Source organism: Astatotilapia calliptera, chromosome 4 (assembly GCF_900246225.1).
Source record: "Astatotilapia calliptera chromosome 4, fAstCal1.2, whole genome shotgun sequence".
NCBI lineage: Eukaryota > Metazoa > Chordata > Actinopteri > Cichliformes > Cichlidae > Astatotilapia > Astatotilapia calliptera.
The window spans coordinates 16,796,966-16,901,086 of record NC_039305.1 but is presented as its reverse complement, the minus strand read 5'-3'; the positions used below and the strand labels follow the sequence as shown (position 1 = coordinate 16,901,086).

General features: G+C 39.5%; 3 protein-coding genes across 5 annotated transcripts; 1 reads left to right on the top strand and 2 right to left on the bottom strand.

Moving 5' to 3' along the window:
• Positions 1–4,517: 4,517 nt before the first annotated feature.
• On the top strand, positions 4,518–9,660 carry bri3 (brain protein I3). Its single transcript, XM_026165125.1, has 3 exons — positions 4,518–5,127; positions 6,118–6,226; positions 8,368–9,660. Exons 1-3 carry the CDS (start codon positions 4,977–4,979, stop codon positions 8,498–8,500), a joined length of 393 nt encoding a protein of 130 aa, XP_026020910.1. The 5' UTR covers positions 4,518–4,976; the 3' UTR covers positions 8,501–9,660.
• Positions 9,661–9,756: 96 nt separating this feature from the next.
• On the bottom strand, positions 9,757–36,824 carry baiap2l1b (BAR/IMD domain containing adaptor protein 2 like 1b). 2 transcript variants are annotated; one of them, XM_026165122.1, is made up of 14 exons: positions 36,436–36,824; positions 34,388–34,463; positions 34,055–34,141; positions 28,162–28,223; positions 26,735–26,806; positions 25,751–25,885; positions 21,452–21,604; positions 21,085–21,240; positions 20,027–20,153; positions 18,807–19,023; positions 16,487–16,549; positions 15,415–15,634; positions 10,639–10,685; positions 9,757–10,552 (listed from the first exon to the last, which is right to left on the bottom strand). In XM_026165122.1, exons 1-14 carry the CDS (start codon positions 36,484–36,486, stop codon positions 10,480–10,482), a joined length of 1,539 nt encoding a protein of 512 aa, XP_026020907.1. In that variant the 5' UTR covers positions 36,487–36,824; the 3' UTR covers positions 9,757–10,479. The 2 variants fall into 2 exon arrangements, with proteins under 2 accessions (XP_026020907.1, XP_026020909.1); XM_026165124.1 differs by having other exon boundaries at positions 20,039–20,153.
• Positions 36,825–52,127: 15,303 nt separating this feature from the next.
• nptx2a (neuronal pentraxin 2a) lies at positions 52,128–65,692 on the bottom strand. 2 transcript variants are annotated; one of them, XM_026165104.1, is made up of 5 exons: positions 64,674–65,692; positions 62,762–63,008; positions 58,685–58,929; positions 55,613–55,792; positions 52,128–54,982 (listed from the first exon to the last, which is right to left on the bottom strand). In XM_026165104.1, exons 1-5 carry the CDS (start codon positions 65,121–65,123, stop codon positions 54,755–54,757), a joined length of 1,350 nt encoding a protein of 449 aa, XP_026020889.1. In that variant the 5' UTR covers positions 65,124–65,692; the 3' UTR covers positions 52,128–54,754. The 2 variants fall into 2 exon arrangements, with proteins under 2 accessions (XP_026020889.1, XP_026020891.1); XM_026165106.1 differs by having other exon boundaries at positions 62,762–63,005.
• Positions 65,693–104,121: the final 38,429 nt, after the last annotated feature.

The following is a 104,121-nucleotide window of genomic DNA, read 5'->3' as shown; positions in this document are numbered from 1 at the left end:
CCTGTGGATTGGGCCCACTGTGAGGAGACACAGGACAAAACTAAGGGATGTTAAGATGAGTAGGAAAAACTGAGAAAGAATATATTCATTTTGTGTGTGTGCATGTGTTGTTGTTGTTGTTGTTTATGTGAAAGTACTGATTTATTATTCAAACATACCTGAAAATAACTCATAGACTGAATCTGATAAATTAACAATTAATTAAAAGTAGCAACATTCTTTGCATGTACAGTTGTGGCCAAAAGTTTTGAGAATTACATAAATATTGGAAATTGGAAACGTTGCTGCTTAAGTTTTTATAATAGCAATTTACATATACTACAGAATGTTATGAAGAGTGATCAGATGAATTGCATACTCCTTCTTTGCCATGAAAATTAACTTAATCCCAATAAAACCTTTCCACTGCATTTCATTGCTGTCATCAAAGGACCCGCTGAGATCATTTCAGTAATCGTCTTGTTAACTCAGGTGAGAATGTTGACGAGCACAAGGAGGCTGGAGATCATTATGTCAGGCTGATTGGGTTAGAATGGCAGACCTGACATGTTAAAAGAAGGGTGATGCTTGAAATCATTGTTCTTCCATTGTTAACCATGGTGACCTGCAAAGAACCGCGTGCAGCCATCATTGCGTTGCATAAAAATGGCTTCACAGGCAAGGATATTGTGGCTACTAAGATTGCACCTAAATCAACAATTTATAGGATCATCAAGAACTTCAAGGAAAGAGGTTCAATTCTTGTTAAGAAGACTTCAGGGTGTCCAACAAAATCCAGCAAGCGCCAGGATCGTCTCCTACAGAGGATTCAGCTGCGGGATCGGAATGCCACCAGTGCAGAGCTTGCTCAGGAATGGCAGCAAGCAGGTGTGAGCGCACCTGCACGCACAGTGAGGCGAAGACTGTTGGAAGATGGCCTGGTGTCAAGAAGGGCAGCAAAGAAGCCACTTCTCTCCAAAAAAAAAAGGGACAGATTGATCTTCTGCAGAAAGTATGGTGAATAGACTGCTGAGGACTGGGGCAAAGTCATATTCTCCAATGAAGCCTCTTTCCGATTGTTTGGGGCATCTGGAAAAAGGCTTGTCCGGATAAGAAAAGATGAACACTACCATCAGTCCTGTGTCATGCCAAAAGTAAAGCATCCTGAGACCATTCATGTGTGGGGTTGCTTCTCATCCAAGGGAGTGGGCTCACTCACACTTTTGCCCCAAAACACAGCCATGAATAAAGAATGGTACCAAAACACCCTCCAACAGCAACTTCTTCCAACAATCCAACAACAGTTTGGTGAAGAACAATGCATTTACCAGCACGGTGGAGCACTGTGCCATAAGGCAAAAGTGATAACTACGTGGCTCGGGGAACAAAACGTTGAAATTTTGGGTCCATGGCCTGGAAACTCCCCAGATCTTAATCCCATTGAGAACTTGTGGTCAATCCTCAAGAGGTGGGTGGACAAACAAAAACCCACTAATTCTGACAAACTCCAGGAAGTGATCATGACAGAATGGGTTGCTATCAGTCAGGATTTGGCCCAGAAGTTGATTGAGAGCATGCCCAGTCGAATTGCAGAGGTCCCGAAAAAGAAGGGCCAACACTGCAAATACTGACTCTTTGCATAAATGTCATGTAATTGTTGATAAAAGCCTTTGAAATGTATGAAGTGCTTGTAATTATATTTCAGTACATCACAGAAACAACTGAAACAAAGATCTAAAAGCAGTTTAGCAGAAAACATTGTGAAAACTAATATTTGTGTCATTCTCAACTTTTGGCCGCGAATGTATTTTGGAACTAGTAAATGTGCCCATCTCTAAAGCACTTTGGGTATTTTGTTTTTAAAAATGTGCAACAAACTATAAATAAAATAGACATGACAGTGAACACAGAAAGGTTCAGACATTTTTCATAGTGCATGTTTGAGGTTTAGAGGATAGAAACAAGCATATCGATCCTATCGTGTTAGTATCAATCTGATACCAGTGCTGGTATTGGTATTAGTGATATTTAGGTTGATATGCCCACCTTTAATTAGCCTGGTACAAACAACAGCAACACACAGACAAATCACAAACACTGTAAGATTAACTGTACTAACAGCTCTTCCAAGCAGTGTCTGCCAATTTTTGATGGACGATTAACCTTTTGTGGTGTTTGGGTCTGTTTGGCTTTGTCTCCTTAGTTTTTCCTCTTCCTGCATGCTGTTTCCTGCATGAGGTTCAAACACTGTTACATTATAAACACCAAAACATGTCTGTGTCCACATTCCAACACATTTTCTCTCTGTTTTTGGTGAAACACTATATTTCCTCACACTCTACTGCAGCTGAAAATCAGGGGTAGGGAACCACAAACAAATAGCTTGCTAGGGTGACTCCTTACTGATTAGTTAGCAAGTTAGCAAAGAGATCCTCTGCTCAGAGAACTGCAGTAATTTTTGAGGAGAGACAAGATTTGGAAGATGATGAAGAGTTTTCACAAGTCCTTTTGTCTTTTTTGGATAAGACAGTGCAGACAGATGTGTCTGGCCTACTCACAATGGCCTTAAAATATGAATGAAAAATGAAGTTTGAGTTTTGATAAATTAGCAGGTTAAATGTGTTACATTCAGATATATTCATAGATGCTAATCTGGAAGTGCTTCTAAGCCTTCATCTGGTCAACTTGACTGTTTTATTAGACCGGACATGGTCAGAGTTGCTTTCCCCTCACCATCATTGTCAACAGCTTTCTTTGCTAATTTGTTGCATGATTTTATAACTGATAAATCACTGAAACTGGTTTACTTGCTAATGCTAGCTGTGTTTCCACACAGAGTGCAGATTCCAACTGATATTAGAGCACTGAAAGCAGAGCCATCGGCAGCTTCCCTTGAACATTGCTCTCCCACAGGTTTACCATGAAAGAACAGAGGTTTATCCAATGCGCATGCGGAAACCACCAGACAAAAGCTTCTGGCCTCTCAGCTTTCCCAGCTCCAGTCATTGTTACCAGAAGATGGACACCACTGAAAATCAGAGAGGGCTACAGTTCCCTATGAGTAGAAAACAAGCCAGATTTCAACGACAATGGCCACAAGATGGCAGTAGAGTATAGACATAAACAGGCAAAGAGCTTCATGGAGGTGAGGTGCTGAGGAGCTGAGATGAAAGGAGGGAGTTTGCTTTATTAATGCATTTCTTTTAAAGATTTGCCCTGACATAGAGGACTCAAGTGCAAGAAGTATACATGTAACACACACACACACACAAACACACACACACACACAGTTTAATGGGGTCAATTTCTAGTCAATTTCTAATTCACTTCAAAGAAGTAAAGGCCTGTGACCCCACACCTGCTTAATTTATATTTGGTCCATCCATATCCTGATTATGATTGACTCTTCCTTTGTTTTTGCTTTTCTCCATACTTGGTCACAAAACACAAGTAGCCCTCTTGTTCATAAATGTACTCGGGCAGAGTTAAATTCCAAATTATAAACCAATTAAAAATAAACAGCTGTTATGTATCTTTACATAAATGTCAAGGATGTACTGTGCAGCAGGCAGAGGTAGGACCCAAACATAGGACTCAGAGACAAGGGAATTAACTTAAGAAGGCATTTGCTGTGACACTGAACTCTATAAGAGGTACAAAGAAACACTAAAAGAAACAAACAAAGGAGAACTTCCGCTGAGATGAGAGAAAAAACTAATGTTAAGACAAGACCGATTAACCACAAGAGGAGACTAGACACTGATGGAGAGAAACTCAGAAATCACAAAGAGCTGAAGACTAACTAAAACATACTTAATACAAGGCGTAAAAATAACCATGAATATGAGAAGCACTGAAAATTCAAAAAATAAACAGCATTCTGCCCACAAACTAGAAAACACTGGGTCATAGACCCCGTACCATAACAATAAATTATTATATGTGTGCTGATTCAGTAACACAGGAATGTGCACCATGGGCAACATAACAAAAGTATAAATACTACCCAAGAGTTGATGTTCCCATATAATATATTGATGCCCTTTGCTTACCAGGCATATGGTCACATGTGGCACCCACAATGCTAAACTTCAGGCTTCGAAACCCATTCTCAAAACTATCCTTTGCTACTTCCATATTGAATTTTCTTGCAATAACATTTTAGCACATACATTTTTTTTAATAATCTGCTGATTATGACTGATTGCCATTGCCAGGAATTTGCTAGATCGTTTAGATTTCTTCAGCACTCCTGTCCTCTGATTAAAGATGTGAACTCAATATTATGCAACGCTAGGTACTAATAAGGGCAGCAGTTATGTAAGTCACGGAGTAAACAGGTCTGGCTCAGACTCTGAGGCATGGAAACAACAGCCAATATGATGCAAACCATCCCTGAATTATGAGCAGAATATCACCAAATATCAACTGGTACCAGCAGATAATCGCTCTCTTTCTGTCAGTAAACTGCAGGCACTGCAGTGAGCTGCATGCAGCAACACACACACGGCCTTTTATTTTTTTATGCGCTGTCGCTTTAAGAAGCCTTTCACTGCGCAGAGGCGCTACAGCAGCTCATCACATGATTCTTCTCTTGTGACAATCCGAACAGAAAGGAAAAGCCTTTCCGACTTCCCGCTGAGTTTTGCTGAGCTGCGATGACAGATGACTGTTGTTTTGGTATCAGAGGACCAACTTTAAGGAGGGAAATGGAGTTGAGTTAACCATTACCAGTCACACTCAGATCATTCCCGTCTCTGAACTGGACGTTTGGGGTTGTTGCGCCGCCCGGGGGACAAAGTTGGCGCATGGAGAGGGACGAAGTTTCATTTTTGCGCAGCGTATTTTCTTTTATTTTGTCGCCACTGAGTGCTAGCGAACCTCCCGTAGCAACGAACGCCAAGTAGTTCGGTTTCGACCCCCTTTGTGTGCATGTTTGTGTGGCTGATTTGAGGTCAGACAACGAGACAAGTTGAGGACACGTTACGTCGGGCGAGATGGTGGACAGCAAACCTCTTCTCCAGGACAGACCGCCCGCCTACAACGCCGTCCCGGGTGCTTACGACTACGGCCCGCAGCAGCAGCAGCACAACTATGGGGCCATCGCCGCTGCGGCCCCGCCGCCCTACGCGTACCCCGCTGGTCAAGGCAAGTAGTCCCAAGTATTTCCGTCGTTTCCACGGTTAAAGCGCACACCGGAAAGTAAAGTAACTAACAAAATGTTAACCCACTTCCTTTTATGGTTAAATGAAGTCTATTGTGGGCCTTTATATTCTATAAGTCTTTGTGCGCCACAGAGGTTTTTGGCTATAAAGGGAACTTTTCGTGAAACGTGAGAGACTTCGAGTTTCGTCAAAGACTAACCAGTTTCCTTCACAAGGCGCTCCAATGTTGCGCATGCGCTCTATGCGAAAAGATCTGGGTTAACCTGACTTTTTTCTCTCTTGTTTAAATTAGACAATATCCAGATTTAAAGGAGTAATAATAAACAAATGCTGAGCTGCACAACTAGTCATCAAATCACCTTCGATTGATCATTTTTTTTCTTAATTTATTTGGAATCAAAATCATCTAAAGATGTGAAAGTTTTGACATCCAGAAATAATTCTTCTAGAGCGGAGGAGCTATGCTGTTGTATGTCTTTGTACTGCGTGACTGCTGTACATGAAGTACAGGCACTCATCACCTGACTGTGATTGTATAAGGGCGGCATTCGAGGAAGCAATCCTGTGCTTAAATCAAGTTCTTGTAATTGCACGAAGCTTCCTGTTTACTGAACCACATGTGTTTGGTCTTCTCAACAGAGAAACTAGTCTGTCTTTTAAGCTTTATGGCACAGTTATCATAAATCAGCGATGTGTGTGTGTCTGTGTTTAGTTAAGCTTCAGTTTTCTCTGAATGGCAAACACTTCTGAGAATTCTGGGTATTGTGTCAAAGGTCATTGTCTCACTTTGTGGTCTGCAAAGTAAACATGGCTGAAGAGCGAAATCAGCAGCCCTCCAGTTAACACTCCTGTTGGTGCTCAGGGCAGTTTTATTGCAGTCTACGTCAGTAATATCTGATTGTGTTGTTCGTGGTAATAAACACGGCCTTTGACCTGCATGTGACTTGTCTCACCTGCTTCTTTTAATCTGCAGGTTACCCAGCAGCCCAGATGCCCCCTGCTGTATCCCAGCAGCCTTACCCTGGGACTTACGCCATCATCCAACCCTCTGTAGTGGTGGTGGGAGGCTGCCCTGCTTGCAGGTGAGGACACGGACGTGTTAGAGCGTGGATAAGGGAGATCTGATAAAAGCTGCTGTGTTGCTGGGTGAGATTCCTAGTTGTACACTGAGGAAGAAGACAGTAAAAAAAAAACAGCTGGTCCACTGATTATTCCCCAGATTAGCATGTGGAGTGTCATGTGCTCACCGTGGTTAACCTGGTTTCTGAGAACGGTTCTTTTTGAGGCTCAGTTATGGTCTGAATGCGCACGTCTTAAAACGTGTTTATCCCGGCGTGCGGTTATTTTGCATTTCTATTTTCACTGGTCTGACACATCTCCCACCAGGCCTGAAGTCTTATCTAACTTTAAGAAGATATGACTTTCAGTTACGGCTGACGGTTTTATGTTGTTTTCACTGTGACTGAGAGTCAGGTGACTTCAGCCTCAGACATGTGATGGAGGCAAAGGTGACTGAAGCGCACAGTTCACATGAATATCAAATGGAAATGAGATGGACTCTGAATTTGAATAATAAAATGTACTGTATTTCATTTCTAGGGACTTAATTGTATAGTTTTAAATTTCTCAAGTTCAACAGGATTATTTATAAATTATTACTAAAATGAGAACGCAGAGGTTTCTGAAAGCTGTTGTTACCAGTCTGTTACGGGAAGTGAGATCCACACATTTATTAAACATAATCTAGAAAAAGGAGAACAAAATAAAATTGGGTACTAACCTAAAACCAGCATGTGACTGAAATTAGAAATGACTGCAGCACAACCAAAAGAGGCGGCTATCTTGAAGGGAAAGCAGCTCATATAAGCTCCAAAAACAGGCAAAGTCATTTTCTTTTAATAGATAAATTCTTAAGTTTCTGACTCATTTGAATGATTAGCAAATCAAATTCAAATCAGAATATTGCAAATAATAATAAAAAAGCAGTTCTGATGTGTTTTTTCTCAGCTTTCTCAGCTCTGCAACTTAGTGGAAGATGAAGTAATGTATTCGTATTTCAAGGAGATTGTGGTGTTGATTGACTTAAGTAGCTAAAAATGCCATAAATACTTAACAATAACTAATTTTCTTCTTCACTTTTTTTTTTTTTCTATTGAAAGTTTCTCCACTTCCTAAAATCAGAATGACGCACAGCTGTGCGGCACTTTATCATTTAAAAGTCGACATACAACCAAACGTATTTAGTCTGCCAGCAGTATGTCGGACATTCGGAAGACTTTGAAAAACACTGGCGCAGTTTTAGTCAGCATTTGTGGCCATGTTGCTGGGGTCAGCGACGGCCCGTTTCCTGGTAGCAGTGTCCAAATAAGTTGTGCAAACACCCATGACATGGCACATCGCGCGAGAGGTCAAACGGAAATGCAAGTTACTTTATTTTAGGAGCAATATAAAGGTTAAACACAGTTCACTGTCGCAGCAGGATCCAGAATTAAGAGGGAGAGAAAGGTCTGTTTTTATTTAACTGAATCTGAGACTCTGAGAAGCTACTTCGGAAAGCACCTGCTTTCATTTCTTCAGAGACTAGCTGAACGCGCTGCAGGGCCTCCAGCTGATTTACTGGCCCCACTGGTCGGTGCAGTGCAGTCACGGGACCAGCTCGGTGTTTACTGTCACTCTGCATAAAAGCTCTTCTGCTTTCCTGTTTCTTCTATTTTTATAGATTGTCAATCTTTGTTTCTTCTTTTTTTCTTGTTATAAATCAAAGAGTCTAATAAGGGACGGCAATCTGACACTTTCTGTCTGATTGTTTGTTTCTAAGATTTTCCTTTGAGTTTATTAGTTATAATATTGAACCAGATGAGTAAAGAGCTTCTGTTTCAAGAATGAGGTCAGACGCCAACTGAACAGTTTCCTCTTGATGACCGTTTAGCCCAAAACATCAGGCGTTGCTCGTACGAGAGGTAATTGGAGAGAGACGAGAGTTCTGAAAAATGTTGTTTGACGCATGTGATGAAGGTCAGAACTCATCAGAAAATCCTCACAGAGGATAAAAAAAATCAGATCGAGGCGTAGGTGTAGACTTGGCTGATGAGATAAATAAAATATTTTAAAGGCTGGAATCACTGCTTTGGCTCTTAATGTATGTTGTAGATAAATAAACAGAGGTCCCATCCAAACAGTCCTCACTAATGCTTTCTGGTGTGTGTGTGTGTCTGTGTTACAGAGTTGGTGTCCTCGAGGATGACTTCACTTGCCTGGGGATCCTGTGCGCCATCTTCTTCTTCCCCTTGGGTATCCTCTTCTGCTTTGCACTGCGTCAGAGAAGGTGTCCCAATTGTGGCGCCACCTTTGGCTAGGGGGACCAAACTACAGCTCTCACACGCTTCCCATGCATATACATACACAGAGATAATCTGGGATTTTCATTTTGTTTTCTTATCCTTTGTTAATATTGCACATTGCTGTTATGCCATTATGTTATATAAATATATGTATACGACAAATGACGTAGATATTACCATGATTTTCTATTAGAGGCATGTGTAGAAATGTGTTTTCATCCGCGAGCTGAGGATCTACTCTGACATGTGTCCAGCTGTTGTCAGTGCCTTCACTACATGCTGAGTGATCATTCGATTCCATCAGTCATGATTTCTTTCGATGATTTCGCTCTTTATCTGAGGATCTGAGCAGATTCCTTTGTTTTGCCAAGTCACATTTAATCAAGGCATATGTAGTTTTTGTTTTTGCCTGGCCCTTTTTTTGTGGGTTAACCTTGTGCTTAGTTCACATTGCACTCGAGATCTTTGATGAATTAGCTTTTTGTTTTTCTAGGAAGTTCTTTTGTTCCTTATTTGTATCACGTGGAATGACACAGAACATGTTAGAGATGAATATAAATCCCTGGATATAAAGTGTTCCAGCTGAAACCCGAATCAGTGGACTTGAATTAGTTTTGTCTGTTTCTGTTTGTTGATATCATTTCTTGGGGCCATATTTGCACTGAACGTTTGTTTTCTTTTTTTTTTTTTTTTCCTTTTCTGCTGAGTTGCGCTCTCCAGGGCCAATGCAGACCTCAGGTAGATATAATCTGAAATGCCCATGACTTTACAACCTCAATTGCGCAAGACTTCTTACTTTAAGAGGACACTCAAAGTGAAGACTACTCCTTTAAGAGTTACTTCAAGGAAGCATGCTGAATTTAAAAAACCGAAGCAATCTATCAATGTGTATAACATCTGGATTTTCCCTCCGCGACAAGTCAACGTGCACCATTCCTCCCAGCCAGACAATCAAGAATGTTCACGTCTCTGTATCTGCAGTATCACCCTGTCTACGTCTTCCATCGCAGCAAGATGTTATAAAACTGTCCCCCGACAGAAGAAAAGGATCTATAACTGGATGGGAGGGATTTAAACAAATATATCTTGCTTTAGAAAACACACTACGCACGCTGTAATGATTGAGGTTCTTACTTTTTATATGTTATTGTAATTAAAAATGAATACTATCTATATTTTGGACTTCTTGCCTTCTTTTCCCCTCCCAGATAAATGAATGCAGATGAAAAAGCATTTAAAGTCACTTTTTTTCAGATCAACAAACAACAAACTGAAGAAATAGATCTTTATTTCCATACAGCAATTTCTGTTAAAGGGTGTAAATGGGTCAGGGGGAAAAGTGCACACACTGATGGTTTTATGTGTAGTCAATGAAGCACTGACATCACAGATAATGTACGATGAGGTGATTGTAACATCTTGTATGGACAGTTTGAAGAATGCAACATTTCGCAGTAAGTATGAATGTGTTGTTAAGGCAGAAGTGCGGTCTCCACGCTCCCGTAGTTAAGCTAGATGGCTAAGGACAAAGCATCTTTTGTGCAAATGTATATACACAAGAGTAGTCACTGTACCACATCGTATCAATATTAAGCATAAACAATCATCTGGACCCGAGGTTGAAATGCAGAGGTCCTGTACAGTACTTTCTTCCACCGTCCTATGGCAACAAATGATCTCTTAACAGTCATTTCTGTCAATGAACAAGCAACAACATAATTCCACTACTCTCTTTGACCGTTTTTATTCATTCATATCTTATGTGCAGGTCAGAATGTGGCAAGTATTTAACACCACAGAAGGGCAAAAATAGACATAGAAAATATATATGTTTCATAAATATATGTGGATCTGTTCAGTAAACAAAATGGTCCCAAAGTACTTCCATATCAGAGTTTATTTTCATCCAGATCAGAAGCTGCTGGACAGTAAGATGACACAGGAAGTTTGACAAGGATTTGTGGGAGTTGAGTGTGGGTGGAAATGTGGACAGATCAGATGACTGGCGCGGAGCGGTCGTTGGTGACAGTTGGACGGAGCCTGACTGTGGCGAAAGGGTTCCCTCCCCTGTGAAAAATGCAGCAGATGATGATGAGTTTACGTCCGAGTGACAGAAAAGCAAATCATCTCGCTCATGTTCTTATGCGACTTACGCGAGGAAAGCTGGCGGGGGTCTTGCGGTGCCATTAGGCTGACTCGCCTGTGGAGGAGAAACAGACATGTATACTGTCACATGCGAATCACGAGCCCAACCAAACACAAAACCGTGACACATTTGCACTTTTAATGCCTCGGCGATTTATCGCCACGTTTGTATTTACACTCGTTTGATTTCTAGGGGAATTTAACACATTTTCCACAGCTGAAGGATTGAACACACTGTACTGAAAACAATTTAATGCCTCATGTCACAAGACGGTGTATGGAACCTGGATCTGCTGGAAATTCAAGTCTGTAGCACAATGAACCGTGCTAAGTTTTCTTATGACAAGCCATGGTGAATGCAAGTGTCTTAACAGGTGCTCTGTGCCTGGAAGGGTTCACCCATAAACTCCTTTAACAGATTTATAGCTGAATCATTACTCGGATCTAATAAAAATTTGGATCCTTATTAGATACTAACATTTTTCGTAACATCACAAAACTCTTGGTTGCACATTTGTGACTTTGCATGAAAACAAACAACAAAAAAGTCATGATGATCACATTGGCAGTATAGAGAAAATGTACCTGAACCCCAGCTGCACAAATATTGTAAACACAAATGTTTATATGTTTTTAATAAGTTAAATGTGGTGACACATTTACTTACACTGCAGTTTGGAAAAAACAAAACGAAACCAAAACCTTTAAACAAAACTCCATGTTGGGTGAACAATTATGGGAATAACTACCTATTTTGTTGGCCCTGGAAGTGCCCTCTAAAATATACACAACAAAAATAATATATTTTCCATAGCCCCGAAAAGTGATAGGTTGTTTTAATAAATAAGATCATGTTACACTACACAATTTACTGCTCACTATAAAGTAAAGGTAGCAGTAGTAATTGAGTTATTGTTTTACACAATAGTGGTTTTATAAACTGTAGCTTGCTTTTGTTCGTCTTCCTGGTAACATCCACTGTCCCGGATTTAACGTGCCTTCTGGCCTTCAATCTGCAGTACTCAACAGACTCCGCAAGAGGTCAGTAGTGGACCGATTGAGCGACATTGCTGACCAGGGCGCTTCAGTCTTGATACTACCCATCTCATTTCCACAGAGGCCCAGCAGTTTCATAACTTGGTTACCTGGACTTCAAAAAGCCTTTATTTAAAAGAAAAGTAATAATTTATCCTCTAAATAAGATTCTGTGGAACTTCCCTTAAACCAGGTCCTGGATTAAGGTTTAATATATCCAGCACTAACACAGAGTCACAATATGCTAGCAGACAACACAGAGTTCAGTCAGCTATGAGTATCGACTTCCCTGATACTCTTACAGTTCAACTTTCTCTGTAGATCTCAATCTTTCAGATCATATTCTCGCTTTTTCTGCATCTACACTCTATTCATTACTATTAGTTGTCATCTTATCTCTCCCACACCCAAACAAACCAGTGAGGGTGCTTTTTTTAAACTGATAATGACAGAACATTCCAGAAATCCCACCTCCCCCTACATCTCTTGTCTTTTTCTCTCACCTTTCCTTGTCTAGACCAACCAACATCATTTAAAAACAGGCTTTGCTGATACAGACTCCAACCAGTTTGTTGACATCAAGCAAAAGAAAGAATGTGGAAATACAATCAGGCTTTAAGCCATGGTGCTATGTAAAAAAAAAAAAAAAAAAGAATTATGAACTAGCAGAGAGAAAAAAAAATAACCCAAGAAAAACATCTAGTTTATACCAACAGTGCCAAGAAATTTATTCAGAGGTAATTACCTGAGATAACCACACAGACTGATGCAGTATGCATCATTATGGCAATAATATTCATGAATGTTCCAGCCCCAAGTTGCTAACTAACTTTACACGCATGCATAAACATGTGCGCACACCAACACACAACCTCAGCCGCCCACTTTTTCGCCGAGTATTATAATCTGCTGTAGCTGTAGAGAACTTTTTCCCATACGCGTGTCTATTCTGGGATCCTGCATATGTCTGTGTTTTAAAAAGTTATGGCAAGGGTTCGTGAGTCACTAGGAAGGAATAAACTTCCCTGGAAGTGAACCCTGTTTATCCTGGAACTGGTGGGAGACATGTAAAGCAGGAAGGAAAGGCACGAGGATGAAAAGATAAAGAGACAGATATGTGAGTGAAAGAATGAAGGAATTGACAATGAGGGATAGTGGATATCAGGTTCACCCAGAGTGGAATTCCACCATAATGCAGAGCCAGGATGTAGACTGATACAACTGACAATGGACACACACTAACATTTGGTCCCACTAGTGTAAGTCAGCCTGAGGCCCTGACCAAAGTGACTGGTTAATAATAAATGCAGGCAAGGAGGAGAAGAGTATCTCCATTTGCCACCTGACCTTTAAGTGGGTCAAACATCAACCTAACAGAATAGCCACGGCGACTGTGTTTATTTTGTTTGTGTTTTGTTTGCTTGCCTCATCTTCCATGTCCAGTTGTGGTCAGAAGTTACACACTCATCATGCGCATTAATGTCATGAACATTTTAGGCTTTTAATGATTTCTTTCAGCTGCTGGAACTGGTGGAATAGTTGTACAACATATTTGACAACTTTAAAAACAAGAGTTGGGTGAAAAAAAGCTGGGGTTTATTTTGGATCATCTCTAATCAACAGGCTCAAATCTATACATACACCCACTTCATCTTTTAATAAGTGATGGTGAAAGTTCTATGATAACTTGACATGGTTAAGGCGTATTAAGTTAGGGATTATGATTGACTACAACTGTTGTGTCTTTGGAGCATTACAAGAATTTGTTTGACAGCACTCATTAGATTGACCAATACTTGGAACAATGGGAAAAGCTAAGGACATCAAAACTGACTGAGAGGGTGCCGACCACGAAAGAAGCCTCTGCTCCAAAATCAAAAGCTTCAGGCTTGACTACCCACATGGACAAGCCAAATACTTCTGCAAAATGTTTTTATGATCAAAATTGAGCTATGTGGCCACAATAACAAATCTAAGATATCTGCACTTTGTGCTTCCAGAAAGACCTTCCCAATGGTTAAGGTCAGATAACTTATGGATGATGCATAAATGATGGGTCTTTGCCAGGAAATCAGTCTAAATAAATGCTACAAAGAAGAGTGGAAAAATATCTAATATCAGAATTATACAACCAAACACTTTTGATGGTCATTTTTAGAAAATCAAAAACACAAAACAAAGAAACCCAAGAAATGTGTTCACAGGTTTGAACTTAAGTCACTGCAGTTCTATTCTGAAGGGACGAGGCAATAAGAAATCTTGTGAAATTGGTCACACAAGTAAAGTCAAGACGTTTAGGACCTTTGAAAACAAGCTACAGTTAAGGTTAAAGTAAACATGACTGTGTGTGAATATTCAATACATGTTGAGCAGATATTTTTCTGTGTATGTGCAGGTTTGAATTCTATGTTTTGCATTGTAAACAAACGTGAATGTGCAGGAAAAGAAATATGTGCAAAGTCTATATCCAACTGTGGCTGACCAATATGAAAGGTTAAGTGCACAATTTATCTTGACAAGCAATGTCAGAGAGGTGTAGTAAAGATGGTTGTAGAGCATATACAGAGCTTGTGTAAGTCATTGTGCAGACGGGTCATGCGCATTTAACCCGTACATACCACAATGCATTTACATCCAACCAGCAGACGGGAACAAAAAGGCCTTCCTAGAACCAAACCACAATTTGCCTGCCATTTTGCATGGCATGCAAATGTAAGAACATTGGCAAGGTAAGAAATAAAAAAACTCTCAGAGATGGATGAAATAATATTAATATTTTAAAAAACATTGTCTGCATACAAAAGCTTCTGGCAAAGAATGGCATGCGTGCACCATCACCCTAGATGATAAAACCTAATTTTCAATTCAATGTGAATGCCTCTTACTAGAGCAGCCTCACCCAGAGACCCATCATCACCACCCTGGAGATTATCCTAACAATAACAATCATTACAGCTGTGTTCTGCTCACCCACAAAAAACAGTGAAGGTGAGTCGTGGGACTAAAACTTTGGACACAAAGTCAGTTTTTAGACTCAGTATTTACTTTATTTTCTCAGAACACCAAGGTGCATATTCAAAATGCATTTCAGGTTGTGGATATTTTTAGCATCTAATACTACTTATCCTGTTTAGACTTATGCTGTGAGAGGATGTGCATCAGAACCTACATTTGCAGTAACTAAATAAACTTTATACATGTGTCTCTCAACCCGGAAATAGGAAAGTCTAATTTTTTTAATTTTATTTTGCTGGCACACATACGTTGTCTTAAAAATAAGACTAAATATTACGAAAATAATCCCATACTTTACACTTTTTGAAAAGCTCAAAAGTGTAAAACTGTCCTCGAGTCCTAACAATTACATTTTTTTTCCCTTCATTGTCTACATCAGTCGACACTCGCACTATATTAAAGTGTGGTCAGGTTTCCAGGACACACATGAAAAGCTCATCTGACACCACCTACATACACACGCACTGTCACTGGCAGTAAAAACAGTTGAGGGTACAGCAGCCTTTATGCAGCAGGTATAAGGTGAGATGTAGCCTCATAGTGCCAGTCATATCACAACATGATGACAGTATGCTGGCAGAAAAAAGCTGGTCAAACTCTTCGCAGACCTGATCTAAGATCAAATCAGTTGCTTTTTTAAGTCACGCCTTAAGTCTACCAGACTCTGTGTTTCTCTTTTTAAAACACCAACATGTCAGACAAAGAAGAGCGCACAAACCAAATCGCCAACTGACCGTGCTGTGATCAGACGAGGAGGCTACAGAGGGCGTGGGGGAGTGATGGTGATTGCTATTTGTGGTGATGGTGCCGGCAGACGAGGTGTTGTGGTTTGTGCTGCGTTGCGGAATGTTGCTGTAATCTGCTGGGGGGAGAACCATGGTTGCCTCGTCTGTTTCTGTGTCCTGGTGGTGGAGGTTAACCACACTTCTGCTGCGGTACGGGGCGGCGGGCTCACTGGAGAGGAAGAGGAGGGCAGTATAAGAGATGGTAAAAGAAAGATGGTCAAAGAAATGAAGTAGCTACATAATAAAACTCATCACAAGTGAGTCTCCAGGCATATGTGAGTATTGCATTTTAATTTTTAGTGGCTGCATCATGGGTTAGGGTTACCAGCTTAAATGTTGACGTTAAGCGATACAGATTGAATGTGGCTAATTGAAATTCCTAATATGGACAAAAGAAGAGGGATGCAGATGTCTGTGTGTTCTGTCCCCAGGTTCTGGTTATAGTTTAAATTTTCACTTTCCGGGAGTGGTGGTAGTAGTTGGCTGGCAGCCTCTCTGTGGGAGGTGCCGCACATTAAGATCTAATAAATTAATCCAACAGGGATTAGTCTCTTTGAAGAAAAAGCCTGGAGTCGACTCTGAACCTTTTCTCTCTCTCTTTCATCAGCAGCAAAATCTATTCATCAGCAAACAGCATCCTGTTTCCTGATATTTTGCTGGGCTCGCGTGAAAAATATCATTTTTGATTCATTAAATAAAAGAAAGGAAAGAAAAAGGGCTCCACATGAATCATTTGATCACAAATTACTTAAATTTTATCAGAGGCTTTGAAACATTTATTACGTCAGGAACAACACAAGCGTCATTTAAATAAATAAATGAATAAATAACAGAAATAAAAATGAAGACAGAATGCTTAACAGCAGGACTCAAAGGTTAAGGAATGGGAAAATCCTCACAGAACTGTAAAGATTATCATGTCAAGAGGGCCAACTAGAGGAAATACTTCCAACAATAGAGCTGGCTGCAATATGACACCTGCAGGTCTGTGTGTGTTAGCTGGAATGTGGCTTCTCCTTACCTGTTGTTATTCACGAGTGTCTCAGTGAGAGCACGGCAGTAAGATGAAGGGAACCAGCCCCTCCTAAAAGAAAGAAACACAGCAGGCAACTTAGAGAGGATTGCATCAGCGGTCGTTATCAGCTCAATTGAAGGACTCTCCAAGTGATCGGTGAAGAGCCTGCATGCACTGCCCTCTCCTGAGCGGCTCTCTCCATCTCTTATCGAGAAGATACAGAAACCAGATAAAGGAGCAGGATCCGTTGCAGTTGCCTTTACTGTTGTATACACAGTCTGAATGTATGCCTAAGGCGACTATGCCAGCAAACAGGTTGAATCTGTCACTTGTTATTTGCAAAGAGGGAGAGCATTAAAGGTTGCAACTTCAATCACAGTTTTGGTTTATTTTGAAGGAGTTCATCTTTGACAATAAAGATTTCAGGCTGGAACAGGTTATTTTCCATCAAAGGAAACCGATGACGCAAATGAAGAAAAGATCTTGTGGACAAAGTCTTCTATTGAACCCGTCGAGGTGGAACATAGAGTTTGTGCGGAAAGAATTTGATTTTCACTGATTTAATAAAATGAGTCACGACTGAGCCAGAATTTCAGAGACCTGTGAGGTTTCAGTGGCAACAGTTCGAGCCCCCTCACACACACACACAGATGTCTAAATGAAACCTGACTCCAAAGAATATAATGAAAGACTAAAAAATGTATTATTGCAAAATTAATTTCTAGACGCTATGCTAAAAATTTCTTACCTTAATAATAAAAAATTGATTACTTTAGTTCTGAAACACATTTGAAAAAAAAGCTTGTCCCTATCCCAAGTTCAGACCAAGGACTCCTCGTCATTGTACTATTATGTAGAAAGATTGCTCCTAATCAGTATTTGATCAATCTGCCCCTCCCTCTGTGTGGATGGATGTTAATATTTGCACTAACTTGAAGAATAGGTATTTCCTCAGTGTACTTGCAATAGGAAAAAAAAAGTAAAGAGTCAGGACCTACTGGAAAATGAATTTCACCCAGTCACACTGAATAACTGCTTTTGTTTATTTAAGGAAAAGTTTCCACAGAGAACCCGTGCTTGTTTCAACCATAACTGTTAACGCTAGCAACTGAGACTACTTGATTTCAGTCAAGGACAGTTTACAAGTACCGATTGTCAAGAGTGTACACTACTAGCTGTTCCTGGAAAAGAAAGCTCAACTCTAATGATTGTGACTGGATAATTTATTTAGGAATCATGCCAATAAAATGCACACACAGAAGTCAAATGTCATTATTTGACAAATGTTGCTCTATTATCCGTAGATTTTTCACTCCCTGGAATTAAATTTCTCAGTCCTGCTGGAATTCAATCTCTCAGTCCATCAATAGAGTCCATATCTGAAACAGTCCTGGTGAGTTGCTGGGATACAGTATCAAAGCAGATATGAGACAAAGGCAGAAGCCCAGCGAGAGAACCAAAAGAATCAAAGCCGAACCTCCTGTGGAACATGAAGCCCATCTTGTCTGACGCTGTGCTCTGATAAACATGACGATATACACTTTTTAAGCCTTTAGGCGCTTCAGCTTGCCCCACCTGCAGCAGCGAGGCATCAAGACCAAAGTTTTACTTTGTGTTAGCCTCATTTTTGAAAGCTACTCAGAAATGATTCTTTTATGCCCTTGATCAATCTTTCTGGGTATATTTGTAATGTAATTTCCCTTGAAAGCAATAAAGATCAAACCGGATGAATGATTAAAATTCAAAAACACATTTTCAAGGGCTTCAGATCAAATACTTGTCTAAAAAGTCACGAACGAGAGATCTGGGGAGAGTGGACTTGGTTGGTGCCTATCTGTGTGGGGGAGCAGGTGGCACTCTGAACTTCTCCCTCCACCTCACTCCAGTCTGCTATCGTACATCCCACCCTCAGGCCATATTTTACTTTGATTTCCTTATCAGTGACTTCTCCAGCACAGGCATCACTTGACAAGCCTGGAGCTGTGTGTGCTCATACATGGTCAGCCTAGCAATCAGGCGAGGGACCATCTGGCCAGTTAAGACAGAATTCCACCTCCTATTAATCACCTGATTCATGGGAATATGGCATGAATTTTTGACAGAGGCAGTAGGAAGAAGGTGATGATGATACAGAGTTCTTGTTATGATTTAAAGACTTTTAAAGCCAGCTGAATTACATCTCAATAATGACTGCATGTGTCACAGATCTAATCGGGCCCCTATGTACAGCACAGTGTGTGCACAAGCCTTCCCCCATTTCTGTGATTATAATTTTTCATATCACATATCTGGTCTGTATAAATTCATCACACGTAGTTAGACTCACTTTCCATTCTTCTCCATTTCACCATACATCCATCCGTCTCTCTCATCAGGGATGAGCAGGACAATGACGTCTCCCTCATCAAAGCTCAGCAGTGTGCTATTGTTGCCCGCAGTATGGGGAAAGATGGTGCGCACACGTGGTCTCTTCACCATATTGTTGAGCCCTGTGGCGACAGATACAGACCTGGCGAGATTGCTGTCCTCGCCGTTCCCGTGGTCTGGGAGAGAGGAAGGAAGTTTTAAAAAAAAAAAAAAAAAAAAAAAAAAAAAAAAAGCAGAAAGCAGTGTTAACACAAGGCACGATTAAGAATATAAAGCCTTGCTAACGTGGTCACAGTAGCTGCTATGGTTACTGACCTTGCCTAATAGTACTCAACAAAAAGTGCAACTGAAACTAAAGAAACTAAAATTACAGCTGCTGGATTTAGACATAATCTAATGTACAAGATAAACTTAAAGCATGACCTGATAGATAAAAAAGTAACTGTGACAGAAAATGTCTCTAGCAGATTAGCTGTTGACATATTTTACTCTGAACAACAAATGTCAACCTCATGGTCATAATTCAGGAGAAGTAAGAGGGCTGGCAAAGTCAGTAGGATTGTTTCTCTGGGAACCCGGCACATAAAGTCGTGATAAATTATCCATTGGCTGTTGAGGTATTTCAGTGTAGGGGCAACTGACCGAAACATCAATTCAATTCAATTTATATAGCGCCAAATCACAACAGCAGTCGCCTCAAGGCGCTTAATATTGTACAGTAGATCGTACAATAAATACAGAGAAAAACCCAACAATCATATGACCCCCTATGAGCAAGCACTTTGGCGACAGTGGGAAGGAAAAACTCCCTTTTAACAGGAAGAAACCTCCAGCAGAACCAGGCTCAGGGAGGGGCGGCCATCTGCTGCGACCGGTTGGGGTGAGAGAAGGAAGACAGGATAAAAGACATGCTGTGGAAGAGAGACAGATTAATAACAGATGATTCAATGCAGAGAGGTCTATTAACACATTTATTTCATGCAGCTCATCATGGAATAACATTTTCTAGCGCAGAGAAGCAAATATCATCATTCCATGCAGCATAAAGGAGACACACATTTTAGGAACAAACAGATGGTTCTTGCATTACACCTGCAAAAACCATCTGTTTGAAAAGCACAAACGTGAGGACACAAAAGCACAGAGCAAAGTGCTAAATGAAAACAACTGTCAAAATACCTGCCGCAATACCTGTGCTGTTGCTTGAAGGAGGGGTTACAGCGGTGGGGTTGTTGTCCTGGTTGAACATATTAACCAAACGGCTGGGCTCAGCTTTCTTAGGTGGTGCCGGGGGAGTAGATATGTTCTGCCACAGTGCAATGAATGAAAACATTAGCGATATGGTGGCTGTATTTGTGAAACCAGTATGTTACTTATTTCCTTTAAAAAAAATAAATTAAATAAAAGATAAAAAAAAATAAAAAATGATTTTTTTGTCAAAACATGCAGGTAGTAGCAGCCTCAGTAACAGCTAAACAAATGACCAAGAATTACTACCCTAAGCAGTTAAAAATGTCGGGTCTAACAGACAAATGTTTATCATCCAACAACTCCGCCAAGGCAAAAGTCGAGGTCTGCGATCACTGCCATTATCATTATTATATGTTTTTTTAAGCAAGATTACATAAGTTGCCAAGGTGGAAAGGTGAAGTGTAGGCAGATGAAGAACCCATTAAACTCTGCGGCTGATCTGGATAATATTTTTTAAAATTGCAAAAACTGTCCTTGGAAGATAGTCTGAGTATCCTTATGATTTAGTCTGAACATAGAAAGATAAATATGATTAAATATTCAGTGTCAGCACGGTAGCCTCAGTATATAAGGTACTTCTATAACCTTGACATCAAAACATCCTACACCCTGGGAGCCCCATCACCAAGCATGGCATATTCATTGCAGAGGCTACCTGCATATATGAGTTATCAATTTTTTGATGTTTGTTTTTTTTCCCTGTTACTTTTCCACATTTGACAGCAATGCTTTAAAAAAACAAAACAAAAAAAAACCCCAACCTTGTACATAACAGGTTAAATCTTGTCAAGATTGGTAAGCAGACCTACAGAGAGACACTCGGAAATCGTCTCTCTGAGGTAAGTTTCCATTACGTAGTAATGATATTTTATCTAAACAGTACTAAAAAAACAAACAAACAAAAAAAAACAAAACATAGTACAGTATGAAAGACAGCAACACATGTAGCACAAGAACAAGTCTTAGGATTGTCACTTTGATCATACCACACTGTGTCGTGACGGGGACGGGGAGGGCAGTGGTGTGATGGGAACTGGCTTACGCAGCCCTTCAATCATTGACAAAACACTCTCGGGCATATTGGTGGCATCTTTGCACTGGTCCTGCCAGGTGCTCAGCTTTTCCGACAGTATGTCTCTGGCCTATCCAGCAGTCGTGGAAATAAGAAAAGATATTAAAAGAAAACATGAGTAATCAGTAGAAGGAGTGCAACATTTCTATCACTATGGCAACGTGATACATTGAGACTCTAGAGATTGTGGGTTTCGGAATAAATTCTTCTGGCTGAACCAGCAATATAATATGACTAGAGTTTGATTGCTTCCAACATAATAAGAGCAGGACTTTGTCTACCTTGTCATGGAAGGAAGCGAACTGATAGGATAATATGCAGTGTTTGTCCACAAGGAAGCAGAAGCGCCTCTTCTCCTCCAGCAGAGCCTCCTTACAGCCATCGGCGACGAACAACTGCATGTCCATCTGTCGGCTTGCCAACGTTTCTAGACACTGCAAACATGCATGCAAGTGGACATTAAAAACCATAGACAACATTCAAATTGTTTTGTGTACAAATGTACATCTAGGCAAACATAACTGAAAAGATGATAAGCTTTGAACAGATCAGATTCAGCAGGTCTGAACTGTGTTGTGCCTTCCAAACAACCACCTTGAATAAATCAAGGTCTTATCTCGCTATGCACATGGTTTACAGCCATTTAGACACAGTCATTGTTGAGACACAAAGAAAAAACCCAACAAGGGCAAAATGTATAAAAAGACCAGGGTTCCTTTGCCATTATTCTAATCTGTGTTGTGCAGAGGACAAGTATTATTAGTTTAGATCTTATTTTATTGACAGCCTGTGCTGTATTTGATGTTTAGTGAAAGGGCAGAACAGTAGGGAGGGCTGCATTATCTACACTGACAGTCTGGGATCATAAAAAGGTCAGAAAGCTACTGAAAGGATTTGATGTGTCCACGTATGTGGGATCCATGCAAATGAACCAGATATTCAGATATTCAGATATAAATATTCAGTTTCACTTTCACTACTCTAGTAAATGCTGATATCACTGAAATGTAATGAAGTGAACGGTGTTAGAACAACAATCTGAATGAAACGGCTTCTTTTAATATTGCCTTCATTTCCTGACTTCTTCATGCGCCTTAATTTATCTCTTTTTTTTTGGGGGGGGGGGGGGGGGGGGGGGGGGTGTCAAAATTTGAGGGAGCCATTTCTCATCCAACTGACTGGAAGTGTCACACCTCTAACGGCTGTTAATGCATTGCACACACCCTCTCTATTCAGCTCTTACAGCTCTGTCCTTGGTTGATAAATCCTCAAATGGCCGAAGGCTTTATTTACCGCAAACCTGTGCCGGGTACAGTGCATTTGTAATCCATGTTATTCCCAAAAATATTCTGCACGTAGAAAAGTGGTCACTATTTGGTAACACTGTACCAGTAAGTTAAAATGCACAATAACATGACCTCATAATTAAAAACAACAATACTGCCTATTTAAAAAAAACAAAAAACAAAAAAATCCACACAAAAAGGCAAATGAATACAATTTCTTCTGGTTATCTAGACCATGAACGAATATGGGGCAATACCGTTTTGCCCTTTCTAAACAGAGTCGCCGGTCTTCCTGACCAAATGAAAATCTTCCTGTTTGTTTATGCTTTCGTGACAGGCACAAACGCATCTATTTAGATCTGTTAATTTCCTCCATCGATACCAGAAATCCTGATAACAGGCTTACCTTTGTGTCTGTATTTCAACAAACAATCATATGCAAATTTCAGAAGCAAATACTCACACCTACACAAATAAGTGCAGAAATAAAACTCTTACTAAAACTGTTCTTGTTACTGACCAGTTGTTCACTTATCATTTCTCTGTGCCTCCGTTTTGTTTCAATCAAACCCTGTGAGGGCACATTTTAATGCAGCCGCGTAAGTTTTTAATCTTTTAGTATCATAATGAAGGATATAATAAAACATAATGAAGCACAGCTAGAAAACTGTAATGAGACCACACAAACACAAATGCATTAACTGACTTCTTTAGTACATTTTGGGGATTTCTGAAAAGCACCTGCATATATTTCTACAGTACAGACAGATTATTATACAAATCTGCAGTATTTTGTGAGCGCCATTTTCTGTTGCTTCTACATTGTGGTTTTTCTGACATGTGTTACCTGTTTATGTCAGAAAAACTGCAATGCACAGTCTTTTCTAGGTGAGAAAAATAGAGTGAGCAGTACAACCCACATGATCCACAACACTGTTTTCAACAAACTGATTAACACTGCAAAAAAAAAAAAAAAAAAAAAAAAAAGCAGAAACACTAAATTCAGTGGGATGAATTGAAGTATTAATAACTCCACTACAGCCCGTTTGCTAAATTGCTGTTTAAAAATACAAAAGGACTTAAGGGCAGCACAGAGAAGGAGAAAAACATAGAGTGAATATAGGGAAAAAGTAAAAGGGGAGTGTAAAATGCAGTTTCGACACACACACCCTGTTAATCACTTTACATCTGTCAACACCATAGTCACCCTGTTGCTATGGACAAGCTATGTTTATCCGGAGAACTACAAGGTGAGGGAGGTGAGAGTATCACAGAGGATCGCAACAGAGATAACCAAACAAAAAAAAGAAAAAAAAAAAAATTACACACCTCCCCAACAGATGATTCTGACTTTCTGCTCTTTGAGGTTTAAGAGGCTTTGATACAAATCCCAATCTTTGCTATCCTTGTGTACAGAAAGTAAAATGTGCAGCAACTTTTTTTTGGGAGAGCCTTTTAATTAGGTGTCTGACAGCTGTGACAGCACTCCCAGTTCATTTATTTATTCATTTTTAATTTTATCTTCTCCGTCTTCTGTCAGATCCTTCCCTGCCTTTGAAGAATCTTTGGTGTCTGGTGAATCATCTGCTCCTGTAAGCTCCTGTCTCCAAGTCCTGACACACCGTCTGCATGCCAGCCCAACTTGGTGTCTGTTGGATCTCTAAATCGCATACCTGGCTTTAAATCAGATAAGTAGGCACAAGACTTGCGACTTGATGGGAAGGTGAGAGAGCAGTAAGGTGAAAAGGAAAGAGGAAATGGAGCACGGTAAAGTGAGAGACAAAGGAATGAGAAAACAAAAGAATGAATGAGGTGACAGAAGAATTTATAATAAGGGAGAAGAGGAAGCAAGCCTGAAATTTCTATAAAGCCACAGGGCACGTGGAGTTCATCATCAACCGTGTTCACACAGAAGCTTGGCTCTAAAACTAAAGCTGTAATTTCTTAGATAATTTAACTTGCTCTGACATTTCATGGTGAAAGCAAAAATCCAGGGCTGTAACTAACTTGTTTAAAATGTAATACAAATGTGAATCAATGTCCTTGGCAACTTCACTGAGCTTCGTGACTCTATCGAATGTGTTTTGACTAAAAGTCCGTAACCTAACCCCAAGGACATTTGGCTTACTATGATTTTTGACAGAAAAACATCAAATACAGTTCCTAAAAGAGACTACAGTACGATTCAAGCTCATATATCTTGTAAAAATAAATAAATAAAATGCACAACTTCTTGTGCTTCTCTCTCTCTCCTTTATAATAAAGAAAATAATTCTGGGCAATGACAAGTCAAGTGTAGGCAGAGGTAGAAGCTAAAGCCGAAAATAAAATCAAGTATTTATGTTAGTGCACTCCTCTAAAGTGTGAAACTCCTTTTAAGGTCTCTTTCTCTTTCTTCCTTTAACTATGCAGTTTATCAGCCTTTAGTAAAGTAGACCTTGTTGACAAAACACACAAATCTTTAAATATGCAAAAGACACACACACACACACACACACACAGGCGAATAAGCTGCCTGGCAGGATCAGTGGTAGGCAGGTTATGCAAGACTTTAAGTTGGTATGCTCATAGGCCGAGGGAACTCTGAGGTTTAACTCATTTGCACTTTCCACTTAGCAGCGTCACTGCCAGGGTGTGGTTGCACCATGTAATAACAGAGTTAACCTGTTATAATGACTTCATATTCCACAGTGATTAATCGAGATCAATGACGTAAAGCACCTGAGGTAACTGTGACACACAGATCACGGATAAGTACCAACAGATAAATAGTCATAATTTAAAAAGACAATAAAAGCACACTTTTAAACATTTTGGCCCTTGTAAAACATTAAATACATAACAAGACAAAAAAGTGCAATAAAGTCTCCACTTCTCAAAGAGTGGCCTGGTTAACTTTAGCGTTTCCTAATCAAATGTCACTTCTATAGCCTGAAGAGTTAGTGCTTGCTTGCTTTCTTGTTTGTGCACGTGTTTGGCAACTTTTATAATTTGACATGCGGGTAGAACAAGATGGTGTAAGGGGACCTTGTGCGGGTGTATTCTTGAAGAAAATAAAAGAAGCCAAAAACCCCAAACAAACAAGGAGCTTCTGCACAACTGCACAGACCAGATGCTTCACATATTGCCAGTAACTTTTGCTACTCTGGCTGCAAGTTTCAGGTGTCAAGGTTTGTGAATGAGGCTCGTTATATGAACACGCCCACGTGTGTCAAAGAAAGCGCATGTGTGTACGATGTGTCATGTGTCTGTAGGAGTTGTTGGTTTTTTTTTGTTTTTTTAAGTTCGTCTCACCTCGCTTTCCTTGTTCTCGTACTTGTTCGCATTCTTGCCTTGGCTCTTTCTCCTCAGCTTCTTCAGGTCTGCCTGGGACTTCTCCAGAGAATCTTGCTTCATCTTGTGCTCCATCTGGTATCTTTTAAATGTGGCCTAGATCAGAAGAATGATTCATGTAAATGCTGCAACACCAACCTGATGCGTTTTGTCAGAACCATCTTGGGTAGCAGAAATAAGGAGAAACTGTGAACTTTAAGAATAACTGGATGAATCATTTGAAATTTAAAAATGGTGGTGAAAACTGCCAAAATATATCCACAGTCCAGTTTTCAGTATATGCTGGATATATTAAAAAAAAAAAAATCTTCCAGTACAAAGTCATGTTTCACACTATGCAGTAAACTATGCAAGCTGATTTGCAATGTAAACCGTTTCCTAAAACGTCTGTGATGATGTGTTAGGCTGGATCCATCTACTATATGGCACTAGTGCAAAGTGAACATCAGAGAGGAATAACTTTGTTTTATTATAAATAAAATGTAAAGTGTGCATACAGCTACCTCTTCACAGTCATGTAGATCCATTTACAGACTCAGAGTACCAAACATCACTCTGAAAGGGCACAGACTTGCTGTACTGCAGAAAATAGGCCCTTCTTTGTCCTGTGTTGTGCTGATAATAACCCTTTCAGTAGGACATATGCCCAATTCAAAGAGTCACAAAAAAATTCCTGCATTATTGCACAGAACGAGATTATAGTTCATCAAGTGCATAAAAAGGATTGCTTTTCATATTTTTCAACTCAACACGGTTTAAAAACCATCATCTACGTCCTCCTTACCTGCTGATCCTGTATTAAAAACCAATTCAAAGGCTTTTATTTTTGAGTCTCCCTCACTTCATGTAGTTGCTGAATAAAAATGTAAAATGTAGCACAAAAGCCAGTGATAACAAAAACAAACCCAAACTTAGTTGTGCGCGCACACAGAAAAAACTACTCACTGTCATGTATTTGACATCCATGTCAGTCTTTCTCTCCAGCTCAGCTATTATGTCTCTGTGGAACCTCTTAAACTTCAGGTGAAGAGGAGGAGGAAGGACAAGAGAGAAGAGAGGATAGGAAGACACACTGGTTATTATAAACTTGATGGGTGGATGGAGGGCTACAGTTTGTCAAGCTTTGCTGTCAGCAGAAAACAAGGAAAAATGCTGCAAGTCTCATGGAGAAAAATGGAGAATGATCATTTAAAGTGTATCGGTGTGGGGGCGAGAACCAAGTCCAAGGTTGCGGTTATGAATGAGTCAGATACAAAGCGTGGGAATGCCCACAGTCTTCTCTCAGATGCTCTCCAGCTCTCTCCCTCTCATTAGTGTGAGGGAGTCAAAGCGCTCCCCTTGTTGTGATGCAGTGTCTGCACCCACACGCAGCAGATCAATGATGTGGAAGACCCCATCACTGAAAACATAGATGACCACAGGGACTGTAGTATACATAACACAGTCATCAGACTGACTCTCTGACCTGAATTAATGCTGTGAGTCATAAACTCGCGTCCATTAACAACTGAGCCCACCCACTGATGCCGTTTGCAACAATGTCTCAGAAGAGTGCCTCCCAACTTTTCTGCGTCATGTTCATGTTTTCTGGTTTACTTTCAGGCACTAGCATCATTTATTTGCACAAAACTTGTGCAACATTCAATAAAAATAATGCGCCCAACATGTTGTGATCTTTTTAAAAGGTCTTAAACATCTAAATTTTAAGAATGCTTGTGTTGTAGTGAAATATGATACATAAAATTCTGCTAATTATTTTCACTTAAAATATCTGATATTTGCAAGTTCCAACAAAGCGATGGCGTCTTTTTCCATGCTACCTAAACACAAAGTGAACTGAAATTTTGCAACATTTACATAATAAACATTTACAACATGTTCTTCAAAACTGAACAAAAGATTAATAAAGTAGTCCGTGCAACCGTTTTGTGGTGTTAGTGTGCTAAGAGCGTACACAATGCTCATACTTAATTAATCAAACTGTAACTGCCCCAGCTGGTACAGGACAGGACATGTTAGGACCTGCTTGTTCTCAGCAACGAGATAAAGCCCCAGCTGCTCCTACAACCCAAAGCCATTTGTTTTCCTTCTGTATCTAATGTTTCATGTTTTTCTTGCTCATGATGCTACTTCAGTTGTTGTAGGTGGGTAGGAAGATAAGGTGGTGTCTATCAACAGCAGCAGAAGGATGAAAAGAACAGTTTGCTGACAGCACACCACTAAATGCCGGTTAGTGAATTCCACCTCAGTCTGAGAAACAGGTTCAGAGAGTGAGACAAGCATGCGTTTGGGAGAGGCAATACAATTAAAAATCAATTCGATAACGTAAAACAAAACATGTATACATTTGCAAAAACATATTCAAGACTCACGTTTTCCTCCAGCTCAAGATGAACGTTCCTGTGGACCTCTGAGATTTCTGTCAGTACTACACCTGCCAGGTGCAAAAAAAGGAGGGGGAAAGATGTCACACAGGTTAATGTTATAAGATGGAAAGTTTTGTCTCGACTGTACAGAAAATCATTATCTAAAGATATTCCACTAAAGTGTAAAATGATAGCCATAATGCACAGCACAGACTATAGCCTATAAGCCTGACAGTATCTGCAATATTTCTTTAACCAAAAAAGTAACCAGCTACAGATGTGATGTAGGATTTCCTTCACTGGTATGAAAGCAAACTATATGGAGCCTGGACCAAACGGGACCACTTGCTGCTCAGGAAATCAAAAAGAACTCAGATGGCAGGCTGCCACAAATCATAACCTGTTTTTCCTAAAAACAATCAAATTAGGATTACAGAGCACAATGCAGAGCATAATAACTACATGCTTGTAGCGCCAAGCCAAAGTACAGCAGTTTCATTTTAAGTCCCCACATCCCAGAGATAAAAATTGTACTACCTCTTCTTCTATTAGACAAGTTTGAAATTTTTAGGTGTTATTCCTTACTTTTTTAAATTACTTTTAAAAGTAAATTGGTGGTTTCAAGTAACAAATAAGCAAAGTATTGGCAGCTCCACTGAAGACTGATTTCCCTTCAACTTCTTTGCATTCAAATAGTACTGCTTAGTACCCAAAGCCAAGCATTATGCAAAACTAATAGCAGTAACTCTACTAACAAGAAAGGCTACAAACGGTCTTGAGTCTGGTTTGCCGTTTGCACACAAGCACTGAGGTGTGACTTTTCTAGATATTATTGATTGTAGGTGCACGTGGTCTTTAACCTGCCAGCTCACTGAAACTGAATCTGTGCCTATTTTGTGCCCACGAGACTGGTCTACCCAGGCAGGTCCCAGCTCGTCTAACTCAAATGGAGTATCTCACGCAGGCTTTTTTTCTGCTGTGCAAGATGTGAGAAAAAAGGACAACTGAAGATAATTTCTGCACTTCATTCTTATGACACTGTCAAGAGTTCACATGCAAAAGAAGGCTTTTGTAACATACTGCCTTCTGGATAATACTGCTCACAGACTGAAATCTGCATGGGTGTGTGTGTTTGGCTGGTGCAGTCCTTTGATAATCACCATTTTCAACACCTCTTAGATGATGGGTAGACACAGAATAACAATGTGTGTGTATAAATTTGTCTTGGGCCAATTAATAACTTGTGTTTACACAGATGGTCACTCTGGTTGTTTAGCCAGCATTCTTTGTCATCTTCTTTCTGCAATAACGTCAAAACAGATAAACTAATTTGTTTAGAAAATGAATCATCTGTGTGCAGTCTCATGAACACAACTTATTCGTAAGACATCCTTAGTTTACATCCAACAGCAATTTAAATTCAAGATAATGCTCAGCATATGTCGGGTATATTTTCTGCTTGTAGCATAGATGTGGGATACATCAGTGGATTTGCCAACACAAGATTACAAGACGTTCAACAAATGCACGCTGCATCTTCTCCCACACTGAGCATTTTCCCATGGGTGCTGATTCCCATGCAGCTGCAGCCAACAAATACAGCTGTACCGCACATAAGTATTGATAATGATGTAACCAGCCATCAGTGGCTTCTGCTTCAGGATACAAACACCTCCAGTTTGTGTGTTACAAACAGACAAGCCAAATCATCATAGAATAAATACTTTACTCATCAAGTCCTCATCTAGATTTGTTATTTGTTTGGTTTACAGAGCAGTAGACCCATACTGAAGCACATGGATAAATAGGAAAAACAGCCTGCACACCAAGGTTTGAAAAATAAAAAATTGCTGTCGTCTTTCAACTGTGTTCTGATGTGCACAAATGCACTGCGCAAATCCTTGACAGCCTTTCAATATGCCTGCAGACACTCTGACCTGTACATTCATCAGTATGTAAACACTGCCCTTCCCTGCTCCATCTTTCCACACCTTGCCTGCTCCACCTTGCCTCACAGTGAGACTGGCTGCTGCAGTTCAAACAGCTCGGCAGATAAAGACTCCGCTCATCCCAGTAAATCTGCCCTTTGACAGAGCAGAATAAAAGAGGCTGAGGGGTAGTGCAGGCAGGGTAAGGGTGGGAGAAAAATATGGTGAGGAGATAAATAGTGAGGCAGAAAAAAGGTACTACAATAAGTATAAGAGAAGAAATGACAATGTAGTAGTGCTGGATATGGCAATACACAGTAAAAGAAAGAAAAAGAGTTTAGAAAGGCTATGCTAGATTTAAAATAAAACGGGGCCCAAGACTGGCCCAACCTTAAACTCCCCTCATTTTACAGTAAGAATAATCTTAAAAATGTCAACAGGTGTGGTATTGAGTCAAACACCAGACAGACTGGTTTATATGTAAGGCGTATAAGTCGAGTCATAAACATACCTCAAAAACAAAATTCAGAAAATGATGTCACGTAAATGTTTCATATTAATAACTGCATAAAGATTGCATCAGTTTCTTTCCAGCAGTTCTCACTCATTTGTTTATTGTTGCACAGACCACACAAAACGTTGCTCGGCAACAGGTGCACTCTTTTGAGCAAGGTGTGAGGGCAATAGTGTATCATTATGAGGATAACTCTAAAAGCAATGTGCCATTATTACCCAACCAGAACCACAGAGATAAACCCAGCCAACTCAACCACCATCGATTTAAATAAATCCCCTTTCGTCTCTGATGAGATACAATTGTTTTATGTCCCACATGACAGTGAACAGTGTCTTTCGTAATTGCATATGTTGAGACAGATAGGCAATGTCTGTGTTTGTAGAAAGGCTCTGAAGACGGAGCACTTTATTGCATTTTCCCAGAAGCCTGCAAAAAAAAAAAAAAAAAAAAAAAAAAAAAAAAAAAAAAAAAAAGGAAGACCCACAGTTCTTCCACCGTTTTTGACTGTGGACAAAATAATCCTGGCATCTATGAGAGCCACCTGACAGCATGCAAACATGCTTGGATTATGTAAAGTGGGCCTGGTGCCATTTGAACACTAGTCACTGTGTGTCTGTGTCCACGAAACATCTATAAATACCCTTTTTGCTGCAAAAGGACAAGATAGGATGAGATTAAATTCTTTGGGGACAATGAAATGCAGCACAGTCAAGATATCTTACAGGCTGTTTGCTGTTCCAATTTTTAGGCAGCAGTTTTGTGGTTCTTTTCACTGTTCCCTGTGCATTTCTGTTTCTAGCATCAAGACTAGAAGTACAACGAGAAGATGTAAAGAGCAAATTCTAAGCACGTTCTAATCCTATTGCATCCAAACAACCTGGTCTGTACATGTTAATTCCTGCTCTTTGTTTGACCAAACGTCAGAAACCTGAGCGTTCGAATGAGAAAAAAGAAGAAAAAGAGGTTGACATTTGAACTCTGGCAGAAGTGGAGGGAGCGATAAAGGAAAGGGGCGAGAGAACGAGGTGCACCGGTGCTCTAATGCCTCGCGAGAGTATCTGGTTTCTGGTTATCTGTCACTGGAGCTCATGTTTCTTACAGAGCAGCTTCACTACAAGCATGAGCAGCCTCGTGATGAAGATGTGTAGACTTTAACGCCACATTTCTTGTAGAAGATGTCTCCACAATTATTACAACTTAAAACAATGTCTTAGGAACCTGACAGCAACTCACGACACAAATTGAAGATCCTGACTATTTATAGAGGCGTGCAGCACAGACTCCAAGTACAATGCATTTGGGTCTTCAAGCCTGGTTCATTAAACTAGATGAACACCCACCGCTCTACATAATCCAGCATAATGACTCAGAATAAACTGATCCGTCGTGAGATCACACAATGCCACACAGGAGGAAATTAGTGGGTATGTTACTTTGAATTAAAGGGAGGATTGTTTTTTTTTTAATGAATCGTTTAATCACCCGTCTATAGGCCCGAAACATCAAAATCAGAAATAAAATGGGTAATTTGAGAACATTAAAACTATTGATTTGAGTATTTAATCTTGAAAACTGAGTTTATTACAACAGTTTTTGACTGATTAATTGGCCAATCATAGCTGGGATCCTACCAACTGATTATGGTTGCAAGAAAATGCATGTGTACAATGTGGCGAGATCACAGATGGTCTTAAATTGCAGTATACACATGCTCAGTCTGTACACAGTATAATCTATCGTATGTTGACAGGCTCATCGTTATAGATGAACCAACCAAAATGTTTTATATCAATATTGTATTTTTGCAATTCTAAACCAGCCTTAAGGATGCAAACTTCAGAAGGACCTGTTGTCACAATATTTTATGGTAAAAATGTGCCACTGTGAATTCAAGGAGGCTATTGAGGATTCAAAGGCTTACTTTTCTAGCCACTTGCCAAGTGTGCACAGGGTGTTTCTTTTTTTGGGTGGAGTATCACTTTAACTGTGCCAGGAAACTGACACCAGGTGGCACTTCCCATTGTGCTGCTAAATTTAATTAGCAGTTTTGCTACTAATCAGCAGGGGAGATGAGAGGCGTACAGTGGTTAAATCAAAGTGTGACACTAGTGACAATGACTTAGGATGCCAGACTTCTTTGGACTACAAATTAGCTCAGGGGAACTGAAGCCTGGGGAGTTAGAGAAGAACGAACATAGGACGATGAACAAACAGTGTATTCCCAAGTCTATCACACTCAAATACATAAAAATCACAAGAACGGTGCTGGAATTAATCAGTGGGTAACTTCTGATGTGTTCGAGCTAGAGCACTGCCTGGGTTTAGTTTTTTAGTGATAAAGAGAGGTTCAAACATTACCCTGCTCTCTTTCATCATGAAACAAACCAGGGAATAGCTGTTGTTCTGTTCATTTATTTTTTTCTAAATTAATTTTAGTTATATTGCACAAAGTGTCTTGTGGATATCTTTTGCAAACCTCTGATTTCTTATGAGGCTTTGCAGGTGTAGAGTCAAGGCTGTGCTTCATCGTCTTATGAGATGGGGCTGAGAAGGATTTAGACCAGCGACTGAGGGGCATACATATTAACTTCCTTTAGCTTGCGATTACTGGGTCATCTCATTGACTTGTGAATAAATTAATGATCCATTTCTCACACTGATGTCAGATGCACTTTAGAACTGGCAAATCCTGCTAAATTGAAAATATGCTCCCGATCAGCAAGGTCAGGAAAATTTAATTTAAGACTTAAATTCACTTTGTTAAAACTTCAAACCTAATATTTCTAAAATGGCAACTGCCACTGAATGAATTCAGCTCCTGTGTTCCTCACAATTATCCCATGTTTACACACATATTTAGAATGAAGCCGGTGATAAACATCTGATCATTTCGTGAATAAATCTACAGACATAACAAATGCAATGGAGTGAAGCTTGTGAGCTACTTTAGGAAGTCAACTCGAGATGCACTGCATTATTCACGTGTAACATGCCTCACTCTCCTCCCGTCATATACCCAACACACCCTCTCAATTCAGCTTTGTCTTGTTAAGCTGAAGAATTTCCCATCTTTTCCCCAGACCTACAACACTTCCTGCTCTTTCACCCAAACCTGCATCTACCCTGTATACTCAGAGAGGCCACTTTCCTATTGCTCCCACAAATCTGTGTGCAACACATACCAAATGACATTGACTGTTGCAGAAAAAAAAAATCATTCAACTGAGGTTTTCCATCAACTTTAATTAAACAACAATCTGCTCTGGCTGAGGATCAGTAAATCATCCTTAAACTATTATTAGAAATGAAAAGACTGCCTTGGGAATAAAATACAACTGAATAAATTAGAAAGAAGAAAGCTTTTTGAGAAAAAGGGAGCTGCCTCCACAGTCTGCAGATTTCCCCCAGTTTATCATAGTGGAGAATCACAGGACAGATCAACTTGGAAACTTACCTAATTCTCTGGAGACAGGAGAAACTGCAGCATTCTCCCCAATCTTAGTCAGTGCATCAAAATACAACTTTCCTGCCAGGGTCATTGCTGGGAAAATGATAAAATTGTCATTAATTTTTGTCACAGTAGCCCCTAATACCCTCTGAACACCACAGAGTAACAAATAGCCACATTATTATCCAACCTGTCCGATCCTTCCTCCTCCAAAATGGCTAACTTGTCCTTCCAGTTAGCCATTTTTCATTTCTTAGCCAACTCTAACTTAATATATAAACTCTGAATCTTTTTTTAATGTAATAGCAAAAACAAAGGGGGAAAAAAAAAAAAGCTCACCTGCTACGGATTTCTCATAGTTCTTGCCCAGGTTGACCAGGTTCCTCAGTCCTGGGTTGAACTGTTCCATTACGGTCTAAAGGGGTTGAGAGAGAAAAAGGATTCAATGTGACTGTCAAACTGACAGAGTGACATTAGACGTAAATAACGAGGCAAAGAATGAATGAATGCAGTCACACTAGAGCCTGACGACAGTTTAAAGGAATCTATAACCATGTCCTTCAGGCACACATTCGCATGCATACAGATAATGTCTACAAATTATGTCACAGAGGCCAAAAATTGCTTCTGTGGAAACTTAAGACAGGAAGCACAAAAACAACAAAGAAATAATAAATACGAATAAGAATGCACAATCGATTAAACAACGTGGGCATGAAAAGACACAGGCTAATCTGATATAAGTGGGGTCTCTAGTGATCGCCATCCTTTAATCAACATCGTGGAGTGGAACTAATTATGTCTTGGAAAAAGATTTACTAATTTTCTGAGCTCCATTTTACAGATGTCAAGTCCAACCCTCTGATTAGTACAGAATAGGACAGGTCTTGGCTAACATGCACACACACGCAAAACCTCCTTAGGACACCCATGGCAAACAATGTTTCATGAGTCTTGCATTGTTCAGCCACTTGTACGTCAGACATTTGTCAGCAGCATACTGACATAATGTGTAAGTAACAGCTCCCTGCTGATACAGGCATTCATAAGAAATGACTCAGTAACCTTTCCTTTAATTTTCAGCATCTAATAATGCTGTAAGAGAAGAACTTGTTCTTCCATTGCTGAAAATCACACTGCATTTTAAAAGTCCATGAAACATGTAAACAGCCAAATCGTGTTCATTTTCAACAAAAAACAAACACAACTTGCCACTAAGTATTTAAACAGACTATTTTGGGAGCCTGTCTTGCTTATTATCAATGAGCCTGAGGTGATGGCTGCCAAGGAGCTTGCTGTATAATCTTACCACACAAAACACACAGCCAGTTAAATTATTAAACCTGGAGTCTTTTTCCTGCATTTCACCACGCCAATGAGCTGTGGGGGTAGACCCTGGAGGAGGCCGGTGGATAAGAACTGTTTAAAAAGGATAAATGCGTGAGAGAAAGCTTCTTGCCTTCTTTTCCTCCTCCTGCTTTGAACACAGTCACCTTTACTCTGCCACCTGTGGCGTGCACACTGCAGAGGACCATTAAGTCAGAAAGCCTGGTGGGATTTGGTGAGTCCCACTCACGTTCAGTTAAACGTTTCATTTTCATTGGTTAGGCTTCTCTTTGAAACCCAATTAAATCATAGACTCAACAAAAAAAAAACCCCCAGCTGATTACTTATTAAAAATTGCTTTAAAGGGAGCAGTTTCCCCACAATCCAAGATAAGGAGGAGTGGTAAATACCAATTCACTTGAAAAGCTCCCGCTTCAGTAAATAAATTAAAGTTAATTAGGCTACTGGTTGGCACGGAACTACAGAACAGCCCAAATGATGCTGATCAACCACGGCAGCAATTTAATGGGAAAAGAGGGAAAAGGAAATGCCACTCCCAGGGTGGGGCTATTCTCTCAAAACCAGTGATTCAACTCACTAATAGGCAGTTACAAGCTCTCGGGAAGCTTCTAAACTAAAATAAAAAGTGCTGACAAAAATGCAGTGAACTCATTAACAGTGCAGGCTGAGATGCTGAGTAAACCAAGAACACACTTAAAGCTCAGGGATCCTGAAAGAGCAAGACCCCAGGGTAGGATAATCAAGTGTGATAATAGTCTTTTTTCTGCTGTAACACTGTCACTTACCATAAGCTAAACATATATCACCCTATATATTCTGCTGTGTTTTCAAAAAGAAGGTAAACTACTTAAAGGCGAATGTCCACACGACAAGTAAACTTTACTGCTAAAAAAAAAAAACCTCACGAGGACCATGAATAACACCTGTTAGACAACAGGTTGGTAAAAGTCAACCTGTAAACTTGAACCCGAGTTTAAGGAGGCACTTCTTCCCTCTCGCACCTGTTGGGTTTCCCACCTTCATAGGAAAGCAGCGCTTACCTTGTATGTACTTTCAGCGAGCTTGTTCACCTCCTCCGCGTTCCTCGACATGTTTAATGTAGTTCCCTCGCGACGGCCGACAAAGAAAATATTATATTTTTAATTATGAATTGACTTATTTGTACACCGATGCCAAACACCCCCTCCCCAAAAAACAGGTCCAAGTGGGAGCGGTGACCAAACCTACGCAGACATAAAATTCCTCATAGCCAGCAGGAGACGTAGGGACGCACGCACAGCAACAAAAAAGGGAAAAGTAACTCCTGTGGTGGAGACTCGAGCTATCTGTTGCTGCTGCCACTCTTCGTGTGAGCACACACTCAGGGGGTGAAAATAAGCTGAGCTGTCAAACTTATTGTAGGTGGTTAGTTCAAAAAAGGGGAGGGGAACCTGTGGAGGTAGATGGGAGTTAAGCAAACGAGAATACAACTTCCGCTTTGACTTGATTTCAAAATAAAGGCGGCTGGGTGAAATGTCCACTGCAGGATTGTTCAGACTAGCGTGAAAACAGGTGCTCTAGATGTGAAAAGTTCGATTTAATTGAAAGCCACACAGTGGCATTGATGTTTTTAGCTGTCTGGGGGTCTTATCGATTCATTTCCGCTTCAATATTAACCCTCTAATAAGGCTTTTATCTTTTAAGGATTTCTTCCATAATTGATCTGTATATGTTTAACTTGACACTTAGTGTAGAAGAAAGGTGGACAATAGAATAAATACCTGAAGACGGGCGCTCCCTGGAGGCAACTGTTCCATAATGCGGAACACAGCATACACCCCCCCCCCCCCTTTTTTTTTTTTAAGAACATGAAGAGTCCAAAAACAAAACAGAACAAGGAAATTAGATGTTTGGGTTTGGGATTAGTGAAACTAGTGAAACCGAATGGAGCGCTAATGTAAGTGGAAACCAAATTCATCAGCTCATAGTAGTTGGATTCAAAATTACACCTGCTTCAACGTGAATCTATTGCGTGGAGATTTGCTCGTTTGCAAGTTTGCTTTTAGTGTTACAGTTTATAATAGGCATAAGCGATGTGATAACCTGAAAACGAACAAAACAAAACAAAGAACAATCTCTGACACTTTGACATTCATGTTGCAGAAGCAGCTCTAGTGACACTTGATGCCTTAAGCAAGTAACAGCCAGCTGCATTTTTTATTTTTTTGCTCCGCTCTACATTTATATTCCCCCAAAGTACCAAGGAAAACAGCTCTTGTAACTCTAACACTAGAAGGTAACTCAAAAAAAAAAACAAACCCAAAAGAAATAATGCATCAATGCGGAAGTTCCCTAATTTACCACTAGATGTCTCTCACTGTCAGCTGATTTTCTCTCAGTCTGAGAGAAGTTTCATAACCTTGGAGACATTAAATCAACACGCGTCAACACGACGTGCATGTATTTATAGATTCCTGCGATTTCTTGCTATTTTGATTTTATTCCCTTATAGCCTACTGTTTTTTTTACCTCCTTTTTTCTGTTTTATGGTGACAGCTGAGGTTCTTTTACATTCCGTGATAGCTGAACTTCCAACAAATCAAACAGAGCAACGACAAATATCATGTGTCAGCGGTGGAAGAAAATATGCAAAGACACTTTTATTTTATTTTATTTTATTTTATTTTTGTGCATGTCATTTGATTTCAAAACTTTGGAAAGCTCCATGAAATCATGGGGAGCTACAAAAAGAGCTGAATGTAAAATGAGATTGTACCCTCAGGCTCCAAACACATACCACTGCTCTCAGCCCTCAAAACACTCTTAAGTGACACATACAACATAATTGGTCTCTGAAGCCACCATGTGAGTGCCTCTCTCTCTCTCTCTCTCTCTCTCTCTCGCTGCTATCTACTGCATTGTGGCGATTCTGACAACCTCCCACTGAGTTATGTTCCTGTAGGCAGCAATCAATATGTAATGCTAAATAAAGGAATATGGGGGTCAATTATAACCAGTCACTCACATTTCACAAGGTGATGCAAGTTCACGATGTAGTGTTTTTTAAGCACACACATAATTCAGAATATTAAGAATACTAGAGTTAGAATAAGGGCGAAGATAAACTAGATAATCCAGTGTGATCACGGGGGGAAAAAAAATCAGGATTTTGCACACTGTTTTCTCAGAAGTATTCCTGTTTCTGCAATGTCTAATTAATACCCCGCTCACCTGTCTTTTCCTTTTTCCATGAGTGATTGCTCAGATGACTAAATCAATCACAGAGCAAACTGTCAACCAATATAAAGAAATTAACGGGGAGAAAAAAGAGAACGGGAAAGTTAAATCGAGACAAGATGAAGCATAAGATAAGCACGATGCATTAATATCTTAATCGGTCTCGCTTTACAATGCATTTACTGTTAAAAATAATAAATAATAATGGAGAAAAAGAAGAAAATTCATGGTATGTTCTGCATGCACTGTACTCTCTGGCTTCGTGTTGTCCAGGCTATTGGTGACCTCTCGCTCATTGTCTCTTTTGTGTATGTGCTTTCAAGGACAGCTCTTCATCCCTTTCCACAGAATACCTAAGTGCACCAAGGCATTCAAAAGACAGCTTGCTTATGCTGCGCCAGCAAGGCCACCTCCTTTTCAGGCTCGCCATATTTCTCCCAGCAGAGCTTCACAGAAGCGGTGGGCAGACAATAGAAATGGTTTAAGAATTTGCTTTTTGCCCTTGAAGACGGCACATGCTTCGGCACTTTACAACCTCACAAGTCTAATCAGCAGCAACCTGCGTATCTCGTTTTCAGAAACTCTTTATTCTATGCTTTTTTAAATTGACGTCAATCATGCCGTTTCTCTAAACTAGTGAATGGATGGAATAAAACCAAGGATCAAGATATAGAGCTTCTCAGTATACTCATCAGTTACAACTAACACCAAGGCCCACTGTGCAAGAAGACTCTAATTTATTGATGGAGCTGCAGTTCAGGAGCTCATTATTTTCACCAAGCAAGATTAAAATTGAGTCTTAATCTGCTGGGTAAACTGAGAACCAACCCTCCCCCGAAACCGATAATTAATGTGTAAAACCATTCTTTTAAAACAGCAGCATGACCATAAAAAGTTTTTTGTTTAAAGTAGCACAACAGGCTCCTGCTGCGCATTACTGGAAGATCTTTAACACCATCTGGCAAGAAAGCTGAAGAAATACAGCAGCTCATTACATGTACAATCTCCTTTTAGAGTCTCGGCGCTCTTGGTTCAAATCACTGGTAACCTCAGCACGTTTACAAGAACTGGAATTTTAACACATTTATTTTTGGTTGCGGTCTGCCGAGTTATTACCAGAAAAAAGTTGTGAAAAACTTTGGTGGAAAATAAAACTTTAAGAGAAGATGTGCTGACGCCCAGAGGAAGCTGGGAGTGCTTGAGTAGGAGAAAAACTTCATATGTGGAAACAGATTATTAAACGAGGATATTTATAAGGGTCAAAACTATTTAACTCTGACTCAAAACTTTCTTTTCAAGGAGATGTAGTCAGACCGAATGTCCGTTTTCTTATTCCTCGGTGATGGAAGCACATTTCCGACACTTATTCTTATTCTGAGGCGATAAAAACTGAGTTTATATGAGGGCAAACCGCTGCCTCACAAAATCCGCTGAGTCATCCATTCGCGTATTCTCCAATATTATACAGAGTGAGTCAGGGGCATATTTGATGTGCAGCAGACAGCACATAAGAGACAGGGAGATTCTTGTGACGGCTGCTAATTGAACACTGCGGCCTTTGCCATGTTATTTTTCACTCCTGTCCAACTGCATCTTTCTCAGGACCAGAGTCAGATCACTGGACTTCTGAAATTATCTCACAACACAGAATCATGCACTCACCAGTGCTAAATACACAAGTAAACAGGCCCATGCGCCTGAGGGTACACAGCAGTGAGTGTTTGCTCCTGATGATATTGCGGTCAGCAGTGTGTGAAAATTTAATAACTGAGTAGATGTCAGGCGCCACATCTCACTGGATCAATCTTGTTGGGGGGAAACTGGGGTCCCCTGCCATGTGAGCTCTCTATGCTTCACTGGCAACCACAAAATATTTACAAACTGCAAATACAACGGCCAAGATCCCTGCACCAGCTACAACTGCTCTTTTTACCTGTCGCAGGGATGTTTCTGCGCTCTTTTGCTCAACACCGTTAAGCATTTTGACATTCGACTGACTGGAATCAAGCTGTGACCATGTTTGAAGTTGAACTAGAAGTCTCGGTGCAGTGTGCTTGTGTATGTGATCGCGATCAGTCAATGTCGCACAGAAGAGGATTGATTGGAGATGAATAATGTTCGTCATGGGGGCAGCTAACAGGCCATGTGGCGTTTAGAATTGGGAAACCCAGTTTGAGTCTGTGACAAATTTATCACTTTCTCTGCACCTGTTGTTTGAACTGCAAGTCTGTGGGTTGCTCAGCATAATTTTGAACTTGTCATAAATTACAAATGAACAACTTTCCCCGCATGTAGAAACGCACCCGCGTTCAGTTCTCCATAAACTGCTGCCTGGAGCCTCATGCGGTGATTTTCCCTTTTAAAATTGTAAGCACTTACTATCTTTAAACTCAACTCCATGCCTGGTGGCAGCAGGCATTAACATGAGCATTGATCCCGTAATCATTGTGTTTATGCCAAACTCCTTGTGGAATCCAGACATTTTTGATCACAGCAAACATCTCAAAGCTGCAAAAGCTCGTAATGCAGCACTGAGACATCTCGCCTACGAGTCTTGTCTGAATGAGACAAGAGCTGTCATTTTTAGCTACAAAGCTCTGTGCTCAGGGACCTTCATTCAGTCTGTTTGAAGGCTCTTTACACACAAACACAGGGACACGCACGCACTAATTGCTGCCTCTGTCATCTTGATGACTTCCCTAAATATTCAAGGTTTGCATCTGGGTTAATTACACCTTCCTAATCCCTGCGAATCTACCGCATGGTTCAAATCGGCCTCTATGGCAGACAAGAAAGGCTTTGTACTGTTTATGTAATATAACCAGCTAAATGTGTCACTTTTTAAAAAATTTTTCTTTCAGTAAATACAATGCACAGGGCACAGGCAGCTCATGCCTTATGCAAGCGTGGCACAATTTTTCAGAGTGAACAACTCTTGAATGTGCTTTATTTTCTGTTTAAGTAGCAGATTTAACTTGTATTGCAGGCCTTGAGGAGATTTGTGGAAGTGTCTCATAGAGTGAATTCAACTTATTAGAGCCAAGAAGTGGCCATGATGTCTTATTCAGTGCTGAGCTGCATGAACCTACGGGCAGATTGAAGACTGATCAAGCATTTTGCTTACAGAAGGTAAAAAAGGGGGGTTAAAGGTGCGCATGCCTGTGCATTTTTCTGTGGCTGATTAAACATAGATGTCTAACTGACCCTTTATCTTGAACATATTTACACAGGCTTTAAAACCCTCCTTGAAATCTTTGCAATGTGTAGAGCAGTGGAAATTTTGCAATGTTCTCTATGCCTTTGAGTGGCATGCCATGTGGCTATAATCCATGAATCCCATGGGTGCTTCTGAAGCATGCGACAGAGATGTGATGGTGTCTACAGCTGAGTTATTCTTTTCAAATGATGAGGATATCTTTGCTTTCCCGCCGCAAGGAGGGAATGGATTACAGCGAAGGCTAAATTGTTATTTCAAACAAAATTTCACAATATATGCTTCAGTGTCTTTGAAACACCCCCCTTTTTATGAGGATAAGCTTCGAAAATTGAAATAAGATGAGAGATGTACAATCCAATTTTAAATTCAGGGATAGATTTGCCAGACTTTTAGCTTTGCCTATGTCAAACAAGGTGGGAAAGTGGGACAAACAGCTAGCTCTGTTCAACAGTGTCAGAATATGCACCTTCAAGCCTCCCTAATTAACACTGTATATTTTGTTCATTCAATCAATAAAAGTGCAAAACTCATACTTTCCTGTTTTATGAGATGTTTATCTTCGGAAAAAGCAAAAACTGAAAAGGTTCTGCTAAAAAATAGTCTAAAATTTGACATCTGGAAGACGGTAAATTGTCAGTTTAACATTATATTTATGTATGGATTGATTGCAGTTAGTGAGATTGGAGCTGCTGTTATGTGGATTTTGTTGCTGTCTTAAAGAGAGCCAGGCCTGATGCTACACAATAATTTTCAGTTTTTCTTGTAAGCTAACTCGAAGCAGGTTCAGATCCATGCTGAGGATGGCGTTTTGACAGTAATATTCAATGACATCTTTTGCTGAAATATCACATAATTCCTCTAAATTCAGAGGGTTTTTTTTGTCATCCACTTTTCTTCAAGCTTGCCAGAGCCATAAATTGACATTCTTTAAAAGAAAAAGGTTTTGCAGCAACGTCTTAAGCTCATAAAGTATATATTCACATTCATATCCATCCAGACTGATTACATCAGGACCTTAAAATGCTGTTAGCAAGGGAAAAAAGATTGCTTCGGTTGTCCATAGCCTCGTGACGAATGACTTGTATGGACGTAGCCTGCTATCAATTATGCATAATTTACTGCAGTTAATGCAAACAACCTTGAAACTTTTGTGGGGCGTTGGCAAAATTAGTCAGTCTAAGCTTTCATTGCAATCAATCATAGCCACTGTTACTCAGGTGAACGATGGGCTGCTTGGAACAAACCAAGACTCTGCCAAGTGTCTGCCAGCCCCTAAATCTCCTCCAGCTTTGCATATGAATGGCATTTTAGTGTCTTTCTCACAGAATGTATAACTTTTTAATTATGCACTGACATTACCTGCTATTCATGATGCATTTTTCCTCAAAAACCGAATTTTGTAACAAGAAACAAAGCTAAGTTATAATCAAATACGTAGTTTCTCTCCCTGGATTCGGTGTATTGCCTCTTGGACTTGCCGTATTAGTCTTATTCTGTAATTCGTGCTTGTTCTCAGGTAATTCTCATTAGCCGTACATCTGTGCATGGCTCAAGTTTATTTTAAAATGAATAAAGGGTACTGGCGTTGCTGAAAATCCCACAGTGACAAACATCTTACAGAGTGGGCATGCAATCACTGACTAATCAGTCCAATCCATTCATTAACAAGGCAGACTGTGTTTAAGCACACATAAACACAATGCAAGCCAGGCACATTTCTTCAGGCTGCATCAGCTTTAACCTTACCCAGCATCCTCACATCCATGTGGGATCAGCAGGACGAACATATGGGTAAAGAGTGATGATACTTACCTTGGCAGTGAGGCTGTTGATCTCAGCTGCCTCACTCTTATAGTATCATAATCATTCCTCTCACACTATTCTCTGACACACAGATGCTTATTTTTCATTCTCTCAGTTACTCTGCAGATCCCATCCTCTCCCTCAGTGCTAGAAGCTCAGACATTGAGCTAAAGCTATTGTTTTTTTTGGGTTTTTTTTTTCAACTATCCACTGAAACACACTCAACCATGTTCCTCTCTCCTCGTCTGTCTCATCCACCCAAAGCCTCTTGTCTGTCTTTTGTTCAGACTAAAGCAACAAACCGGAGTTTGCAGCTGGATCCGAAGCATAATGGGCTTACTTTCAACCAGTGAGAACAAGAAGTTCAGATATTTAAAAAAAAAAAGCAAGCAGCTCTATATATAGAACCTGCATGGATTTACGTCCACAGTAAATAAATAAAAATGTTTTTTTTTCCTTCCTAGATCCTTTTACTGATGAAAGCCACATGATCTGCTCATGTCAGGAGAGAGCAGGGCTTAATAACAAAAGCAAGAGTACGCATGTGTGTGTGTGTGTCAGTGTGTATGTGTGTGTGTGTGTGTGTGTGTGTGTGTGTGTGCACAGTCCTTTTGCTGAAGGGAGGATGGGTTCATCTGTTGGGTAGGAAATGTTGGCTGGTGGTGATTTTGTTAGCAGCGGTGGAATGATCTAGATAATACACTTATCCACGCCCCCTCTGGGGGTAGGAGAGCCACTGACATCTGATTAGATTCCACGAAGATAAAAGGATCATGAAGAGTCACATGTTTAGTTTATTATTACTGGGTGACTTTGTGAATCTATCTTATGAATCAACATCAGATAATAAAGTGATGACTAACTGTATTTAATCTTCAGTCAAGAAGTGATGATTGGTTTACCGCACTTGTGTTTCTACCTTGAACGACTTACTGGAAATGAGGTGACTGTTATTTTAACACATTCCCGACTTAGAGCTTTCTTTCATAATTACTCTTGTTACCTTTCAAGAATTTTGTCTTTGATGCCAGGAGTGTCACAAATAGACATATGTGAGTTTAGGCCATTAATGAATACTTAAAAAAAGTATTTTCTTAAAATACTGGATATTTTGTGTATGTGTTAGGAGACTGGTGCAATATTTGTTATCTAGGGAAACAAGCCTTTTTCTTTCTTTCCGAAATTTACACAAGACTATTAATACCTTTTTATGTGATTACACTACTGTGCAAAAGTCAAAAAAGGCATCTCAAGGCATCCCTCATTTCTTTATTTTTTATTAATAAATGGGTAGAAGATGCTGCAGTTTATTGAATCATCTGCAAATATAAAAAAGAAACAGTATACAAAGCAAAAATGGAGTTTGTAGAATCCTAACAAGCTTGAAAGTCAATATTTGGTATGACCACCTTTGTTCTTTGTTTTTGTGATGTATTTAAATATTCTTCCAGTTCCTTACGGTGGTAACATAGTGTAATGGTTTACACTATGGCTTAGTTTTCTAACAAGAAAAAAGATTCCTGGTTTGATTCTGAGACACAAAATCCCTTTGGGGTTGTGTCAGGAAGAGCGTCTAGTGTGAAAACTGCCAAATCCAACATGCAGTGTTTACAGCTGTGGTGACCCCTCTGTGAGTAAAGGAGCAGTTAAAAGTAGCTTTCAGTCTTCAGGAATAGTTCTCCAGGCTTCTTGTAAGAAATTCAAAGCTCTTCTTTGGATGTTGGCTGCCTTTTGTTCTGTTCTCTGTCAAGATGATCCCACACTGCTTCAATAATATTGAGGTCCAGGCTCTGCGGAGACCAATCCATGACTGATAGTGTTCCTATCCTACTGTGTGCTTTTTCCATCCAGGTGTTATTTTACTACATTGGCAGTGTGTTTGGGATAATTGCCATACTAAAAAATTGTATTGCATGATGAACCTGATGGTATTTTTCTGTCTTTGTATTTCAATGATTTTTGACACCACCATCACCACCACAACACCACTGGCTGACGTATAGCCTCAAACCATGACAGAGCCTCCACCTTATTTTGCTGCTTAGAGAAAAAAGGTTGACTTTTTCTGAAAGTGTCAAAATCAACGTACCAGCACCTTTAAAGCGAAGTCTTTTTTGTTTCTGTATAAAAAAAAAAAACAGCCTAAAGCAACACAATATGCTTTTCAACGGACAACCCTCTCTCAGTTTTGATTATATTTCCACATACCTGAATTAGATTTAGGCGTGAAACTAGATTTTTGGGATTACATTTAGAGGAAATGTAACATTCAGCAACAATTTTGTTTCTTTAAAACACAGCTGGTGTTGATAGTATGTGTACAAAGTGCTCATTACATATGTATCATTATGTAAAACATCATATATAACAAGTCACTGTGGGGTTTGTTATGTAAAGAAAGAAACAGTGATTTGACATTTTACTGATGTACCATTACCGATGCATGTACACATTTGTAACAGCTCAAACATTTCTTCTTCCATTAATTGTTGGCAGAAAAAAAGAAAAAAGAAAAAAGAATGCTACAGAAATTACTGAAGAAGTCACTTGGATGAGAGATGAAACGTAACTCCCACTGAAAACGCTACATCCAGATGAACAGAATCAACTTTTTGGGATACAGAAATGACACTTCCTTCAAAATCTATTTGATGCTGTAGTTTAGTTTCAGAGAACTTTAATTTCCAGGAGACAGACTAAAGGTGAAATATGTGGCTGACTACCACCTCCTACCTCCACACAGGAAGGAAAAACGAAGAAAAAGTCTCACTTTAAAGCCACGGACTCTTCAGTCATAATACCATTGTGAATATGTCAATTTAGGTGCCGCAAGATCTTTTTTCTGCTCTGGTTACAGCTGGGCAGAACCAAAGCATCTCATGCCCCCCACCTCCCCATTTCACCTACTGACTAAGCTGCCTACTGACAGGAGGTTCATGTTTATTGTGCAGGAATGAATATAGTATTGATCGTCTGATCTTAATCTCAGCAAAAGTGCATGTAAATATACCTCTCAGAAAGCTGAACCATTTTAACCATGAATCATATGTTGTTCCTCCAAAATAAGAGAAGCCTATGTGGCAGCGCTAACTCTAGAATAGTGTGGAGCTAAGTCTTTTCCAAAGAAAGACTGTTAATGAAATGAAAACCAGCAGGTGACCATATTTCATTGTAAATGTTAGAGGGACACGAGGGCTGTTTTAAAGTCAATGTGTTTATTTGTTGCAGGGAAACACACAGGTGTTTTGGAGCAAGTAAAAAGGCAATTTTAGTGATGCACAATAAGAAAGTTATTGCTGCAAAGCTTTGCTGCTTCTTGCAAGACAGATAGACAAGTGTTGAGTTACAATTTGCCGTCCACACAGCCTGAGGGAGAGATTTCAGCTCTTTCTCTGTCTCTATCTCTTTTTTAACTGGCAGAAAAAAAACCCCACATATTAAAGCCTGTGTTTAATATTTTTCTTAATAAAGTCAATGCAGAAATCTTATATTGTTAGCAATGTAAATAGTCTCTGTAGGAATACATATCAACCCCAGAAATGAGGACAAAGTGTGTGATTAGACAAGGCATTAAGAATAGATGTGCTGAGGTTAAACACTTTATATTCTGGCTCACAGTCGGCAAACTGTGAGCCTTGTAATCTGAGCATGAAGACGTGTCAGATTTATGATTTTCTACTCTGTTTGAAAATACCCTGTACTGCTTAACAGAATAAAGATGATTTGATATCTCCATCTAGAATCTGCAGGATCTTTGATCTTCAGAGAGGGGGCATTGCAAACTGTCATGCAGCAGCTGTTTCCTCTCCTGTGCTGATTAATTTGTTCATCCCTCCCTCATGCCATCTCCGTCTTTGCTCTTTTTTATTCTTATTCCCCCAAAACAACATTTACTGTGCTCATCTCTGGGTGCTGTGCATAAATAGCACCAAAAGGTACAGCAGGGTGGTTTAATCTTTTCTTGAAATCTGCAAAAAGACAAACTACAAACAAACAACAAAAACTTCAAGTGATCTAATAGTAACTCATTTAGAGGAGGCTACATGTTGTCTTGGACAACCAAAAAGAGAATATACATGTGAATCTTTTAAAATAGTTGCCAAACAGAACCAGAGATGGGAACAGAATGCAACATTTTTGATGCATAATTTTATAAAGGCGGTGATACAACCCGAAGGGAGTTTGTGGCTCCCACTAATAGTCTGTGACATCCAAGAAAACAGCAGTTTTCAAATGCCTTGGAAAGCCTCGCCTTCTGCACAGGCTTTTCTTCTATAAGGCTTTAATTACTGAGCCAAAGGACTTCTCTGGTCTCAATTCTGAAACTTGTTTATCTCACAGCCTTTACATCGCTCGTTCTTCCGGGCTCCACTGGGATACTGCGTGCATGAGAGGGTGCTAGCAGCACATTGGCACTTTAATTCTACCCCCATCTCCGCATACATCTCCTGAATTCTTCCAGTGACAATCAAATTTGATTTTAATTACATATTTTCACACACTTCGACACAACCTTTGGCTATGTTGGGGAAAGCCTGCTGATCTGGGGCACTGAGAGGAGAATACACGGATGCGAAGAGTGGTCTAATAAAAATGTACCAGGTGAATTTTTCACTGTCACTCTATCCAGTCAAATCTAATAGTTAAATAGAGAAGAAGGCAACAGCACTGAATTGTTAATTTGTTTTTAGTGATGTAGTGCTACCATTACATCTGCAGCAGCTGTTGAAATCGTTTCTTCATGAACCCTCCAGGGCTGCGCTGCTTGGAAATCTCCCTTCCAAACTCTACAGCAGTGGGTGAAAAACTTAATAAGTGGAACAAATTTACTCTCCAGACCTAGCATGGCACCAAAGCTCTCTGTCACAGGCCCACATACACTGACACACAAACACATACACTGTTTATCCTGTTGAATCATGCTGCTGTCAGTGAAACAGATGATAGCCGTAAAATTCAAAGATGATGCTTTGAGCTTAATTCCCCTTTCAGTTAGATTTCATTAGTGCCATGTAACACCTTCTGCAAGATAATTTGTCTCATACACAACAATCAAAAACCTGTGGAATAACGTCAGAAATTAAAGGGAGAGGTTGGATGAGAAAGCAGGAATCAGTTTGTCAGAAGTACCCACACTGGAATAGTGACTTCTTTCTCTACATTTAGGTGGTTTAAGGTGTGGTTCCAGAACTTGGAACAAGAGCTTAGCCTCTAGGGCAGACGCCAGGATAGACAACATCCAAACCAAGTTTTCCTGTTTTGTCTGTGGATGATCCAGATATTAATCCAGATACAGTATTGTGCGGAAGTCTTGGTAAATGGTAAATGGACTGATTCTTATATAGCGCTTTTCTACTCTCACGGAGTACTCAAAGCGCTCTATACAACATGCCTCATTCACCCAATCACACCCATTCTCACAAGCACTTTATCTACACTTAGTGCTTTCTAACAACATTCATACACATTCATACTCCGATGGATGCATCGGAGAGGAAGTTGGGGTTAGTATCTTGCCCAAGGATACTTGACATGCAGACTGGAGGAGCCAAGGATTGAATCACCGACCTTCCGATCAGTAGGTGACCTGCTCTACCTCCTGAGCTACAGCCAAGTCTTAAACTGCCATTTATGCCTTTCTATTTTTCCAAGGACCAAGACTTTCCTGTAATTTATTTAAAATGGTCTGTCTGAAAGTATTTAAAAGTTTTTCTTTGGCTGGTTTTTCACTCATTTTCATTTCAGTCCTTGTGTCTGACCAATTTAAGATCAGGTGCAATGACTGGACAAATCCATGTATCTGATTCTAGTACAGCAGACCTGTAGGGTCAGGTACAGGTACAAATATTTTTTAGGCACACCTAAAAAAATATCTAAAGCCATGACCTTAAGAAAAAAAGGGGCCAAATCCAACAACAGCTGCCTTGAGGCTCATATTGTAAGGTAAAGAGGAAAAACCAAACAATCAAATGACTCCCCTTTGAGCAAGCACTTGGTGACAGTGGGAAGGAAAAACTCTGTCCAGCAGAACCAGGGTTAGGGAGGGGGAGCTATCTGCTGTGATCGACTGGGGGTGAGGGGAGAAATACAGGGCAAAAATCACACTGTAGTCTGAGAGCAAAGCGCTTTGTTGGTGTGATACAGAACTATGGGGTCTTTAGCACAAAATAGGGCTCGATTATTCAAGACCTTGTATGTGATGAGAAGGATTTTAAATTTGATTCTGGAATTAACAGGAGCTAATGAAGAGAGGCCAATATATAGGTGAAATTTGCTTTCCTTCTAGTCCTTGTCAGTACTCTCACTGCAGGATTTTGGATCAACTGAAGGCTTTTCAGGAAGTTTTTAGCACAGCCCTATATAAAAGAATTACAATAGTGCTGTCTACAAGTAATGTATTAACAAGTTTTACAGCATCACTCTGAGACAAGATGTTTTTACATTTAGAGACATTGTGCAAATGCAACAAAACAGTCCTACATATTTCTTTAGTATGCACACTGAAGGATATCGCTCTCATAAAATGTTATGGTCAACAGTATCGAACGCTGCACTGTCTCACGGGACAAGCACAGAGATGAGTCCACTGTCAGAGACCATAGGAATCAATCACTTGTAACCTTCTGTGTTTCTGTGCTGTGATGAACTCTGAAACCTGACTGAAACTCGTCAAACAAACCATTCCTCTGCAGCTAATGAGTTAGCTGTTTCACAAATGCACTTCCAAGAGTTTTTGAGATAAAAGGTTGGAGATTGATCTGTAATTAGCTAAGATAGCAGCGTAAAGTGATGGCTTTTAAAATTAAATGTTTCATTACTGCCAGCTTGAAGGCCTGTGGTATGCGGCCCAGAGATAGATTTAACATATTTAAGATTGAAGCATTAATTAATGGTAGGACTTCTTTGAGCAGTCTTGTAGAAATTAGGTCTAATAGACACATTAATGGTGTATATTAGACCCAGTTCAGCAATGCAAGAAAGACCGGATGCAGGCACTGGGAGAGGCATCTGGCACTTCATTTATTTATCTACTGTTCACTGAAGCCTCATCAGAAATGGCCTCAGTGAAAGAGAAGCTGAAAAGAAAACATTCTTAAGGAAGAGAAAGAGAAAGAAAAGGTTGAAGTGTGCCAAATTTTACCTGAACTGAACTGAAAATCAGTGGCAACAGGTCTGATGGAGTCATGAATCCAGATTTGAAATTTCTGGTTTCAATCTTCATCTATATGTGGAAAGTAGGTCAGGAGAAAGGTACAACAGTGGGTGTCTACAACCGAGAAACACGCAGAGGGTAGTGTTTGCCAGTGGTGTTGGGGATCTTGTCAAAATTGATCATCTGGTTCAGAAAACTGCTTTCCGATTTGCACCCGGTTGACAATAGCTTCAGTTTTCAGCATGTCAGCGATCCCAAACACACTGCCAATGCAGTAAAAGCATACCTGTATAAGAAAACACACAATTGCAGACCTCAGCATTATTGAAGGGATTAGTGTGGGATTTTCTTGAGAGAAAATGGAACAAAAGGCAGCCAACAAGAGCTTTGAATGTCCTTTAGGAAGCCCAGAGAACTATGCTTGAAGACTACTTAATGAAATTACAAGAAAACTTTCCTTAGATAGTTCAGGCTGTGCTGAAGGATAAAAAGTTGTCATACCAGATATGGACCTTTAATCTTGGTAGAATTGTACAAACTCAGATTTTTCCTTATATGTTGTATTTCAGATATTTCAGTAAATCACTATCATTTTCCAGCAAACATGTAAAGATATGAGCACGGCTCAAGACAAGTACTGTGTTTAAAAATCAAATCACAGTTAATGATGATTAATTGTGATAGTCTATTCTTCTCTATTTTGACTGTTTACCAGCAACCTGTGGCTTGGCTGGTCAATAAAACCCAGGTGATAAGTAGACTACAGGGAAAAATATTGTCCCTGGCCTAAAGTTTATATTCATATACAGATGTGTGTTTATAGAGATTATCTAACACTAATACTGTTATGTTGGTAGCCACTAAAGACTTAACACAGCACATATGCAGTGGAACCCACTGGGATCTGCAAATAGACACTGATGTGCACAACTGGTGAAGTCTCTCATGGAGCGCCACCTCACAGAAACCAAATGAAAGAAAAAAAAAAAAACATAAAGATGTAAAGTTTTATTGATGTCTTCATACAGCTGAGTGCAGATAGAAATGATGAGAAGCCACGAGTTTTTGTCATTAACTCTGTGGCGAACTGTTCTGTAGGCATGTGAAAAAAGAGCCTCAACGAATATTAAAATAAACAAACAAACAAAAAACTAGTGTATCCATCATTTCTGTAAATGCAAGTGGGATTCTTTAATTTAACTGCAAATTTTTACTTTACATTTCAGAACATCAAGATGTGCAGTGTTACAGCAGCAATGCAATGAAAATAGATACAGAAATATAGAATATGCAAAACAAAAAAACAAACGTAACACATACATATATATATATATTTTTTTTCTTTGATGGTATTTTTTGTTTGTTTGTTTTTTTGAAGGCCTCATATTGTTCTCGTATAAAAACAGGGGCTCCCTGGTGCGCCTCCGCCAGCGCTGTGGCGACGGCATCAGAACACACAGGGTCGAGAAGAGAATGAAGAAGGCTCACAGTGTCCTACATTGTAGCAGCTCCCATAATCCGCATGGGCAGATTTTTTCATTTCCACCTGGAAGTCTGCCAATCCAGAGGATTTCTCCGCTGCTGACAACATTTCATTGCCCAGATGAGAGGACATATCCTAGTCCTACAAATAATATGGCTACCAACTGGACAAGCACCCACGTCTCCATTAAAATTAATGCAACCAAAAATGTTACAGTAAAAAAAAAGGAGTTTTTTTAATCTCCCTCAAAGATTAAAGTAAGGTTTCCTAATTTAGAAACATCAGTGAAGAATAGAGCATGACCTTTGCAGGGTTACACTCCTCTCTGACATCATCACTAATGCAGCGCAATGATATTTTAATAAAACATGCTTCGACTGTTTCAAGCGCATGTTCACTTATTCCATCACATCATTAAGTTGCTGCTTAATTTATCACGTCTCGGGAACTTGTTCTCGCTCTTTTAATGGGTGCAAAAGGACATTCAACCGCACCGCAGAAAAGTGCACAAGCAAAAACCTCTGCTGCACGTACATAAAGAGGACTTTAAAACATTGAAAGCAAACATTTTTTGCATTTTCGTGTGTCCCTTGTCGTCTGTGCTGCTGAGCTGCGCCTTAAAAGCTGACCAAAATTTCACAAGAAAAAGCACATATGGTTTTCGCAAAAGGCCATTTTCACAATTAAAAAAACAAACAATTTCTCCATCTGTTTTTTTTTAACATAATGTGCTGCCAATGGACAAAAATCATGAGCAGAAAGCAAGAAAAATACACTTTGCTGGAATCCAATTTCTTGATTTTACATTAAAACACTGTTAACAAAGACACCGAAAAGAAGAACAATCACAAAATGATCACACGTCTTTATGTTTATGCTATTAAGCGTGGACCATCGCATCTCTGCCACATTCTGTGCTGTCCAGTTACCTACTGCATCCTAGTTCTGTCAGCTGTGTGTAGAAGCTTTTTAATGGCTTTTACGCTAGTATCTACTCAGTCAGGAAAAGTCCACAAGGAGACTAAAAGAAAGCCTAGAGGTGATAACAAAGTTTATATCATTTGTTGCCTCTCTTATATCTGTTTCCTTAGAGGAATCAAATCAAGATGAAACAAATGTCCACCACAACAACAAGAAGTAACAATAATTAAGCTGCAAAAAGCGTAAAAGGTTTTATTAACCAAGCAGTAACAAGATCCATCAGTTTCCTATATATATATATATATTTTTTAATATAACATATCCATCGATTTAGACTTTTTTTCTGGCTTAGTGTGAGGCAATTAATACCAAACTCCACCTGACAGCAACATTTATAACGCCCACAGAGTGCTGCTCTCATTTGACTTCCCCTTTACATCTCAATATTTTATCAGCTGTGAACCACTTGGCTTAGAGAAACACCAGTGGACCGGGGCTGCTCACCAGCACACTCAATCATTAACACACATAATTACTACCCAGATGAGGAATTAAGGATTGTCCTTGAAGGTCAAACCCAGTCTCTGCCCTCACTGAGCACTCTGCTGGCATCCGCAGCTCAGTTGATTCGCCAGTCCTGGGCAGCTGTCCGACATTGCTATTAACCTGAGCAAAGCCAACCCACCCATAAAGCTGTTTGGGATATGGCAGCTGCTCAAGGGGCAGTGAGGTATTAAACATAGATTTACAAGAATGAAAATGTCCTCCATCCCTCATAATCTCCAGTCCTTCTACACGCAAGACAAGCCTCACGCACATGAACATACACACACTGACTTATGCAATGTTGTCAGAAAGCGGCATCGACTTGTTTAGACACACCCCGCAACACTGTGTGTGTAAACAGAAAGCATGCACTGCCACTTGTGAGCTGCTCAGGCTCATGCATAATATTTAGACAGTCTGCCATGTTGGAATACCTCAAAAATAATCAACAGCGAGGGTTGTTCTCGCCCACTTTGAACTCGTGAGCGTCCACCTCATTTCACCTCACTCCTTGGCTTCTCTGTTTCATTGCTTTTCAAACAGCAAGGAAGCTCACAGTGTGTACTGCACTGCCATGTTACTTAGGAATGGTTTTCCACAGCACATCAAAGCCTGTTTGGAGCTCACATCGACTATGAATACAGTGCAGCATTGTCATTATAAGGAATGCAACCAAGAAGAGCTGTTTTCAAAGAGGAGTCGAATAAAAGTTGATCTACTGAGGAGAAAACACGAAATGACAGCAGCTCATATCATTACAGCAGACTGATGCAACGGCACATCTTCTTCAGATAAGCAAACGATTTTGAAATCCCCTCTAACGTCTTAAGGGTTCGAATTGAACGGACACATGAACTTGTGTTTCCAATAAACACAGAGTCTTTGAGATTATGCAGACCACATAAATATGTAAAAATGTTGGGCTGGTGCTCTTGCCTTTGGGATTTGAAAGAAGCACCAGTCAGAATATTTAGCTTCCAGAGCCCAGCGGCCACACTGGTTTTCCTGCATCGGATCCTTTTAGGAATCAAAAGCACGGTCTTCACAGATTTCCAGAGCAGCCTTGGTCGCACCTCCAAACACTTCCACATTAGCATCAATCCAAGGAACCACGTTTCCGGGCATGTAAGCTGAACAGTTGGCCAGGCCCATGATGTCCACGGGCCGCAGTACTCTGTCCCACATGTTGAACTGGCTCAGCTCGCCCACAAAAGCCTGGGTGGCATCAAAACGGCCTCCCACAATGTCCTTCATAGAGAAAGAGAACAGAGCTGAGTTTCTAAAGGAAATGTAAACAGACTTTAATTAAAATTAATAAATTCTGTTTGATTTTAATCAAAATGCAAAACAAAAGCAAAAAAAAACAACCTAGACCCCACTGCAAATTCTTTTTAGTGTACTGCCACTTTAAAATATCCAAATGCTGTGCAATCTGCAATACTGTGCAATCTGCAGCAATCTCACCTTAAATGTATGAGTGAGGAAAAAAATCACCACCTCCTTAAGCTCCAAAGTAATGCACTATGAGTTAATAGTTCTCTGAGGAGATTTTACATCACTGTATATTTCTATTTATACACATAGCGCTGTCATGGAGTTAACCAGCGTAATAACTTGCTAACACAGCTCCCAGGGGTAAAATGTTGCCTTTTAGCAGTGGATGAGTGAGGTAATACTGAAAGGGCCACAATAGCGTGAGAAGAGCCTCTCTTCCTCCTCTTCCCTGCTCCCTGCTCAGAGCCTCTGGCGCTGAGCTTGGGGGAGAATACCCCCCAGGGATGTTATTGACACAAGGAAAAATACACATGCACACACAGACACACATATACATGCACATACACCTGTTCTTTACCATCAAAGCTTCTCTATTGCTCTCACCTGCTCCTGGCCCAGGATGATCACCCCTCCAGGTTTAATTGGGTGCCAGGGGGCCAGGTTGTCCCCAGTGCCTAAACGCTCGCCATCCTGGTAAGCCTCCCAGAAACCATCTCTAGTTGTCCAGGTGATGCAAATGTGGTGCCAGCGCCCGTCACTCACTGACAGAGGGAGTTGGGCCACCTGATTGAGAATGAAGTGCGAGGTGTGAATGGCGTGAGCACAGTGAGGAAGGCTGAAGAACGAGGAGCAACGATAGGCAGATACAGTATAAGGGTGCAAGAGAAGTCGAGAGAGGTACAAGTGTAATTGTGGCATGCTAGAAACAAGGACACCAATTAGAAGGGCCGGGGCTTCAAAGAGACAACCCTCTGCAAAGAAATCCCCACATGAGCCGTATGACATATAAAATTTAGATTACCCAGGTGACATCAAGGGATAGAGCATCCTTCAAAGCAGTCAGATAGCTAACAGCAAAACAGTGTCCTCTTATGCTTTGTTCACAGATCAAAGAAAAACAACCGGTTATTTTACCAGCCAATGACATCATAGTCCTCTGAGGATACAGTGCGGCACATAGGATTATCAGTGTGTACTGTAACTCATTAGCTTTTTTTTTATATAACCCTACAGGGCTGCTTTATCCTAATACCTAGTTGCAGATGTAGCTCCAGATGCAAATAAACCCGAAAAGATGGGCAGTCACTCAAAATAAAATTCGACTCACTTGCAATTACAGAAGCAATTGACCCTGTTAAGGACACCAGGCGTTACACTTCACCACAGGGAACACTGGGAAGGTTGTTATAAAGTCTGTCTGATTTGGAGCATTCTGGGCCACATGGACTGTTTAAAGATTCAGGTTGTAAAATTGAAAAAAACAAACAAACAAAAAAAACAACATTCGTCAATTATTCTGCAGCAATGGATTTATGCCAGCTGTGATTCTTTGTAGACACAGAGTTTCGAATTAAAGCACTATATCCACAGGGCATACTCTTGAGAATGACTGACTCATTTTTTAATACTACAAATGACACACTCACACCGTAAAACATGCAATTTTGCAGTTATTACATAGTTGAAATGCATATTCTCCTCTTGGCTTTTTAACAAAAAAAGAATAATATTTTGACTCGCTATAGCAGGAAAAGCATGTATGTTTCTCTTTTGTTCCATTTCTCTATAAGACAAAACAAGGAAACTGGAGCCTGGAAGGGGACACCTAAAATGAAAACCATTGTTGGTATCTACATCTATGCTTTTCCCTCTATGAGATGTCAAAATGGCCCGTGATGTGTTTTACTTAATGTTCAGAGGACTTTCTGTTCCTCATCTCCAGCAGGGTGTTGATGAGGTTCTGCAGGTAAGTGTGAAATGTTTTTAGAAGGTGACGCAAGAAAGAGCGAAGTCATTAAAGTGTCCGTATTCTACAGCAGTGATTACAGTGATGTTTGTCTTCGCAGACAACCCAACAAAAACGCACCAACTGCATGAATTTTTAAGGATATTTGGAAAAATCTGGACCCATCACACATTTGTACACTTGCCAACAAAACAGTGTTACTATTGTACAAGGCCAGCTGAATCCATTACTGATTAAACTCCTGGTAGTCCCATTTGAATGAAAAATTGAGATGCCACCGGCATCTTTTGAACATTGGAGGGGAGAAAAAACATGACAAAAAAAATCAACTTTTTCCCCCTTTTTCTGAGACAAAATATACGATGATGAAGATGCTGCTTTATAACAACAAAGACGCTCTCTCCCCCCATAACCAAGTACAAATACATAATACAGACAACGCTGCACTTTTTAATACTGTCGAGGCAGCTTTCTGCTTTCTTCTCAGTATGCTGCCAAATGAACAGCATAAACAATGTGCCCCAGAGGGCCCTGTTATCACTGCGAACAAGTTTAGCACATGGATGTGCTGCTGCACATACGGTTATCATATTCACCAGCCTCTCCTCGCTCTCTTCTGCTCTCATGCTTTCTGTCTCACTTCCTAACTTCCTTTTTTTTCTTTTTTTTCTGGCACCTTCTCATTTTTCCCCTCTCTTTACCAACTCCTTCTTACACTGCTCCATCACCTCGAGAGCTTGTTTAATTTCCACCCTCTTTCCCTCTTTTTCTCAGTCATACTCTCATCATTTTCTCCCACCATCTTTCTATTATCTGCCTGACTTGAACACATGTATAATGCATAGTGAAGGAAAAACTGTGGGTAGACCTGTCTGTGCCAGTAACACCACAAGTCAACAAGATAGTGGGACTATGATTGTTTCCAACGCAGGAAAATATTATCATAAAATTCCCCAATTACAACAATGAGCTGTGATATCATAAGACAAAGAAGTGTTAAGTACTACATTGGATAATGTGTGTTCTTAGCTTTACACTAAGAACTTATTTCCCATGAAGCTTTGCTCCCAAGTTTCCATGTGATGTGAAGCTTGAACCCATCACAAAGAAAGCAACATTTAGCCTCAAAATTGTGTCTTTCATCAATAAAACAATTACAGGTCTTTTGCTTTATGACAAAATTGCATTAAATATTGATAAAAGTTTATTTGTTTTTTAACATTTTCTTATATTTTGGGTTAATTGCGATTACACTGTTTAACTACAATATAACCTCCAAAGAAAGCAAAGAGGACAATGAAGCAGATGAGCACATGTGGCAGCACAACTCCTCTAATGAATTACTGTTATTCGCGGGTGTGAGCGAAATGTGGGTCGATGGTATTAAATGTTTATAAGGAGCAAAATTAAATATTCAGAGCTAATGGTCAGCGAACTGCTTCTCGGCTGTATCGTTATTGTGCACACATGTACGTACAGAAGCTATGTGCTTGTTTTGGATCCCAAAGCCGGCTCATTCTTATTCATTCTTTGCATTTAATTAGTGTCTTTGCTGATCCACATTTACGCCCATCATTAGAGCCAGCTGTGTTGCCAGGAAAATACTAAAGGATTTAGAGCATCTGTCTTCAGAAAATCAGGTCAGTGTGAAGGATTTACTCTGCAGCATGAGCAAATGGTGAAATTTAAGTTCATCACAATAGACTTACCTTGTCATTGACTAGTAGCTCAATGGGATTGTTTCCCCATTCAATGAGGACTATCTCATTGGCCTGGCCTGGAACGCCATATGAAAATGGAGTTCCTATTCCCGGACTAGCGCTGGACTTGAGCCACATGCAGACAGTGAAGGCGTACATCTCTGGGAGGCTCTTCTTGATGCGTCCATACAGGTAGTTTGTACGGAGAGGAAGGGACACCTTGAAATCCTCAGGTGACTTGAAGGCATTATTATCTGTTGATAGATGAGGAACACTTAATGTAATATATTCAAAGTTATTTTTAGTGTGTCACGACTTGATAGTTCTGAGGATGACGACAGAAAAAAGAAGATAAGAAAGTGTGAGTCACTGTCACACAGATCACTGCTACTGTCTTGGTAGTCCAAAGATGAAATGCAGAGCTTTAAAGATCCATTTTCCACATTTTGCTTTTTGCCAATTAAGAGCAATTTCAAAAATATGTAGAACAATTGTAGAACCTTTGTGCTGTTATTCTTTTATCTTAACCTTTGCTGTGGAGAAGACTGATGAAGTCATAAGAAATGAAAAATGTATTTGCAGTGAAGTGGACTGATTTTGAAAAACAATTACAACTTTCCACTCAGTCCCACTGCATTTCTGTTTTTTATGTTTCTTGCTCTTCACTTTTCCCTTTCCTGTTCAAGCCAACTTTTTAACCAGTCAATATTTGACCTAGGCATACTGCCAGTGCATGCTGCTGCCTCTGTGTTTTCATGATCCTTCACCCTGAAAAGCCTGAAACATCTTAGATAGACACAAATTTGGGACCATAATTCTAGCCTAAAACAGGGAAGAGGTTTCATAGACAGTCACTACAAGATACATACAAGATATTTAATATGAGGTACAGCCTCCTTTGGAGGTGATGCAAACTGTCTCCCATCTGTTCGTGGAACGAACACGTGTCCGGATCTGTTGTTGAGGAATTGCTCTCCATTGCTGGATGTGTGCAGCCTGCAGCTGTGCAGTGGTCGCTCTGTGTGGCTAATGAGCACGTTGGGCCAGCAGGTCCCAGACATGTTCAGTGAACCATATGAAGACTAAATGATAGCCAAGAAACTGTCTGGATATGTTCTTGATTTAGAAAGATCTGTGCTATTCTGGCAAAGTGGGGGCAGGCATTGTCCTGCTGAAACAGCTGCAGGGTGGGGGGCTACCACAAGAATAGCACAAGCACAGGTCGGAGGTTGCACCTCTATCCAGTTAGATTCCCACCAAGTTAAATCAGATCAGAGATGGTGCTCTCATAGGCATGCAAAGCTGTAGCAACGGCTTGGACATGCATGTCAGCATCCAACATGCCAACAGGCTGGCCTTGTTTGACTTCATTCAGTCACAGCACAGTGGCACTGATGACAGTGTTGTACAAACACTGTTTTTGTCTTCTAACATTTATGGCTTGAGCATCCAATAACTTCAACCAATTATTTTAAAATTACCAATCACAAATGATTAAAACCAACCAACCAACTAAAAACGACTCACAGAAGATATTTGGGCTTTCCAAGAGATTAAAATCATCTGATGAGACTACACCAGCAGTTGGTCACCAACTTTTCTTTTTTTTAGTCTAAAATGTTGGCATTCAAGTGATTAACCATGACGAGTAACAGTGCAAGTTAACAATTAAACACTAGCATTGTTATCTTTATGAGCTGGAACAGCCTGATGTTAGCATGCTACATTTGCTGAGTAGCATGAGCACTGAGTTTGATAGATTTGTAGGTGAAAAACTAAAAAAAGAAAAACCTTTATGAGTCCTATTAAATCATATCTGTACCAAATTTCACAGTGACAATGACTGCAAAGAAAACCTATATAACAGCAGAGGGGTGCAGTACAACACTATGTTCCCCCCCTTGCTTCTTCAAGTTTTCTTTTTTCATATTCAGGTAACAATGGCACACGGGCTTCATTTGGACAAGAAGTTTCCAAAGAGAGACAGAGAGAGAAAGAGAGAATAAATCTAATGGCCAGCTCTCTTGTAGTGGTCGGGACATTTTCAGATTTGAGTAAAACATGAATTTAGTGGATTGAGAGTGCCTAACAAGCAAAAGATCCCTGGGAAAACACACAAGACTCTGCCAAATAAAACATGTGGAGTGACCGTTTGTGAATAAAGGAGCAGCTGAAAGTGGCATCTTCTTCTAGTGAAACACAAAGTTAAAAAAATAATGTTGACGCAAAAAGAGAAGCCAGGAGAAATCAGGAACTATCACCTGGGGACCGCAAATGTCTAGCATCTTGTTCTATTGATTACTGAGATGCCCGAGTCTGGACCAAAATGCTGAATTGACCATGAACCGGCAGACAGACAGGGGAACTGGCTGACACACTGCTAACCTTGGAGTCATAACTTGCTCCAGGCTTGTTTACCAGGTGTTTCCCAATCTGAGGAACACATCGCCGGCAGATAGTTCAAGAATTTAACAAAAAAGTTTCACCGTATAAAACTGTGAATAACTTAAGGATTTCATCATCTACAGTAGACATAATTATTAAAAGATTCAGAGACTCTAGAACTTCCTCTGCACTTTGAGACCCTTATAAGGCACAGCACGGCAAAAACACACTTTCCTGTGTTCTGTGGGTTGACTGATCAAAATTAGAAGCTCCCTTTTCTCCAAGTATTATTATCAGCTGTTGACAGCTGCTGAAAAGCTTTAAAGAAGATGTGAGGTGGCATTAAACGTGCTTCTGTGCCAAATTTGTAAACACTGTGTTGGCATCACATGGAAAGATTAGCATTTTCTTTTTTAGAAAAAAAAATCCAATTTCAATTTTGTCAGTTTAAAAATATCCTTTAAAAAAATCTTTGTTCTGTCATAAGTTACATCAATACAGGTTTTACAATATTTTCAATTTGTTTCCATTAAAATTTGTATGAAATTTCAACTTTTAAAATTGTAAATGCACAAATTTTCATCCTCCAATGTTATTATGTTAGTGCTCCAATTCGCTTAATTCATTTCTGCTCAAACTCAAAGCTTGGAGTTAATTATTTAGCTGTTGGTCAGCTACATAAAGGAAAGGATAGTTGTGAAAATCACACATAATATGATTTAGTGGTTGATTTGCAGGAAAGTAACACATTTCAGTTTTCAAAGTGGTGGAATTAGAGTTTTACCTGTGCTGAGCACAATACTCTGGCCTTATACACCGCTAAAAACCACAACTCCTCTGGTTATATTGCGCAACTTTAGCACTAAAATAAGGCTTTACAATGCAGACCATTTTAGAATTTAATTGGTTTGACTGCTGAACCGGTCAAATCAATTTAACCTGCAGAATTAGAATGTGAAATGTAAAATCTAAAAATGTGCACTGAGCTTTAAGTCAATACTGCATATTTTACTTTAATGCACAGGGCAGATGATACCAAGCTATCACCAGTGTAAAAATCTTCACAAATCCAACTGACACAACAACACCACACCACAGCCTTGAAAATCGCTGTGGAATTGAATCGACATCTCTCTGGCACACATTTGATATAAATTGAACTAAATAAGTCTCACAATGTAGCATTTGTTGAAGGTCTATTGTACTGACTTGCAATATCATACATGCGGTTGTGTTATTCGGTCCACTGCCCATCTGAGCAATTAGCTTTAGCTACCCAAATCTATAGCTTGTATCAGACCCCTGACTCTATCAGCTAAACCTTAGCGGGGTGCATGGGGACAGCAGGAAATAGGTGAGTGGCGGGATCATCTTCTAAAACAGCTTTCCTTCCAGCAGACATATTTTGTGGTATTTTAACATGTACCATCAAAGTGATACCCGGGAGTGTGGACATCTCTTGAACATTTCTTAAACTCATTAAGCATTCAACGTTGCTTTCCAAGCCTTATTTTCAAGACCAGGAACTTCTCTGAGAATGGCTCTGAGAAAAGGATCACTTTTACTTCCATCATCAGAAAAGTGCACAGGGATTGACTAATGAGTTCTAAATCCAGCAGACAACAAAAAAGGGGAAAAGGAAAAAAAAGTTTGGCATTAAATTTTGCCATGAAATTTCCCAGCACCCATTGTATCACTTACTTTTTTCGAGCTCTGTGATCCTCTCCAGGAGGGAATTGAGCGCACTCTCGGTGCGTTGGCGGTGGGCTGCTGTTTCATTGTAGAGCTGGCTCTTCTCCTCCTCCAGCTCAGCCACCTTCCGGAGGAGCTGGGTCTCCAGCGCCCCCAAACGTTGCCGCAGCAGCTCCCTGAGCTCTGGTGGCAAGGGAGTCAGGGCCGAGACACCAGCGGTTGACACATTTGTGATGGGGAGACGCAAACTCTGCTGCTGGGAGATAGATAGATAGATAGATAGATAGATAGATAGATAGATAGATAGATAGATAGATAGATAGATAGATAGATAGATAGATAGATAGATAGATAGATAGATAGATAGATAGATAGATAGATAGATAGATAGACATTTATATAAATACCCAGATTTGTCTTATAGTTATCTATATATTGATATCTGATATTCTTTTAGCACTATTGTTTTTGATACATCAATATCAACATGAAGACACTGATTGGTGACCTGCCATATATCTGTGGATGTTTTGGGTATTTTGGGTATTCGGTAGATTGCACAATGTTTGTCTCCAGGTTGTTTTTGGACTTAAGGAAACAGCTCTACAGCCTCATGTTTATAGGGGGTGCATGGTTTGATTGCAAAATGGTCCTCAGACATTTTTAGTTTCCTTTGCGGCCTGGTTCGCCATGGAATTCAGAAACCTTGTGGATTAATTTTTTTTTCTGACACAATGACACCATCCCAGAGCCTCAGTTGAAGAGGTTATTTGGTAATCTGAGACTGAAATCAGAAGCAAACAGTCACATGGTGCAACTGTTGATGTGTGTAGATGGCTTTGATATGAGATGCACATCCTACTCTAGACAGCCATATTGCTATCAGCAACACTGGTTTTGCAATAATCAGGATGTTAAGCAGGTCCAGATCAATAGTTATGTGATTAAAATGCAATGTAATATGTATCCTTATAACTGCAATGCATCCTTCATCCAATCGGGGTATTGAAGCTTCCAATCAAGTGAAGAGGGAGAGGAGGGAAGGGAGTAGAGAGATAGATGGATCAGCAATGCAGTATACTGAATATAAAAATAGCCTTGAATTTAAAAACAGTATTATAACTGCTTATGGCATCAGGGCTGTGAGCTGGTGAAAAACACAGTGCGCAGTGACACGACATAAGCGACAAAGCCAGGGCTTATGTTAGCGTCTACTGCATGTAAAAATAATAATAAAAAAAAACGCCCCCCCCCCCCCCCCCCCCCCACTTCACTATAGTTGACCTCACTAAATGTGATCTTTGAGCCTTGTAGAATTAAATGGGACTGAGCAGAGGGCTGGTGATGGTGCAGAACTCCAGAGCCAGAGCAGAACTCCCAGGCAGACAAGACAAACCATTAAGCATTTGATTTGATTTGAAAATGTAATTCTCTGATGCAGGTAAAATCTGGGGAAATGAAAATCATCAGCTGCCACGAATAATTAGCCACACGACCGCAAATAAAAGCGTATGTGGAACACATACACGCGGCACTCATAAATTATTCAAGGTTGCTTTGCAAATTCCTGCACCACATGTATGATTACACCTTTGACAAGATTTTTTTTTTTGTTACTCATCTCTTATTGATGGCTCTTATGCAGTGGGTTTCGCCATCAGAGATATATTTTAATGATTAAAGGGGTATTGATGTGACATGGCCATTACGTGACCCTTTGATCTCCCGATTCCCCCGAGAGGTCTCCTGCGGCGGGGAATATTATCAGACGCGCAATGCTCTATAGTAATACATGATAGTAGGGGTGGGGGGTGGGGGGGTGGAAACGATGCAATGGTGCATCTTATGTTCACGGGGGGTGAGAGGGAAATAAGACAAAAGTGCTTTTCTTATGTAGCTACACAGCATGTTTCCACCTTACCTCCAAGTTCTCGAGCCGACCTTTAAGACTCTGCATGGTCTTGCCCAGTTGATCTATAGTTTCACTGGGGTCCCGGGGCAAGTCTCCCATGGTGTTCTTGCCGTACTCCTTCCGCCTGGAGCCCTGACCTCGGGACTTGCCCTGCGACGACTCGTCGGCTGCCGCCTCACAGCGCGCAAGCTTAGAGTTGAGCTCTTTGATGGTTCCCTGCTGGCTCACGATGGTCTCCTTCTGCTGCAGGATGGTCTCCCTAAGCTGGATGATCGTATTCCGAAGCTCGTCCTCCACTGGGCTGCTGCTCTGGACACGGTTCCCCGTAGGACCATACCCGCAGCCGGGCTCTGCGCCCGGAGGAATAGCGTTACATACAAAGCGGCTACCTGTAGCATCCTGGCTTCGCACCGCGCGTCCAGCGACTAGATACAACAGTCCAACTACTAAGGCCAGCATCCTGACAAGATAGACTACACAAATCCCACTGTAAAAAAGGGGAAAATGATCCTAAATTACGCACTTAACGCTTGAAAGTCTTCTGTAAAATAATAACAAACAAAAAAAGCCCAAACTTCCTACAACACAACTCATTCATTCAAATGGCCGCGGACATTTTTTCTGGACTTTCAAAGTGTAGCAAGAAGAAAGAAAAAAGGATGAAAAAAGATCAAACTTCATCTACAGTGTAACCATGGCAAAAAACTAGATCAGAATCCGCAGTGAAAAATCGTAACAGCAGACATCCACCAAACTCACGGTCCTCTTAAATAAATAGATACCAGCAAATCTAAATTCTTTCTGCAGATGGTGCAAGAAAAACAGGTTTTGATAACTCCTTTACTGGGAAATGAGTTGGAGTCTATTGAGTTGTTATCATCACAGAGAAAGAAAAAGAGATGGAAAGGGGGAAAAAACAAATCGGGCTGCAGAGAACTCAGTTTTGCTGTCTTGCCTCTCCGGTTGGTTGGATTGTGAGTGAGTGGTGCTGAAAAGACAGCGACGCTGCTCAGCCAGATTATTATGGGGAGGTGCGCACTGGCGCATCCGCTCATCAGTGGAGCGCTCAGGTTATTCAGCTTCAGCCTACGTCATCACTGAATCCTAGTGGAGCGGGTCCGCGCTCCAAGTGTCTCTCATTGAGTTTTTATGACCTGTTTAGAAGCGCCGAAGCTTAAAGATGTCAAAGCTGCTTCTTTTTTTTATTGTGTTTCTTTTTATTAAACAAACGCACCGATAGGGAATGCTTCGCCTCTCAACGACCCGTAGAGCCTATTATGGAATACACAGGAAAATGTCCCCACTGGGAATAAACATGTACCACAGACTCAATAATGTGACACCCCCTGACGGATTTAATTTAACAGCTGTCGTGATCTTGCGTCGGCTCTTTCTCTCTCTCTCTCTCTCTGACCCACAGTGTCTCAGCGTTGAAGTAAGCGTTTTTTCCCCAAGGTGCTCTAACTGTAAGGGCAAACATTAAGATTAAAACACATTTTCCCTATTCACACACTGATAATATTGAAAGGGGTTTTCATTTCTTACAAAATAAAATATCCAGTGACAGACTGTTAAAATGGGATAGTTAAAGGTGTATTTGCACCAAAAGTTACAGTGAATAAGCCACTGGTTTGTTATTGAAACTTCATGCTATTACAGAATATAAAGCATAAAAGGGTGTGCTTCTTTTCAAGTGTTAATCCTCAGTCATTTCTCTCTGCAGGGGGTCTATCTTTGAGTCCAAGCTCCACCAATTTAATGAGGCTACACTCTCTCTGTTAGATAGAAAAAAAAAGATAAACTTAATTTGTGTCATTTGAAGTCAAACTGGGCCAAATATATGTTGCAAACATTTTCTAACATTTGAATCCAGTCCCTGTAGATGTAAATCTCCCACTAGCTTCCCATTTTAATGTGGAAACCTGTCTAAACTCCGAGTTAAACTGCAATCACAACATCTTTTCAGGATAAGAGCTCTTCTCACAATACCCCGAAGACAAAGAACAATATTTGTAAAAAAGAAAAAAAGAGAGAAGTCTTTCTATTACCAAACACACAGCGGTGGTATGTTGTAGCGTGTGCAACATGATTTAAAGCCATCTTTTCTATATAAACCTGGAGGCAAACATGTGTAAGTAGAAGATGAGGTCATTAGCCTCACTAGGTTTTCACAGTAGGGAGGGTTTGGCCCTTTAAGGGAGCAGGTGTCTGTCAAGTCTAGTAAGAATATGAAAAACTTCAAAGCCAGACACCGACTGAGTTTATATTATAAATCCAGCTCAGCACACCTGATATCACGCACTGAAACTTTTTTCCCCTTGCCTCATCAACCTTTATTTCTCTAAGATGTTTCCACTCAAATTCTGAAACAGTGGGACAGCGACAGCTCCTGCCGGATGCTCTCTTAACATGGTGTGCAGGATTACCACGCTGCCCATCACAGCCTTCATCTCCAATCTGTTTGCAGGGCCTAACAGCTAAATGTCAGCAGGCATTAATGCACACACAGTGTACAATGGGAGGGGAACAGCCCGTGGAAGTCACTGCTAAGGGAAGCAGTTTCTAATATGACAGGTCCCCCGAGAGAAGGGACGCACAATCACCATGGCAACTTTATCTTCTAGCTGGCTGCCCTCCAACCCCAACATCCCTTCTCCCCACTCTTTCCACCCGACCTCAGCGAGGAAAGGAGCTGGCAGAGGTGAAGCGGGAGCGCTGAAGACTGAGCAGAGATGACAACTTTCACTTCAAAGTTGATGGGATAAAGTTATTTCCTTTCATGTTGCAGCTGGTGAGCGCCGGGGTGAAGCAACTTTCCCTTCTTTTTTTGGCGCCTCAGTGAGGGTTAAGAAGTCAGCAGGGAATGAACTCTTATCCTAAGCTGAGTTTCCCATCTAAAAGAATACATGTCAAAACTAGGTTGCTCTGCTTGCCACTTTATACAAGACAATAAATCTTGGATGAGCATCCAGAAAAACAGAAACAGTGCTGCATGCAGTGGTGAAACACAACGCAGTGACAATACTACACTTCTCAACGCTTTGCAGATGCTATTTTATGGTTGCAACTACTGTGTGACTTTACAGAAGTGCATTAAGTAATGAGCAGTTTTCAACATAATTCTAGCCACCACAACCCTCTGACCTATACAGCCTTCAACATAGTTTCAAAACAGATTAAAAGAGTGTAATTTGTAAATATTACACAGCTGATAGGTATGGATTGCTTACCTCATAGACAAATAGATTCATCATAGACTCGTACACATAGATTGCGATTAGGTCAACACAACTAACACAGATAACATGTGATTTTCCCCATTGCATTAGGAATCAAATCACATCCCCTCCACAGATTTCAAGATCTCACTGATGTAATGGCAACATCAGCATCCTAGCAACTCTCATTACGAGCTGCTTTTGACAGTAATGCTTCTGGGTCTATTTAAGACCTTAAGGAGTGTGATTCATTACCCCCCTCCCCGACTCTTTGCTCATTCCGTGTACTCATTCTTGCTCACCATGTGATATTTCACTACTTTCAGTTCCACCTGTTGAGTGTGATGTAAGCACCACACTCACAGAGCATGACACATTACAATGGCTGTTTGATATTTCAGTGAGTCACATTGTCCAAAAACACTGAGCCCATCTTCCTGTGTTCTCAACATCCCTCGAGCCACCCAGTGCCCCCCGCTGCCTGCTACCTGCTCAGCAGCATGCTCGTAGCCATCAGTTCTGCGAATTAGAGTCTGGCACAGCTGACGCACTGCAAGCAAAGGGAAAGTGCACGTATACTGCACACAAACGCATGCCTGCGAAGGCAAGCATGAGGCACTTGTGTTATGTGAATGGCAAAAGTCAGTCTCAGACATAATTCTGTTTGATGTGTATTTGTGTGTCTGAGGAGAAAATGACAAAAATATATATAGCATGTTTCATTAAAAGTGAAAAAAATCTAATGTATGAAACATGTTCTATATCAGGCAACGAAGGACGAACCACCAATTCTAACCAAGTCAAATGAAGTCTCCAATATAAAACCTGGTGGTGCTTACCGTACTCCACCTGCTGTACTACATCTCTAACACACACGTTGCGGTAAGGTGGTAGGTTTAAAGGACATTTTTTTAATGCTGCTGCAGAACACTCATGCATACTGTTCATGTAGCATCTCATAAGCAGCCCCCATCTGCCAACAATAATGCAGCTTGAGGATGACTTTGTGTGGGAATAATCATGTTTGCGACACACTCCCTGCTGGTGCTGCAGTTACTCAGCGACTCCATTCATTTCTCACATCAGCTGTCAGCCTCCAGCACCCCTTCATGGCAGAGGAATATTGTGAGCTGATGTCTTGGCTTTGTTCATCTGGTGTTTGCGTTCCTGGCAATATGCTGTTGGCTGTTTTGCTGGTCTGCTGCAGATTTCCTTGTAGGCGACGCCTTGGCTTCTGATGTCTGACAATCTCTCCTCTTATGCGGCTGCTGTTGCCAAGTATACTTATGATGACCGCTCGGTCAAGAAAAGTTCATGGTTAACTTAGCAAAGGTCAGTTGTCAGCAGATGATAGAAACCAAACAGTGGACTGTTTTGTAAAAGTCCAACTACTGATTGAAAAATCAACTGTGGACAAAGAAAACCATCTCCATTTGTGAATTTTTTGGCTGTATTGCAATGTACTTCATCTTTGCACTGAAATGAAAAAGAGTCATAGTCATAGGCAGCTCGGGACTTCATCACTCAGCATAAACGTACTTATATGTTGTTTTACTCATTTGCTTGGGAGGAAAGCATCGACTATAGTTTGATTTATCAAGGTCATACACTAGTTTGTATTTAATGTGTCCCTGAGGTGCCTATACTTTCTGGATAGTACATTTACTGCATAGTTAAAATTGTTTACATACTTTTGAATAGTGATGTCAACTCCTTTTAAGATTGTGGGTCACATACAACCCACTTTGGTTCTTAGTGGGCTGGACCAGTGAAATGACCCTTTCTGTCAGTGTAAATACATTTAACTAAACATTTAATCCCTGAAATGATTAAATTTAAGAAAAAAGTGCAATTTCAACAGTATGTCTCAGTTTCTCTATATGATAAATGTGTAAAAAGACAGAAAAGCTTCTGGTAGCCCATTGCCCAGATTGTTTATTTATAAAATAATAAAGTTTTTGTTAATTCACAGATTTCTTAAAAACTTGAATCCACTATAATAAAAACAGAAATGTCTATAGCAAATAGTGGAAAAGCAACTTTCCTCTGATTTAATTATTTATGTATTACTTTACTACCTTGGTGTAGTATAAATGGCAGTGCAGGTCTTTATTAATAGGAACAGCTGCAAAACATATGGCAATACATCTAAAAAAAAATTCAAAATATATGCATTCATTCACAAAGCCTTTCTTTGGAAGTCTTTCCAAAGAAAGGCTGGGCCCCTGGTCTTATATTTGGGAGTAGGTTCATTGTGGGAGCCTAAAGTCAAACCCCACAAATAGTCTGTTTTTGTTCATACTGAAGTAAGGTTTTCTAAAACAGGTCTGCACCAAAACTCATGAGCAGTCTTGAAACGAACCGGCGGAGGAGGATACGGCACAGAAAACAAACACGGTAATCTTTGATCCCTCTAATTTCAGTGCTGGGTGACACATGCCAGTGAAATTAGACAATTATTTCTCCACATATGCATCATTACACATTGGGCCTTTATGCAGCTATCATGCTGGATGTAGGGCAGCTGCCTTTTATAAAAAAAAAAATAAAAAAAAATAACAAGGACTGATTGACTTTGTTCAGAACCCTGCCAAATCCTTTGATGTTGAGAGTGGCATTGAAGTGAAGCAGACAAGAGAATCATCAAGTTCAAATTGAAAAGAACTTAATCTCGGTCTGTGTTGGGAATGTTATCAAGCTGCTGAAGTGCTCGCCTTGGAAAAAGTGGGGAAGGATGTGTGAAGACAGGTGGACTTAACTAGGGTTTTGCAATGACCTGAACCCTGATGCAGGGCCACGTATGACACAACACAGTATTTTAACAGGTTGTCTGAAGTGGAAAAAAACTGTCTTTTCCCCTTGCATCAGAACATTCTGGCTTCTTTCAATTAGAACTTGCATGACACTTATTGATTTAACTATTATCAAGTAAACTATGACTGACATGCCTGAGATTTGTGCTGTTATTCATCTTTACAGTCTTTCTTGCTACATTGCTCCCAAGGCTGTGAGCACTGCATCATGTGGAAGTGCAATAAGGTCCAGTTCGCACTTTATGGCCTAACACACAGCTCTTAATGACTGGTCCGTAAATGAAAACAAATAGGGTGGCTCACAGGTTGCATTATGCAATTCACATGCTGCCATAGGGAATGGCCGCCCACAAACACCACATGGCCCGCCACCATCGCCTGGCCATAAGACTCTGCCTGACTCAGTGTTTTTGCATGTGTTATAATTTGTGTATGTATGTACTCTCTATTGTAAAAATGAGATGCAGTAGCTTCTAGGAAAACATTTATAAGATAAGAAAACAGAAGGGAAATTATTTAAAGCTCTAATTCTCTGTGCAGTCCTCCAGTGCACCGTCTCTCCCCGCCTCTGTTGTTGAGTAACATAAGATACACTCAGCACTCACTGAGACACCCCTCAGCACAACAGTGATGGTTGTTGTTAACTTCTGAGGAGAGGGTTTTGTCTCTTTCTGTATTTTAATAATTCGCTGTTTGGAGGGTTATATGAGGAATGTGCTTCTCAGTCCCAGGAGAACTGCTGGCCTTGTCTTCCTGCTTTGTGATCAGAAAAACTGCTCCCATTTTAAATTAAGCAATTGAAAATCAATTAACCTCTAAAGCATGAACAGTCGATCCTCTAAGTAAGAGTTCTGCAAGATGATACAAGCATGGCTCATTTGAAGGTGATAGAAGTAACCTTTGGGTTGTTTTCTGGTGATTTTATTGCTCTTATTGCCAAAGTACCCATTTAAACTAGAAGTGCTTGCTGCAGGTAGATAACCCACATTTGAACCTTGAATGATAACTCAAGTATTTGTTAAACTCCATGCAAAAAAAGAAAACAGTATTTATTGGCTGGCTCTAGGCCATAATTTTACAGCTGCACAGGTCTGCAAAGAACAACCTAAAGTACAATGGAAGATATATGATAAACAATAAAATATACAATTCTACATGCAATCTTGTAATCAATGCAATAAGCAAGTGAAATCCAAAGCTGTCCCTTTTTTTTATCTTTTCCTTTCATGCAAATGTGCACAAATATAAAAATAAAAGACTAGTATTTTATGTCCTTTTTGTGAGTTCAGGTAACAGATATTTTTGGGGATTTAGTGCAATCCTTCAGCAAGCAACAGGTACTATAAGGACAAAACTGGTGCGATAAACATTTGTTGATAATAACAGAAAAGTCTGTGGAAAGCCATCCCTATTTAAAATTCTCCACTGATATCTGGGACTCACCCCAAATAAATGAGCGTTCAGTGTTCAAAAGGTCTGCTGGTGTCTCATAATATCATAACTGCGGGTGCTGTCTGCCAAACGTGGCTGTTTTTGATTAGAAGCAGGCCACGGGGGACTGAGCCAAGGTCCAGCTGTAGCAGGTTGTGGCTGGACTGGGAGATGGAGCATGGTGGAGGGCGGAGGGGTGCGGGGCAACAGGCCTGGCAGCATCCACGCCCAGGGGACATGCAAGATTGAGACCGAACCTTCTGCATGTGTAGGTTGCCAGATGTTCTCTGGACAAAATATAAAGCTGCCTAGCCCAGCAGGGGCTAGCCAAGAGAAAGCTGGTAGCTGTGTCTTTGTCATGGAATCCAATAGGCTCACACTGCTGGACTACCAGCTGTCAGTTTATGAGTTTTGGGTTGTCTCAGCAGGAAGCCAAATAATTTGGGAGCTTTTTTATTTATTTATTTTTGTCTGTACTGACTTATTATTGGTTAACTTTTTCACTCCTTTTCCTCACAATACAAAGTAAAGAAGAAGAATATTTTAGACCGGCCTTCTTGACAGACTTCCCAAGTCTCACTGATCACGTAAGCTTGCCAAATGGCTCAGGAGTCACAGGAAGCTGCGAGCGCCACGTCATGTTGGACTGTGATCTTTGATCACAGATCTCACATTTCAAGTAAAAGGTCAGGATAATACCATCATGCCACTGTTGCAGTGTTGTCAGAAAGATGTCAGAGTACAGGTTAATTGTTGAAAACATACTTTTTTTCTTCTCCTTTTCACAAATCTGTATTGCATAGAGAGTTAAATCCATGTGGAAAATACACGCAGCTTGCATGAAATAGTCAGGTGTCATTTTGTTTGTGATTTGTTTTATTCATCTTTTATGTGTCTGGATGTCATATCAGAAATCTAGGACTGTGATTATAGTTTTTGTTTGTCTGTAGATGTGTCTAGATAGATCTGCACTATAGCTTCAATAATGAGATCGCTATCAGATAATGTCTGAATGCTAAAGATCAACATCCCAGTATTGGACAATAACGTCAAATAAACCCTGCTGACTGTCATCAGCGCGCTGCTGCGTGGATGACTCCCAAATGGTTGTTACATTTTAGTTCAAATTAAGGATCCAAATAAAGAATACACAAGGCAGGTATAAAGAACAAAACTCTGGCTGTAATTAAAGCTGGTGAAAACCCACAAGAAGATCAAATGAGGAATAACAAGCAGAAAAGGGAGAGACGAATAAACAAAAAGGTTTAGCAGTTCACTGCATTTTAACAAAGATGTAAATTAAAGTACCGTGTAGATTACCAGTGAGAATTTAGTTATTCAAGCACATTATTGTATTCACTGATTTGTTTTCTCTCAACCACGTTGCTGAGGGTCAAACCACATAAAAGAGGATGACAAATTGCAAGTAAATATGGAAATGTGGAAATAATCTGGCTCATTTGTATGTCTAACTTTTCCAGACTCAATGAAAGCATAGCATAGATCCATACATGGATTTTTTAAAAATTTTTTCTTTTCTCTAGTGTTTTGATCCATTTTGGCTGAGTTTAGTGTTTTCATTAGACAGTCGATTCAGCCGTCATTTTCAACTACTACATCACTGGAAATTAGGAAAATTTAAAATAGCAAGTTTCAGAGTGAAATAAAGTTTTATTTCCTTAATTATGCCAGCAATTTAAACAAAGCAAACTTGTGATGCAAACTTGGCAGAACAAATGGAGAGCCTTTATTGAGGCTGATTAAATCTAAAACAAGAAATCCAAAAAAAAGCACAAAACAAGGTTCAAAATCCTAAGGAAATCAGAAGGAACCCACACAGGCAATATACTAAGAACAACAGCGCAGGGAAACAAGAAGTATGAAGCTATGAACACATATGAGGTAATGAGGGAAGAAACAGCCAGGTAACAAGAGGTAGCTGAAACTAATCAGATAAAAGGGGAAGTAAAATCAAACAGAAGAAATTACAGACAACAGACTACCAAAATAAAATGGGAAGTGAGCTGCATAACTAAAGGAGGAAATGCAGGCACATTGTTAAACTTAAACTAGGGCTGATGAGACAAATGGATGGGACAAGAAACAATAATGGAAAAAAATAAACTCCGAAATAATCTGGAATTAAGAGTTCAGGATTGAACAGACTGAGGAAACTGATGAAGATAAAAATATAAACAATAAGGAAACTTGTAATTTAATAATTAAGATATTTAATATTAAACAGAACTTGAATGTCCAGAAAATTAAAGTGTTGGGTAATGAAAGGCATCTCAAGCTTGGGATTTATGTGTATTCCTAGTTGTCCAACATCCTAGATAACCCTGTCCCTCCCAGGGTGCATAACTCCAGTAGGCTGCTGAAATAGACTCCAGGAACTGTCGAGACTTTGTAAAGACTATGCTCCTCAAATGATATGTGTTGCATTTATAAAAACTATCTTGAGGGAAACACTGAGATGTACGGCCTTGGCTGGTCTTTTGTTATTCATGATAATGGCTGGCTGCCAGCCACATACAGTGTACATGCTAACTTCTTCTCTTTCTTCTCCACTGCTGTATAAATGCCACTATCTTCTTTGTAAATGTATAACCTTAGACATCATATGGTATAGAAAGAGACAACACTATACTGGACTTAGGCGGTGTGCTCTGAAGGACTTATCAACTCCATTTGAAAGCCATGTAAACATCTTTTTTGGTTTGATTTAGCTGTCTGTACATGCTGTCTTGTTCTTGATATGTAGCATCTGTGGGTATTTGGATATCTAAGAGGAAGGAATAACCTCTGACGTGTGAAATCTGCTGCAACCTTCAGCCAGAAGACCTCAGGATTATCAAGAAACTGAAGATGCTCTTTTTAATGTCTTTGAAGAAACTGTTGGCCTGTGGTTCAATCGCCAGCTTAGTGTTCTTGGAATTACTTTCACCCTGAAATGTTTACAGGCAGGTTATGTCCCAGTGAGGTGCAGCTGTGTTTGATATAGAGCCTGGTAGGTAATCTCTAGCTGTGAGAGCTTATAGGTTAAACTTGTAGCACACATTATAGCACAGCAACTTGTGACGTGATGCTAAGCAGCTAAGTAGCAGATTTCACAAACAACAGCCAACCATATTATTAATATTAAAGTCATTGATGACTTTACTGACACGATGTACAGCTTATCACTATATCCAACTATAACAAAGCCAAGCAGAATAACATCACAGCGCCACTATTATTGACAACATTTTTACTAATGTCATGGATTTCCAAATTAATAGTGGTCTGCTTGTCTGTGATATAACTGACCACTTACCAGTTTTTACTTTGTGTGACTGTGCTTTAAAAAAAATAGATACCAAGATCATGATAGCAAAGCGAACAATAAATGAAGAAGCAATTCATGCCTTCAGTTTCGATTTAGCACAACAAGATTGGAGTTCGGTGTATGAAGAGTCAGATGTGGACAAGGCTTATGATAATTTTCTAGATATTTTTACTATGTGGTACAACAAACATTGTCCTGTAAACGAACACATGACAAAGAAAAAAAAGATAAAAAGTCCTTGGCTCACAAAAGGAATTATTAATGCTTGCAAAAAGAAAAACAATCTGTATAAACAGTTTATCAAAGTAAAAATAAAAGAAGTGGAACAAAGATATAAAGCATATAGAAATAAATTGACTGATATTATAAGAACGAGCAAACAACTTTATTATAGAAGAAGATTATATGAAAATAAAAACAATATAAAAGGAACTTGGGATGCGTTAAACAACTTAATTAAACAAGGATCTTCTGGAACATCATATCCTGAATATTTTACTGATGCAAATGGTGAAAATCACAACATGAGTAATATTGTCGATGGGTTCAATAAATTCTCCATAAATGTTGGCCCTGAACTAGCAGCGGACATCCCGTGTCATAAAAATGAAAATATCAGTAATATAAAATCAAACCCCTTTTCACTGTTCCTCTCAGCTACAAATGAGCAAGAAGTAATAAATATCACATTAAAATGTAAAAGTAAGTCTTCAATGGATTATCATGACATAAATATGTCTGTAGTTAAACAGGTTATTCTGAATATTGCTAGTCCCTTAACATATATCTGTAATTTATCATTTCAGTCCGGTTGTTTTCCAAAAAAAATGAAAATTGCGAAAGTAATACCACTATATAAAAGTAATGACAAACACAGTTTTACCAATTATAGGCCTATTTCTCTACTGCCTCAATTCTCAAAAATTCTAGAAAAACTTTTTAATTCAAGATTAGAAAAATTCCTTGAAAAACATCAAATAATAAATGATGGTCAGTATGGTTTCAGAACGCAAAGAACCACTTCAGTGGCGATAATTGAGGCAGTAGAAGAAATTACTGATACACTGGATAAAAATAAATATGCAGTTGGTATTTTTGTTGATCTCAAAAAGGCCTTCGACACAATCAATCACTCAATTTTATTGGATAAATTGGAAAGATAAGATATTCGAGGGAAAGCTGGTAACTGGTTAAAAAGTTACCTAACAGGTCGGGAACAATATGTTAGCATAGGGCATTACCATTCAGAGAAACTTGGTATTACATGTGGTGTTCCCCAAGGGTCAGTGTTGGGACCAAAACTTTTCAATGTATACATAAATGATATTTTTGATGTTTCTCAAGTACTTAAACTCATACTGTTCGCAGATGACACCAACATATTTTTCAGTAGCGATGATTATACTGATCTTGTAATGACCGTAAACAGGGAGATAAATTAATAAAAAAATGGATGGACATAAATAAATTATCATTAAATATAAATAAAACTAAAGCAATGTTTTTTGGTAATTTAAAATATAATATAGAATTACCAATTATCATTGAAGGTGTACCAATTGATAATGTGAGTGAAAACAAATTTTTGGGAGTCGTAATTGATAATAAAATTTCATGGAAACCCCACGTCAGACACATAAAAACCAAAATTTCCAGAAGCCTCGCAGTTTTGAACAAAGTGAAACAATTCCTTGATAAAGATGCACTTTGTACTCTGTACTGTACCCTGGTTCTTCCATATCTTACATATTGTGTGGAAGTGTGGGGAAATACATATAAAAATACAACTAATCCATTAGTCACAGTACAGAAACGAGCACTGCGTATTATTCACAAGGCTGGTTATCTAGATCATACTCACAAATTCTTTCTTCAGGCAAAGTTACTTAAATTCCAGGATCTGGTTAATTACAATACATCCATAATTTTGTATAAAGCTTTTACTAAACTTTTACCAGCAAATTTACAAACTAGATTTGAAATTCGAGAAAAGGTTTATAATGTGAGAGGCTTTGGAGAATTCAAATTACCCAGAACTCGAACAACCCGTAAAGGCTTTTGTGTGTCTGTATGTGGTGTGAAAATCTGGAACAGTCTGAGTTTACAATTGAAACAATGCAAAAATATTCATAGATTTAAATTTCTCTACAAACAGTTGGTCTGGTCACAGTATACTCAATGATGGTTTTTAGTGTGCTCTGTAATGTCTGTTTTCTTACCATTGCTGGTATGGATTCCAAAAAAAAAGAAAAAAACAGAAGTGTGCGTATGTATGTACATATATGTACATGTGTGTGTACATATATATGTATGTATATGTATGTGTGTTTGTTACTTGTAGTTATTACTGCCTGTTACCTGTGGTAATGCAATTTATAATTTATATATTCTGTATTCAGTTATGAAGGCTCTAATTGTTGTTTGCGAGCTGCCGTTTAGATGCTTGTATGTGCCCGGGGCTGTTGATGGGTCTGTATGCAATGATGGGCGTAGCTGCGGGAAGTTTATTGTTTTTTTTGTTGATGAGTGAGTATAGGGGTGGGATTTAATAAGTTTTCTTCGTCCCACTCCTTTTTCAGGCAATTTTTGTTTTTTGTTTTGTGTATTTTATGTTCAATATAGGTATTTGTTGTGCCTGAAAACGAACAAATAAATGAATGAATGAATGAATATTCAGTAGTAGTTCACTAGTTGATTGTCAACTGTCATCTTCATCAGCATCTTGGCTTTCTATTTTCTCTTTAAGGTCTTGAGCAGTCATGGTAAACACAGTTTTACCCCTTTACTCCCTCGCATGCTTCTTTGTAATCCACCAAATTCGCAATCTTTGCTTTTGTGCATAATTTAACTCACAATCTTATCTACAGTAATTATGTCAGCTATGCTTTGTAGCCAGAACTGATATCTCTCAAACTCACTGCTTCACTTGATAATGTCTCCTGGAAGGCTGCACAATCGCAGCCACAGTCTCTTTTGCGTATGAAGAATCAGTGCTGTTTTAAACTTCTTCTGTTGTAGCCTACTTTTACCTCCTGCATCATTTGTGGCAATGTATATCTTGTAGGTCATCGTCAGATTTCACTCACATTGCCAGGCATTAGTAATGCCTGGCAACTCCTTTTGACAGTTTGTTTTTGTCAATACCTCAGTGGTAGATCCAGTAGCACATTAGAATTCCTCTAATGTCAAGCTCCAGATGTGCTCTTTTGGAACCTTTTGGTGGCTGTGAATTAGAAAGTGAACTCGCAAGTTACTTCTTGTAGCTTATTTCAAAGTGCCGAGACTGATCCTATTTATGACACCAGGTAAACAATTTTTTTTATTTTTGCATCAGAAATCAGACATGAAATGGCAACAAGATACCGACTGAACATTTTCATCACTTGTTATTGTTGCCAACCTGTGTACAAGACTGACTCGCTTGATCTAGGTAACTGAAGATCTTTTCTAGGCAACATCTAAGGTGTTTTGTAGCACTATTTTAAATAGGCGATATCATTCATTTTAAGAATGAAAACAAAAGTGCAGCAAAGTAAAGCTTGGTGGTTTCTAAAGGACAGAGTTTCCTATCAGGGAGCAGTAACAGTTTATAGAACAATTTATTCAGAACAATTTATCGTTCCGCGTCCAACAAAGCTTTGAAACTGTCATTATTGAAATACATCAGCAATGTAGCATAGAAGTCAGTAGTATCTTTGGATTGTGATGGCAAACTGGGGCCACACGGTGTGTTCAAGCTGCAGGAGGAACACAGGTGCACACCAGGGTGTTGGAGAGGAGAGTATTCCTGAATTGTTTCTCATATTTATGAGGAACATTGTTGTTTTCAGGTTACTGATATTGTATTTGAGGGTGTGTATTAGATTTCTAAATCATTCTCTGTGTGTTTTGTGGACATGGAGAAGGCATTTGCAGCATCACCTCAGGGTTTCTTGTGGGAGATGCTATAGGAGAATGTGAAATGAAGCCTATTGTTGCAAGCTATTTGATTCCTGTACAATTGTAGCGAGAGTTTGCTTTACAGTAAGCCAAACCCATTCCCAGCAGGTGCTGGAGCTGCCTTTTGTCACCAGTTCCATTCACATTTATGGACAGACTTTCTACGTGCAACCAATGGACTAAGGGTGCTGGGTTTTGGTGAAGTGACTGGGATGCACTCTTGGTTGGGAATGAGGAGCGGGATATTGACAGATTGATTGGTATTGCATAAGATGATGTGGATGGACAGAATTTCTACATACAGCCAAGGGGAAAAATTGATTTTGATGGCCGCAGTACATCATTTTTTTTTTGGCTTTTATTGTTGCCATCAAATTAAAAATACATTACAGGGTATACTAAGCTGTGGAGTAAGCTGTGTCTGGAATGTCCACTAGCAAGCAACATTTAGCTACCAAGTGACGTGCCATGATCGAATCACTAAATGTGTCCAGCTGCAAACACAAAACTGTCCTACATCAACAACCTCTTCTGTCCCTTTTCCCTTTACTGCATCCACATTCAGCACCCACTTGAGCAGAGAATTAAAAAGAGCATAAACATGATGTAAGGTCAGGACACCCTGATCTGATCATGGTTGTTTCTAGCTATTTGAACAGTGAGTGCAACAGTTTATCTGGCTCATTGATCAGTGCTGATCAGTAGAGGTGAGTGATTGTGGTTTTTCAATAGAGATGCAGAGTTTGGCTATGATTTGTTTTTTCAGAGAAACCTACAAACAGATTTATGATGACTCACTTGTACAGTGAACACAGCAGCTCCGATAGTGATATCGTATGTTTGTTTTTGTTTTCCTTTATTTTTTTCATGGTGAGTAGGATTTTACTGGGCAACAAACTGGTATCCTTCACTGTGTGCTGGACCAAAAGCCTCTTTGTGGTTATTTGTGATCAATGGCCTCTTCACTTTGCAAAAGATGCAGTTGTAAAGACATTACAGACCTGAGACCTTCACCTGATTGGGTGTTTGTTTCAGGCAGATGTGTGGATGGTGTTCTTTAACCCTTTAAAACTGGTCAGAGCGGGCACGCTCCGTTTTGCGCAACTACTTTTAAATCCTTGTAGAACTGCAACCACGTAAGCTAGCGCAATAAATTTTTTTGATTATGAAATAGGAGGAGTTGTACTTACATCTTATGCCATCAGCTTGTCCTAGGTCACGGTTTCCTTCCACATATAGCTTTGCAAAAACGGCATAAAAAGAGCTTGAAGAAACAAAAACATAATATTCCAGAAACACGCTTTGCCGATCCGCGGAAATGTAGTTTTTTACCATGAGCCTATACTGGTGTTTTTAAAAGTTATGTTTGACTTTATGACTTTCTGTGTCGTTTCTGGGATGCTTAGAACTAAAATTGCACTGCTGGAAATAGTTTATTTTGATGCATATGGTGCTTTTTTGCAAATATGCACTACAATATTTATTTTTGTTTTTCCTGCAGTATATAAAAATTGGTGTATTTCAAAAATAAAACTATGAAGACACTCAAAATAAATTTCCTGTGGTGGGAAACTATTTTGTGCAACTGTTTTGTATTTACAGTTTTGAGGGATAAGTCTCTTAAATTTCTCTAACTAGAAATATATGTGCAAAAAACAAAAACGATTTTCAATTTTTTTGTAGTTTATTGCACTTTCTTGCAATTTATGTAATTTCTATTTACTTAATGCGTGCATATTATTAAAATTTGGGCTATAATGGTTGTATTGATGTATAGCAACTTGAAATGCTCCCAAAAGTGGCACTACAACATGTAAAAAATATAATATAAGCTCTGGCGGACTTGGTTCTATGGTAGGTCTTAAAGGGTTAATGTGTAAATGTAGCTATATTTACACATTATATATAACTGCTTTAATGCTTTGTGACATAGATTCAACAAGGTGCTGGAAACATTCCTCAGAGATTCTGGTCCATGGTCACATCATAGCATCACGCAGTTGTTGCAGATTTGTCAGCTGATGTAAATCTCCACATCCCAAAGGTCCTCTGTTCTGGGTTGGTTTATCCAGTGGGTATTCTGGTCATGTACACAGGACCCAACGCACAGATGGGGGCCCAAATAAAAGGCAAATAAAAATAACTTTTTATTCTCTTACACAACTTAAACTTCAGCTCTTGAATTCATATATTATTATGTATTACCCATAATGATATTGTGGGTAGAATACAGTAGTCTGTATTTATTTGTGGTCTCTGCCAAACCTAGTTAACTACTTTTTCATTCAGATTCAGTACTTCCAAAATGCATAAAAGAAGCAGAAATTAACAAAATTAATTGAATTTGTTTAATCGTTTTTTTCATTCAACCAAATCACAACGAAAACATTGCAGTTAACTTTCAGTTTCCTGAGACAACCTACATGAAGCTGATCTAGAGATTAGCTGTAGCAGCAGCTCCCAGACTCAGTGTATTACTGACCTGATAGTGGTTAAATCTAATTGAAGAGTTAGACTTTCACCATCATTGGATGACCTGCTGCTCTTCACAACCAAACAAGTGAGTTCACAGGCAATATTTCTGCTTTTGCAACTTTTTAATTCAATTCTCTCTCTCTCTTTTTTTATTCCCTTCCTACATGGACACATCTCAAAAGTGCTTTTCCCAAGAAAACATTCAACCTGAACTTTCAACCTTGTAACTTTACCTGTGCATTAATTATTAGCTGAACAGTCATCAGGGAGTGGGACTAGGAAAAAGTTCAACAGCTTGAGGGAAAGAAGTTATACAAGAGGTGAGGAAAAACAGCAGAATGTCAGTGAGACCGACACAAAGAGAAGCAGGAAGAAGACATCTCTCTCTCTCTCTCTCTCTCTCTCTCTCTCTCATGTGTATGTGCATGTGCATGTGTGCATGTGTGTGTGTGTGTCTCATTGTCATATTCAAGAAACTACTAAGCTTTGTGACATGTTATCCTGCTGGAAACAGCCATCCGAACATGGTTACAATGTGGTCATAAAGGGATGGATATAGTCAGCAACAATAATTAGTAGACTGTGAGGTTTAAGAAATCCTCAGGTGGCACCTCGTGGGGTCTTCTGCTGCAACCAATCTGCTTCAAGTGTTATTTGTTCAAAGGTGCTCTTCTGCATGCTGTGGTTGTAATGAAGGATTAATTGAGTTACTGTTGCTTTCCTACCAGCTTGAAACACTCTGTGATCAACAAGAGATTTTCACCCAGAGAACTGCCACTGACTGGATAGCTTCTATTTTTCAGACCATTTTCTGTAAACCCATGAGATGGCTGTGTGGAAAAATCCCACTAGATCTGCAGTTTCTAAAATACTGACACCCGCTGGCTCAAAGTCATTTAAATCTCTTTTCCTCCGCCTTTTGAAGCTCGGTTTGAACTTTAGCTGGTCTTCTTGATGCTGTGTACACGCTTCAATCCGCTGAGTTGTTGCCACGTGACTGGCTGATTAGATATTTGTGTTAACAAACAGCTGTACCTAATAAATTGGCTGGAGGGTTGCATTCACAAGTTTCTGTTGCTGAACTGAAATGGGATCATTTATATTTTTTTTGTAATTTATGATCACACACTCCTGGTTATGTTTCATATAAAGTGTAAGAGGGACTCAGTTCTTTCATCGTGTTTTATTAGCTTTAGGCATAACTTTATGAGATTAAGTGTTCTTAAATCTTTTAAAGGAATTAGTAAAAGTATTTATTGCTACCTTTGTATATGCCGAAGCCTCATTTGATTTCATGGATAATTAAACTTAGTGAAGAATTACCGAAATGAACTGTGCAACATGACTGCGTCTTATAAAAGGCTATGGATCACTCAGATTAAATCAATTAGCAAATGTGCGAACAAGTCACCCAGTGCTTTGAAAAGCTTTAGAATTATGGTGTAAATACCACATTATTTAGATTACACATTTAAACACTCAGATTTTGACTGTGTGCAAACTGCTGGTACTTTGTTGCAAATGTTAAAATATAAGTAATTAATAACCCTCTTGTTTCATTGATTTGCTTTGTAGCCTTTCACTAGTCTTATAAGGAGAACTGCTGCGCTTTGAATAGTATTTTATATTTTGATTGTGTTACATTGTGAATAGGATGTTGGTGCTCCGGTTGCATTATAATACTCACTTTAGCCATCTTTCCATATACTGAAGTCACCCAGTAGCCACTGCAGTTCCTGGAGCTGTCAGTGGATGGTTGACAGGAGTGACAAACTCACCTGTGAGGCTGCCTGTGAGTGATTTGCCACACTGAAAAGAAACACTGGAATGTTTTTGCAGTCGTAGCTAATTGATTGTTTTTTGTGCCAAACAAAGGACCTTGTTACTCCAAAAAAACTCAAAGCTCTAAGTGCACCAAAGAAAAACTTATTTTCGTGATGCTCCCCTGAAGGTTGTCACGAACTGCCCTTTCCCCTGAAGGACTCCTGTCTCTTCTTTGTGTCCTCTAAGTTTACTCAACTTTTTTCTCTTTCTGCCAACCCCCAGACGAACACACACATATGTGCACACATCCACGCACACACTCTTACCTCTCCCTTTTCAACCGTGGGCCACAGATATTTGCTGGCTGGGAGAGGATTTGGCAGCATCCGGATTTAAAACAGCTGCGCCATGTGAAACAAATGGAGCGGAATGTATCCCAGAAATCAGACGATAATACTCTCGCACAGATGTGCCCCCACTCGGTAATATGTCTGAGCACGTTTCTGTCAGACATAGTGACCCGTTATTTGAATATGATGGTCAATTTATCGTGAGATTGTGAGGTCTTTTTATATTCCTATTTTAAATAATAATGGCATGTTCCAGTCCTTGCATTGACAAAATAATTCAAGTGGCATTTTGCATCTTTGTTTCAGCTGAAGGACAACTACTTTCCAGAATTTCCACGTTCATTATGAAAAACGCTTCAAGGAAAGCTACTTAATAACACCCATTCCCTTTTCCAAATTCTTCAGGCCGAGCATTTTCTAATATTCACAACCTTGCAATAATTTTCGAGGACTGCTTGAACCTCAAAATCCATTTGTGATCCAAGTTTAATTAGATTTTTACCATGTGTTCCTCACTGCTTTCACAATGGAAAATACCTAAATATACATGTTTTTTTTTTTGTACAAGAATTCTTTGATGTTCTTTGGAACAAGCATCCATCCATTTAAACTTTGTCACAAAGTGCCACATTCGTGCGGGTAGTACAAGAATAGCAGTAACAAAAAGCAGCTGATCTCAGTGCCTTAGGCAGGCTGAATTTCTAGAATTTTACAAGGGGTTTAATTCACAACACTAAAACCTTATTTCAAAACTGCCATTTCTTTTTCAAGAGTTTAGAGAAACTTAGATTTAGTTCAGTTAATTTAATTTTTAATTAGAGTTTTAATCTGAAAACTATGCCTGGATTTTTAACAGAACCTGCAGTGTGCTAAGCTGAAAATATGTTTCTGTTTATGAAAAATAACAAATCCATCCAAAATGAAACTTAGGTTTTGGCAGCATGGAGAGCCTAATGTATGCAGCCCATGTCTTATCAGTACTTACCTTCAGAATCCAGGCACCAGAAAAGGAGACCATAATTACACAGACAGCCTAGTTTAATTTCACTTGTTACCTGTCTATTCTGAAATTGATTTCAGAGTTTTGGTAATGAATATTAAAGCTCATCTAGGATTTGTACTTATAGACATTGATGGGATTTTAATCCCACGTGAGCCAGAGGACAGTATGAGATCCTTTGGCAGCACTTCTACCTCCACCGCAGGGCTGAATAAGGATGAGGAGCAGTGTGTCAAAAGACACATCACTGAAGAAACGGTTACAAACTTGCTTTTAGGTTATTATTTGTTTTTAAGGTGATTTTGTTTCCATTTTTTTTTTCATTATGCGGTACTAATTTCTTTCTGGCATTTCTCCAAAGTTTGATGCAGAAGTGTGAGGCTGTGCTCACAAGCACACTTGGTTCTTGCAGTAAGGTGACATATGCTAGACCTTTTTTGACACAAACCTTATAAAAAATGTATTGAAAACATATTTAAAACTTATGCAGGCAATGTCGTGAGCTACATGATGTCAATTCATTGTTGCTTACTGTTTGTTTAGCCGGACAGTCGTCTTGTTACTTCTCTCTGTGCCTAAATCAGTTGGCAAAACCCTTTGAGTCTAAAGCCAAGAACCATATACCGGTAAGCAGAGTGCGAATTATTTAGAATCTGAGATCCTCCCGTCTGTACAAACAATGCAACAAATGTTGCTTAAATCCCAGCCTTTTTTCTCATCTTAGTTAATCTAAGCTTCTTGCACTTTCTCCCTCTTTCTTTTACCCCTTCCTGAGTTGTGTGAAACCAAATCTTTGTTCTGAATAGAATTCGTGGAGACGGCTGGCATAAAACAACACCCACTGTCTCTGAATGCCACAGTGATATAGGATTCTTTTTGTCCTCTCAGCCTCCCCCTTACTCTCTGCATCAGCATCAGATATTCTTTTATAGCAGTCTCAGAGGGAAACGGAAAGGGAGGCTGCGCACTGAGCACTGACCCACACTGAAAGCAGACATCCTCCTCTCTACCCTGCTCTAATTCCTAATTTTACCCACAGTTGTACATGTACACACACATGCAGCTAAAAGTATTCACACACTCTGCTGGTCACGGTGCTTTTTTGTGCACCACAGCATTCATCACACAGCCAACCGTGGTGATGGTTTACTTTGTGTGTTTCACACTCACCTGTTTGAACCTGGGGAACCAATGATGTGAATTTTTATTTTTTCTGTGACTGACACATGCAGTGTATTTTTTCATTTCTATCCCTGCTTGTCAGAAATGCATAAAATTGCAGAGATAGACCCAGCTTGGTACTTGACCACCTGTCTCTTCATTGTCTGCAAATGAAGCATCCTCCTTGAGTTTCTTTCATATTAATTCAAGCCGTATGCAGGTAAGGCTCTACATTTGTTCACAAAATTTCTTTGTTGCTGTCTTGACTTTTCTCCTTGCTCTCCCCTGGCTGTGTTTGACCACAAATCTCAAATTGCCTGCAAAAAGGTATCAGCAGACCCCTCACTGAAGCCTCTGATACCGAGCATTAAAAACCCACATACACTCGGTAGCCTTCTGCAGCTTCAGTCATTAGTATGAAACATGTTTTCATATTTTCTCCAGATTGTGCTAACTCACAGAGTGTCCACTTTATGCTTTTTTAATGACTCGCTGATAGTGGCTGTGTTGATGCTTCTGAAAAAAGACAGATGCAGCCAGTGAATGGATTGAAATAATGAGGTCAGAGAAAACGGGGCAGATCATCACATCAGACCCTATGAGATTTATTTTTTTGAGCACCTTGCAGCAAGAAAACAGTGATTATGAAGGTCGGTTTGTTATTGTATAAGGAAGCTCCTATTCCAGCTGCTATTCCAGCAAGACTACTAGTTTTGACATTTGACAGAGAGAGTGCTTCATGGGTCAGTATCTAAGCTGATACTAATGTATCTAATGAAATCATGTATACCTCTATCACACTACTAATGTTAAATTTATCAGTCCATACATACAGCTATCTATCTATCTATCTATCTATCTATCTATCTATCTATCTATCTATCTATCTATCTATCTATCTTGCTGCCCCTCGTTTCTTTATATTTTGCTTCCAAGGAACCAGACTTTCTTGTAAATTTTTTACAAAGACCTGACACACGACCTGAGAGATGCAGTTCACCCTTCACTTGATTCATCTGCTGTTCACATCAGTAACAGTCTCAGTGGCAGGGTGGCTGTCAAGAAGCCATTCTTAAGGAAGGGAAGCGGGGACTAAAGGGTGAGGTATGCCAAATTACACAAAAACTGGACTGAAAATCAGTGGTAACAGGTCTTATGGAGTGATGAATCCAAACTTGAAAGCTTTGGTTGGATAGAATATGGATAGGAGGTCAGGAGAGAGGTACAACAGTAAGTTTAAGTATCATCTGTCAAACATGGTGGAGGCTCTCTCATAGTTTGGTGTTGTAGAGCTTGTCAAAATCGATGCAAATGTGACCACAGAAAAATACCGTACAGAAAACGCATACATGGTTAGAAAAGGACAAAATGGAACACCATCAGTCACCATCACCTTCCCAGAACAACTGATGAATTATTGAAGCAATGTGGGATCATCATGATGGAAAAAAAAGAACAAAGGACAGCTGATGTCCTTCAAGAATCCAGAACTATTCCTGAAGACTAATCACAAGAAAGCTTTCCTAAAAGAAAAAAATAAAAGTGATCATGCCAAAACATTGACTTTTAACCTTTTAAGACCTACCATAGAACCAAGGCTGCCAGAGCTTATATTATATTTTTACATGCTGCAGTGCCATTTTTGGGAGCATTTCAAGATGATATACATCAATACAACCATTATAGCCCAAATTTTAATAATATGTCTGCATTAAGTGCATAGTAATTACATAAATTGCAAAAAAATGCAATAAACTACAAAAAAATTGAAAATCGTTTTTGTTTTTTGAACATATATTTCTAGTTAGAGAAATTTAAGAGGCTTATCCCTCAAAACTGTAAATACAAAAAAGTTGCACAAAATAGTTTCCCACCACAGGAAATTTATTTTGAGTGTCTTCATAGTTCTATCTTTGAAATACACCAATTTTTATATACTGCAGGAAAAACGAAAATAAATATTATAATGCAAATTTGCAAAAGAAACAGCATATACATCAAAATAAACTATTTCCAGCAGTGCAATATGAGTCCTAAGCATCCCAGAAACGACACAGAAAGTCATAAAGTCAAACATAACTTTTAAAAACACCAGTATAGGCTCATAAGGGCCTGATGGTAAAAAACTACATTTCCGCAAAATGACGTCACTTCCGGTTTCGGGCAGGACATGGCAGACATGCGATAGTTCACGCTGATGGACGTAGGAAGTGTTACAAACAGCTGATCGGATCGGCAAAGCGTGTTTCTGGAATATTATGTTTTTGTTGCTGCATGTGCTTTTTATGCAGTTTTTGCAAAGCTTTATGTGGAAGGAAACTGTGACTTAGGACAAGCTGATGGCATAAGATGTAAGTACAACTCCTCCTGTTTCATATGCAAAAAAAATTATTGCGCTAGCTTATGTGGTTGCAGTGCTACCGGGATTTAAAAATAGTTATGCAAAACAGAGCCTGCCCGCTCCGACCGGCTTTAAAGGGTTAAACTTGTTAGATATGTGCAAACTCTATTTTCCAGCCACATTTCCACTTTGGTCTGATCAAATCAAAGACTTTGTTCCAGAAGTCTTCTAATTCGTTCAGATTAAACTTTGCAAACCTAAGCCATGCTGCTATGTTCTTTTTTTTTAGAAAGAAGAGGTTTTCTCTTTGCACACATCTCTGTTTCAAATCTCCATATTTTGTCTCCTTTTCTGTCTTCATTTATTTATTTGTACTATTTTTTTTAAATATGTTCTATTTCTATTGTATATATTAATCGGCATCTGCGGGTGGACAGCAAAGAAAGAATTTCATTGCACAGAGAAATGCCTTTTGTCTTGTGACACATGACAATAAACACTTTTAATCTTGAATCTTGAATCTTGACAGCCCTTCCAATAAAGCCATACTTGTTCGGTGTTTATCTAAATCTACAGTCATGAACTTTAGCATTTAACATGCTAACACACCTGAATGCTTGCAAACTGTCAAAAACTTGCTTTTAGTATTTCTTAGTTAGACTTTAGTCTAGGTTATCACCCATGCTTCCTTGTTAACGTGTCATTTCCTGTTTCCTGTGTAATTCTGTCTTGTCCTCTATGTATGACTTTTAGTTATGCCCGTGCCTCGTCCCCCTTATCTGTTCCCAGGTTCCTCTTCTTGTGTTCCTTTCCGTCACTCCAGTCTGTCATGTGTTTCATGTCTGCGTTTTCCATGTCCTATTGTCAAACACCTGTTGTCACAGACTTCATCTCATTATGTTTCCTGTTTTATTTTGACAGTCTCGTGTTTCCATGTTCAGTGTGTTTAGTTGTGTCAGCTGTGTTCCCCAAATGTTTCCACATTACCCTTCTGTGTATTTACTCTTCTTTCTCCCTTTGTTTAGTGTTGGGTTGTCTGTTTATCTTGCCTCATGATCATGGTTTTTCATGTCTCTTCAGGTCTCAGTTTTTTCATGCTCCAGTTCATGTTTGTAGTTGTCATGTCTACTTCTAGATGTTCCCAGTTTAGTTTATCATTTAGTCTTTGCCTCTGTTCGCCTTTGCCTTTTGTTTTGTTCTTTTCGCTATCAGGCTAAATAAACGGCTCTGGTGCTGCATTCTTTTTTTCTTTTCTGAAGTTTAAAAAAATACACAGGCTTTAGAATCTGGTTAGGGTCTGATAATTTTTCCCTATGTGTTATTATTACAGTATTTATTACTTTCAGTAACTATCATGGTGTTATTTTTGCCTCTTGTTTAGCTTTCAACTGTTGTTCTTTATCACAAAAGCTTCCATGTACCACAGGGATATTATCACTCTGATCATATTATATTATATTGTCCTTCACATTGATGCTTTAACTTTGGTCTTTTGAATAAAATTAACCACTGGTGACATTTTTGTTTTTTAGTTCTGACAATCAGATCATCAAATTGCCTGCTTGTGAAGTTGGGAGATTTTTTCTAGAAACTCCCTGCCACAGTGTCTGTCTGTATTCTTAGCTTCTGAACTCTTATATTTTTTTCACTGTGTGTTATTCCTGTATTCCTGACTGGGCGTTGTGCAGCATATCTTGCAGTTTGACGTGTGAACTTAAAGGAAGAGCTTCTTCTGTGACTTTACACTGAGTCACTGCGTTTGTGTGTAGTCAGTGTGTGTATATGCATACATGTGTATCTGATGTTCTTGCTCTCTGTGAGGACGGCTTTGTATCATTGTCTTCGACTGCTACTGGAAAGACTCATGTGGCTCCCCATCCACCGTAGGCTGACAGAAGGGCCTGCTGTATGACAAGTCATTGATGTCTGGATGATCTGAGAGGACGCTATCTGCTCTCTCTCGCTCACACTGTGCGTGCGTGTGTGCTTGCAAGCGAAAGAACAAGTGAGTTTGAAGGAAAAGTTCAAGCTGATTGCCTTTTTTAGCTACAGAGAGCTGAGATCGTGGCTTCTGATGCATGTGAAAATATCCTATTAAATGTATGTGTCCCCACATGCAAATCTCATTGAAATAATACTGCACAATATAAGAGAAGGAAATGACCACAAAAGCACCCCGCTTCTTTCCCACATTGTGAATGAAGAAGAAATAAAAGGACACACTTACATCAAAAAGAAAAATTCAGTTCTTTACTCCCACTCAAGTAAACAAACACAGTTAATGCCAATTCAAATGAACAGGTGTGAAGAAGCAACAAAGAAGCTAAAAAACTTAACTTCTGCTGGCAGGAGCCTGAAGTAGAGCTCGGTGTTTTAACCTCTTCCTATAAAGTTTTTCCTGAGGAGTAAAAAGTGAAACTAGTGTGAAACCGCAGTGAAAGGGTATTTTTAAGTTTAGTTAAGGACTGCGCTAAAAAAATAAAAAAAATAAAATTGAAGCACAGCAACAAAAGCCCTTATAGAAGGAGAAAGAAATGCAGTGTTATATGAAATGTCCTTAGCATGATAAATGATAAGCTTTAAAGTAGGAGCTGAAAAAAAACCTTTAGCATAGAGAAGTCTGTGTAGAGAAAATTCAGTGCAATCACACACACACACACACACACACACACACACACACACACACACACACACACACACACACACACACACACACGCACACACGCACAGAAAAATTCTGAGTGTCATTCTAAAGCAGTAACTAAGCTGCTTTAGAATTACTTTTGCCTGAAGCGTTTTGCCTGAGAAAGTTGCCAAGAAGTATATAAACCTAAGTGATGCAAAGTAGAGGTGTTGTCTTTCTATAAATTATTTCTGTATCTATCATTGCAATAAAGAATAATGACAGTGCGACGGTGCAACAGGACTCTTCAGAGCACACGCTTTGATTTGTCATACTAAGAAAGCGCTACAGATGAGAGTAGCAATCACAACAGTGACAGCGAGCCAGCACACAAAAGACCAGAATGGTGAAATTAAAGCAGTTAAATGTAATTTTGTCATCATTAATTTTATTAAATAAACTTCCACTTTCGATAATGTCAAAATATTGTGGATGGAAGTGTTCTCCACACAACTGTGTTGATTAAGCTTCATCTGACTGGCACTGTCAGACGAAGAGATTAAACTTATCTAATCTCTTCGTCTGACAGTGCCAGTCCTATGAACGTGTTCACCCGTGTTCGGGTCCTTACCACCCAAAAAAGTAATGTATTACACATTCCCCATTACTTTTATGTGCCACTCAAATGTACTGTGACATAATTACCAGTTAGTTTCATTCACTGACACGAACCCCTATCCTTATGACGACACCTACAATCTCTCTTTAAGTGTTTAAGTTTGACCACAAAGCCAGCAACAGAATTCAAAGTTGAAATTCAGCTCAAAGTGACTTCAAAGTAACTGTCACAATGATTCTACTTCAGAAATATGTACAGACTGTAAATCCTTAAGCCTGACTACACAGCACTGACTACGTTACCTGTTGAAGATCAAGTTCTGGCTGCTGGGCTGATGTCAGCATTCACTTTAACTTCGTTCTGGGCTCTTTGCTAGCTTTTTGTGCTAGCAGTATAATGCACTAGTTTCCATCCTGGACAAAGTGTTGATTTTACCATTGTGCTCTTGTTCTTTTGCCCAGGAAAACTAAAAACATTGTCCATATCACCACTCCTCAAAAGTTGTAGACCATTCTATCATTTTGTTTTGTTCTTTTTGTCTAGCCACCTTGGAGACAACTGAACCTTTGTAACACAAGTAACAACTTTATTGCAGTTGTATTGTGAATTTGAAAAATATAATGTGGTTACAGTAACATGTTGCTTTATAATCCTTTGCAGCCAACACTGGTCTTCACTTCACTGAAATCACAGTACAAGGTTATATGGTATTTTATCTAATCTAGTACATGCTCATGCTACAGTGTTGTTTGGTGTATTTACGGAGTTTAATGTGAAATAAAATATGACAGGATTTCATAAGGTGCATAATTGTTTACAATGGGTGATTTTAGCCCATTCATAGATGATTGCTAGCCAAAATCACAACATTAAATCATTTATAATTGAAATTCTGTTTTTGTGGATATAAATAAAATATTGCTTGCATGAAAAAAAAAAAAGATCGGTTGCTTTCATAAGATCTTGTTGGTGCTAAAACCAGCTAATTTTAGTCCATTGCTAAGTGGTTACCAGGTGACACAATGGCACCATAACAGATAATGTATAACATGTCTTGAAATTAAAATTATTTATAGGTGCATAAATTCCTAAAAATTGTAATTTTAGCCTTTTGGTAAATTGTTGCTAGGCAACACGATGACACAATAATATGTGATATAGATAGGAACCTTCAGGCGCCTGAGAGAATTCTAGGAGGAGATTTTGTGTATTACAGTAAAATACTAATTAAAAACACACACGAACTGCTCCTTCTTTGCTGTTACTGTCTGTTCATGTGTCAGGATTTAATATAGCGCCTTTTTCTAAATTTCCCATAATGAAATCATGAGTAATTGAATTGTGTGACATTTAGTTAATTTGTAAAATTACACAGCTGCCAATATAAATAGAACCAAAACAGAATGTTTGGCCAGCGTTCAATTCTGTCACTACTGCAAGAGCAGCATTAATACAAAGACTGCTGTATAGTATGTTTACTATGACAGATCAGTGTGGCATAAAAATGACCAGATAGTGCTTACAACAACATTAGACAGCACAATGCAAGGAACAAAGAAAGTCTTAGTTTGGACCCAATGAAATTATGCAAATTCAGTTATCACTATGTACTTGGAAGGCCTTGCAAAATAAAATTATTGAAGAGTTGTTAAATTGATTAACCAGATCCCAAGATGAAAACATTTTAATGATGTTTCACTGTGTAACATGCCCACCTACATATTCAGAAGCCAACTCCCTACCCTTCTGAGCAAATAATAGTTGTTCAGTAAGAGCCTGTGTTTAGTAGACCCCAAGGCTCTTCACATATATTAGTTTTCAATTGCATATGCAAGTAAAGAAAGAAATATCCTTATCAGACCAAAGCATGCGTTTATAACAGGAAGGGCTCAGAACTTAGGATAAGTTCAGGGTAAGTCTTTGTAGTTGAGTATATCAACAGGAGCACACCATTACCTGGTTTCTTCTAAGGAAAACTTGCAATTTGTATGTTAATGCAGAAACAAACATTAAATGTGAGAGCCAAAGAACCCCAGCTTTGTTGCATTATTAATGGTTGCAGAGAGATAGCATAAAGAAGAAAGGTGGAAAGTAAGACTAGAAGACAGGAAGCAAGAAAATGGCAATTTAGAAAGAAAGGTGAATCAAAAGCAAGAATAGAAAATGAATAAAACATAAATAGATGCTATAAATATTACAACGACAAACAAAACACAAGCAAAAAAAAGTGAATGACACTGGAGAAAATCTGCAAGACTGAAAAAGGCAGATTAATCTCATTTGAGTTTATTCAACCAATTAAACCGACTCCCATCTCCCTTGCTGTTTCTGTCTGTGCCAGATCAGCAAACCGCACAGTCTGTGCCACCCAAACTCTCAGTACCTGAAGCAACGAGCTATTTAAGCACCCATTAAATTATTCAGAAACCTCAGCAGTGTGCTGAACAAACTCTAAAACCGACTTTACCTGAACTTTTCATATCTAGTCTCATGTTGTTGTTGTTGTTTTTCGTAGTTCGACCCTTTATTTCTGTCTCATTCCTTTTATCTTCCTGTTCACATATTGTAAATTTCAAAAATAAGAACAGAAACTGTCATTTGCAGTCCAGAACTGTACAGACCTGTTGTCCCTATTCATATAGATATCGTAAGCAATGAGATATCAAGCTTGAGGCACAAGGCTGAAAAATAGGGCATAGGCTGAGATACAGTGCACGCTCTCTACAGTGAACAATGATTTGCAGGGTGAAAAATGATATGTGAGCTGGATTATTTTCTGTCAGGGTGTGAAATATTGTCACAGCTTTACAAGCCAGTGTGATTGTGGGTTTTTTAATAACAGATTTCAAACAGATCTTCAATATCTTAAAACTCTTGCAGCAGATGAGCTACATGTGCAACTTTCACATTACCCCAACAGTTCCGTTTTTTTTTGTTTTTTTTTGACCCACTTTGCTACTGTCTCCATCCATTCGGTGTCACACCTCCAGACTCACCTCAGGGGCATCATCCCTTTGGCCCATAATCCTTTATCCACATTGGTTGCAAACAATAACCACTGAAGCTAATTCCTCTTTATTTCCCCTGAGTGCCGTATCGCTCCTTATATTCAATAAAAAAAAAGGTTTTCGTTTCCTCAATGAAAAAATGATGTCTCCAACCTTTAAGCTTTGTTCATTCATTCTTTACACCTCCTCATATTGTCAGTGCGACTGCTCCGTGTTGGTCTGCAATGAATCTGTAGGTTTTATTGCCGCTGTAGATCAGAGTTTTAGCCCACTGGATCCTATGTGGGTGTCTTTCAAAACTCAAAATTGAACAAAACACAGAGGAGATACTAAAGTACAACAGGAGCCCAGTTCTTTAAAGTTGTATTTTACCCAGTGGATATTTGTATTTCTCGCTGTATGAGTCACATGTGGGAGTGTAGATTTCCCCCTATTTTAAAAACAGAAGTTCTGTGACGTGATCTTTATAGAGACAGAGCTGGAGTTGGTAGAGTTTTCTCTCCACCTCGTCATAGTGCTACAGGCTGACATGCAGCTCCAGCTGTCAGAAGAGTTCAGGGGAAACACATTCACTCCACACATCACACAAATCCATCCATCACCTCATCCAACCCCCTGACATCCAGCCTTCTCTCTCTGTCAGATTCAAATGCTGTCTAGAGGAAGGCTTGCAGCTGTGTTGGAAACCCATAGCTGGCTTAGCCAAAACCCTGAAAAATGAATGTATTTTTCTATTGTGCTCTGGGGGAGGCTATCAAACTGTCTTTTTAAGGCACCAAAACAGCTTCCACTTTGTAGAAGAAAGAACACTGGTTGAAGAAGTCTCACAGAGGAGGGAACCCATGAAAGATGAAGAGACAATCCGATGCTCCTTCTGTTTTATTAATGCCTGTGAGGAAAAGCAAGAGATTCATTTTATTTTTATTTTTATTTTTTTGTCACTTGTCATTTGCTAAATTTCCTGTGTTCAAATGTGGAAACTACAGTACTGTGCAAAAGTCTTGAGTTTTGTCTTATATTTCTGTATATTTTGCTCCCAAGACGATAGAATCTCTTTGATTTTTTTTAAGTGATCTTGAGCAATTGTTCTCCAGGTTTTCTGTGTTTCTTCGAACATTGGCAACCTTTTCACTAATTTTCAGTCCAGTTTATTCTTTTTTGGTTAAGCACTGAGTTATAAAAAGGTACCTAACTCAAGGGATAAAGCAGAGTTGTATTTACACATAAAAGAAAGTTTATCATGGATCCAATCTTTATTTTGTTACTGGCATCCTGCCACAAAAAAACAAAAACAAAAAACATTTCTGTACTTGAATTAATAAAGAAATGACAAAGATAACATAGTTATATGGTTTGAAAGGCATAAAATAGTATTTTTGCACCAGTAAGGAAATTCCTAGCTGAAAATTAGGCACATTTCCGTATGCTGTGCAGTAAATCCTTTGAGAAAACTGCACAAGTGGAAGACAAAAAAAAGAAGTGGCAGACCTAAAAAAAAAAAGATAGCTATCTACAGCAGATGAACAATATCTAAAAGTCATGTCCCTCACAAAAAGGAAAAGGTAAAAACCTGATGTAGAACCTGAGAGATGCATCTGGCCCGACAGCTGATTCAGCTACTGCTCACTTCCCATCAGAGAAGGTCTCCCTTCTTAAGGAAGCAAAACAGGGAGAAAAGGCCAAAGTATGCTAAATTAGAAAATAATTAAACTGAAAGTGACGAATACAAATTGTCACATGTAAGTTTGGGAGAGACGACAGTGAGTGTCTAGACCCATCTGTGAAACACAACGGAGGCTCAGTCCTGGTTTGGGTTGCATTTCCGCCACTATTGTTTGGGATTTTGTCAAAAATTGGAATTATGGACACATAAAAGTACCATCAGATTTTGATTCACCATGCCGTACCATCTGGAAAGCATCTGAAGTTTGACCAGCTTAATTTTGCAGCATAGCAATGATCCCAAACACACTGTCAATGCAGTAAAAACATACCTATATAGAAAAAAACACACTATCAGTCATGAACCAGCCACCCTAGAGCCCAGACGTCAACATTATAAAGCAGTGTAGATCATCTTAACAGAGAAGAGAACAAAAGGCAGCCAAAGTAAGGTGAGATACCATTCTCTGCATGCCCATATGCTGTCAATAAAATGATGGCAGTAAATAGCTTAATAAAGCAAAGATCAATCGGATGACCTTGAAAGAGAGTTCAGATTTCAATCAATCTATCTATCTATCTATCTATCTATCTATCTATCTATCTATCTATCTATCTATCTATATATATATCTAGATATAGATATATATTGTGTATGTCACATTTGAAATCTGAACTCTCTTTCAAGGTCATCCGATTGATTTGCTTTGCTTTATAAAGCTATATATATATGTGTGTGTGTGTGTGTGTGTGTGTGTTGCCAATACACATCACAGTTGTAAGAATCATTGTGTCAAAGCTACGAGGCTTTTTGCCAGTTTTCGCCCAATAAATCATCAAGTTGACCTTGGTGGAAGTAAGCCAACTTTCAATGGATTGTTAACGTGACCCCAATCTACACCTCTAGAAATTTTTTTGCAGGATTAATTTGTAACTTTGTGTGCTATTGTGTTTACAGACAATATCCCACGCAAACTCCACCAAAAACATAACCTTGTAGTAAGAGGAGGTAATAATGGGTGGCTCAAGACTTTTGAACACTACTGCAATTCAATCCATCAACTAAATCATTCAGAAAAAAGGAATTCAACAAGATACAATAATATTACAACAGGATAAGTAAACAAGACGACACACCAGCAAAACCATTCAGTGTGTCCTCAAGTTTAAACACAGCCCACTGGTGGCAGGTTCGTAAACAACATATGCACAAAACATATGCCAGCTCCCACACATACACTTAAAACTGAACATATAGGTAGAACTTGAACACTTTACAACTTACTTGGTATACATGTTTCTCTAGATTAAGCTACAGGTGAGTTAAGATGCTGAGATTGTTGTGATCTATAAAATGACTATTAATCGAAAGCATTTTATTTTAAATGCATCCCTAATTAACCTTCTTTTCTTTCTTAAACAGTGAGTATAACATGGCCAGCTCTTGGCCTCTTCTCAATTCATCTTGATACTGTTTTACATTTTATTTTTCCTCATTTCTCTTAACAAATGAGCAAATTTCTCTAACCTTTACATTCAATTCTATAGAAACTAGGCCAACATAGTAGTGGCAGAATAGAAAACAAATATGTAAGCATGGATTGGTAGAACAGATTGAGGTCAGTTATTCAGAAACCTGCAGGCGCTGAATTGTCACAGCGCCTACTTTTCATACTTGAAAACTGTTATGATGAAAACTACAAGCTACCATCATGCAGAGAGAAACACAATGATCTGTTAGATGAAATTATTAATTCCCCATTTTTATTTGAAAGCACATGGGGAGCAAGACCCTTCTGTTTTATTGAGCCTATATTCAGTAGATTGCGATGTAGCCATTATTCATAAAGAGAGGCTACTTGAGTGAATTGCACAAGCAATGGGATGATATGTCAATCCATCAGTGTATCTCTATTAATTTGAGCTCTTGCTGTTGTTTTGTCTTACTGTAACTGGATGACAGTTTTAGTAATGAAGCAGGCATATTGTCAATTCAGCACGAGTGTCAGGTTAGCGAGAGTGTGTGGGAGACGTCTGTGGAGGGCTGTTACAGGGAGTGAAGAAAATTACTAAGTGCACAATGATCACTGCTTAACAGTTTGATAAAACATAACCGCAGTGAATGCTGCTTCAGAGTGGTGTGGCATGTTAATGTGCTATACTGCGGTTATGAGGAAACGGTGGTGATGAAACATCTCTGCAGGTGTGTAAACGAATCGAAAATGAGTTTTATTCTCAAGGAAAGTACGAGACAAACGAGCATAACGTCGCAATGCGAGGACATAAAGTAGATGACTGAAAACTTACTTGGACACATGTGAAGAGGGAAAACGATCACTCGCTAATTTGCACGCTTGATATTAGAACATTGCTTAGTGTTGTCAATATCTGAGCTCCCCTGCTGCGACTGGATGCTTGAACAGAGAGTGTGTTATGAGCACTTCAAGTGGGCGATTCTGTATATAAACAGGACACAGCATTTCATTTTGAGAGCATTAAATAATAAAAACATGACATCACGGGGTTAGAATGGATCAATTAAGGCGCAAATAAATTAGCACCACAAAGAAGCATCCATCCATTTTATTCAGGGTTGGGGTGAGATTGGTGTCTATCCCAACTAAGTTTGTGGGAGAGGCTGCGTATACTCTGGACAGGTGTATCACAGGGCTAGAGTTAAACCTAGTTGTTTTAATGATTTCATTAAAAAAAGAAAGTGGCAGGAGATTTGTCTGGGCCTAGTCAATAAAAGAAATGGCAGGGTTATGTAGTAAAATGTGTTTTCAATCTTTTAAATCCATCATTTTAATCTCTTAGAAAATCCAAACATTCTGTGTGTGGCTCTAGTTGATTGGTTTTAGTCAATGGGCATTCGCATTTGTTGATATATATGCCTGAGCTGTTGCTGTAGCCTTGCATTTCTATGAGAGCATCATCTTCAATCTTGATTGTTCTTTGTGGATTGGACAGAGGTGCTGAGACGAGGTGCTCAGACTTGTATTTGTGCCATTCTTGTGGTTGTTTCAGAAGGATAATGCCTATCCCAGCACTGCCAGAGTGACATAGGCCTTTCAAAATGTCTTCTTTTGAACACGTCTGGTACATGCTGGTCCGATGTGCTCTTCAGAAGAAGCCACAACCTAGGAACATTGCACAACTGCAGGCAGTGTTCACCCAGGAATGCTGTGCAATTCTCAAACAATAGATCTGGATACTTGCACAGTCTGCTTGCATCGTGTACAGAGAAGGTCATTCTTTATATTCCTTGTTTCATACTGTATATACGCATATTATGGTGTGGACTTAAAATCTGTTTTTCACAAACTTGCACTTCTTTTTTTGACTAATATATTAAAGCTATGCTGGGAATACTTTTTAGATTATTAAGATACTATATTTATACATGCAAAGATCAGAGACTTGCTGCCTTCAGCATGCATGATTTAATGTTCCCCTGTATGAGATTTGTGTTTTAATCAATGTATCAAACCACTATTACTAAGTTATTATTATTCATATAATCCATCCATCCATCTTTATAGCAATATCTAGGTCATGAGGAGAGTCCATCACAAGACTAACACGGAGACAGACAAACCACTGTCCAATGTGACTTTAACATCTGAAGAATCATTTCCAAACATCGCATGTTTCTTGGACTGTAAGAGGAAACACAACTGACCAAGAAGTTCAAACCAGGAACCTGGCTATATATGTGCTAACTGGTACCTTTGAACATTTAGGTCTAATTAATAGTATTTTCCCCCTTTACTGTGGCTTAAATATTTTTGGTTTAACTTCATCCTCCCATTACAATGTATCATTTGTGATTGTTCTCCTTTCTATTTTCTTACTTTATGTAGAAAAATGGGTTGGTCCTCCCAAGCTAAAAGAAAAGAAGTAGCTGTTTATTTGCTCAAAGATTGCCTGCTTATCACTCTTATTTTAATAAATTCTAATTACATCATCATCATTGTAGGTTATTGTATCATTAACAATGTATTACTGTGCAGTATTACTAAATGGTTTTGCATCATAGGCATATGTTTGTGTCCACATTATTACTCTCAGTTTCTGTCCTGCTATTTTGCAATTATAAACACCACCGCATATATACCACATATTTCACAATATTACTACGCAATAACAACTGCTGATAAAATACCCTACAGTGTTTTGTTTTTTTTTTGTTTTTTTTTTGTTTTGGGGGGGGGGGGGGGGGGGTGGTAATTAAGTAGTAACAACTTGCTAGTTCTGTGTTATTACTTTATTTTCACAAGGTATTACTAGCCACCTTATACAGTGGGGCAAAAAAGTATTTAGTCAGCCACCGATTGTGCAAGTTCCCCCACTTAAAATGATGACAGAGGTCAGTAATTTGCACCAGAGGTACACTTCAACTGTGAGAGACAGAATGTGAAAAAAAAATCCATGAATTCACATGGTAGGATTTGTAAAGAATTTATTTGTAAATCAGGGTGGAAAATAAGTATTTGGTCACCTCAAACAAGGAAGATCTCTGGCTCTCACAGACCTGTAACGTCTTCTGTAAAAAGCTTTTCTGTCCCCCACTCGTTACCTGTATGAATGGCACCTGTTTGAACTCATCATCTGTATAAAAGACACCTGTCCACAGCCTCAAACAGTCAGACTCCAAACTCCGCCATGGCCAAGACCAAAGAGCTTTCGAAGGACACCAGGAAAAGTATTGTAGACCTGCACCAGACTGGGAAGAGTGAATCTACAATAGGCAAGCAGCTTGGTGTGAAAAAATCAACTGTAGGAGCAATCATCAGAAAATGGAAGACATACAAGACCACTGATAATCTCCCTCGATCTGGGGCTCCACGCAAGATCTCATCCCGTGGGGTCAAAATGATCATGAGAACGGTGAGCAAAGATCCCAGAACCACACGGGGGGACCTGGTGAATGACCTGCAGAGAGCTGGGACCAAAGTAACAAAGGTCACCATCAGTAACACACTACAACGGCAGGGAATCAAATCCTGCAGTGCCAGACGTGTTCCGCTGCTGAAGCCAGTGCATGTCCAGGCCCGTCTGAAGTTTGCCAGAGAGCACATGGATGATACAGCAGAGGATTGGGAGAATGTCATGTGGTCAGATGAAACCAAAGTAGAACTTTTTGGTATAAACTCAACTCGTCGTGTTTGGAGGAAGAAGAATACTGAGTTGCATCCCAAGAACACCATACCTACTGTGAAGCATGGGGGTGGAAACATCATGCTATGGGGCTGTTTTTCTGCCAAGGGGACAGGACGACTGATCCGTGTTAAGGACAGAATGAATGGGGCCATGTATCGTGAGATTTTGAGCCAAAACCTCCTTCCATCAGTGAGAACTTTGAAGATGAAACGAGGCTGGGTTTTCCAACATGACAATGATCCAAAACACACCGCCCGGGCAACAAAGGAGTGGCTCCGTAAGAAGCATTTGAAAGTCCTGGAGTGGCCTAGCCAGTCTCCAGACCTCAACCCCATAGAAAATCTGTGGCGGGAGTTGAAAGTCCGTGTTGCTCGGCGACAGCCCCAAAACATCACTGCTCTCGAGAAGATCTGCATGGAGGAATGGGCCAAAATACCAGCTACTGTGTGTGCAAACCTGGTAAAGACCTATAGTAAACGTTTGACCTCTGTTATTGCCAACAAAGGTTAAGTTACAAAGTATTGAGTTGTATTTTTGTTATTGACCAAATACTTATTTTCCACCCTGATTTACGAATAAATTCTTTACAAATCCTACCATGTGGATTCATGGATTTTTTTTTTCACATTCTGTCTCTCACAGTTGAAGTGTACCTCTGGTGCAAATTACTGACCTCTGTCATCATTTTAGGTGGGGGAACTTGCACAATCGGTGGCTGACTAAATACTTTTTTACCCCACTGTATTAACCCACCATTACCACAACTGTAACAGAAAGTGATGCCCGTATTTAGTCAAATGTACTTGTTACTATGCATATTGTTTATATCTTTATTTCATTTTTATATTATGTGCATGCAACTCACTGAAATGAAATAGTGGTTTAAATCCATTTTTACATTATATATGGATTATGTTAGAAAACAATGAATTGTTTCTGTCATTTATATTACAGATCCATCACTCAGAGTTCCATATGGTTAAACAGCTTTTTTTACTCATTGACATCATACACACTTTCAAACACACTTTGAAGTAATAGGTTATATTATGCAGCATTTATTTATTTATTTATTGACACATTTAGATCAATGTAAAACACTTGATAAGCTCCTCAAACATGTCTGTGTTGCTTGTTTTACAGAAATCATTGATTTGCAAAAGCTTCAGTATTGAGTCCAGAGGTTGGTCAGTATAAATGCTTTAAACTTGCAATATATATGAAAGCGAAGAGAGTCTACACTCCATCTAATCAAACTCTAGTCACTCTGTGATGTTCTTACCAGGCCAACTCTGTGTTAAAAAAAAAAGATACTAAAAGCAGTCTTCAAGGCTTTAGTGTCGGTGTTTCATGTGAAGGTCTGGATAGAGAAATGCCAGGATGTTACTAATGAACACAAGTAGCAATGCCTGGAGAGCTCGCCTTTTCATGGCTACTCAACGAACTGATTAGTAATTCCTTTTCTGCATTTGAAGCCAATCAAAGTGGCTGACAGAGTTTAATCACTTGATATATCCTTTCATTTCCTGAAGCATTTTTTGTGCGGTTTACATGTTGGTTTTCAATTACACTGTGAGCAGCTCTTACTCTTGGGGGTGGGGATTCAAAAATGTGTGCCTCAAAATGTCTGACACTGAGCAATAAACAAACAAATATAGCTGCTATAGTCTCTTGATGTTTGGCACGTGCAGGGATAATAGCTCATTAGGCCCCTAGTGTGTGAATGATAGCATATAGCGCTCGTGATGGGCAATCATTTGCTTTAATTAGAGTAAATGCATTCATCTTTCACTGTGTTCTCTGCTCACACTGGGGGCTCCTTGGGGATTTTCCTACGCTCTTAATTCCTCCCGTCTGCCTCTTCTAGCTGTCGTAAGACGATGTAAGAGAAGAGGTGCACATTGTAATACACTCCTTACTAATACATTTCCCAATATTCAAAGAGACAAGAATCTGTGCCATGAAGCTAGCATAATAATTATGGAGACCTTTTCCATGTGAAAGAGATTGATATCTCGTGGCATTACATCCCTCTGCACCAAGGGTGTTTTCACACTAGGCAATCTGTACTGTACCCTAGCATGTCTGACCCCAAAAGTTCAGTTAGTTGGACCGTGTGATTGCTGTGTGCTGTGCCTGGGCTTGACTACATGTAATGTGCCCTACATACAGAGGTTGGCCCTGAGCACAGTTCAATTGGACTATGGCACGTACTGATGTAGTGTATTCAGTAAAAATACCCAAGCATTTAAAATGATCAAAATAATAATTAAGGCAAAAAAAAAAAAGAAGAAAAAAAAAGAGTTGAACAGTTTGTAAAAGCCAAAGTCAATGTTCTTGAGGTCTGGTCTTTGGGGAGACCAGTTTTTGTTTTTCTATCTAGCTATGGTTTTATTGCATGGGTAGTGTGTTTGGGACCATTACAATGCTGAAAAATGAAGCAGTTGTCAATGAGATGCTTTCCATAGAATGTTGCTGGGCACAGAGCATGACAGAGCCATATGTAAGATGCTGATGGCTGCAGACACTCACCTCTCTCCTGACCTCCTCCATATCCAGTAT

Excerpts from the sequence above, each read along its gene's own strand:
- bri3 (XM_026165125.1), top strand. The coding sequence starts at position 4,977 with ATGGTGGACAGCAAACCTCTTCTCCAGGACAGACCGCCCGCCTACAAC. Across the intron at positions 5,128-6,117 it reads CGCGTACCCCGCTGGTCAAG|GTTACCCAGCAGCCCAGATG; the intron begins GCAAGTAGTCCC and ends TTTAATCTGCAG. Across the intron at positions 6,227-8,367 it reads GGAGGCTGCCCTGCTTGCAG|AGTTGGTGTCCTCGAGGATG; the intron begins GTGAGGACACGG and ends TCTGTGTTACAG.
- baiap2l1b (XM_026165122.1), bottom strand. The coding sequence starts at position 36,486 with ATGTCGAGGAACGCGGAGGAGGTGAACAAGCTCGCTGAAAGTACATAC. Across the intron at positions 34,464-36,435 it reads TCGCTGAAAGTACATACAAG|ACCGTAATGGAACAGTTCAA; the intron begins GTAAGCGCTGCT and ends CAACCCCTTTAG. Across the intron at positions 21,605-25,750 it reads ACGAGAACAAGGAAAGCGAG|TGTCTAGAAACGTTGGCAAG; the intron begins GTGAGACGAACT and ends GCATGTTTGCAG.
- nptx2a (XM_026165104.1), bottom strand. The coding sequence starts at position 65,123 with ATGCTGGCCTTAGTAGTTGGACTGTTGTATCTAGTCGCTGGACGCGCG. Across the intron at positions 58,930-62,761 it reads GATCACAGAGCTCGAAAAAA|ATAATAATGCCTTCAAGTCA; the intron begins GTAAGTGATACA and ends ATCTATCAACAG. Across the intron at positions 54,983-55,612 it reads TCATCCTGGGCCAGGAGCAG|GACATTGTGGGAGGCCGTTT; the intron begins GTGAGAGCAATA and ends TTCTCTATGAAG.